Source organism: Loxodonta africana, chromosome 6 (assembly GCF_030014295.1).
Source record: "Loxodonta africana isolate mLoxAfr1 chromosome 6, mLoxAfr1.hap2, whole genome shotgun sequence".
Taxonomy (NCBI): domain Eukaryota; kingdom Metazoa; phylum Chordata; class Mammalia; order Proboscidea; family Elephantidae; genus Loxodonta; species Loxodonta africana.
The window spans coordinates 125,588,898-125,732,050 of NC_087347.1; the positions used below are offsets into that span (position 1 = coordinate 125,588,898).

The 143,153-nt window shown below is 46.2% G+C and overlaps 2 protein-coding genes across 5 annotated transcripts; both read left to right on the plus strand.

Annotated features, from left to right (window-relative positions):
• Window positions 1-2,482: 2,482 nt before the first annotated feature.
• Window positions 2,483-70,677, plus strand: RALB (RAS like proto-oncogene B). Of its 4 annotated transcripts, XM_064287307.1 has the most exons (7): window positions 2,593-2,611; window positions 23,198-23,308; window positions 52,584-52,749; window positions 62,649-62,857; window positions 64,317-64,397; window positions 66,306-66,483; window positions 69,117-70,677. In XM_064287307.1, the coding sequence occupies exons 3-7, from the start codon at window positions 52,636-52,638 to the stop codon at window positions 69,234-69,236; spliced, it is 702 nt and encodes a 233-aa protein (XP_064143377.1). In that variant the 5' UTR covers window positions 2,593-2,611; window positions 23,198-23,308; window positions 52,584-52,635; the 3' UTR covers window positions 69,237-70,677. The 4 variants fall into 4 exon arrangements, with proteins under 4 accessions (XP_064143376.1, XP_064143377.1, XP_064143375.1 ...); XM_064287306.1 differs by lacking the exon at window positions 23,198-23,308 and having other exon boundaries at window positions 2,483-2,611; XM_064287305.1 differs by lacking the exon at window positions 2,593-2,611 and having other exon boundaries at window positions 15,356-23,308.
• Window positions 70,678-126,154: 55,477 nt separating this feature from the next.
• Window positions 126,155-131,246, plus strand: INHBB (inhibin subunit beta B). The gene is made up of 2 exons (XM_003416699.4): window positions 126,155-126,590; window positions 129,015-131,246. The coding sequence occupies exons 1-2, from the start codon at window positions 126,155-126,157 to the stop codon at window positions 129,788-129,790; spliced, it is 1,212 nt and encodes a 403-aa protein (XP_003416747.1). The 3' UTR covers window positions 129,791-131,246.
• Window positions 131,247-143,153: the final 11,907 nt, after the last annotated feature.

The window sequence follows — 143,153 nt, forward strand, 5'->3', positions numbered from 1 at the left end:
CTGAGTGTGGCATTTCTCGAAAAGCCCAGTGTGTCCTGTGTAGCAGTCTGTTACTAAAACAAAAGAAAGGGGATTATACACTCCAGGAGAAGTGAGAAAACTACCTATGGTGCTGTGGGTCCTGGGGGGACCGGACAGGCCTGATGTGTCTGTGACCCTGATCCTGTCCTCTGAGTTTCTTGTTTCACTTGGGCAGGGCTCTGTGGGCAGCTCTCTCCCACCTAAACCTGCAGGCCCTTTCCCCCAGGCTGTGCACAGCGTGAGTTTGTTCAGTGATGGTGTTGCATGTGCCCAGTGCGAGTGGGCCTTGGGAGGTTGTGGTGTACATCACGGCCTCTGGTGGCCAGCATGATTTAAGCTCACATCTACTGAGCACTCACCAAGCTCCTAGCACTGTACTGAGAACTTTACATGTAGTCTTGTTTAATTCTTCCCACTTACAACCTGATGAGGAAAGTACTGCCTTTATTGGACAGCTAGGAAATGGAGGCCCAGGGAGGTTAAGTAACTTCTTAAGTAACTGCTAGTTATATGGTAGGAACCCTGGTGGTGAAGTGGTTAAGAGCTCGGCTGCTAATTAAAAGGTCGGCAGCTCGGATCCACTGGCTGCTCCTTGGAAACCCAATGGGGCAGTTCTATTCTTTTCTATAGGATCTCTATGAGTGAGTTGAAATTGACTAGACAGCATACAGCAACAACAAATTACATGGTGAGGTGCTCTGATGGTGCAGGGGTTGAAGCTCTTGGTTGCCAACTGAAAGGTCGGCAGTTCAAACCCACGGGAGAAAGATGTGACAGTCTGTTTCTGTAGATTATAGCCTTGAAAACCCTATGAGGCAGCTCTACTCTGTCCTGTGGGGTCACCATGAGTCAGAATCGACTCGCCGGCAGTGGGTTTGGTTTTGTTATATAGTGGGAGTCCCTGGGTGGTGCAAACGGTTGACGCACTTGATGCCAACTGAATGTTTGGTGGTTTGAGTCCACCCAGAGTAGTCTCAGAACAAAGGCCTGGTGATCTGCTTCTGAAAAATCAGCCACTGCAAACCCCATGGAGCCCAGTTCTACTCTGACACAGAGAAGTCGCTGTAAGTTGTCACTGACTCAACAGCCACTGGGAAGTTACACAGCAGGACCTTTGAACCTATGCTTCTTGACTCCAAACCCATACACTTAATTACTCCACAGGAAAAGGTTTGGATCTGATTTTCCTTCTAGGTTATAAAAAGTAGAGATATTCACCTTTGAGACGTTCCCTACTTTCCCTTTAGAATGGTTTCTGTCATATAATTAGCACTCCAGGTAAGTCTTTAATGTGCATAAGAAAGGTAAAAACTGAATGCTTAAGATCCTAGACTAACACTAGGATATTCTTCTGATCGAACGTTTTCTTTGCCTCTGTTAAGACTTACCTAAGATTAAAGTGAAGCTTCTGTGCTTTTGGATATAGATGTTGGTTGAGGGACTACATCAATTAGTTGCTTATACAGGGCAGTTTAATCAAGGCAGAAAAGCTTCTAATATAATGCATATGTACCTTAAAGTGTAATTACCAACCAGGAGAGAATTAATGTTTATATGCCAGACACTGCACTAGCTGCTGTGGATATAAAATTGAATAAAAGATCGTTCCCTTCCCTAGAGATTGTAGAGGCAGACATTTAATCAAATGTGATACGGTGTGAGGTTTGTGTAGGGGTCACCAAACCTGCTCGTGGGGAGGATTCAACTTTAGGAAGGGGCAGTTAGTTAGGAAAGTCAACCTGAGGTGAAGCCCTTTTTGGATAGAAAATTATCAGTCCCCGGGCTTTGGAGGGCGGGGGCGGGCAGGCTGTGGGAGAAAACCTGTTGGTTGTGAGCCTCCTCCTATGCGACTTGCCTCAAGTTGTTGCCAAGCATTGGTCAAGACACTGCACTACTGCTAATGGGAGGTCATTTGTCAAGCGAGTTGTGGCTGCTGACGGGGTCCCGCCGCAGGGGACCCCGGCAGGCGTCCCAGCAAACAGCTGTCCGGACCCTTCCATAGATATTCCACGCCACACCCGCGCGAAAGCACACTTCTCCACGTCGTAGCTTTAAAACCTGGGTTTCTACTTGTCAGGTAGGTCGTTCCCTTTTGCTTTTCCCTACTTTGGCCTTGCCCTGGCCGACGTCCCACGACCGGAGCACCGCTCCCTCGCCCTCGCTCAGCGTCCCTGGACCAGCTCGCAGCTCCTCCACTGCAGCCCCGGTCACGCGCGGCTTGCCCGGCTGGGGAAAGAGAGGAAATGGAAGTGGGCGGGGCAGACATGCGAGCCTGCCCCTCCCGCCTGAGGCGGCTTCTCATTGGCGTAGCTTCCTCCCCAGCCTCCCGCGGCTTGAAGGCTCCGCCTCGGATTGGCTGATAGGCTCACGCTGGGCGTGGCCTACAGGGGAGGGCGGGAACGGAAGGGTGGGCGCGCTCTCGAGAGGAAGGGTTGCCTAGGCGACGCCGGGGGCGCGCTCGAGGGGTGTGGAGGCGAGCCAGCCCCGCTGAATGACAAATCGGCAGGGGACGGCTGGGGTCCGGCCCGGGAGGAGGCGAGAGAGGGGGCGGGGCGGACGGCCGAGGCGGCGGGCGCGGGACGTGTCCCAGGTAAGGGCGCCCACGCCGCGCAGGCACCTCGGGGGGTGGGGCGCGGGCTGCGGGAGCGGGCGCGCCGCCCTGCGCCTGGCGGCTCCTGGCCCCCGCGCTCCCCGCGCTCCCCGCGCTCTCCGCGCCGGGCTGGGGCCGGGCTGGGGCCGGGCTGGGGCCGGGCGCTTCCCCTACCGAAGCCGGAGGGCGACGCCCGGCCGCCTGCCCCGCGCCGGCCGGGAGGGTCGCCTGGAGAAAGCCCCTGGGGCTCCCAGCCGGGCGGAGGCTCGGGAGGCGGTGGCCCAGCCTCACCCTTTTCACCGATCCTTCCCTTTTTCCCCTCAGATGGCCTCTGCTTCCATTTCCTGCCCTTTCGGGCCTCCAGCTGGACGACGGGCCACTTCCTCAGTCCCTTAGTTGCCGCGGTGGGCTGAGCAAGAGCTATAAAGTGTTGCAAAAACTTATTATTGCCTTAGGAACTTGTGCGGAAGTGAGGCTGTGTTCTAAAAGCTGTTTTGTTTGCTTTTGGTTCTGTCTTGCAAATGGGTGTGAAGTTGTTTCTTTGATAGGGGCCAGCCCCGAGTGCACTGTGGTTTCTTAAGGGAAGCGCTCTGGACTTTAGCTGTTTTCCTGGACCAGGCATCGACACCCCTGTTCTTGTCTTCTTAGACGTGTATAAGATGATCTGTGGTTGGTTCGCAGCTGTTAGTGGCAGGGAAAGCAGCGCTGAGACTGCTCCTGTGAGCACTTCTCTTCGTGCTCATTATCAGATGCATTTTAGAAACGTTGACCATCAGGGTTATTATCAGGTGAGGTTTCTGGGGAGAAGTTCTTGTGTCTCGTGGACTAATTTAGGATTGCCAGTGGAAGAGACTTGACTCATTTGTTCGTTTATCTGTGATTTGACCCCTGCTTGGAACAGGCGCTCCTTGGAAGCCCTGAGGGGCAGTTCTACTCTGTCCTGTAGGGCCGCTGTGAGTCAGAATTGACTCAATGGCAGTGGGTTTGGTTTGTTTTTTTTTGCTTGGAACAGGTTAAGTTCTCAGAAATGGGGTGACCATGAATGCGATCATTGAATATATTGGATAGAACAGGAGAGTTGGGTTTGAAAACCTAGGTTTGGTGCTGGTTCTGAAACTTTCCTAGTGGTGTGATCTGGAGCATGGTTTTTCACCCCTCTGTTTTTTTGAATGCCAGATCCCACAACTGTAAAAAAAAAAAAAAAAAGATAACTGTATGCCCAGCTCGCTAATTGTTAGAATTAAATGAAACAAGGACCGTTTAAAGTTTTCATTGTGACAGTGGGGGTTGGAATAGGGGTAGGGGTGGGAAGAAGGCTGTGAGTGGGGCATCTTTGGCCAGGATACAGATCCCGTGTCCATGTTTTAGTCAATACAACAACCTAGACTACAGAATGGGAGGGACCTTGGTGAACTCTTGTAAGGTTTCCATGTAACTTGTCTCAAGATGATATACAGGAGTCCCACTTTCATTGACTCCAGTTACTTCTATACAAACAGCCCGTCTGTTAGACATGCAAGACACTGGGTTTTTTTTTTTTTTTTAATGAACGCATGTTGCTTGAAAAGTCTGAATGTTAGATCAAAGAAAGAAAGTAACCAGAGAAATGGAGCTCTTTCCTAAACACATGGGGTAGGGGGAAAACTATGAGCATCAGCTATCTGCTTGGCACACACCCACTGATCTAATCAATGTGATGTTAATTGCCTTGCATTCAGCTCTGACTCATGGCAGCCTTATGAATGGGATTTTGCCCATTCCATCTGCGCCATCTTCATGATTGTTGGTATGTTTGAACCCATTGTTGGGGCTATCGTGTCAATTCATGTCATTGAAGGTTTCCCTCATCTTCCCTAATCCTCCACCAAACATGATGGCCCTTTCTAGTGATTGGTCTTTTTTGATGATGTGTCCAAGGTAAGCTAGTCAAAGTCTTACCATCATCACTTCTAAGGATCTAATCAAATCTGCTGCAAAAGACCTCTAATTTAAAGTGTTGCAAAGCAATGATGTCACCTTGAGGACTCAGGCGTGCCTGATTCAAGCTATGGTATTTTCAGTCACCTCATATGCATGTGAAACTTGGACAGTGAATAAGGAAGACCGAATGAAGAATGATTGATGCCTTTGGTTTATAGTGTTGGAGAAGAATATTGAATATACCATGGACTGCCAGAAGAATGAACAAATCTGCCAGGAAGAAATACAGCTAGAATGCTCCTTAGAAGCGAAGATATCAAGATTTCGTCTCACATACTTCGGACATGTTATCAGTCCCTGGAAAGGACATCAAGCTTGGTAAAGTAGAGGATCAACAAAAGAGAGGAAGACCCTCAACGAGATGGACTGACACAGTGGCTACAACAGTGGGATCAAATATAGCAAGGATTGTGATGATGGCTCAGGACTGGGCAGTGTTTTGTTCTGTTGTACATAGGGTCGCTATGAGTTGGAACCAACTCGACAGCACCGAACAAGAATAATCAATACCTGATTAATGTTTATCTTTGAAGATTTAACCATTAGCTGTCTCCTTTAGCGCCTCAGTTATTTTGGTAATTAGGAATATAAATATGGGTGTATATATGCACATATTCTTAGATGTTCCAAAGAGTAGAGGGGGTAGTTGGTAAGGGGTGTGTGAGCTTGAGATGGGCAAGAGTGGAAAGACAGATGAGGAGAATGAGGAAGCTGAATGTCAAAGAGGGAAGATGTATGTGGTCAGTACAGCAAGCACAAAATGCCAGCCAGGCCTCAGTTTCAAGTTCATGCCACTTAAAAAAAAGTAACTGCCAGTAATTTTCCAGAGTGTCATCTGTTATGATTGTAAATGAATCTCTTTTTGGAGTTGTTGTGTTTTTGTTTTTATTTGGAATCTAAATGCAGAAAAAGATTCTGTTAATAGTTGCTAACATGTTGTTTTTATCTATGCTTTGTGGGCAATTTATATGCAGTATATTTCAGGCTCACTAGACTGGGAATTGACATAAAAAACAAAAAACAAACCCATTGCCGTCGAGTCGATTCCGAGTCATAGCAACCCTACAGGACAGAGTAGAACTGCCCCATAGGGTTTCCGGGGAGTGGCTGGTAGATTTGAACTGCTGGCCTTTTAGTTAGCAGCTGAGCTCTTAACCACTGAGCCACCAGGGCTCCTGGAATTGACATAGCAAATATTAAATTAGACCTTATCCAGATTAGAATATTCCAACCTATGTAATTTTACTTGATATATGTCCTGAGTTGAAGGAAATGTAGTAGTTAGGTACTGTGTGGCTGGCTACATCTAAAGTTTGCTGTTTGTATGAATTTTCCACTGTTGTGTAACAAATTAACCCAAAGTTAGCAATGTAAAACAATAGATATTTATTATCTAACACAGTTTCTGAAGTCCAGGATCCTGGGAGCAATTTGGCTGGGTGCTTGTGGCTCAACATCTCTCCTGGGGTTGCAGTCATCTGAAGGTTTGACTGGGGCTGGAGGGTCTGCTTTCAAGACGGTTCACTCACATGGCTCTTGGCTGGAGGTCTCAGTTCTTTACTACATGGTCCTCTCCATACGGCTGTTCACAACATGGCAGCTGACTTTCTCCCCAAAGCAAGCAGTCTGAGAGAGGGATAGGTAAGCAAGATGGAAACTGCAGTATCTTTTATAACTTAATCTTGGAAGTGACACAGTAGCACTTCTTCTAGGACACAGAACACACTGTTACAGTGTGGGAGAAGACAATGTGAAGGGGAGGTCGGAGGACATCAGCTTTCTTGGAGACTAAAAACCAAACCAAACCCACTGCCATTGAGTCGACTCAGATTCAAAGAGACCCTATAGGACAGGGTAGAACTGCTCCATAGAGTTTCCAAGGAGTGCCTGGCGGATTCGAACTGCTGACCTCTTGGTTAGCAGCTGTAGCACTTAACCACTACGCCACCAGGGTTTCCTCTTGGAGACTAGCTACTACAATTTATTTAAAAAGTGTTTTTAAGGTTTAGCCCAGACATTATTGGAAAATCTTTTTTTTAGGTGCTTGCTAAAGTATATAATACTGTAGGAGATGAAAATACAGCCAGAGTTTTTACTATTCTAGAAAATTTTAATATCATATTTCAATCTTTATGTTCTTTCTTCTAGTTCTTCATTGTCAGATGCTGGAGTTTATTAGCCAAATATGCAATTGCTCTGGAAGTTAAATTCTTGCTGATCCCTAAACCAAATGGAACAGCTGTTTTTTTTTTTTTTGAAACCCTAAAACAAGTTGGTAAAAATTATTGCCAAAATGACTTCCTTGATAAACAGCTTAAAACTTGTCATTAGTCATCTGTGTATTCTGAAAAAGTTTAAGAGAACCTAAACCCTGGCCCCAAGCCCCCAGTCCTTTTTTGAAACCCTCAGACATTTTAATTATCCACCTGGATAAAAGAAGAGCTTTATTCTTTTAGACTCTAGAAATCCTTCTGAGGTGTCTGCGGGCGGAGAGCAGAGTATAGGACTAAGTGGTCTGAAGTCTGAGCCTGAAGTCTGGCTTTGCCACGGGACCTTGGGCCGGTTATGTAACTCCCCTGAGCCTTAGTGTCGGCATTTGTAAAAGGAGGGTTTTTTGGGTAAATGATCTCCAAGTTTCCTTTCATCTCTAAAAAGTCCGTGATTCTTAAATTTTCACATAACAAATATCCTTTGAACCAAGCATATTTATAACAAACGATATAATAAATCACATTAATTTACAAGATGATGCTCTCCTTTGAGAATCGTTTTTGTTTGTCCCGACCCAGTTGAAGGTTGTTAGAGTCACCGTTGGACAGAGTTGAAAAGCCAGCACAATTTACATTTCCTCTGCGTCCTATTTTACGTCTTTTCCCATCCCGTGTCCTGATTTATGAGCTAGTACTGTTTCTTTCATCCTTTCACTCCTGTTAGCACCCGCACCCCCTGCTCGTAAAAACAGGAAAGGATTGGCGACCAGAATGTTAGCTGATGCTGTTGTCGTTGTCGTTAGTTGCTGTAGCGTCCATCCTGACGCATGGCAACTCCAGACGTGCAGAGTAGCACTGCACTCCACACGGGTCTCAAGACTGTGACCTTTCCGAGGCACCGCCGGGTTTGAACTGCCAAGCTCTTGGTTCGCGGGGTAGCGTTTAAACATTTGTGCCACCCAGGGAGTCCTGATCCTATTACTGGGAATTTATTTTAGTCAATATAGTACCTCAACTAATACTTATGTATCTGTCATATGTTCATTCAGTAAGTCCTGCCGTATTTTAACCTCCTTAATAGTTGTAAAAGGTGCCTGGGTGGCACAAGATGTTTGTGATAGGCTACCAGCCTCAAGGTTGGCGGTTCAAACCCACCCTTTGGCTCTGCAGAAGAAAGACCTGAGGGACTGCTTCTGTAAAGACTATAGCCAAGAAAACGCTGTGGAGCAGTTCTGCTCTGTAACACATGGGGTCGTCGTGAGTTGGGGGCTGACTTACAGCAGTTAAAAACAGTAATTCCCAAATCCGTCTACGTGGTCCATACCCACTGCCATCCCCCTAGTACAGGACACCATTGCCTCTGGCCTGGCCTGCTGCGTCTTCCTATCCAGAATGACCCTTTCAACATGCAAGTCTGATTATGTCATCTGTTTGCTTAAAACAGTTCCGTGGCTTTCCGGCCCTCTCAGGAGAAGTCTAAAATCCCCAAACTTGGCCCTCTGGTTTTTTTTTTTTAAAACAATATTTTATTGTGTTTTCAGTGAAGGTTTACCCAGCAGTTTAGGTTCCCATTCAACAATTTGTACACAAATTTACTTACCTTCTAGTCTTCTCTTGCACCAGGCTCTGCTTCTTTCTCTCTGCTGTGGATAGCTACCAAGGTCCTTCTTCAGTTTCCTGACTCTGCCTGGCTCCCTCCTGCCTCAGGTCTTCAAAAAATGAAATCCAGGAAGAAGAAAGAGCATGTGAAAAGGATCCTAGGTAGGAAAGAACTTGACATATTCAGGGAACTGAAAGAAAGAGGAGCTGGTTGGGGAAAGGTCCCTCCAGGGCTCTCTAGGCCATGGTGAATAGAGGGTTTGGATTTTATTCGTGGGGAGCTGCTACAGAGCTTTAAGCACACTTTAATTTACAGTTTTAGAAACTTCACGCTGGGACTGTGTGGAGAATGGACTGGAGAGGTACTGGAGTGGCAGTGAAGAGGTCACTTAGGAAGCCATAGCTGTAGTTCAGTGGGTAGTGGCTGGGGCTAGGGCTGGGGTGGAGGAGACGGAAGAAGTGGACGGATTTGAAATGTATTTTGGAGATGGAATCAAAATTGATCATGAATTGAGCTGCCATTGAATCAAAGATGATTCTCAGGTTTCTGGCTTTAGTAATGACTTGGATACTACTAGTGGCTTTAGTAACTAATAGATGGGGTGTAGTGGAGAAGGAGCAGATTTTGGGGGGAAGAGCCAAGAGTTCTATTTTGGGAATGTTAAGTTTGAGATTCTTCTAAGACACCAAAGTGGGGAGAGATGGCAGTTAGGCTGAGCAATGTGCGTCTGGGCATTGGCCAGGGAGGGGGCGGTGTGGGGGGCTTGGGCTGCTTTTTAAAAGTTTAGAAGCTGTCTATAAAGCCACTGGAATGGACGAGTTTGCCTCGGGAGACAACACAGAGATCAGAAGGGCTAAGACCTAGCTTGGAGGATTACCAAGTAAAGAAGAAAGACCTGGCATAAGGCGCTGAGAGCCACCAGAGAGCAGAGCTTCAAATTGGTTCCATCAGGTTTGAACCCTTACTGAGAATTTGCATGTCTAACAAGTTCCCGGCTGAGAATTTACATCTCCCCCCGACCCCATACTGAATCAGGATCTGCAGTTTAATAAGATCCCCAGGTGATTCTTACGTATAACTTCCTGGGAACTTGTTAGAAATGAGAGTTACTAAGAGCAGTGGGAGAATGTGGTGTTACTGAAGCCAAAAAGGAAAACATCGAGGAAGGAGATGCCAAGACAGATCTTTCAGTTGGCCCACTAGGGGCTGTCCCCTTTCTCCATGCAAAGTTTTATTACAGTTGCTACATGTTCGTTTAAAAAGGGGTGGGGGAAGAGGAAAAGTTTTTATTGGAGTTTGCGACATGGAGTTTGTTGGCAACCTTGACATGAAGTTATGCTGGGGGAGGAAGCTGGATCCCAGCGGATTTCATAAATGAACCTGTGGGGAAAAGCAAACACGGGGCCTTGCTTCTCACAGTGAGGTCTGTGGACCTGGAGCATGTCACCAGTGCAGAGTCTCGGGCCCCATGCCAGACCTGCTGAGTCAGAACACGCATGGGAGCAAGGTCTGCAGGCAGTTTATGCCTGCACTGAAGCTTGGGAAGGACGCACTGGTATAGGTAAGCAGGGCTGTACAGTAATTGTGCCATTAACTAGAGGGACATGGAGGATCAAAGCGGGGGTGCTATGTGTGTCTTTAGGGTGATGTTTAAGTAGAACGTGTCAATCCATCTGCAATTGGGGATGATCCCGTCGAGACATAAAGTGGACCAGGAGGTCCTAAAATAATAGCCACACTGTGCCTAATGGTCTCAGTTCTTCTCTCTGGGAACAATGTGCTGTCTGTTGAGTGAGCATAGGGAGGGTGGACAGGAGGATCAGTGAGATTTCTGGGGAGTGTGGAGTGAATGCCTGTTCCAGCTTTGCGATCATAAATGACTCTGAAGTGAAGTTCAGTAAGGCTGGTTACGTGATTTTTTTCCCTCCCCAGCAATATTTGCTTGCCAGTTGTAGGCTCTGGTAAGTAGAATAGTGAGTGTGACAGAAGAGAAGGGAGCAAGAGAGATAGGCGAGGGTATTTGCAAAAGGGCTTTTATAATGCCAGGCTGTGGAATCTAAACTGGTTAAGGGGGAAAGTGGAACCTGGTTGTGGTGGGGAGGGGGTTTCATATGCAGAGGGAAAGTGCTTGGGCCAATGCTCCCAGGTGTCAGGAAGCCAGAGAATTGTGGCAATGAGGGTATTTGATGAGATGAGCTAGAAAGATGAGAGAGGGAGAGGGGGTTAAAGGACATACTGTTTCTAGGGATGATGAAATCAGGGTATGATCATGACAGTGTCAAGTGGAATGAAGGAAAAGGTCTTTGCAGAGGAGGTCAAGGAATTGAGAGCCCAGGCTACCGGATGGGTCATCTGTATGGATGTAGAAGCCACTGAGGATGAGGAGAGTTGGGGTAGAAAGGCAGTCTGTGACCCAGGAGCAGAAGTCTTCAGTAAATGAGAGATGTGATCAGGAGGTCTGTAGATGTAGGTGGGAAGCGCAAGCCTCAGAGAAGGTGGGGATTGTTGGACTAAGGGAAACACTGAATTGGAAGTCACAGTGGGGAGCAAGGCAGGATACTTGTCCTTTCTGGCCCTGAGGCATATGGCAGCACCTGCTTAAGACATGGTGTCCCCAGGGTATACCTGGGTTCAGGCAAAGCCAAAAGGCAGGGGAACGTTCCTAGAAGAGGTGGAGAGCCTGGAAGAGTTTGCACACATTCCCAAGGGCCTGGGGGAGGGGTGTTAGTCATTTCAGGGATGGGTACGGTTGTCTTGGGGTGAGAGTACTACAGGGTTGCTGTGGGATTGCCGTGGAGTTGCTACGAGTCGGAATCACCTCAACAGCAACGGGTTTTTTATTCAAAAAAGCAGTTAAGTGCTTACTAAGTGCCAGCTATTGTGATACGGTTTTTTTTTTCATTTAATCTTCTTAACCTCAAGGATATCGATATCCTGGGTAGTTGACAAATCAGGCGGAGGCCAAGAAATGCTCAGTAATTTATCCAAGGCCATTAGCTGCCTAATGGTAGGCTGCAGACTTCACGTCCAGTGTTTTTCTCCTGTCCCATATTGTAGTTGGTATAGAGCTACTTTTGTTTTAGAACTCGTGTTCTCTGCTCCCTTTGCATTTCTGCCTCTTCAGTAAGCTTCCTGGCCCTTAGGGCTGTGTCCTGAAAATAACTTAGTTTTTAGCTTCATTCTTGAAGGGCTTTCTCACCAGCCCCAGTCCGTAGCTCAGGAGTGTGGACTCTGAGCTGGACTTCTGGGGTTCCAGTCCCAGCCTTGCGGTTTACGAGCTACGTGACCTTGGGCACACTGTACTAACTCTGAGGACACGCAACGTACCAGTAGGTGCTGCAGAAATAGTAGTTCAGGTAGTCCCCAGCATACGACAGGGTTCTGATCCAGTGACTCTGTCATATGTTGGTTCTGATGTAAGTCCAATACCTCTTTTTTTGTTTTTTAAATTTAGTTTTCATTATTATTACCTTTTCTTACCTGTATCTTTATAAATCTGATCTTTATTTTTCTGTGGGGGTTGAAACATTACATATAAACTTACGATATCTTTTAATACCCACATCCATACATAAAAATGCACAAATCATAAAAACTTACTCGGCCGATGAAGAGCTGGACAAGGTTGGCATTTTGTCAGTTGCGGTAATAGCTCCACCTGTGGAAGGTTCTGAATCATCTGGATTATCCCTGGGAACGGGGATGGGTTTCTAGTCAGAAGGTTAGTGGGGGTTATCTATCTGGTCCTTTTCTTCTTTCTTTCTTATATTTTGCAGTAACATCTCACTGCTTCCCGAATCTGCCTGTTGACTTCAGCAAAGCGATCAGCACTTGGGTCCATGTTTTCGAGCAACTGAAGCCCCTGATTTAGTTCAGAAAACTAAATCTGTATGGCAATGTTTTTGAACGGTAAAACATAGAATGTCTGGGAGTGAAGACCTGAGAATTACGTGCTGCAACACTGTATATGTAGTACCTGTACATATTACTAACGATCAGATGTACAAATTACATGCTGCAACACTGCATGTAGTACATATTACTAATGATAAGATGTACAAAAAAAAGGACCATGGTAAGTGTGGTTCGTCATGTGTAACTCAAATACATCGTAAATTGAGGACTACCTGTAGTAGATCTCTAAACAGGGTTTTATCTAGATAAGTAATTCAGAATAGTGACATGAGTGCTAGTTCCAAATTTGCCCTTCAGCTACTAAGAGATGAAATAGCTCTAATGTCTCCAAGGCGTTAAAGCAGACCTGCTGCTTTTGCAGGTAGAAGGAACTTCAGAGTGCATCTGTATAAATTAGTAGGCCTCTCAAAGACCAGACTTACTGCTCTGACGGAGACTGGAGAAAGCCAAGAGAATGGCCTCCAGACACCCTTTTAACTCAGTACTGAAGTCACTCCTGAGGCTCACCCTTCAGCCAAAGATTAAACAGACACATAAAAGGAGACTAAATGGGCACACCAGCCCAGGGGCAAGAACAAGAAGGCAGGAGGGGACAGGAAAGCTGGTAATAGGGAACCCAAGGTCAAGAAGAGGACAGTGTTGACATGTTGTGGGGTTGGCAACCAATGTCACAAAATAATATGGGTGTTAATTGTTTAATGAGAAACTAATTTGCTCTGTAAATGTTTATCTAAAGTACAATAAAAAAATGAAAAGGAATGATGGGATATCACTGTTTTGTATACCCTTAATGAGATCTTGGAGCCCTGGTGGTACAGTGGTTAAGAGGCTGCTAACCAAAAGGTCGGCAGTTCGAATCCACCAGCTGCTCCTTGGAAACCCTATGGGCCAGTTTTACTCCATCCTATAGAGTTGCTATGAGTTGGAATTGACTGGATGGCAGTGGGTTTGGAATGAGGTCTTGGATCTAGGCAGTGATCGTCAATAGCTGTTAATGTTACAGAGAAAAGAGCCGTGAACGTCATGTACCTCCAGCTGGAAGTACACACCACCACCTATGAAATTTTCTTACCCAAAAATTGAACCTGCATCTGGTGAAGCCTTTATATCTAACTGTTGGTTTGCAGAAAATAAAAGGAGACAGAGGAATTTGTAAAATGTCACCACAGAAAATCATCCTGAATATGGGAAATTTCAACAGGACAAAAATCTGTTTCTTCAACCAAAAAAAAGGGCGGGGGGAGGGAGAAAACTGTAGATTAAAATATTCTTAAGAGACATAGCCACCAAACGTAAAAAAAAAAAAAAATTAGTAGGCTTCTCTGCCGTTTGTTAGTTGCTGTCGAGTGGGTCTGTAGCTCATGGCAACCCACGCACAATGGAACGAGATGCAGCTGGGACTGTTGTGATCTCTACGGTTTTCATTAGCTGACTTTTGGAAGTAGTTTGCCAGGCCTTTCTTCCAGACCTCTCTAAAAACTAAACCAAACCCATTGCCGTTGAGTCGATTGTACAAACTGAGGAAAGAAACAACATTATCAATAATCAACAAGGTTTTAAGGGAACTAAAATTGCAAAAAATAAAATCAGTATATGGGTACTTTGCCTGTAATCAACTGAGCATGTATCGAGGGTCTATAACTGTCACACTGTGAGAAAAAAGCCTAAACCTGTTGCCACTGAGTTGATTCCGACTCGTAGCAAACCTGTAGGACATAGGGTTTCCAAGGAGCAGCGGGTGGATTCGAACTGCCAATCTTTTGGTTAACAGCCAATCTCTTAACCACTGCACCACCATGGCTCCCCAGACCTGTCTAAGGATAGCAAAATCCCCAGATTCCATGGAGTGTCTGGTGGCGATGGGGGGGAGGGGCAGAGGTTGTGTTGGTGGGAAAGACTTAATCAGAAATAACTATACATTAAAAAAAAAAAAATCAGCTTGCAAATTACCTCCCCCCCCCCCCAGTTTTTGTTTTCTTTATAGTTCAGAAAAACCATCAGGTAAATTAATAGTTCAAAGCTTACCGCTTGCCCTCTTGAGGCTTCAGAACCCAGGTAGAGAACTTTGGTTTTTTTATGCAGCATTTATTGAGCATATACTAAGTCCTAGGCACATGGGGCAAATGAAGGTGAACAGACAGCTTGAGTGCCCAGAGAGGCTGACCTCAGCTAGGATGGAAATTGCTGGTTTATGTCAGTGTACCAGTGGCCAGTGTTGACAGGCATGTGGGCACGCTTAGACCGGGGGCCAGCTGTCCCAGGGCGGGGGACAGAATCTAGGAAGATGGTGGAGGAAATACGTAAGCTGAGCGTTAAGTTGCAGGTGATCCCTTCAGGGCGAAGGGCAGCCCTGACAGAATAGCATGGGTGCTGAGGTACAAATCAGGGGCAGGGGCTCATGACAAACGCTTTGCTTCAGAGCCTTCTGTTTTTTATTTTAGTTTATTTTTGGAGGAGGAGAGGCAGATAAAGAGATACTTACGAAGGAACAGAAATAACTAAAACAAATTTCCTTGGGCCCACAGGAGCGCTAGTTTGAGGTGGTTTGCGTATCTGATTTCAGACAAAAAACAGCAAACAACTGGAAAGGAACTTAGATCATGTAAGGCAGTACCCTCACTTTATAGCTTTAGAGGCTGAGTCATGTATGTATAAGAATGTAAAAATATCCTCTTCCCTGGTACTGATGACAGTAGCAGCCGGTGGAGGGAAGGGAAAATGGAGTCTCCTTCTTTAAGTTAATGTGTGTAGGAAACGCTGAACCCGCAGAAAGAGCAACTGTGAGAACTGTGATTTGTTTCTGGCCAGGACGTTTAATGAAAAGCAATAAGAAAATACAGATTTACCAAATACAGAAGTTCAGACTGAGATCTTGGCTTATTAGAAAGATTTAACAAAGGCTCAGTAGCAACCCTGGTAAGTTTGGGTCTGCGTAGAGACTGTTACCTAACCAATAAAGCTGCTTTGGTGAGTGAGCTGAGCTGCTAAGAGTTTTTTTTTTTTTTTTTTTAATTGTGGTAAAAATATATATAACAAAACACGCCAACTCAACGATTTCTATCATTCTCCCACCACCATTAACATAAATTCACTGCCCCCTAAACAGAAACTCTGCCTGCCCCCCTTCTTCCACTTCTGGTAGTTTTTGGTTTCTGTATATTTGCTTATTTCATATCTATGAGATGATACAGTGTTTTTCCTTCTGTTACCAGAAGCAGGTCCTGCCCCGTTCTTCTGGCCAGCAAAGACACAGGGAGGTGAGGAGGGAGGAAGAGCGTTTACTGCAAGCACGCAGGCAAGGAGGACGGAGGTGTACACCTCAGAGCAAGCTCCCCAGCAAAGGCAGGCAGAGCCTTTTACACCTTCCCGCACAAGGACGTACATACAAACGTCACCGACTACATAAGGGCATCATGGCGTGCAGGCGCAGTAAGACAAGTGGCATTTTTTTCCTTTTAGGTACGGGAAATGGCGGATAAGTCCCGGCCTGGGCGGAAACTATGGGATACTTGGAGGCTAGTAAGCTGGGTTTGACTGGCTTAAGGCAGGAACTGAGCCGCACGCAGCGTTCAGGATCTTCGAGGACAGTGGACAGGAGGGGACGGGTTCTGCTTGATAATGGCTGGACCCACATCGTTGCCATCCAGTGGATTCCAAGGAGTGGCTGGTGGATTTGAACTGTCAACCTTGTGGTAGCTCGCTGTAGCTCTTAACAGCTGCACCAGCAGGGCTCCATGATAATGGCCAAGCAACTGCTCACTGAGCCACGCGCATCGCTGTCTGTCACTTAAGGTTTGATGATTGTGGACAGGAGGGGGAAGCCTTGCTTGATGGTGGCTGAGCAGCTACTGGCTGCTCTGGCTGTCGCGTTTGCAACTGATTTATTTCCCTCAGCATGTTTTCAGGGTTCATCCATGTTGTGGCATGTATCAGGACTTCATTTCTCTTTATGTCTGAGTAATATCCCACTGTATGTATAGACCACATTTTGTTTATCCACTCATCTGTTCGTGGACACTAGGGTTGTTCCCACCTTTTAGTTATTGTGAAAACTGCTGTGATGAACACTCGTGTAAGAGCTACTTTCATTTTGTTGCCGTCACTTAGTCATTCAACAGGTCCAGCCTGCCATGTGCCAGGTCCTTTGCTCCTTTCTGATAATACAAGTAAGACCTGGTCAGATAGAAGAATCGCTGCCGAATGGAAAACAATCCAATTATAAAATTTCTTTGAAATCTTTATTTAAATCAATGGGGGAAATGAAATTCTTATAAAAATTAGGTTACTTTAATTTTTAAAGTATTTATAATTGTAGGAACTTTGCATATTATAATGATATATCAAACCGCTAAGACTACAGTTTTTTTTTCTACTGAGACTTAGTAAATAAACTTACTTTTCTTTATGATTTGATAATCTGTTTTAAAGGCTCATGTCAACTCATAACAATAACCTTAAAGACTTCAAATAAATCCTTAGATAACAATCTTAAGAGATTCGCATTCTGTATTGACAGACTCTCAAGGCTTTAAAAAACGTGAATTAATGTTAACCATTTGCTAAGCTTTGTTTTTGAAATAAGGAAATGGTGCTTAAACTTTTTAAGCTTTTAACTCTAAGTAATGGAGATAAAAATACAGATGAGTCCAAGTGCTGAATTTTATACTGTATACTAAAAACAAGAAAACCGAGTCGTTGCTGTCAAGCTGATTCCGACTCGTGGTGACCCCATGTGCCGCGGAGTAGAGCTGCTCCATAGGCTTTTCTTGGCTGTGATCTTTGCAGAAGCAGACCTCCAGGCCTTTCTTCCACAGCACTTCTGGGTGGGTTCTAACTGCTAACCTTTAGGTTAGTAGTCAAGTGCAAACTGATTGCACCACCCGGGGTACCATGTTATATACACATATATGTATATATATGTACGTATGTATATACACACATACGCAGATACACACACACACACAGCATATATACCAAAAAAAACCCCACTGCCGTTGAGTCAATTCCAGCTCATAGTGACCCTACAGGACAGACCAGAACTGCCACTGCTGTATAGGGCTTCCAAGTCTGTAAATCTTTTTTTTTTTATTGCACTTTAGATGAAGGTTTACATAGCAAACTAAAATTTTTTTCTCATTAAACAGTACACATATTGTTTTGTGACATTGGTTAACGACCCCACGACATGTCAACACTCTCCCTTCTAAACCTCGGGTTCCCGATTACCAGCTCTCCTGTTCCCTTCTGCCTTCTAGTCCTTGTCTCTGGGCTGGTGTGCCCCTTTAGTCTCGTTTTGTTTTACGGGCCTGTCTGATCTTTGGCTGAAGGATGAACCTTGGAGTGACTTCATTACTGAGCCATACTCTCAGTGTCTCTCCAGTCTCCATCAGGCCAGTAAGTCTGTTTTTTTTCTGTGAGTTAGAATCTTGTTCTACATTTTTCCCCAGCTCTGTCCGAGACCCTCTATGGTGATCCCTGTCAGAGCAGTCAGTGGTGGTAGCCGGGCACCATCTAGTTGTACTGGACTCAATCTGGTGGAGGCCATGGTAGATGTGGTTCTTTAGTCCTTTGGACTTAATTTCCCTTATATCTTTAGTTTTCTTCATTCTCCCTTGCTCCCGAAGGGGTGAGACCAGTGGAATATCTTAGATGGCTGCTCACAGGCTTTTAAGACTCCAGATGCTACTCACCAAAGTAGAATGTAGAACGTTTTCTTTATAAACTATGTTATGCCAGTTGAATTAGATGTTCCCCGAGACCATGGTCCCCACATGCCTCAAGGGGTTTAAATCTTCACGGAAGCAGACTGCCACATCTTTTCTCCCGCAGAGTGGCTGCTAGGTTTGAATCACTGACCTTTGAGTTAAGCAGCTGAGTGCTTAACCACTGTGCCACCAGTGATCCAGTGTGGCATATATACTATATATATAAGTAGAGGGTCAGCGAAGAAGAAGAAGACCCTCAATGAGAAGGATTGACACAGTGGCTGCAATCATGGGCCCAAGTATAACAACGATTGTGAGGATGGCGCAGGACCAGGCAGTGTTTCAATCTGTTGTACATAGGGTCGCCATTAATCGGAACTGACTCGACGGGACCTAACAACGACGTTGTAGTTTGGGTAAAATTCATGTTATTTAGGCTGCAGCATGATTTATATTGCTGTTATGTCCCTGGGCGGTGCAAATGTGTTTATAGGGAAACATTCCATCAGTGAACAATGAAGGGCCCACCAAGTGCTGATTACGGAGGGCCCAGGAGGGAAAGAGGCAGGCCTGATGCTTGCCCTTGTGTAGTGGAAGAAACAAACAAAAAGCAACTAAAAATAGAAAAATAAAAGAATTGCAAGTTGTAATAAGTGCAGTGAAAGAAACAAAGGGGCTGAGTTGGAGGGTGATGGAGAGGGAGAGACTTGAGGGGCAGTGGTGATCCTGGAAGCAGCGTCATTTAAGCTGACACCCACAGGAGAAGACTTAGGATTGGGAGGGGTCATGGGGTGGCAAGAAGAGTGGTAGGTGATGAGAGAGAAACGCTGGGTTCCGGAGACACCGTTTGAGCTCCTGAAGCAGGCTTTTTTCCTGGACATTTCAGTTATGTGAACTGATAAATAACTTTTTCATTTAAGCCACTGTCAGTGCGGACAAGACTCCTAAGTATACAGTGGGCTAACCCAAAATACACGGGCTAGAGTATTTGAATTCCCTGGAACTACCTTTAGCTGAACTTGCTACGTCTAGTGTTCACGCTTTATTCATTCAGAATGAAACAGTTTTGTGTCGTATCACTTCTCCGTGCCATTGCCTGGGTCCGAGTTCTTAGACTTGAGTTGTATGTGCGTTGTCAAAGCCCTGTGTACTGTAAGTTAGAATTCTCTTGGTTGGAAATGACAGAAACATGAAACATAAGGTAAATAAGGTTAGACAGCAAAAGGGGATTGCTTCATTGGGAGAATACCGGTGTATGTCATTGGTTCAAAAAAGAAATGAAAAAATCAAGCCACAGGAAGGGGACAGAGGCTACAGTGGGGACTCAAGAGCAGCTGGAAAGAGGGACTGAAAGCTGCCAAGACTGCCTCCACGTTTCTCTCCGTGTGCCAGCTCTGTCTGTCTTGGCTGTAGATCATCTTCCACCACTTGGCAAGAAGCATGGCTGTCAATATGTAAAATTGGTGGCCTGCGGACATGCATTGTTCGTTTACACAGTACTTGTAAGAATTGATCTAGTTACTAACCCTTAAAAGAGGGAGATTTCACAGAAAAATGCAAATTCCTAGTGTCTCTTAACAAGTCAGAAGGCCCGACCTTCCTAAATGGAAGCCATCATCAGGTGGTGCTGAGGAGTTGCTGTCCCTTTGGAAGGGGCCTGCGCTGTCTGAGAGGCCACAGCTGCCCTGATGCTCTTACTCCGGCCCCCATCAGGCTTCTGTAGGGCATGGCTGGCTCCTTCTCCCAGCTTTTGCTGTGCTGGGCCCAGCCCTCTCAGTCTCAAACCCAGCAATCTGAGGGAAATGACTCCTTGCCCTCCCTTGGGTCAAGTGCCCTTCTTTGGAACAGCCAGTTTCCCCCAGGGGATGGGGGCCACATACCAACCTGGCATACTTACATACTCACCCCACCCTCACCTCCTCTCCTGGAGTAACCATGAGGTTGGGGAGGGGAGGCAGTTTCTGGAAAAGGGATGCTAAGCAGACAGCACCTTAAATTATGTATCTGGGATCATTTCCATGTTATTTAGTGAAGTCTTTTTTTTTTAACTCATTTTTCCCACCAGATGTACCTTTGCCAAAAGGGCCTGTTCTTGTTTTTGTTGTATGTGTGAAATGCTATTACTTTAAGCAGTCATCTGCTCTTTAATTTTGGAGGAGACTTGAGAGGACTTCAGAGAAGCTCTAGTGATTTATGGCAGGAAATAAAATAGTAATGGAAGTACCGCTGACCTGCAGTATTTGCAGATTCTGTATATATGAATTCACCAACTCTCTAAAATTCATGTGTAACCCTAAAATCAATAACTCATGGAGCTTTCATGCTCATTTGCAGACACGTGCAGAGTGGCAAAATTTTGAATCACCCGATACGTGTGTTCCCAGCTAAGACTGAAAAAAGCTACGTGCTGTCTTCTTGTTCAGCTCTTATACTGTAAACAGGTGGCCTTTTTGTGGTCTATTTACTGCCACATTTTTCACATTTCTGTGCTTTTCGTCGGTGATTTTGCTATTTGAAATGGCTCCCAAACATAGTGCTGAAGTGCCGTCCAGTGTTCCTAAGTACAAGAAGGCTGTGATGTGCCGTATAGAGAAGATACAGGTGTTAGAGAAGCTTTGTTCAGGTGAGTTATAGTCCTGTTGGCTGTGAATTCAACGTTAACGAATCAACAGTATATATTAGATAAGGTGTCCAAACAGAAACACACACGAAACAAGGCCGTGTGTTGATCGTTTGATGAAAATGTTGTGACCTGAGGCTTGCAGGAACCTAACCCTGTATTTTGCTAGGAGCAGGGGTTCAGTATTTGCTAATTCAGTGCTCCTGGCGAGTTTATAGAACGTGACTACAGTGAATAATGAGACGTGACTGTGTGTGCTTGTTCTTTATAGGAACGATAGCCACATGGTTTGACTACACTAAATCGGGAGATACAGAATCTTGTCGTAGGTTGTTTACCCCACCACATAATATGGAAGATTTGGGGTGTTTAAACAAATCTTCAAAAAATTTTCCTGAGTTGATTTTCTGGGTTTTGTTGAGAGAAGATCGAGAAATTTGTACAGTTTTTCTTAATGTAAAGGATGGTAACTGGACCGTCCTTACAAAACTAAAGTAATACTTCAGTCCTTTGAGTGTATCCATGAAAAATAAATGTTTCGGTCGGAAGTTATGATGTAACATGGCTTGTCTGTTTGTTTTTATGGATGACCTAAGCTAGAATTGCAAAAAGTTGCCACAAATATAGTAACAATCCTCCAAATCTGATTTAGTGAAAAATAAAATTTAGGTATTGATAGAATTGTGTTTAAAAAACAAAAACCTGTCTCCTGGCTTCTCCAGTTTCTATTCAGCTCTGAGTTGTGAAAATCCAGTAATACACTTTAAAATCAGAATCCCCCTTTTTTCTTCTTTAATTTTATTTTATGACTTGAAGTGGGCATGTTGTTTTAAGCCTTCATTATTTTGTTCTATCTTTTGTAAAATTCTAAGCGTTCTCAAGATAATCTTTTAATTTTTCCCCCTATTTTCTATTTCTGAAGACTTTAAAGCTGTATAGTAAGTATGTGGAAATGATCGTACCCGACTTTGAAGTACTGAAGATAAGTAAAACATTGTTATGTGATTAAGAGGCTTGCTCTGTTAGGAGATAAATAGGAAGAGGAAAAGGATTTACCTGGTGGATTGTATGAAAAGTTAGAGGCCGTCTTAGGGATGGCATCAGAAGGTTGACTGATGGTATTTCATTGCTGCATCTAGGTACCAAGCCTAGATTATGTACCAGATTGTGAAAAGTGAATCCATTTTCCTAAGTCATCAAGATAACCTGCAAAAACAAAGGTGGTAGCATAGTGTTGACTGTGAACTACTAGGTATTAGAAAATAAGAATTCCTTTTTAAAGTTAAGCTCATGGTTCCACCCAGATTAGTATCTGCTTCTTATAGAATTAAGGTTAGAAAATGGCTCTAAACAAACAAACAAAAAAACAAACCTACTGCCATCAAGTCGATTCCGACTCATAGTGACCCTATAGGACAGAATAGAACTGCCTGATAGAATTTCCAAGGAGCATGTGGGCAGATTTGAACTGCTGACCTCTTCGTTAGCAGCCGTAGCACTTAACCACTACGCTACCAGGGTTTCCAAAATGGCTCCAATCTTGGTTAATTCAGTTCATGTTTAACTGTGTTTTCTGTGATAAATATGGATGAAACAGTAGTTAGCAAAATATGGGATCTGTTTTTCAAAGAGCTTAAAGTCTAATGCAATGGTTTTCTATCCAGGAGTGAATCAGGATCATCTGGGCGACTGTCATGGATTGAATTATGTCCCCTCCAAAATGCGTGTATCAATTAGGCTGGGCCATGCATGATTCCCGGTATTGTGTGACCTTCCTTTATGTTGTAAACCCTACCTCTTTGATGTTAACGAGGGAGGATGGGCGGCAGTTGTGTTAGTGAGGCAGGACTCAACCTACAGGATTGGATTGTGTCTTGAGGCAATCTCTTGAGATATAAAAGAAAGAAGAGAGCAGAGAGACAGGGGGACCTCATACCACCACGAAAGCAGTGCTGGGAGTAGAGCCTGTATTTTAGACCTGGAGTCCCTGCATAGAGAAGCTTCTTGACAAGGGGATGATTGTTGAGAAGGCCGACAGAGAGAGAAAGCCTTCCCCTGGGGCTGACACCCTGAATTTGGACGTTTAGCCTACTTTACTGTGAAGAAATAAATTTCTCCTTGTTAAAGCCACCCACTTGTGGTATTTCTGTTATAGCACCACTAGATGACTAAGGAAACAGGCCGCAGGGCCCCATGCTCCTAAATTGGACTCTCTAGGCCAGTGGCACCTGTATTTTTGTCTTTATTATTTTTTGTAACTTTCTTTTTTCTTCTAAACATTTTATTGTGGTTTGGATGAAAGTTTACAGAGCAAATTAGTTTCTCGTTCAACAGGTTATACACATTTTATTTCATGACGTTAGCTGCAATCCCCCTGTCAGTGTGTGACAGCCCTCCACCACCTTCCTCCTGGGTTCCTTGTTTCCATTCGCCAATCTTTCCTGCCTCTTCATACTTTCTGAATGTTGTTTTTGGGCAAATGCTGCCCTTTTGGTCTCGTATGGTTGATTGTTCTGAGGAGCACTGTCCTCTTGGGTGTTATTGTTCACTTTATAGGCCTGACTATTGTTTGTCTGAAAGGGGATCTCCAGGAGTGGGTCCAGTTCCAGGTTTGAAGAGCATCTAAGGGCCATAGTCTCGGGGGCTCCACCAATCTCTATCAGACCAGTAAGTCTCGTCTTTTTTATGAATTTGAGTTTTGTTCTACATTTTTTTCCCACTCTGTTCAGGACCTTCTATTGTGATCCCTATCAGAGCAGTCACTAGTGGTAGCTGGGCGCCATCTAGTTCTTCGGAGTCTTTTTTATTTTCTTCACTCTTCTTTGCTCTGGATGGGAAAAGACCAATAGTTGTATCTTAGATGACTGCTTGCAAGCTTTTAAGACCCCAGTTGCTACTCATGAAAGTAGGATGCAGAACCTTGTCTTTATGGACTATGTAATGCTGATTGACCTAGATGGTCCCCCAAGACTATGGTCCTCAGCCCTCAAGTCCAGTGACTCAGGCCCTCAAGGTGTTTGGTTATGGCTAAGGAGTTTTCGTAACTTTACCCCCTGGGTGTTCTACTCTGTATGTGGATATCTTACAGCACATGCAAATACATATGTAGAAGTTTCCTCTGCCAAACCTATATATGCTCATGGGTGTCCTCTCATACGCCATCCCACACCTGTTCAGCTTACATATCTATGGATCTATTCACTCATATTGTTTGTTATTACTGGTATTGCAGGATTGTGTATGTAATAGTATTGACCGTCGTTGCCTTTTACTCTTGTGTACTTCCCAGTGTCTTCCTTTGCCTTGGTCATGTTATGCTGACATTCCCCTTATTGTGTATTGCCTTTCCCTTCTCCTAAGTTAATACATGTCGACTATTTAGTCAGTGATTTTCCCTCCCTCCCTGCCCCACTCCTGGTAACCATTAAGGAATGTTTCTGTGTGTAAACTTTTTCTTGACTTTTTATAATAGCAGTCTCATACAATATTTATCCTTTTGTGATTGACTTATTTCACTCAGCATAACGTCCTCCAGGGTCATCCATGTCGTGAGATGTTTTGCATAGTATTCCGTTGTGTGTATGTGTCATAGTTTGTTTATCCATTCATCTGTTGATGAGCACTTAGGTTGTGTCCTTTTTTTTTTTGCAATCATGAATAATGCTGTGATGGACATGGGTGTGCATATATCTATTCCTGTCACGGCTCTTATTTCTCTAGGATATATGCTAGGAGATTGCTGGATCATAAGACATCTCTATGTCTAACCTTCTACAGAGTGCCATACTGTTTTCTATAGTGGTTATACCATTTTACAATCCCACTAGCAGAATATGAGAGCTCCAGTCTCCCCACACCCTCGTCAGCATTTGTTGTTTTCTGTTTTTTAATATCATTGCCATTATTGACAGGTTCAGATGATATCTCATTGTTGTTTTGATTTGCATCTCTCTAATGGCTAATGATCAAGAACATGTCTTCATCTATTTGTTGGCCACCTGAATGTCTTCTTTGGTCAAGTATCTGTTTATGTCCTTTGCCCACTTTTTTTTGTCTTTTTTTTTTATTGTGCTTTAAGTGAAAGTTTACAAATCAAGTCAGTCTGTCATACAAAAACTTATACATACCTTGCTATGTAACCCTAGTTGCTCTCCCCCTAATGAGACAGCACACTCCTCCTCTCCACCCTGTATTTCCTGTGTCCATTCAACCAGCTCCTGTCCCCCTCTGCCTTCTCACCTTGCCTCCAGACAGGAGCTACCCACATAGTCTCATTTGTCTCCTTGAGCCAAGAAGCTCACTCCTCAGCAGTATCATTTTCTGCCTTATAGTCCAGTCCAATTCCTGTCTGAAGAGTTGACTTCAGGAATGGTTCCAGTCTTGGACTAACAGAGGGTCCAGGGGCCTCTGGGGTCCCTCCAGTCTCAGACCATTAAGTCTGGTCGTTTTATAAGAATTTCACGTCTGCATCCCACAGTTCTCCCATTCCATCAGGGATTCTCTGTTGTGTTCCCTGTCAGGGCAGTCATAGGTGGTAGCAAGGCACCATCTAGTTCTTCCAGTCTCACTTTGCCCACTTTTGAATTGCATTGTTTGTCTTTTTGTTGTTGAGGTGTTGAAGTTTTCTATAAATTTTAGAGATTAGCCCCTTTGCAGACCAAAATTTTTCCCCAGTCTATAGGTTCTCTTTTTACTCTTTTGATGTGCAATAGTGTTTATTTTTTTATAACTTTTTATTGTGAAATTCTCAGACATATACAAAAGTAAAGAGAATGTATAAAGAACTACCTTGAACCTTAACTCAGCTTTAATAGTTACCAATTTATGGCTAATCTTACTTCATCTATACCCCTGCTCACTCTCTTCCTCTTTATTATTTTGAAGTGAATCTAGTATCATTGAACATCATTTGTAAATAATTCAGTACGTATCTGTATCCAAATGATGAGGATTCTTTTGTTTGCTAGACAAAACCAAACGTACTGTCATGTCACATAAACATTTTAAAACAATAATTCCCTAATAGTATCAAATTCAGTCAGTGTTCAAATTTCTCTAATTTTCTTATATATTTATTTGTTTAAATTAGGATGCACATACAATCCTATGTTTCAACTGGTTGATACGTCTCTTAGGTCTCATAATTTATAGGTTCCCTCTCCATCTGTCCTTTTTTTCCTCGCAATTTCTTTGTTGAAGAAACTGGGTTGTTTGTCTCATGTAATTTCCTCTAGTTTATATATTGCAGATAGTATTTCTTTGGTGGTGTTTAACATATTCCTTTGTCTTCTGTCATACCTGTAAATTAATAGTTAGATTTAGAAGTTTTTGGGCAAGCTTTAGCTCGTCACAAATATTTAATAATATCGTGTTCAGGGTGCACGTTCTCTGCTGTCAGGCTCTCTCATTTATGGTAATGTTAGCAGCTCTTGGTGCTGAATGCCTAGATCTTTTCATACATAAGGGGTTGCAAAATGGTAATAGTTGGAATTCTATTATTCTTTTTATTTGTTGGAATATTGCTATAAAGAGAAACTTTGCCTCATCTATTATTGGTTACCCAATAGTACAGTTTGTATAGGAGAAGCATGATACATTTTTCAGTCTTTCCCTTTATTTATTGGAAACACTGGTGGCGTACTGGTTAAGTGCTACGGCTGCTAACCAAAGGGTTGGTAGTTCGAATCCACCAGGCGCTCCTTGGAAATTCTATGATGCAGTTCTACTCTGTTCTATAGGGTCGCTATAAGTCGGAATCGACTTGATGGCACTGGGTTTGGTTTGATTGGTTTTTGTTTATTAGTTTTAAAAATACAGTAATGAGTTGGTTCACTTAATTCTCCCAAGGTAGACAATTAGGTTTTTTTTTTTTTTTTTTTTAAATTGCGTTTTACTCAACAAATTTGATGTGTTTCAGTCCTTTGCAGTTACTGTCTTTAGTGATGCTTAGGTTGTCCATCTTTGACCAATCTCTTCAAGTTGTCTCCTGAGCGTGTGTGTGTGCATTTTTTTTTTTTTGTAGTTTACAGTATTTATTGTTAAACTATACAAAGTACCTCTGGGAAGGGCTGCCACTCTATTAGTTTATCTTCTAGAATCAATGTTCATGACAGAACATTCAAGAGATAACATTTCCTTAATGGAGCATCAGTGAGAAATGTGGCGTGATGTGTGTTATGGAAAGTAGTTTAAAATATGCCCTCATTTTTATTTCTTCATGTTCTTCACGCATCATTCATTCCTTTATTCATTCTCTAGGAATTTCTAGTTTTCTAACCCACTTGTAGGCCAGAGCTCTAGACCCTGGAGACACACTCCTGAATAAGTTACAACCTCTTTGCCCGAGGAGTACACATAGACGTGCTTACAAATAGCTACAAGGTTTGTGACGTGTCGTTAGGATGACAGTGATAGAGGGATTTAGGGAAGGAGGGGTGTGCCTTCAACATCTGTTCTCACGCTTGTGTACACCGTCCCTTAGTTTGTTTCTTGTCACAAATGTTTAGTAATTTGATGTTAGATGATGCTAAGAAGTAGGAGGACTCCATGTAGGTTTTCAGCACTAACGGAAAATGATGTCTAGACCGAATAGACACTTTCACTGCAGCCACTGCATTTGACTTTTCCATTATTCAACCTTTACAAGTCTGCAGTTCATCTGTGTCTTAGTCTCTTAGCGCTGCTATAACAAATTACACTAATGGATGGTTTTAACAAGCAGAAATTTATTTCCTCACAGTTTAGGAGGCTGGAAGTCTGAAATCAGGGCACCGGTTCTAGGGGAAGGCTTTCTTTCTCTGTTGGCTCTGGGGGAAGGTCCTTGGCTGGCTCTGGGGGAAGGTCCTTGGCTGGCTCTGGGGGAAGGTCCTTGGCTGGCTCTGGGGGAAGGTCCTTGGCTGGCTCTGGGGGAGGGTCCTTGGCTGGCTCTGGGGGAAGGTCCTTGGCTGGCTCTGGGGGAAGGTCCTTGGCTGGCTCTGGGGGAAGGTCCTTGGTTGGCTCTGGGGGAAGGTCCTTGGCTGGCTCTGGGGGAAGGTCCTTGGCTGGCTCTGGGGGAAGGTCCTTGGTTGGCTCTGGGGGAAGGTCCTTGGCTGGCTCTGGGGGAAGGTCCTTGGCTGGCTCTGGGGGAAGGTCCTTGGTTGGCTCTGGGGGAAGGTCCTTGGTTGGCTCTGGGGGAAGGTCCTTGGCTGGCTCTGGGGGAAGGTCCTTGGCTGGCTCTGGGGGAAGGTCCTTGGCTGGCTCTGGGGGAAGGTCCTTGGTTGGCTCTGGGGGAAGGTCCTTGGCTGGCTCTGGGGGAAGGTCCTTGGCTGGCTCTGGGGGAAGGTCCTTGGTTGGCTGTGGGGGAAGGTCCTTGGTTGGCTCTGGGGGAAGGTCCTTGGCTGGCTCTGGGGGAAGGTCCTTGGCTGGCTCTGGGGGAAGGTCCTTGGCTGGCTCTGGGGGAAGGTCCTTGTCTCTGTTCAGCTTCTGTTCCTCCGTTCCTTGGCAGTCTTCACATAGCATCAGCCTTTCTCCATTTGTCCTTCCTTGGTTGTGTGCCTAATCTGCTTTTCAATCTCAAAAGTGATTGGTTTAAAACATACCCTATACTGTTATGGCCTCATTAATATAACAAAGAAAACCCTATTCCCAAATGGGATTACATCCATGTGTATAGAGGTTAGGATTCCAACACATACTTTTGGGGGACACACTTCAATCCATAACAATCTGTTTCCTATTTTATTTTGTATTTGAGAAAGCCGCTTTTTGGGGAGGATCCTTCATGACCCCAATGGAAGTGGTGCATGTCATTGAGAATGACTGTGGCATGTAGCATGGTGCTGTTTACAGTTTGTTTTGCAGAGGAAACCCCTGGGGATCTTGTTAAAATACAGATTATGATTCATAGGTCTGAGTGGGCCTGAGATTCTGCATTTCTCACAAGCTCCTAGGTATTGCTGATGCTGCTGGTTGGTGGACCACACTTTGAGTAGCAAGGGCTTATAAAACAGACCAAGACCTTAATGTAAAAATTGTTGTCATAGCTGATCTCCAAACACCTTCAGGGGCACTGTGGGAAAAAAATCCTAACAACTTAATGTGCTATTCTCCTGTTTTAATTCTTTTAACGAGATTTAATATTCTGTTGATTTTGTAAAATTTCTAATATAGTTCATGTTCATTAAAAAATTTAAGTAAAATTGAGAAGTTGAGGTGTGTAAAAGAAAATTAAAGTTATTCCACTTGGAATCAGACTCCTTTAGGGCCAATATTAACAGTGCATATCTTATTATAATTTTTCCTCATTTATATGTAAACAGATACCTAGAATTTTTTTTTTAAATAAATGACATCAAATTTTATGTTTTCTGCAACTTGATTTTTTTTCACTGGAGTTTTCCAGGTTAGTACATGTGGATCTCACTCATTCTCTATAATCTAAAATTTGCTTCTACCATAATTTATAGAAATATTCTTTATTGATGGATATTAGGTATTTTCTGGATTTTTATAACATTCTGTGTAATAACAGCAACACCTTGTAAGTATATCCTTATATATAAACTATGCTAAGAATAAATTTTTAGCATAGTTTCACATTTTTTATTTTCGTAGCCAGTTATTTTTTCAAAAGGTTGTGACAGTTAATATGATCACGGTCTTAGTCATCTAGTGCTGGTACAACAGAAGTACCACAAGCGGATGGCTTTAACAAAGAGAAGTTTATTCTCTTATAGTCCAGTAGACTAGAAGTCTGAATTCAGGACGCTGGCTCTAGGGGAAGGCTTTTTCTCTCTGTCAGCACTGGAAGAAGGTCGTTGTCATCAGCCTTCCCTTGGTCTGGGAGCATCTCAGCACAGGAACCTCAGGTCGAAAGCACATGCTTTGCTCCCGGTGCTGTTTTCCTGGTGGTATGAGGTCCCCCACTGTCTGCTTCCTTCCCTTCCCTTTTATCTCTTGTAAGGTAAAATGTGGTGCAGGCCATACCCCGGGGAAACTCCCTTTACATTGGATCAGGGATGTGACTTCACCAAGGGTGTTAACATCCCACCCTAATCCTCTTTAACCACAGGCAGAGATTATGATTTATAACACATAGGAAAATCGCAAAATGGAGGACAGCCACACGACACTGGGAATCATGGCCTAACCAAGTTAACACATATTTTTGGGGACACAGCTGAATCCATGACAATTACCAAAAATACTCATTTCCCCAAATTTTTGACAACACTTTTTAATTTGGGCCAAGCTGATGTTTCAGTTGTACTTCCTTGACTACTAGAGAAATTGAGTATGGTTTCATGTATTTATTATCCATATTCACTTCCTTTCCTGTGAATTACTTATTTTTTTGCTCATTTAAAAAAATGGGCTTGTTTTAAAAAAAATTTTTATTGTGCTTTAAGTGAAAGTTTACAAATCAAGTCAGTCTCTCACACAAAATTTACATACACCTTGCTATATACTCCTAATTGCACTCAGCCCTAATGAGACAGCCTGCCCCTTCCCTCCACTCTCTTTTTATGTCCATTCCATCAGCTTCTGACCCCCCCTGCCCTCTCATCTCCCCTCCAGGTAGGAGATGCCAGCATAGTCTCATATGTCTACTTGATCCAAGAAGCTCATTCTTCACCAGCATCTTTTTCTATCCCATTATCCAGTCTAATCCCTGTCTGAAGAGATGGCTTTGGGAATGATTCTGTCCTGGGCTAACAGAAGGTCTGGGGGCCTTCTAGTCTCCGTTACACCATTAAGTCTGGTCTTTTTATGAGAATTTGGTGTCTGCATCCCACTGCTCTCCTGCTCCCTCAGGGGTTCTCTGTTGTGTTCCCTGTCAGGGCAGTCATCGGTTGTAGCCAGGCACCATCTAGTTCTTTTGGTCTCAGGCTGATGTAGTCTCTGGTTTATGTGGCCCTTTCTGTCACTTGGCTCGTAATTTTCTGGTGTCCTTTGTGTTCTTCATTCTCCTTTGGTCCAGGTGGGTTGAGACCCATCGATGCATCTTAGATGGCCGCTTGCTAGCGTTTAAGACCTCAGATGCCACTCTCCAAAGCGGGATGCAGAATGTTTTCTTAATAGATTTTATTATGCCAATTGATTTAGATGTCCCCTGAAACCATGGTCCCCAAACCCCTGCCCCTGCTACGCTGGCCTTCGAAGCATTCAGCTTATTCAGGAAACTTCTTTGCTTTTGGTTTAGTCTGGTTGTGCTAACCTCGCCTGCATTGTGTATTGTCTTTCCCTTCACCTAAAGTAGTTCTTATCTACTATCTAATTAGTGAATAACCCTCTCCCTCCCCCTCCCTCCCCTGTCTCGTAACCATCAGAGAATATTTTCTTCTCAGTTTAAACTATTTCTCGTGTTCTTATAATAGTGCTCTTATACAATATTTGTCCCTTTGCAACTGAATTTCACTCAGCGTAATGCCTTCCAGATTCCACCATGTTATGAGATGTTTCACGGATTCATCACTGTTCTTTATTGATGCATAGTATTCCATTGTATGAATATACCATAATTTATCCATTCATCTGGGGACATGATCATTATCGTTTTAGATTTTGTATTTAGGTCTTTGATCCATTTTGAGTTCGTTTTTGTGCATGGTGTGAGGTATGGGTCTTGTTTCATTTTTTTTGCTAATGGATATCCAGTTATGCCAGCACCATTTTTTAAAAAGACTGTCTTTTCCCCATTTAACTGTTTTGGGGCCTTTGTCAAATATCAGCTGCTCATATGTGGATGGATTTATGTCTGGATTCTCAATTCTGTTCCATTGGTCTATTGTATCTGTTGTACCAGTACCAGGCTGTTTTACACTACTGTGGCAGTATAATAGGTTCTAAAATCAGGTAGAGTGAGGCCTCCCACTTTGTTTTTCTTTTTCAGCAATGGTTTGCTTATTCGGGGCCTCTTTCCCTTCTGTATGAAGTGGGTGATTTGTTTCTCCATCTCATTAAAAAATGTCATTGGAATTTGGATTGGGATTGCATTAAATCTATAGATCGCTATTGGTAGAATAGACATTTTTACCATGTTAAGTCTTCCTATCAATGAGCAAGGTATGTTTTTCCACGTATGTAGGTCTCTTTTGATTTCTTGCAGAAGTGTTTTGTAGTTTTCTTTTTTTTGTATAAGTCTTACATCTCTGGTAAGATTTATTCCTAAGTATTTTATCTTCTTGGGGGCTACTGTAAATGGTATTGATTTGGTGATTTCTTCTTCGATGTTCTTTTTGTTAGTGTAGAGGAATCCAACTGATTTTTGTACATTTATCTTGTATCCTGATAGTCTGCTAAACTCTTCTATTAGTTTTAGTAGTTTTCTTGACGATTCCCTAGGGTTTTCTGCGTATAAGATAATGTCATCTGCAAATAGAGATACTTTTACTTCTTCCTTACAATCTGGATGCCCTTTATTTCTTTATCTAGCCTGATTGCTCTGGCTAGGACCTTCAGCACAATGTTGAATAAGAGTGGTGATAAAGGGCATCTCTGCCTGGTTCCCGATCGCATGGGGAGTGCTTTCAGGTTCTCTCCATTTAGGATGATGTTGGCTATTGGCTTTGTATAAATGCCCTTTATTAAGTTGAGGAATTTTCCTTCTATTCCTATTTTGCTGGGAGTTTTTATCATAAATGGGTGTTGAACTTTGTCAAATGCCTTTTCTACATCAGTTGATAAAATCGTGTGATTCTTGTCTTTTATTTATATGAGGGATTACATTAATTGTTTTTCTAATGTTAAACCATCCCTGCATACCTGGTATGAATCCCACTTGGCCATGGTGAATTATTTTTTTGATATGTTGTTGATCTGAAAGTTTGGTAGAACTATGCAGCGAAGCCCCCCGGGGCTTTTTTTTGTTGAAGAGTTTTTTGATTACCTTTTCAATCTCTTCTTTTGTTATGGGTCTATTTAGTTGTTCTACCTCTGTTTGTGTTAGTTTAGGTAGGTAGTGTGTTTCTAGGAATTCATCTATTTCTTTCTAGGTTTTCAAATTTGTTAGAGTACAGTTTTTCATAGTAATCTGATATGATTCTTTTAATTTCAGTTGGGTCTGTTGTAATATTGCCCATCTCATTTCTTAGTTGGGTTATTTGCTTTCTCTCCTGTTTTTCTTTTGTCATTTTGGCCAATGGTTTATCAATTTTGTTAATTTTTTTCAAAGAACCAGCTTTTGGTCTTGTTAATTCTTTCAATTGTTTTTCTGTTTTCTATTTCATTTAGTTCTGCTCTAATTTTTAGTATTTGCTTTCTTCTGGTGCCAGAGGGTTTCTTTTGTTGTTCTCTTTCTATTTGTTCCAGTTGTAGGGATAATTCTTTGATTTTGGCCCTTTCTTCTTTTTGTATGTGTGTATTTATTGATAGAAATTGACCTCTGAGCCCTGCTTTTGCTGTGTCCCAAAGATTCTGATAGGAAGTGTTTTCATTCTCATTGGATTCTCTGGATTTCTTTATTCCATCCCTAATGCCTTCTCTAATCTAGTCTTTTTTGAGCAGGATATTGTTCAGTTTCCAAGTGTTTGATTTCTTTTCCCTGCTTTTTCTGCTATTGATTTCTGCTTTCATGGCCTTATGGTCAGAGAAGATGCTTTGTAATATTTCAATGTTTTGGATTCTGCTAAGGCTTGCTTTATGACCTAATATGTGGTCTATTCTAGAGAATGTTCCATGTGCACTAGAAGAGGAAGTATACTTGGCTGCTGTTGGGTGGAGTGTTCTGTATATGTCTGTGAGGTCAAGTTGGTTGATTGTGGCATTTAGATCTTCCGTGTCTTTATTGAGCTTCTTTCTGGATGTCCTGTCCATCACCGAAAGTGGTGTGTTGAAGTCTGCTGTTACTATTGTAGAGTTGTCTATCTCGGTTTTCAATGCTGATAGAGTTTGTTTTATGTATCTTGCAGCCCTGTCATTGGGTGCATAAATATTTAATATGGTTATATCTTCTTGTTATGTTGTCGCTTTAATCATTATATAGTGTCCTTCCTTATCCTTTCTGATGGATTTAACTTTAAAGTCTATTCTGTCAGAAATGAATATTGCCACTCCTGCTCTTTTTTGATGGTTGTTTGCTTGATGTATTTTTTTCCATCCTTTGAGTTTTAGTTTGTGTGTCTAAGTCTAAGGTGTGTCTCTTGTAGGCAGCATATAGACAGATCATATTTTTTAATCCAGCCTGCCACTCTCTGTGTCTTTATTGGTACATTTAGTCCATTTACATTCATTGTAATTATGGATAGGTATGAATTTAGTGCTATCATTTTTATGTCTTTTTTTGTGTGTTGCTGACAACTTCTGTTTCGCACTTAATTTTTTTGTGCTGAGTAGATTATATATTGTCTTTTCCTCATATTTGTTGTCGATTTTGTTTCTGCTGAATCTTTATTTATTTGCATTTTATTTTGATGTGTAGGATAGTTTGTCTTCTTTGTCTTTGCCTCATTATTTACTCCTATTTTTCTAAATTTAAGCCTAACTTTTATTTCTTTGTATTGCCTTGTCTTCCTGTCCATATGAAAGATCTATGACTACATTTCTTAGTCCTTCTTTACATAATAGCATCGCTGAGCGTTTTTTAAAATCTTGATTTATTTTTGTGATTTCCCTGTCTAGGTTAACATCTGATTGCTCTGCCCAGTTATTGATTTTCTAACCAAAGAACTCCCTTTAGTATTTCTTGTAGTTTTGGTTTGGTTTTTATGAAATCCCTACACTTCTGTTTGTCTGGAAATGTTCTAATATCACCTTCTTATTTGAGAGACAGTTTTGCTGGATATATGATTCTTGGCTAGCAGTTTTTTTCCTTCAATTTTTTAGTGTAAGTCATCCCATTGCCTTCTTGCCTGCATGGTTTCTGGCGAGTAGACCGAGCTTATTCTTATTGGCTCTCCTTTGTAGGTGACTTTTTGTTTATCCCTAGCTGCTCTTATAATTCTTTCTTTATCTTTGGTTGTGGCAAGTTTGATTATATGTCTTGGTGACTTTCTTTTGACATCTGTCTTATGTGAGGTTTGATGAGCATCTTGGTTAGGTATCTTCTTATCTTTTACAATATCAGAGAAGTTTTCTGCCAACAAATCTTCAACAATTGTCTCATATTTTCTGTTATCCCTCCCTGTTCTAGTAGCCTAATCACTCATAGGTTATTTCTCTTGATGGAGTCCCATATGATTCTTAAGTTTTCATTTTTTTAGATTCTTTTATCTGATTTTTCTTCAAATATATTGGTGTTGGGTGCTTTATCTTCAAGTTCACAAATTCTGCCTTTTACTTGCTCAATTCTGCTCCTCTGAGTTTCTGTTGAGTTGTCTACTTCTGTAATTTTATTGTTAATCTTCTGAATTTCTGATTGCTGTCTATGGATTTTTCCAGCTTATTAAATTTTTCATTATGTTCCTGAATAACCTTTTTAATTTCTTCAGCTGCTTTATCTGTGTGTTCCTTGGCTTGTTCTGTGTATTGCCTGATTTCCTTCCTGGTATCTTAAAGGGTTTTGTATATTAATCTTTTGTATTCTGCCTCTGGTAATTCCAGGAAGGCACTTTCATGTGGAGGATCCCTTTATTCTTTGTTCTGAGAGCTTGTTGAGGCGATCATTGTCTGTTTCTTTATGTGACTTGATATTGACTGTTGTCTCCGAGCCATCTATAAGTTTCTGTAGTAGTTTATTTTATGTTTACTTACTGTATCATAGCTTCTAGCTTTGTTTTGTTTTGATGTGACCCAATGGGTTGCTTGAGCGAGCTGGCTTGATTATTTTTGCCTTTGGAGCTCTGATGTCCTGTCCCCAGATGGCTAGAGCTATTATCAGGTATATCAGTCTAGGAGTCCATTCACTTTTCTTGTATGAATTCAGCTCAGGTGTCCAGGTAGCTGCTCATCAAGTGTGTGGTACAGGCTCTGCCATACAGTCTTAGAGGGGCAGGGGTGATTGGTGTAGGTACTGGTATCTGGTTGCAGCACATGGTCATGCTCTGAACAAGGTAGGAGGCTGAGAATCGTCCCCCAAGTGTCTCTGGAGAAAGTGTGTCCCTGTTCCCTAGACCGTACAGGTAGGTGGATTCTGCAGACAGACCAACGGCACCCAAAGTTTTTGGTTGTAAGGACTGGGAGGTACCAGTTATCCTTGGACCTCTGTCACAGGTGGCTGGGTGACATGAGTGGAGCTATCAGTACTTAGGGCCCTGATGTGGGTAGGCGAGGACCCTGTTTAACAGGCAAAGTGGTGTCAAACATCAAATACCCAGCTCTCCACTGCACAGCTGAAACAGTTATAGTCTGCCAGCAAGGGCATAGTCTCCTGAAGTAGGCCCACAGAGGTCCATGCAGAGGGGAAAGGTACTCAGTGTCCATGGACCATGTATGCCTGGATAGTAGCCGCTTCTGTCCTGAGCTCCCCTGGTTAATGGAGCTGGCAAATTATCTTTTCCCCTAGTTGCGAGTTTATTCCTTCTTCAGCGCCTGTAGGATGGCTCTAGGCACTCAACAGGGCCTATCTCAGGCCAGGGAAATGAACAGCCATTGATGCCGGCTCAGGGGTGGGGAGCACAGTAAAATATACGTAAGCACTTAGCTTTTGCCAAGAGCGCCATTCTTCTCTAGTTCCGGAGGTGTGGGTAGGCTATGTGGCTGGCTGCTTCTCTCTGGGGAAACTGCAGCCAAATGCTAGTACCAACCCGTCACAGCCACTCCCGGGAATGGTACCTGAGAGCTCCTGGCAATTCAGGTCTGGTAACTGCTCTCTGCTTCTGAACCATCTCTTCCTCCCCTGACCCCTCAGTTCATTTTCTAACCTTTCCTTTGATGTTCAGGGCTCCTAACTTGTCATAAATATACTTGTTTCAGTTGTTTTTTCTGGTCTTTGTTGTAAGAGGACTTGCCTGAAGCGTCTGTCTATTCCGCCATCTTGGCTCTGTCAAAATTGGGTTTTTTGACTTACTGCTTTGCAAAAGCTTTTTATTTATCAGGGATGTTATTACCTTTCATCATGTGTTGCTAATATTTTCTCTCAATCTGTTCAATCTTTGCAGTGTTCTGCCACTATTCAAAATTTTTCCGCTTTTGTGGAAAATTTGAACTTTCTTACCATATTTGATTCTCAACATCTTTCCATTGTTGCTTCCTGTTGGGAATGCTTGTTTGAAAAAAATTTACAAAGCTAATTTTTTTTTTTTCTCCTGTTAAGCTTGAGCTTTTGTAAGTAAACCTAAATTTTCCTACTTAGTCCCATTTCTTAATGTTTAAATTCATAACCTACTATATAATCCACCAAGTATGGTACCACATGAGGTAGTGTTGAATTTGGAATAACTGATAAACCAAAACCAGCTGCTGTGGAGTCAGTTCCAATTCTTGGCAATCCCACGTGTGTCAGAGTAGAACTGTACCCTGTAGGGTTTTGAATGGCTGATTTTTTAGTAGGTCACTAGACCTTTCTTCTGGGTGAGCTTGAACCTGTAACCTTTCTGTTAGTAGCCAAGCGTGTTAACCATTTGTACCACCCAGGGACCCTGAAATAGCAATTGCTTAATAAATTTCCCCTCCCCTTATTCCAGGTTTTTGCTCCACTAGGCAGAGCAAAGAATAGCCTACCCTTCTCCTCTTTTAATGAGTGGTCATCATTTTGAGTTTGTCTGATATTTCCTCATGGTTAGATGTCCTTCTCATGGGATGTCTGGAGGCACGTGATGCCCATTTGCCTCTCATTGATGATGTTAATTTTGATCACTTGATCAAAGTATTTTCTGATTTTGCCACTGTAGAGTTACTATTTATTCACTCATAACTAATAAGTAATCTGTGGAGAGACACTTTAAGACCATGCAGATGCCTTGTTCCTCATCCATATTCCCCCTTTAGATTTAGCTCCATTGATATTCTTGCCTGAACCAGTCTTCACTATGGTAGTTGCAAAATGATAGATTTCCAATATAGGCACACCCTTGACATCTGCCAGTCAATACTTGGTGTTTTACTGTAAGCAGGAGCCCCCATGTGTGACCTACATATCTAATATTTATTACAGGTATTACTCATAGATTCCTAATTTTTCAATGGATTGTTTCCATTACTGTCTTTAATTATTTTGGTACTTAAATTATCCTGGATTTTGGGTTGCCTTCCTTTTTGATTGTTATCTAAAGGATTAAAAAACATGGAAAATGTTTTGGGAGACTCAAATAGTATAATTATGGCCTGTTAGTAATATCAGAGTTTCCTTTAAGTCATACTATCTGAAGAAAAAGTGTTAAATGTAATTATTTGCTTTTGAATAGTGTTTGATCATTGTTATGTGCATTTGTGTGCATTCTCATTTGGTTTTCATGACAACCCATGATATAGGCAAGGGGGCATTTGGACTCCATCTACTAACCCATTTTCTGCTAGTTTAACAAAAGACTGTTGTGTATAGTAGCCTGTGGGACTAAAGTTCAATAGAAAACAACCCCTTGCTCCTAACACACACTTGCATGGTTTTATATATTGAGATTTGCTTTTTTTTTTAATTAAAAAAAAATTATTGTGGTAAAATATATGTAGTATAAAATTTGCCATTTTAACTATCTTTAAGCGTACATTTCAGGGGTATTAATTACATTCACATGTTGTGCAGCCATCACCACTATTTATTTCTAAAACTTTTTCTATCACCCTAAAAAGATGTTCTCTACTCATTAAACAATAACTCACCACTCCCCCCCGCCCAACCTTTGCCTCTGGTAACCTCTAATGTACTTCTTGCCTCTGTGGATTCGGCTGTTACAGATATTTCATGTAAATGGAATCATATAATATTTGTTCTTTTGCATCAGGCTTATTTCACTTAGCACAATGTTTTCAAGGTTCATCCATGTTGTAGCATGTTATAGAACCTCATTCTTTTTTATAGCTGAATAATATTCCATTGAATGGATATACCACGCTTTGTCTGACCGTTTACCTGTTGATGGACACTTGGGTTGTTTCCACCATTTGGCTATTGTGAATAATGCTGCAATGAACACTGATGTCCAAGTATCTGTTTGAGTCCCTGCTTTTGGGTATATGCCCAGGAGAGGAATAGCAGGGTCATATGGTAATTCTGTCTTTAACTTTTTGAAGAATCACTGTCTTAGTCCTCTAGTGCTGCTATAACAGAAATACCACAAGTGGATGGCTTTAACAAAGAGAAATTTATTTCTTCACAGTAAAGTGGGCTAAAAGTCCAAATTCAGGGCTTCGGGTCCAGGGGAAGGCTTTCTTTCTCTGTCAGCTCTGGAGGAAGGTCCTTGTCCTCAGTCTTTCCCTGGTCAAGGAGCTTCTCAGGCACAGGGACCCTGGGTCCAAAGGATGTGCTCTGTTCCTGCCATTGCTTTCTCGGTGGTGTGAGGTCCCCAACTCTCTGCTTGCTTCTCTTTTATCTCTTGAGAGATAAAAGGTGATACAGGCCACACCCCAAGGAAACTCCCTTTACATTGGATCAGGAATATGACCTGGGTAAGGGTGGTGTTACAATCCCACCCTAATCCTTTTAACATGAAATTACAAATACAAAATGGAGGACAGCCACAGAATACTGGGAATCATGGCCTAACCAAGTTGATACACACATTTTTTTGGGGACCTAACTCAATGCATGACAGTCACCAAACTGATTTCCACAGCAGTTGTACCATTTTACATTCCCACAAGCAGTGTACAAGGGTTCCACTTTCGTCACATCCTTGCTGACACTTGTTGTTTTCACTTTTCTGGATAATAGCTGTTGTAGTATAAAGACATGTACTGTGAAATAGGTGAGATTTATTGAAAGTAAAGACGCAGCTCGGGCGGGAGAGACACTGAATCTCATAATAGTGAAATCAGCACTCTGCAGTGGGAAGCTACAGAAACATATTTGTGAGAACAAAGAACTTAAGGTACATTATTATTGTTATTATTTATTATACTTTAGATGAGGCTTTACAGAACAAACTGGTTTCTCATTAAACGGTTAGTACACATAGTGTTTTGTGACATTGGTTAACAACCCCACAACATGTCAGCACTCTCCCTTCTCAACCTTGGGTTCCCTATTACCAGCTTTCCTGTTCCCTCCTGCCTTCTAGCCCTTGCCCCAGGGCTGGTGTGCCCCTTTAGTCTCATTTTGTTTTATGGGCCTGTCCACTCTCTTTGGTTGAAGGGTGAACCTCAGGAGTGACTTCAGTACTAAGTTAAAAGGGTGTCCGGAGGCCATAGTCTCTGGGTTTCTCCAGACTCTGTCAGGCCAGCAAGTATGGTCTTACTTTTTGAGTTAGAATTTTGTTCTACCTTTTTTTTCCAGCTCTGCCTGGGATCCCTTATTGTGACCCCTGTCAGAATAGTCAGTGGCGGTAGCCAGGCACCATCTAGTTGTACTGGACTCAGTCTGGTGGAGGCCGTGGTAGATGTGGCCCATTAGTCCTTTGGACTAACCTTTCCCTTGTGTCTTTAGTTTTCTTCATTCTATAAGGTACATTATTTGGATTGGAAGCTACAAACTTAAATGAACATAAGGCGGGCTTACTTGAAGTGAGGATTTGAAAGGAGTTGGTTTGAAGTACATATGTGTCTTACTTAGATTGGTTACAACATGATAATTGCAAAGCTGCCTGATAAAAGGGGTGGTAACCAGGTGATTATGACACAGTTACAGGACACACTTTTCTTAGAAACAACTTGCTCATGCAAAACTTTTCCTGTGGGTATTTGCAAGATTCAGGTAAGGTTCGGAGCCAAGATCATTTCTTAGAGACATTATTTCTACATCCTTAGCTTAGGAAGACATTTCTTTAGCTCATGGTTAAATCTGTACTGTTACTAGGGCAAAGCAGAATTTAATATGAAGTCGGGCATCCACCTTAAACCAGCTGTTTCAGATTCATTGGGCTCCTCAGTTCTTTATTTCCTTGCACATAGCCATCCTAGTGACTGCAAAGTGATGTCGTTTGGTGATTTTGGTTTGCATTTTTCTAACAACTAATATTGAAAATCTTTTCGTATGCTTATTGGCTGTTTGTATGTCTTCTTTGGAGAAATATCTATTCAAGTCCATCACCATTTTTATTTGGATTGTTTGTCTTTTTGTTGTTGAGTTGTAAGAGTTCTTTATATATTCTTCTGGACATTAAGGCCTTATCAGAGATATGATTTGCAAGTATTTCTCTCATTCTGTAAGTTATCTTTTTATTTTCCTAATAATGTAATTTGATGCGTGTGGTGAAATGAGTTCCTTTATGTAGGCTTTTGCCTTGGTTCTTTAGAAAAACAGCTTGAGAGATTATTCCCCTAAGCCCTGAAGAGTTACCTTTGTTCTCATTTTCTACCCCAGAGGATTTGTTTCTTTTGTCCACGTTGATTGACATTTCTTGGGTAAGCTGTAAACAACTTGTGGTTTGATACTCTTTGTCTGGTGCAGGGCTACAGCATGCCCTGTGGTTGGTATACACCTTGCAGGGATTGGCCAGTAGACTATCCAGGTGAAGTGACTATAGACTATGCAAATAAAGTGACTATAGACTTTGCCAATGAAGTTACTCTAGCCTACTATGCAAATGACGTATCTGTGGCCTATCGAGAAGGGATTGGTCAGTTGTGGTCCTAGTGGGAGGGCCATGCCTTGAAATTAATGAGGAGTTTGTATATATATGCAGCCAACTGCACAGAGGTTTTTTCAGACATGAAGCTGGAAAAAACGAAAGGAAGAGAGAAGCAGCAGAGAGGAGGCAAGGAACCTCCTAAAAGAGCTGTAATGTGGGTCACTGAAGACAGTGATAGGCCCGGTAGGGGCCCAGTGGCAGAGCTGGTGGCGACAGGCCCAGAAGGGGCAAGAGGAACCTGTCCTGAGGGGGCCGAGGGGGCGCCTGTCCTCACAGGGCTGAGAAGAGGCATACGCAGCTGAGCGGGGGCATGTATGGCAGAGAGAAGGGCTTGCCTGCTTGCTTGCAGGGCCGAGAGGAGCTAAGGGAGCTGTCCTGCACTGAGGAAGGGAGACTTTGCCTGTCTGCTTCCTGATCCTGATCCCGAGTTGTAGTCTATTGATCCCAATCTCGAGTTGTACCCTGTTACTTCTTCAATAAACCACTTAACTGTAAGTATGGTCTGTAAGTTCTGTGTGGCCATTGCAACAGATTATCAAACCCAGAAGAGAAGAGGAGAGTGTTGTGGAAGGGACAGCTGGTGTCAGAATTGGTAAAAAGGCTGAAGAGTGGAGATGTGTCTGACATCCATATCATAGGGATAAGCCTTGGGCTAATCTTGGTTTGTACTGAAAAAAAAAAAAAACCTGTTGCCATTGAGTCGATTCCGACTCATAGCGGCCCTATAGGACGGAGTAGAACTGTCCCATATGGCTGCCAAGAAGCACCTGGTGGATTCAAACTACCAACCTTTTGGTTAGCAGCTGTAGCTCTTAACCACTATGTCACCAGGGTTTCCCCGATCTGTATTATCTCCTCTGAAATTCGACAGGTTCTGATGCTATTACTACTCCCACTGTTTTACAGTGCATAAAAGTTTTTACTTTTAACAAAGTTTAATTTATCCATTTTTTCTTTCATTGCACATGCTTTTGGTGCCATATCTAAAATTTGTTGCCAAATCCCAGGTCACACAGATTTACCCGTATGTTTTCTTCTAGAGGTTTTATGGTTTTAGCTTTTATATTTAGGTCATTGATCCATTTTGAGTTAATTTTTATACATGGTATGATGCATGGGTCCAACTTCATTCTGCTTCATGTGAATATCTAGTTGTCCTAGAGCCATTTATTGAAGAAACTCTTCTTTCCCATTGAATGTTCTTGGCATCCTTGTAGAAAATCTGGTGGTCATAGATGTATGGATTTATTTCTGGACTTTCAATTCCATTCCATTGATCTAGTCATATATCCTTATACCAGCAAACACTGTTTTGATTACTGTAGCTTTGTTGTAAGTTCAAAATTGAGAAACGTGAGTCTTCCAGCTTTGTTCTTTTTCAAGATTGTTTTGCTATTCACGTCCCTTTGAGGATTGACTCTTCTATTTCTTTAAAAAAGACTATTGGAATTTTTATATTGCATTGAATCTATAGATTTCTTTGTGTAGTAATGACATCTAAGCAATGTTGTCTCCCAATTTCTGAACATAAAATGTCTTTCCATTTATTCAGGTCTTCTTTAATTTCTTTTTAGCAATGTTTTGTATGTGATTTGCTTTTAAAATACGTTTTTCTTTAATAAATATGTTTTCTGGTATTTGGCTTTATACTAAGAAGTACAGCCCTATCTAATATTAATGTATCAGAGAATATTAGGTGGGAAAACTATTTCCCATTTCTCTTTTATCCCACTAAGCCATCTACACGCAGCTTTCTTAGTTCAGAGTGTTTTTCTGTATGTGGGGCTATGTGTTTATCCTTACTGATCAAGGCCTTATGAGCTGTATTAAGCTGGAGGACCCACTCTGCAATGGCTCTCCATTTTCTCTAGGATAAAACAAAGTTTTATGCCATACCTTCTGCTGCAGTATCGTCTGGTACCTGAACCACATGCCTCTCTTGGCTTTGCGCATGCTCTATTATTTCTGCAGTGCTCTCCCCTCTCATCCTCACCTGCTCTTGAGCTCTTATTCAACTTTACAGCTTTTCCTAATTTTCTTCTCCTAGTGTTCATTGTGTTTTTCATAAAGTATTGAATGGAACCATCTTTATCATTGTATGTAAGAAATTATATTGTAATGCTTCCTTTATGTAAATCTTTCCGAGGAGATTGAATTTTCTGAGGGCAGAGACCCAATGCTTGGCACTACTTGTCACACTGTAGCACTTAAATGTATTTTGAACAAAAAGAATCCAACTACTGAACTTTACTTCTTGTAGGTAGAAAGATATTAAAAGGTGCCTCCTTGGTAGGTTTTTTGAATCCCCTGTAATTTATAATTGTAAGGTAGTTGTGAGAGCCATTTTGGAGTTGGAATTAGGGGCCAAAATTCCCCTTGTTGGAGGGTCCGCGTTGGGGCTGTTGTACAATGGTGGGAGTAGTAGCCTCAAACCCTGTCTAACTTCAGGCTGGGTAATGACCAGGATCAGCCCAAAGCTGATTCCCATGAGGCAGAGGTCAGACACACCTCCACTCTCCAACCTTTTTACCATCCCTCCTCCCAAGATACTTCCCACTTCTCCTCTGCATTGGATAACCCATTGCAGTGGCCACATAGATTCACAGACCATAGTTACAGTTAAGTGGTTTATTAAGGAAATAACAGGGTACAGCTCCACATCAAGGTCAACAGACTACAACCTGAGATCAGGATCAGGAAGCAGGTAGGCAAAGTCTCCCTTCTTCAGTGCAGGACAGCTCTCTTAACTCCTCTTGGTCATGTGGGCCTCCTCTCGGGGTCCTGAGAACAGGCATCCTCTTGGCCCCCTGAAGACAGGCCTCCTCTTGGCCCCTGAGGACAGGCCTCCTCTCGGCCCCCTGAGGACAGGCTTCCTCTTGGCCCCTGAGGACAGGCCTCCTCTCGGCCCCCTGAGGACAGGCCTCCTCTCGGCCCCCTGAGGACAGGCTTCCTCTCAGGCCCCTGAGGACAAGCTTCCTCTTGGCCACCTGAGAACAGGCTTTCTCTCAGGCCCCTGAGGACAGGCCTCCTCTCGTCCCCTGAGGACAGGTTTTCCTCTGCCTCCCTCTGGACCAGGTTCTCTTGGCCCTTCTGGACCTGTTCCACTGGCTCTGCTGCAGAGCCCCTTCTGGGCCTCTTGGTGGCTACAGTGCTACAGCCCTTGACCCATGTTACAGTTCTTTTAGGAGGTCCCTTTCCTCCTGTCTCTCTCTACTTCTTCTCTTCTTTCTTCCTTCTGCTTCCTCCTGCTGCTTCTCTTTCTGCCTGAAAAGTCTCTGGTGGTTGGCTGCATGTTTACACAACTGCTAGTCAATATCAAGACCTGGCTTCTCCCAGTGGTGCCACAAACTGACCAATCCCCTCTCAAAAAGCCACTGACCCTTCATTTGAATAGTAGGCTATCAAAAAAAAAAATAGTATAGCCTAATCACCAATCCCTTCAAGGTGCATATCAATCACAGGGCAGGCTGCTGCCCATGACTAGACAAAAAATAACAAACCACAAGTTGTTTAGCTTACCGGGAAATGTCAGTCAGCCTGGACAAAAGTAACCAACCCTCCGGAGTAAAAAACTAGGGCAAAAATAACTCTTCAGGGTTTAGGGGAAAAATCTCTGCAGGTGTTTTTCCAAAGAACCGGGGCAGAAGAAACTCATTTCATCACAGCTATCACTTTTATTATCCCAAAGAGTTCATTGAAAGTTTGGAAGTGGTCTCAGCCCCTTACATATAGTTCTGAAATTGTTAGCAAAGTCAGTGGGGAAAGTATAATCTTTTTGTAAAAAATGAATGTTGATGCTGAAGTCAGGGATGAAGTGTATTGGTATCTGCAGATTGATTACATTGAAATGCATCAAAAAAATAAGATAGATTGATGGATAAATAGATGATAGATTAGTGGATTGGTGATAATGAAAATGGAGCAAAGTGTAAATTGCAGAATCCAGCTGGTGGATGTATGGGTTTACTGTACAGTTCTTTCAACCTTTCTGAACATTTTAAACTTTTAATAATAAAACACTGGGGAGAAAGGATGCTTGTGTTATTTATTTTTGAGCACTATATTGTGCTTTAGGTGAACCTTTACACAGTAGATTAGTTTTCCATTCAATAATCCATACACAGATTGTTCTGTGACATTGGTTGCAATCCCCTCAAAGTGTCAGCACTCTCCCCATTTTCGCCCTGGGTTTCCCATTTCCATTCGTCAGGTCTTCCCGCCCCTTCTTGCCTTCTCATTTTTGCTTTTGGGCAAATGCTGCCCTTTTGGTCTCATTTGTTGATTGTTCTAAGGAGCACATTGCTCACAGGTGTTATTATTTTATAGGTCCTCTGTTATTTAGCTGAACAGTGACCTCCGGGAGTGGCTTCATTTCCATGTTAGAGGTTGTTTTAGAAGCTTGTGTTATTTTTGAAGAACACATTTATTGGCGTTGTTGTTGTTATTAGGTGCTGTCAAGTCAGTTCTGTCTCATAGTGACCCCACATACAAGAGAACGAAACACTGCCCGGTCCTGCGCTGTCCTCAAAATCATTGTTATGTTTGAGCCCATTGTTGCAGCCACTGTGTCAGTCCATCTTGTCGAGGGTCTTCCTCTTTTTACCAAGCATGATGTCCTTCTCCAGGGACTGGTCCCTCCTAATAACACATCCAAAATACATGAGACTAAGTTTTTTTTTTTTTTTTTTAATTTTTATTGTGCTTTAAGTGAAAGTTTACAAATCGTGAGACAAAGTTTTGCCATCCTCGCTTCCAAGGATCACTCTGACTGTATTTCTTCCAAGAATTTATTGCCTACACGTATCTATTATGAACATTAAATCATCAACTTGATCTTCCTGAGCATCAGTTTTTTTCCTAATATTTCTCCTCCTCAAGGGGCCATTGGTGGTACAGTGGTAGAATTCTCGCCTTCTGTGCGGGAGACCTGGGTTCAATTCCCAGCCAATACACCTCACGCACCCCTCCCACCCATCTGTCAGTGGAGGCTTGTGTATGGCTGTGATGTCAAATGGGTTTCAGCAGAGCTTCCAGACTAGGAAGAGAAAGAAAGGCTGGCGATCTACTTCTGAAAATCAGCCAATGAAATCACAGTGGTCCAACTGATCTGCACCTGCACCTGGTGCAGGACTGGGCAGCATTTCCTTCGCTGTGCATGGGGTCACCATGAGTCTGTGCTGTCTGGACAGCAGTGACAACCAAGACATTTCTTCTCTTCTGTCTTGTCAACTTCAGCTTTCAGTTTCCGTGTCACTCTCCCTGGGAAGTTTTCCCTGACCTTCCAGACTGTTTAGATGGTTCTCTCTGTATTTCCATAGCACCTTTTCTGCATACTTAGGCCATTTTTAGGCAATAGAATTTATCACCTTCTACTGTTATCCTTTATATTATTAATCTGTCTGAACCAGTAGACTTTCTTGGGGGCAAAGACTATGTTTCTGGAATGCTTTCAACTACCAGTAACAACAAAACCAGCAATAATAAACAGACTAACAATGGCTTAAACCACTAGGAGCCTGGAGGTAGGTGTGTCCAGGATTGGTTTGGTGACTTGGCCCTGGGCTGGCACCTCTGCTTTCTTCTTATTTCTGTCCTCATGATGTCAGGGTGGCTGAAGAAATTATGTGGATTGAAATATCCACTATGGTTATTTTAGTTTTTGAGCTGGGAGTTGGCAAATATCTATGGATTTGTCAAATAGTTTTCAATTTATTTATTATGGTTTCTTGTAGAGAAGTTGGAGCCCTGGTGGCGTAGTGGTTAAGCTCTTGGCTACTAACCAAAAGGTTGGCAGTTCAAGTCTACCAGCTGCTCCTTCGAAACCCTGTGAGGCAGTTCTGCTCTGTCCTGTAGGGTCGCTATGAGTCGGAATGAACTCAACAGCAGTGGGTTTAGTTTGGTTTTGGTCTAGAGAAGTTGACTTTGTTTTTTGAAAATAGCAGCTCAGGAGTAGGTGGCTGCATGTGTTTGAAAGATCTTTCACTGATCCTGGAAAAATATTCACCTGTTTTCATACAACAATAATAACTCACAGAATAAGGTAGCTTCAGATAAATGGTGTGCCACATTGATGGTCTGGAGGTACTAACCTCAGCTCTAAAATAGTTGCAGACCAAAAAAATTAGGCCAAAATTACAGTAGCTTCACATTCCTAAGCTGCAGCCTTTTAGGGAGGCTGGCCTCTTATCCCATTTATTCTATTTTAGTCCCAATCCAGCTGTGCTTAATTATTTGGTTAATTGCTTAACTCGCTTATTAATAAGCACAAAGTTAGAAAAGGGGGAGTGGAAATGATGCCTGGTATAGGCAAGTAAGCTGGTTAAAAAAAAAAAAGTTGCCATTGAGTTGATTCTGACTCAGTGACCCTATAGGACAGAGTAGAACTACCCTATAGGGTTTCTAAGGAGCAGCTGGTGGATTCGAACTGCTGACCTTTTGGTAAACTGAGGGTCATGTGTAAAATGGGGAAAAAGAACAAGAGTGGCTACCCTGATTGCCACTCAGGGTAGCCCAGGGCCATTCACATACCTGTTGTACAAGGTGTGAAGAGCCTTAAATCACTCTAGACAAGGTTTAACTATGTTCAGTCAGCTCTGATAAAAACAGCAGGGAGATACACGTGAAAAGGAAGATGCAAAGCTTTATGTAAGTATGATTTCAAGCATGTTTAAAATATAGGAATATATAGATTAAAATACTGGAAGGAAATACACTGTTAATAGTGACTGTCTCTAGACATAGGTGATTTTTTTTAAAGATAGTTTTTGTGTATTTTCTAAATTTTCTACAATGAGGATCACGACTTTTGATTTTAAATAGCTTTATCTTTAAAAACATATCCCAGACATTCAGATAGTTCTTTTTTACATCCACCTGGTCTTTTTTTGATGTCATTTATCATATATTTTGGTCTTGTCTTTGTTAAAATTAAGTAGTCCTTTTTATAATGCCTGTGTGAAGAGGCCCTGCTTGTTATGTATGGCACACTCACTGGTGGGGAGTTTTCCATGTGTTGGTAGTTTGGAATTTCAGGCTCCTAAATTTTTTTTTTAACTGGTGGGGCCTTAGCCCCAGAGCCCTATGCTGCCTTCCTGGTGTGCAGCCCCGACCCCCAGCTTTGGTTTAGCTCTGCCTGGTGCTCCGGCCTGTGCGGCCAGCCGGGACCCCCCTTTATGTTTGGCTCTTGGCTTTGGAGGAGTGCTGTGGTTACAGACTTTCAGGGGGGCCTCCCCCGCGGCCTGGGCTCAGGCAGACAGCTTCCTCGTCATCTCTTTCCACTGGTGGGCTTGTCCAGTCTTTACCTGCAGGGCCTTTTTAGGGGTCTCAGCTCCCTCTCACCTCCTGTTGGCGCCTACTCTCTTGCCCTGTGTGTTTGTTAAATCCTGAATCACCTGCTTGGGGATCTGTTGGAGCCCTGGTGGCGCAGGGGTTAAGAACGTGGCTGCTAACCAAAAAAGGTCAGCAGTTCGAATCCACCAGCCACTCCTTGGAAACTCTATGGGGCATTTCTTCTCCGTCCCATAGGGTTGCTATGAGTTGGAATTGACTCGACAGGAACAGCAGCTTTTGGGGATCTCTTACATTCTTTTGAGGTCAGCTGTGCATTTAAGAGCCCTCTCAACCTGGCTGCCTGTTAGAATCACCAGGGACGCTTTCGTAAATTCCCACACCCAGGCTGCAGCCCAGACCAATTCAGTTAGAATCTCTGGGTGGGACTCCACGCATCAGTATTTTATTTTATTTTTAAATTTTATTGTGGTAAAATACGTATAACAAAACTTTGTCATTTGAACCATATTTAAGTGTGCAATTTAGTGACACTAATCATCACCACTATTTCTGAAAGCTTTCCATTACCCCAAGGAGAAATGCAGTGCGCTTTAAGCTGGGTTCTGGGTTTAAGCAGTAACTCCCCAGTCCTCTCCTCCCCCAGCCCCTGGTAAGTTCTGATAAACTTTACCTGCCCTAGGTGATTTCATGGAATAGTGATATACATCGGTCCCTTTGTGACTGACTTATTTCTCAGCCCGTAGTGTTTTCAAGGCTCATCCACGTTGTAGCATGTGTCAGAACTTCTCTCTATGGCCCTTTATGGTATATACCACATTTGTATCCAGTCAGCTCTTACTGGACACTTGTGTTGTTTCCAAAGTGTCAATATTTTTTTTTAAAGCTCCCTAGGTAAGTACAGTGTGCAGCCAGGGTTGGAAACCACTGATTTATAATGGTGTTAGTTTTACTTTACCCAGTGATTTAAGTGCGTGTGTGTCTGTAGGTGTATGTATATATGTATTTTTATAGTGGGAGTGTTTTCAAGTTATTTTATAAGCAATAATAGAAAAAGAAGCACCTCTTGTTATTATAATTAGAAAAAATCCTCATGGAGTTAGGTAGAAGGGAAACCAACATTTGTTAAGCTCTGACTGTGTGCACTGTGCTGAGGTTTTTCGCATGTTATCTCACTTAATCCTCAGAAGAATCCTGCAAGATAGGCGGTGTGTTTCCTCATATTTGCAGCTGGGAAAATTGACTCAGAGAAAGTGAGTAATTAGCTCTAGGTCACACACCTTACAAGTGGCAGGGCCAGACCCGGACCCGTGCGACACCCAAGCCCATGCCCATTTTCTTATGCTGTGGTGTGTGTGAAATAGAGGGATTTTCCTATACAAACTGGTTAAAATAAAAAGTGGCATTTGGGTTAGAATAAGCTCAAAGTATCTTATCAAATTCCTTATTTGGAATACTTTATGCCAGGCCTGTTCCACTCATTTTAACTCACTTCCAATGAAATTAAATTGCTTTTGACTAGTAGGTTGTTATTTTAGAAATTTAACTTATTTAAGCTGAACAGATTTCAAAGGGTGATTCAAGAAGACAAAGTAAAGTATTGTAATGACATGTGCAAAGACCTGGAGTTAGAAAATCAAAAGGGAAGAATGTGCTCAACATTTCTCAAGCTGAAAAAACTGAAGAAAAAATTCAAGCCTCAAGTTGTAATATTGAAGGATTCTATAGGGAAAGTACTAAACGACCCAGGAAGCATCAAAAGAAGATGGAAGGAATACACAGAGTCACTATACCAAAAAGAACTGGTTGACGTTCAACTATTTCAGGAGGTAGCATATGATCAGGAAGCAATGGTACTGAAGGAAGAAGTCCAAGCTGCACTGAAGGCATTGGTGAAAAACAAGGCTCCAGGAGTTGACAGCGTATCAATTGAGATGTTTCAACAAACAGATGCGGCGCTGGAGGTGCTCACTAGTCTATGCCAAGAAATATGGAGGACAGCTTCCTGGCCAACTGACTGGAAGAGATCCGTATTTATGCCTATTCCCAAGAAAGGTGATCCAACTGAATGTGGAAATTATTGAACAATATCATTAATATCACACACAAATAAAATTCTGCTGAAGATCATTCAAAAGTGGCTGTAGCAGTAGATCGACAGGGAACTGCCAGAAATTCAAGCTGCATTCAGAAGAGGATGTGGAACCAGGGATATTATTGCTGATGTCAGATGCATCCTGGCTGAAAGCAGAGAATACCAGAAAGATGTTTACCTGTGTTTTATTGACTGTGTAAAGGCATTTGACTGTGTGAATCATAACAAATTATGGATAACACTGTGAAGAAAGGGAATCCCAGAACACTTGTGCTCATGAGGAACCTGTATATACACCAAGAGGCAGTCATTCAAACAGAACAAGAGGATATTGTATGAAAAGATGTGTGTCAGAGTTGTATCCTTTCACCATACTGAGTCAGTCTGTATGCTTAAGCAAATAATCTGAGAAGCTGGACTATATGAAGAACTGGGAGGGCATCAGGTTTGGAAGAAGACTCATTAACGACTTATGCAGATGACACAGCCTTGCTTGCTGAAAGTGAAGAGGACTTGAAACACTTACTGATGAAGATCAAAGACCACAGCCTTCCTTATGGATTATGCCTCAACATAAAGAAGACAAAAATTCTCACAACTGGACCAATAAGCAATATCAGGATAAATGGAGGAAAGATTGCAGTTGTCAAGGATTTCATTTTACTTGGATCCACAATCAACAGCCATGGAAGCAGCAGTCAGGAAATCAAAAGACACATTGCATTGGACAAATTTGCTGCAAAAGACCTCTTTAAAGTGTTAAAAAGCAAAGATGTCACCTTGAAGACTAAGGTGTGCCTGATCCAAGTAATGATGTTTTCAGTTGCCTCATATGCATGCAAAGCTGGACAATGAATAAGGAAGACCAAAGAATTGGTGCCTTTGAATTGTGGTGTTGGTGAAAAATATTGAATATACCATGGACTGCCAAAAGAATGAACAAATCTGTCTTGGAAGAAGTACAGCCAGAATGTTCCTTAGAAGCAAGGGTGGCGAGATTATGTTTCACATACTTTGGATGTGTTATCAGGAGGGAACAGTTACTGGAGAAGGACATCATGCTTGGTAGAGGGTTAGTGAAAAAGAAGACCCTAGATGAATGAGATGGATTGACACAGTGGTGGCAACAGTGGGCTCAAGTAGTGTTTTGTTCTGTCGTACGTAGGGTCGCTATGAGTCGGAACCAACTCGACAGCACCTAACATCCATTCATTTTAGTTTATAGATTTCTATAAACGTGGAGTAAATAATTTAGTTATAATTCATTTAAGTATGTCATAAAGGGATAAGAAAAAAAAAAAAAATCTGTTGCCCTTGACTCAATTCTAACTCGGAGCAACCCTGTAGAACAGAGTAGAACTGCCCTATAGGGTTTCCAAAGATCGGCTGGTGGATTTGAACTTCTGGCCCTTTAGTTAGCAGCCTGAGCTCTTAACCACTGTGCCACCATAAAGGGATACTTATTTAAAAAAAATGCATTTATTTATTCCTCTTAAGATCACCCTCTTAATCCATGTGGAGGGTTGTGGTGTATATGCCTGCCCACAGGTGAGCACTGGGGGGCAGAGAGGCAAGGATGAGCAAAGAGGAGAGAATAAAGAGATGGGGCTTGGGGGTTCCCTGTGGTGTCAGATGCCTGGGGTCAGGCCAGGAAATTGGGATTCAGAGCTGTTTGGTTGTCTGCCTCAGTGAAGCTCCATTGAAGATGTCTTGGGTTTAGTGAAGAGTTGTTTTCCGTCCTGTCCACAGTGACACAGGCCTTGGATGCGCGTACCCACTTCTTCTCCCTTGTCAAGCGTTCGCTCTTGTCCTGCCTCTGCTGTGATGAATGACTTTCACAGTTATCTATGTCCAGAGCCTAGAAGAATCACTGTTCTGTGGAAATGGACATGCTAGGCATTTCTGGAGGGTATGCATTTCGTTTGATTGTAGTTGGGTAGGAACCAGACTGCATCTAAGTCCTTGTCCTTTTCACCCACAGCTCCTCAACTGGGTCTTCTGTCTACGTGTCAGAACCCCAGGAAATTGGCAGGATGGCTGCAAACAAGAATAAGAGCCAGAGCTCCTTGGCCCTTCACAAGGTGATCATGGTTGGCAGCGGAGGTGTCGGCAAGTCGGCCCTGACGCTTCAGTTCATGTATGATGAGGTAAGACGCGCCTCAGTCACAGACCGCCTCATGTCCTGTCAGCAGCTGTAGCAGTCCTTTCTCCAGCTGTGTTTCTGTTCCCATTTCTCCAGGTGAAGGAAGATCATGGAGCAAATTTGTGTTAAGGTGGTTTCCAAATAGTTTTATAGGATTCTGTGTAACTTAACCAGCATAAGATCTGGATTGCTGACTTAGATAAGTAAAGAGCCCCTAAGGAGCCCTGGCGGCACAGTGGTTGAAGTGCTTGGCTGCTAACCAAAAGGTCGGCAGTTCGAACCCACTAGCCACTCCATGGGAGAAAGATGTGGCAGTCTGCTTTCATAAAAGATTTTTGGCCTTGGAAACCCTATGGGGCAGTTCTACTTTGTACTATAGGGTTGCAATGACTCAGAATTGACTTGACGGCATTGTGTTTGGTTTTTTGGTTTAATGATCCGCTGGGTGGTGCAAACAGTTAAGCGCTTGACTACCAGCTGAAACGTTGGTGATCTGAACCCACCCAGAGGCACCTGGGAAGACAGCCTTGGTGAGCAGCTTCTGAAAGACCACAGCCTTGACAATCCTATGGAGCAGTTCTACTGAGTCAGAATCAGCTTGACCGTAACTAACTACAATAATTTCAGCTTTGGCAGGCGTGTCAGAGGTCTCTGCTTGTGTTATTTCCGTTGTTATTCTTTGAGCTTGCTCTCTGACGGGCAAGCGAGGAGGAAGGGACCTTTGTACAGGTGTTTCTAAATAATAGATCTGATATTTAGCTGGGTGACTAGTCAATTTTGGAAGGGATTGAATGGGGTAGCCAAGTTGTCATTAAAACTAACTGTTTTCTCAAGTGATGGGCATCAAATTCTCCCTAGTTCTCTCCATCCCTGTCAAAAGTAACATTGTTTTCTTAATGGGGATAAAGCACCTGGTGTTGAATCCATGTGACAACACTGCCTTGATTACCATGGCAACAGAGGTCCCTGCTTGACTATCCTTTGCTGGTACTACAGGCAAAGGGTTCAGACCAGAGCTGAAATGTCAGGGCTTGTATTGCATTTACTTACATTGTGTTTACATGAACATATATTTCATAAAATTTGTGAAAGAAAGATATTTTAGCACAGTCAAGATTACTACTCTTTTTGCTAGACTTTCCCTCAGTCCAACTTCCTCTTATGTTAGGTCCATAGGCATTTTGTGGATCAAGCTGAGGGAAGTTGAATTAGGGATACACTTAGTTGGGGTTTAGTGGGATATTGTAGTTTGAGTCACTTTAGTGTGTAGTTATTACTAGCTGTCCTGGTGTAGGAATGGCTTCCAGAAATACTCCTGCTGCCCATTGTGCTGACTAAGCTGGCATTGAGACGTGAGGTGCAGGGCCAGGGCCTGTACCCTGGTATGTAGGTGTCCTGTAGCACCTGGGACTGAAAGTGTGTGGGTATTGGAGAAGAAGCAAGGGGTGAAATGACGGAGCTAGAAACTGGCCTGAGCTTCTCACAGTGATACATTTGACAGCAGTCCTAAACTTTAATTACTAGCAATGTCATGCACTTGCAAAGATGAAAAAAACTTTTCTAAACTGTCAATAAAAGAGACGTTTCAATCAACCATACTAGAGGAAAAACTGAATTTTTTTTTTTTTTTTAATTTTCTATAGGAAATACTGGACCCTTGGTAGTACAGTGGTTAAGAGCTCAGCTGCTAACCACAAGGTCAGCAATTCAAATCCACCAGCCACTCCTTGGAAACCCTGTGGGGCAGTTCTACTCTCTCCTGTAGGGCTGCAGTGAGTCAAAACTGACTTGGTGGCAACGGGCTTGGATAGGAAATATGACAAAACAATTGGCCTGTGACAAGGTATTTAGGTTCCTAGGGCTGCTATAACAAACGACCACAAAGTGAGTGGCTTTGAAGAACAGTAGTTTATTTTCTTGCAGTTTTAGAGGCTTAAAGTCCAAATCAGGGTTTCAGCCATGCTGGCTCCTTCCGTGGGCCTCTCTCCTCGTTTCCAGTGGCTCTTCCTTTGCTGTTTGTACATGCTTCTGCCTCTCCTATGTGTGTGTCTCTGAGTCTCTACTCCCCTTTATGAGACACCACTCAGAAGGGACTAGGTTTAGGACCCACCCTACCACCCCCATGACCTCATTAATGTAACAAAAGAAAACCCCTGTTTCCAAACAAGATCACATTCATAGGTACAGGGGTTAGGGCTTCAACATACATTTTTGGGAGGTACAATTCAATCCATAACATAAGGTAATCAAACAGTATACAGCAAAAGAAAAAAATTAAGAAGGTATTCTAGAGTTAACTTAGGTAGTTAATAAAAATATGTTATTTTGCTGGATTTTGTGATGTTAGTGGTATTTAGTTTTCTATTGCTGTGTAGCAAATTACCACAAATTTAGCAGCTTAAAACAACACACGTTTAGCATCTGACAGTTTCCGCGGGTCAGGGAGTCATATGTCCTTAGCTGGGTCCTCTGCTCAGGGCATCATAGACTGCAGTCTAGGTTTGTGCTGGGCTGTCGTCTCATTTGAGGCTCAGGTCTTCCTCCAAGCTGGCTGGTTGTTGGTGGACTTCAGGTCCTTGCCGTTATAAGACAGAGGCCCTTAGCTCCTGGGGGTGGCTGGCCGCTCCCTGGTGTGTGGCCCATTTTCTAGGCTGTTCACAACTTAGTAGCCCGCTTCTTAAAGGAGTCTCTCTCCAGTCTGCTCAGGGTCACAGAAGTAGTCTATCACCTTTGTCACGTTCTGTTAGTTAGAAGCAGTCACAGTTCATCCGTTCCTAGTGAATCGTGACTCATGGAGGATCACCTTAGGGTGTGTCTGCCACAGTGCTTGTCAGTTTTTAAAACTTTATGATGGATTGTGATTTCTTTTCTCATTATAGATAAATACTCACTTTCGTACCCAATATCATATGTGTAATTTTGTAAAGTCCAAACCAAAAAATTGCTTGCTGTCGAGTCAATTCCAACATAAAAAACAGACCAAACCCACTGCCATCAAGTCGATTCCCACTCATACTGGCCATGTAGAACAGAGTAGAACTGCCCCATAGAGTTTCCAAGGAGTGCCTGGTGGATTCAAACTGCCAACCTTTTGGTTAACAGCTGTAGCTCTTAACCACCATGCCACCAGGTTTTCTTTATCACAATGTACCAAAAACCCAAGCCAAACCTGTTGCCACTGAGTAGATCCCCAGCTCATAGCGACCCTATAGGCCTCCAAAATGAGTAAGCCTCAGGCCAAAACCTGGAACTCCTCCTGAGTCGTACCCCCTGTATTTTACAACAAAAAGCTTTAGTTTTTGATGCCTGCTTTTCTGTGTCTTATTGGTAGGGGCTACAGTGAAACATTCTAGCATAATCTGCCCAATTTACCCAAAACGTTTTTGCATAAGAGAAGAGAGGCAAGTTGGGAAGCCCACTTTGGAAATCTTTTTTGTTTACTTGTTTCTGCTTAATAGCCTGTAATTTGCTTATTAAAAGTCCCTTATTTTTCTTCTGTAACAGAAGGCAAGAAGGGGAATTAGGATGAGGGAGATAGGATTAGAGCAGGGTTGTACCCTCCAGGGAATATTTGACAATGTCTGCAGACATTATTCGTTGTCACAACTGTGAGAGGTGCTACTAGCCTCTAGTGGGTAGAAGCCAGGGACACTGCCCCGGACAGCACTGCACCCACCCACCCCTCCACAACAAAGAATTATCTGGCCCAAAATATCAGTGGTACTGAGGGTGAGAAACCCTGGATTAGAGGCAGAGCTATGTCAGGTTGGAGGGGAAGATTACAGTGTGGGTGATTAAGAGGCCCCAGGAAGCCAACTCTAAGTGTAAGCTCAGAAACTGAGGCCCAACTTTACTTTGAGACTGGAATCCATTCTGCTCAGCATGTCTGCTGAAACCTTAGAAGTCTAGCCATAGAAGACTAGGAGAGCTTAGCCTGGAGATGTCATTTTGTTATATATGTTTATATGTGTGCATATGGCAAGTTGTTATTAACTGCTGTCTAGTCAGTCCCCAACTCATGGAGACCCCATGCACAATGAAACGAAAAGCTGCTCAGTCCTGCGCCAGCCCCACGATTGGTTGCAGATAGGACTGTTGTGATGTACAGGGTTTTCATTGGCTGATTTTCGAAAGTAGATTGCCAAGCCTTTCTTCCTAGTCTTAGTCTGAAAACTCTGCTGAAATCTGTTCAGCATCATAGCAACATGCAAGCCTCCACTGACAGATGGGTGGTGGCTATATATGAAGTGCATTGACAAGGAATTAAACCAAGTTTCTTCATGAAAGGGGAAAATTCTACCACTGAACCACCATTGCCCCCGTATGCCAAGAGGGGGAGAGAAAAGATGCATACACAAGAGTTTTTTTCTCTTCTCCTTCCTCACAGAATCAAGGAAAGCTATGCTTGACCTTTGCATATTTTTCTCAGGGCTGACATATTAGAGGACCAGAAAACAGCAGTTAATAGAGAAATGGTAAAATAAAAGCAAGGTGCGGAAAGAATAGAGATGAAGCGATGTGTATTTTGGGGTCGTTAATTGATTTTTTGAAACAGTGATGTCTAATAGAACCTTGTATGATGATGAAAATGTTTTATACTGTCCAGTATTGAGGAGCCGCATGGAGCTATCGAACATTTGAAATGTAGCCAGTACCTACTATATTGGACAGTATAGTTCTACAATTATCATTTTGGAGCTTGAAGAGGGAGCAGTGATTCCCAAACCTAGCTGATCGTGGGATCTCCTGGGGTCCTTTTAAAAGAATACCTTTTAGATCACATTCCTGGAATTGAGAGCTGCGACTCTTTATTTTATGAATCTTTCCGGATGATCCTGATGTGTGGCCAAGTGTGAAAACTCCTGCGTGAGACATCACCCAGTCCAGCCTGAGTTTACAGAAAAGGAAACTGAGTCCCATACTAGGGGATGCCAGTTATCTAAAGTCTCATGGGTCATTAGAGCTCTGTTCTTAGTCCGAAGCTTTACGTTTAGTTTTTTTTTTTTTATTATATGGTGATATTGAATTATGGAAGGAGCACAGATCCTGAAGCCTTTATTTTTGCCTTAGTTTTAACTTTGAGAAAAATTGGAGGGAAGTATACCGTTGTGGTGGAGGGGGATTTTAACCATTTTATACTTGGCCTAAGATACTTGACTTTTTAGCTCTTTGCCTTTTCTGGGGAAGTGAGGTTGGTGATGGTGAGGCTTCAGCAGCAGCCACTTCAAACTTTCCATCGCTGGTCGGTGAGCTTAGGCTTGATAACAAGGGGTTCCTGTATCATTTGTCCTAGATTTGTGGGTCCTGGGCATCTGAAACTGATTTATATGCAGCCCTGCAAGGCCGAGAGAATCTGTATGGTTCATGCTCATAGATGAAAAGAATTTGGTGATTTCCTTTTTCTAGCTGAAAAGAAACATTGGGGTTATAATCTAATGTCCCAATAATAAGCTCCCTTTTCTCTTAGCACTGTCTAAAAGTAATAAATGTTTACTCAGTTAAAGGAAAGTAAGGAGATTTATTGAAAGTTCAGTAACCATCTGGACTGGGGAAAACTTCTGATTTTACAGAGTGAACAAATGCTTCCAAAATAGTGAAGCTGCGGAGACATTTTAAAGGGTGAGAACAAAGAACTTGAGGTGCAGTATTTTGATTGGACATTACAAACTTAGATTAACACGAGGGAAGTTTACTGGAAGCGGAGGCTGGGGGTGGTGGTGAGGTTACAGGACATTTCTCTCTTAGAAACAGCTTGCTAAGTGAAATTTTCCTTGTCAGTAGTTGCCTAGGAGACTCAGATAAGAGTAAGCATCAAGGTCTTCTTCCTGAGACATTGTTTCAGCACCTATGGAACAGTTTATTGTTATTCTCTCAACTTAATCACAGAGAAAAGAAAAAAAAAAAAAAAACGAAAAACTTTCTTTAGTTTACTTTTAGTTATAGGCCTTAAGGAATGAATTAGGGATTTTCATATAATAAAAGAAAGGCAAGATGGAGTTGGGCCCCAAGCTCTAATGTAGCCGTTTTTACTTTAGTCAAGTGCCTCAGTTTACTTGCTCTTACTTATTCCCTCCTTTTGATCAAGGATTGCTATGAACACCCTTTGATCAGTTTTTGCATGAATGTTTCTTCTGCATGGACTTGAAGAGTTTCCTTCTTTTTGTGTACTTTTTCCACCTTCCCAACTCTGGCCCCTGGTAACCACTAATCTACTTTTTGTCTCTAGATTTGCCTATTCTGGGCAATTCACATAAACAGAATCATATAATATGGGGCCTTTTGTGTCTAGTTTCTTTCACTTAGCATAATATTTTAAAGGTTCATTCATGTTGTAGCATGTATCAGTACTTCATTTCTTTTTTTAAAAAATTGGTATGTAATTCACATACCATAAAATTCACTGCTTTAAAACGTACAATTCAGTGGTTGTTAGTATATTCACAATGTTGTGCAATCATCACCACCATCTAATTCCAGAATATTTTCATCACTCAAAAAGAAACCCCTTACTCGTTAAGCAGTGACTCCCCATTCTTCCCTCCCTCCAGCCACTAATCTACTTCTGTCTCTATAGATTTGCTTATTCTGGACATTTCATAAAAATGGAGCTATACAGTATATGTCTTTTGTGTCTGATTTCTTTTAGTTAACGTAATAGTTTTAAGGTTCACCTATGTTGTAACATGCATTAGTATTTCATTAGTTTTTATTATTGAATAATATTCCATTGTATGGACATACCATATTTTGCTTATTCATTCATCAGGTGATGGACATTTGTTTCCACTTTTTGGCTATTATAAATAATGTTGCTATGAATGTTTGTGTACAAATTTTCATGTACCCATGTTTTCAGCTCTCCTAGGTATATACTTAGGAGTCCAATTGCAGATCATATGGTAACTCTGGAAACCCTGGTGGTGTAGTGGTTAAGTGCTACAGCTGCTAACCTAAAGGTCGGCAGTTCAAATCCACCAGGCGCTCCTTGGAAACTCTATGGGGCAGTTCTGCTCCGTCCTATAGGGTTGCTATGAGTTGGAATCGACTCAACAGCAATGGGTTTTTGTTTATGGTAACTCTGGGAGCCCTGGTTGCACAGTGGTTAAGTGCTTGGCTGCTAACCAAAAAGTTGGAGGTCCATACCCACCAGCTGCTCCGTGGGAGAAACGTGTGGCAGCCTGTTTCCATAAGATTTACAGTCTTGGAAACCCTATAGGCCAGTTCTACTCTGTCCTATAGTTGTCTTTTCACTTCCTTGGTTAGTGTCTTTGAAGCATGAAAGTTCTAAATTTTGATGAAGCCTAATTTATTTATTTTTTCTTTTGTCTTTTTTGCTTTTTGTGTCATACCTGAAAAAACCTGCCTAATCCAGGGTCACAGAGATTTACATGTATGTTTTCTTCTGAGAGTTTTTATAATTTCAGCTCTTACATTTAAATCTTTGATCCATTTCGAGTTAAATTTTATATGTCATATGAAGTAGAAGTCCAACTTCATTCTTTTGCATTGGACAGCCAGTTATCCCAGTATCAATTCAATGTTAATAGTGTGTTGTTGTCATTAAGTTATCTTTTTTCTGAATAGCTTGATTTCTAACATTATTAACATAATTAATTTATAACACAATCTAAGGAAAATATATCATTATTATAAATAATACATCATTGAGGGAAGTTTAACATTTTTTTCAAATTTTTTTGCCTTTAGTCTTCTTAAATAGAATGTGTTGTATCAAAATATTCTGTTCTACTTGGCTACCACCACTGAGTGCTCTGACACGGATCACAATAGAGGGTCCCGGAGAAAGCTGGAGAAAAATGTAGAACAAAATTCTAACTCACAAAAAAAGACCACACTTATTGGTCTGACATACACTGGAGGAACCCTGAGAGTATGGCCCCCAGACACCCTTTTAATTCATGACTGAAGTCACTCCTGAGGTTCACCCTTCAGCCAAAGATTAGACAAAATGAGACTAAATGGACACACCAGCCCAGGGGCAAGGCTGAGGAGGCAGGAGGGAACAGAAAAGCTGGTAATGGAAAACACAAGATCAAGAAGGGATTGGCAACTAATGTCACAAAATAATATGTGTAGTAATTGTTTAATGAGAAACTGATTTGCTCTGTAAACCTTCATCTAAAGCACAATAAAAAAATATTCTGTTCTAAAGTCTCTTGAATAAATTCCTTCTGTGTGTCACTACATTACCAATTTAATATGCAGTTAGCTTCATTTACTTCAGTTTTTCAATTTGACAACTTTTAAATTCATTTGTTTGTCCTTCCTGGGTGCCTTTAAAAAATTTAGAAAATGCAAATACATGCATACGTTCACATATATGTATATACACGTGTACACACACATATACATATTCTTTTTTAAAAAAATATTTTGTGTTTTCGGTGAAGGTTTACACAGCAGTTTAGGTTCCCATTCAGTAGTCTCTATACAGGTTGTTCGGTGATATTGATCACATTCTTCTCAATGCATGAACATGCTCATTATATCCATTCTGGTTGTTTCATTTCCATTAATTTAGTTTCCCTGCCCCCTTACATTCTCATCTTTGTTTTAAACTAATTGTCGACTGTTTGGCACACATGCATACTCTTATTCTTTACTCTCCCTATTTTCCTTGAGCAAAGGTAGACTACTATATTCTGAAGCTCTCTCCATATTCATACGTGGTTATCTTCCTCATTTTTTTATAGCCGCATACTATTTCATTATGTGATCCTTATTACTGGGCATTTGGGTGGTGTTTAATCTTTTGGTATTACATACAGTGCTACAGTGAATAACCTTGTATACTTCTTTGAGGTGTCTCTGCATATTAGATTTCTAGAAGCAGGATTGCTGGGACGGAGTTTAAGTGCTTCTCTGATTTTATTAGATATCCATCAGGGTTGTACCATTTTTACCTTCACTAGCAATGTAAAAAAGTACCTTTCTTCTACAGTATGTTGTCAAATTTTTGGATTTTTGTTGGTCTGGTAGGTGAAAAATAGTGTCTTTTATAGTTTTAATTTGCATTTCTTTCATTAGTGAGGACGAACAGCTTTTTATATGTTTAGGGTCATGTGTATTTATTTTTCTGTAAATTATCTGTTTATGTGTGTTACCCATTTTTTCCCATTGGATTGTTCTTCTCTCACTTTTTTTTTCTTTCCTAATTCTGTATCTAGGAACTCTATATATTTAAACAGATTAGCTCTTTCTCATACAGTTCTAATTTTTTTTTTCTGTTTGTCATTTGCTTTTGTGTTTATTGTGTGTATGCCATATAGAAATTTATTTTTAATTTTTATATAGTTTAATTTATCAGTTTTTTGTTATATGGCTTCTGGGTTTTAGTTAAAGTGGCCCTCCTTGCTTCAAGGTAATGAAGGCATTCACCCATATTTCCTTCTAGTGCTCCAGTGGTTTCATTTTTAACATTTAATCTTTGGCCCATTTCTTTATCATTTTGTGTAGCTGATCATGTTGTGTAGTTATTTAAGCCTCTTGGTACCTCTTGTCCAATTACCTTTTGGATGAGTTTTCTACTTTCATTGGTTATGAGTGAGAGCTGCTTCTCATCCTTGCCAATATTTTTATTATAATTTCATACTGGCATAATATTTCCAAGTGTTCTTTGTGCTTAATTTTTTTCATCTGGAAATGGGGTATCTGCCCCTGTTGTTTAAAAAAAAATGGTAGAACCAAGAGCTACAAAGACCCAAAATGTTATATAATGACTTATTGTTATTTTATAGTGCCTCTCACAGTGTGATAGCTATAGACACTCAATACCCACTCAGTTGATTATAGGAAAAGTACCCATGCATTTTATTTTTTGCAGATTTTAGGCTTCTTAAAACTTTGTTGGTTATTGATAACGTTCTTTCTTTGTTTCCTCAGTTTGTAGAAGACTATGAACCTACCAAAGCTGACAGTTACAGAAAGAAAGTGGTTCTTGATGGTGAAGAAGTCCAGATAGATATTCTGGACACTGCGGGTCAGGAGGACTATGCAGCCATTCGAGACAACTACTTTCGGAGCGGGGAAGGCTTTCTCTTAGTGTTCTCAATCACAGAACATGAGTCCTTTACAGCAACGGCCGAATTCAGGTATGTTTGAAATGAAATAGTCAACTCTTCCAACATGGGGGCTATTTTCTTTCTTTCATGCAGCCCAGACTTAGAAGAACTTGGGGTTCCATGACTGCGTGTAGTAGTAGAGGGCCAAGCTTGGTATGAGGAAGAATTCCTATGGCTTTCCAAATCCTGGCGCATTAGAGTCCACCGTTTGTTGTTCTCTCTGGGCTTCCCTGTTTGTGATTTCTGAATATTAAAATCTTGTTGTTTCTGAAAGAGGGTGAAAGTGTTCTGTATACCTAAGAACCTATAATTCAATCACAAGAGAAAGGGATAAGATGTAACTATCTTTTTTATAATTTTACTAGAAAAGTAACAATTTTGATCTATTTTGGCGTTTATGAAACAGTGGCAGAGAATGAAAGATTTGAGTCAGTGTGACTCAACTAAGTAAGGACATTTAGTATAGGTAAGTGGAGAGAATCTGGGTGCTGGAATCAGACAGACTTGGGTTTGAATCCCTGCTCTGCCACTTGCTAGCTTCGTGGCTGTGGGCACATTTGTTTAACGTTGGAGATCGTTTCCTTATCTGAAAACACGGTTGTTAGTTAACGAAATGAAATGGTGCACTGGACCGTGAATTCCCTAAGGGCAGGAACCCTGGCTGCCCATCGTTATGTGGTGTCGCCGGGCCCTCTCCCAGCATGACACGCGGTGCGTGCAGAAAGCAGAACATTCACTGTTAGCAGTCATTTATAAAATGTGGTAGTTAAAGATCTTAAGTGCATTTTGTATTAAGAATTTTTAGGCCTTTTCAGTATAATTTTTCTCATCTGTATCTCTTTCTTTACCTCATACATAGCCTTCCACTTTCTCTTACACAATTTTTATTTTATTTTTTTAATCTACCCTCCTTATAAACATATCTATCCGGATTGAAATTAGAATCTAACAGTGAACTAAAAAGGAAAAAAAAAAACGGTAATTTTTTTTCATTCTTTAGCGAGTTCTGGTCAGAAAGTAAGGTGCTCAGCCAGCATGAAAATGAGGAAGCTTAATGTCCCCCCAGGATTTGGAAGGAAGCATCACTGAGCCGGGGAGGCCTCAGGGGGTGGACATAGGTAAACCCACAAAGAGAGTGGACGGTAACGAGGCAGTGCCTCAGTTCTTATGCCTCATAGTTTCAAGTCTTTAAGGAGTCGAATATTTCAGTTCTCTGGACTTATAGTGTGTATGCTGAGGTGATCAGTGAAATCACTAGAACTCACTATGAGAAATTGTATTAATTTTCCAACTTTTAAGACATACCTAGAGGTTTCTATGTTTGGATATAGCCCACATACTTACATTGTATCTGCATCTACATAATGTATAGATTTTTAATTCTATTTTTTATGCCTCCTGGAGGGTAAAACAGGACAGATGCACACACTTCCTTATTTTGTTCCCTGTCCTGAGGCTTTTGGTTTCCCATTGCCCCATGACTCACCAGGAAAGAAGTGTCAGGCAGTAGAAGAGTCATCTCCAGAGAGCAGAGGATGCTACCCTGCCCTGGGTTACCACGTGCACACAGGTAGTATTTGTACACTCTGATAGAGTTGTAGCAGAATCTCATCTCAGCTTGGGGAAGGATTTTGGTTGTTATATTAGAAAAAGGACAGATGAATGCCTAAATCAAAAAGAAGGGGAAGCTAATTCTTTTGACTTGCACTCTTGACATTTAGATACAAGTCCCAGAGCTGCCCAGGTATCTCAGAGGGATGGAGGTGGATTATCTAGACTTTTGTGGTTAATCTCAGTCACTTTATTTTATGCCTGTTAACATGTGTAAAACACAACATTTCTATATTTATCTTCTAAATGGAAAGGCCCCAATGTAAAATGAAACATTGATGGACTCTGTCCTCCTTGAAACTCCCTGGAGAGTATTCTGTGAACTGGAAAAATAGGCTTGTCACAAGAGACTAGAATTCCCATGTTTTTAATGTTTGTTAATGAGATAATTTTACATGCCTCACAAGACTAAGGAGCCAGAAGGCTATCAGTTTTTATTTTTCATAGTATGTATTGATCACATAATTTTAAATATATCATGTTCTTTGACCCCTGTTGAAATGTAGGGAATAACAAAGCTATTTAAGAGGCAAATTTTTAGTACCTACTTGTTTTTCTCGTTTTTTGCTTATCTTAAAATATTTGCTATTTGGTACTTAAATTAGCTACATGAAAAATTTTTTAAACATTTTAATTATTGTGAAGTGTTACTCTACATCAGGTAAAAGTTAGTGTAAATCTCCACAAGGTACATTTTTGAAGGGGACTCCTGGAATGTAGAAGCAGAGATGTCTCCACTGGGCCAAAATGTTGGAAGCAGAATATTTAATATTTATTTTCTTCATATTTGGTTTTGATATAATAATTTTAGATAACTGGTTATTTTTAGTAGAGGCACAATTTAATGCGCTGCCAGTAAGTTTTTTGGAGAAGATATTTTAAAAGTACTTTTCCATAGGGCTTGGAATATTTTTTTTTCTCACTTTGTAGAAGAAAAATAATGCACGTTGAAGTAGGATTATGATCTCACATAACTGTCCCCATCTGTCACGTGTAACATTTACTGTGCAAACTGTGTGTGTATGGGGGGAGGTAGTATGTACACACATGTAGATAGAAGCGAAACCCAAGTGTCAACCAAACAGACTGAGGTTCCCTCTGGTATCAGTTTCTGTTCTGGGCTGTTCTATTCTGTAATATTCCATTTCACTGGAACAAAACAAAACAAAAACACTTCTGGTTGTGATCCATAAATTGACTTCATGACCCTCTAATAGGCCGCCTTCCATTTGAAAAACAGTGGGTTTCATAACTCTCAGAATGATATCATCCCACTTTTTCAGGAGGCATAGTTAAGCATTTTATGGAGCTACTTCTTTTGGCTGCTTTTATCGCAGAGGTTCACTTTTTCTGTATTATAAAAAATGCTTATATCTTGGGGGTCCTTTGAAATGCAGATTCCTGGACCCCTATTCAGGCATCGGCTTCACTAGCACTACTGTTGAGCCCAGAGATCTGCATTCATAACAAGCACCCAAGGTAATTCTGATGCAAGCAAACCGAAAACCAGACCTGAGAAAGCACTTGTCTGGTTTATGACTGGAGCCTGGTGGCTCAGTGGCTGAGAGCTCAGCTGCTAACCAAAAGATCGGGAGTTCGAACCCACCAGCCGCTCCTTGGAAACCCTGTGGAGCAGTTCTACTCTGTCTATAGGGTCACTACGAGTTGGAATCGACCTGACAGCCACAGGTTTGGTTTGGTTTTGGTTTAGTTTATGACCACAGCTAGGGAGTGCTTCCTTGGAATAGGCCCTAAATGTAGACATTTGTTTTCATGCCTTAGGAAAGCTTTTCATTTTAGGTGGGTTGACAACCCTGGGTTCTTACTATAGCTTTCTTAGCTGTTGTATTTTTGATGTATACCTTAGGGAACAAATCCTCCGTGTTAAGGCTGAAGAAGATAAAATCCCGCTGCTCGTGGTGGGAAACAAGTCTGACTTAGAGGAGCGGAGGCAGGTGCCCATTGAGGAGGCCAGGAGTAAAGCTGAAGAGTGGGGTGTGCAGTATGTGGAGACGTCAGCTAAGACGCGCGCCAACGTGGACAAGGTAGGCGAGTGCCCCCAGTGCTTCTCTTTGAAGCTGACTTGAGAAACAGCAGAGTGTAGACCTCTTGCCCATTGGTTTTATGGGAACACGGCAAGACTGATTTCTCCAGATGTTGATGCCATTATCATGAAGAGTGTTGGAAGAGCTTGACCCTGGATTTTGAAAAACCCAGAGTCTTTTTGTTTTGTCCTGAAGCTTTGTTAGAGTGTATTTAATGTTGACATAGCTCTGGGAAGCATGGTAGGATGAGGCCATTGGCCTGTGAAGGTTTTACTTGGAAGACTGACCTAAGTAGCTTCCCTGTGCTCTTTCATCTTCCTAGGCTGGTTGTTCTCTGGTAGCAGGCTGGATGTCTCGGGCTGCTTCGTGGGAGGCTCCACAAGAAGTGGCCTGGAAAGAAACATGCTTTCTTGATTTTGCTCTGAGTTGCTGGTTAGATTTATTCTTTGAAACTTATTGTCCACTGACAGAGCCAAGGTTCTGCGGTTTTGTCTTTATAACTTAGCCACTAATTGCCAGGAATCATTTCTTTCTCCTTGTCTCTCTTCATTCCATCCCAAGCACACTTTCTCATTCAAATCTCTGAGCTAATGAAAGGATGACCTTGACAATGATCAATGTTGACAACAACCTGCAAATTCACCTACTGGGGATGGCTGTTGTGCGCGCGCACGCACACACACACACACACACACAATTAAGGCTCGAGACGTTGCCACACAGATAAAGTAGGCAACCTGAACGATCAAGCTTTCCCTTCTGCCTTCACCCCCTTGTTTCATAATCCATGCTCCTAAAACCTAAACACGTACCTCTTGGGAGCTGAAGAGCGGATAGGTCTGCTGTGTGTCACTCAGCGTCAGTGTCTGAATCCCCCAGATCTCTCCTTCCACTTCTGTTCCTTGTGAAGAAATAATTCTCCCAGGTTTCTTATCTGAAGAGAGAGATTTATAACCCAGTTTTACCCCAGCTTGAGGTGACGCCAGGGGTACGTTGGTGCTTCAGATGCTGGGATTGGAGGAGTCACTTTAGAAGCACTTTTGGGGCCTCTGTAACACCATAAATCTGTTTAGCCGTTGTCTGAGTGGGCAGTGTTAGGTTGTTAGCTACTTTCACTTCACACTGTTACCTCACCTCTTAGGTTGATTCTGGTGCTGGTCCACATCTCTTTCTTTCTTCTGAACTGTGTCCTAGCTGTAGAAGCCACACGGGAAATCTAGACATATCCTTCCTTTTTAAACAACTCAGGAAGACTTTCCCGGCATGGGAGAATGGATATATACTTCTTTGAAGGGATGGGGGTGGGGTGGAAAAGGGGGACAGCTGCACGCAGGCTTGTCATTTCCCCCTCCTCCATTGGACCAGCCTGACCTGCCAAACAGGAACCAGAAGAAACTTGTGACTGGCAGCATTGTAGTCACTTGTAAACAATTTGCACCAAAGAAGGTTGTTGATAAGATCAGCCGATGAACAACTTTGTCATCATTTTACTTTGGACACCTTCCCTTCCCCTCCTCCGGCCTTTTGCTCTTGGAACAAAAAGAAAAAACCTGTAACATTTGAAGCTATTCTCTGCTGCTGTTATGGGCGTGTGCTTTCCTGAGAGGCCTGATCCCAGGGGAGTTCTGCTTGTTGCTGGTAGACAATGCAGGCAAGTCCCACACAGGCAGGGAGCTTGATCCAAAGGGCAAGGAAAAGAAGGTCTGTCTGTGCAAATAAGAGAGAAGCTTGTGGTTTGGTGTGCTTGTCCAAAGGTAAGGGCCTATGCTTAATCTCACTTTCAGGCTCCGTCATTCTCTACGTCTACTTGGGCATAATCAGTACTCTGGCGTGATTGCCAGTAGCAGAAGTCACAGCCCAAACTATTCTAACAAATTACAATCCGTATCTAAATAACAAACTAGCGTTCAAAGGACAAGTCTCATCAGTTCTTGATAAAGTTTCTTTCTGCTAACAGAGTAGAATGAGAGTAGGTATACATGGGGAGGGGTACACGCGGCAGGACCTCTCTGCCCCTCCTCTTCCCAGTTTCACAGTACAGGAGACTTCAGTTCATTGTGATTTATTCCCTCCTGTACCCCTCCCATGTCCCCAGGCCTGGTGTTGTGCAGTTATGCTGGGAAACTGTTCACGCCTAAGACAGTTTCCCCCTTTCTCGGGTCATTTACAAAGAGTAAATGTGGTACTGTGATGCCTAAAGTGCCTCGTAGCAGGTGCTCATATCCTTTCCTTTTCTGATGGTTTGAAATGCTAGAAAGTCTGGCTGCTGCTATCACTCTTAATATTTGTAAATCTCACAAACCGCTGGAGATCTATTCTATGCTATTCGTTCCTTTCATTGTACTGGTCGTAAGAAAGGATTTTATCGTTTTGAAATAAGCTCTTGAGTGGTAGAAACAATATGATGATTCTTGCCAGTTGTGTGATGCAAGCAGAAAAGTTTGCTTTATGTACTTAGAATATGTTCTTAAGGTTAGTTATTCTTGCTTGTTTTAGATGACACCTCATTTATAAAAATGTTTGGCTTTATGCTTAAGATATAATGACGTTTCCTGCTCAGCTGGATTATTTCATTAAATCATTAAGTGGCTTTTTCCTCCCTATTCTTTTTATCCCTTCCTCCCCACCTCCAGGTGTTCTTTGACCTAATGAGAGAAATCAGAGCAAAGAAGATGTCAGAAAACAAAGACAAGAATGGCAAGAAAAGCAGCAAGAACAAGAAAAGTTTTAAAGAAAGATGTTGCTTACTGTGAATACCAAGATGGTAGACAAAGCCTAAAGTCAGTTGCCACTAAGGACACGGGCCGGGTTTGTAAGAGAAGACGTATTTGACTTCCTTGGTTTGCTCCCCGCTCTCCCCAACCTCATTCACGTGTGCTTCTTTCAATGGGGGAAACATCTGGAAATCAGTGGCTGGCGGACAAAATAAGTCCTTGTCCATGCGGTGGAATGGCTACTTTGTCGGAGGTTTTTGAGTTCTTTTTTCCTTCCTCCCAAAACTTCAACCACATATGTAATGCTACAGTTAGGAAATAGTCTTCTAAAAAGAAAAAGGACTATCATAGCATTGTATTTTTTCCTAGTTTTATAACATTACCACCTTTTGTTTTGAATCTGTCTCATCAGGTTTAGGAAAAGGGGGTGGGTGAGGCTCCCTCCTTCTCAGTGTAGCAGTAATATTCAGAAAAATTCCGTAAGCTCTAATGCCACTGAGAAACTCAGAGGTTTCAAATGTGAGTTTCTTGGCAATACCGTGTGGCTCTGAAGCACAGCTAAAAGAATGAATTTGAATTGGGTCACATAGGTCAGCACCAAGCTCGTGAGTCCTTCTTCCATATGAGCAATTAAAATTGTAAGCTCTTTTCTTTATATTTAAAAGTTGGCCAACTATTGTCTGTGTTGGCTGTTCGTGTCCTGGAGCATCCTGATTTTTGGTAGGAACTTGTTTTTTAGTAGACTAAGTGAAGTTTCAAGAGTAGCATACTTTATAAATGATACACATTTCTAATTCAGGTTTTTTTTTTTTTTAATTTGCCTACATCCTCTATTAATTGCCAGTCCCATTCTGTTAGGCCCCTTCTTCCCCACTAGTAATTATCACGTTCTGTCCACTTCTCTCTGCTTTCAGCAATCCACTCCTCTTCTTCTGTTTCCTTAAGTGTAACAAAGATCCTTCTGAAGAATGCGTTGAGTTAAAACTGTACTCTAAAATCATGGCGCCAGAGCTTGTGCAGACATTGTGCTACCTCTCATAGGACTGCTCAGCCGCTCCTAAGTTCAAATGAGAAGAAATGGGGAAAGCTAAGGTGGGCCACTACTCCGTTACTTCTGAAAACTGGCTGCTGTTTTTAATAGTTTTCTTTGGAGACAGCCATACAGCTAGTTAGAAAAATATTTTTACTGATGAGATACAGCTAATTCTTCTTGTATCAGTATTCTAAATTCAGCAATCAGAAAACTTGTCAGTAAGAGAATTCTGTGATAAAAACCCAGTACTCAGGATATTTTATCCCTATTTTTTCAGAAATGACATTTCGTGTATGGGTGCCAAAAGGAAAATGGGGTGGGGAGAGTGGGAAGCTTTCAAATTTACGATTATTAAAGAGATTGTAGAAATTATGATCTGTCTGGAAAACCATCTTATGTCACCTCCCAAAGAATCATGGACTTTTTGCAATAAAAAATGCAGACAAAATACGCTTTTTCTGCCTTTTTATTTTATCCTTTCGTTGTGCATGTGAAATGCAAGCATTAAAGGAATTGACAGTAAGTTATTCGTTATTTTTCGTATCGGATGCTCAGTAACAGAAAAGCCTTATTTCTATTAATCCTTTGAGTTGGACTGTGGGAAATGAAATTATAAGTATAAACAGTAATTTTAACTTCATCTTTCCTTTGGAAGAGCTGATTGCCCTTTTTATTTAAAATTTAAAAAGCTGAAGGCAGTTACATTCTTAAATTATCTTAAAAAAGCTTTTTTTTCCCCCTTCCTAGTTTGCCAGCCGCTTGATATCAGTTCTGGTCAAGAAGAGATAGTTTAGAATACGCCAGATAATTAAAGATGGTATGAATTGTTTCATGCTACAAAAATTTATTCTTGGTATATGCTATTAGCATATTTCTAAAATTGTATTTAACTGGATAGCAATCAGACATGGACCTTCCTATCAAAATACTTTATACATATGAGATTCTTTTATATAGAAAAATAAGGAAGCAATGCAATTTATGAATTCGAAGCATAATTGCTTGCCAAGTGATTATATCTTGTGTCCTTAGCCTAGCATTATTTTTCTAAAGTATTCATTCCAAAAGTGTTTGAGTGCTGGCTTGTTAGCAGGGTCTGTTCTAGGTGCTGGGCACATGGTATTGACTAAGACAGGCAAGATAGCAACTCTTCCCATACTTAGGCTTCTGTGAGCAAAGAGACAAGTAAATGAAAATATCAAGGAATTGTAAGTTTTATGATGATAATACTGAATAATATGATGGGGAATGGCCCTGGAGGGTAAAGCTGATGTAGGATGGGTGGTCGACAGGTTTCTGTAAGAGAGACATTTAAGCTGAGCCTGCATGATGAGAAGGAGACAGCTGTGTGAAGAGCAGGGGCTGGGGGCGTGGGGGCGGGTAGGCACTTCCCAGGGAGCAGCTACTCCAAAGACCCTGAGGTGTTCAGGAAAAAAACTAATATTTATGTATTTATTATAAATAAATACCTACCTACCTAGTATTTGGCTGGAGCATAATGAGGGAGGGACATAATATTAGAAGAAGATGTAACATTCTGTGATTTCATAAAGTAACTTAAGGAAAAATTACCTAGACATGTAATTCCCTATAAGTATTGTATTTCACCAAATCTAAGATACCATTGATTGTGAGATGTCACTGTAATTTATGTACCACTGAGAAAAAAATCTTGCCAGTTAAATGAACCCATCCTGATTTCAGTGACATTAAAAAAAAAAAAAAGTGGAGAAACATGTATGTTTTAGAATAGGTGAATTATGCTGTATGAATTTAGCATTAAATGACAGTAATGAAACATAAAATTCACCTCGATTGGTCTAGAAGCTACATTATAGTAAAACAACATCGAAGCTTAACCATGGATAAGTATTAACATGAAGACTAGTGTGTACAATTAGTGTTATAGAAGTAAACTTGATTTTGATATTTTTATTTAAAAAATGTTTTTATTGTACAGATGTACATAACACATTGGCACCAATTCCATTAATTATGCTGTGAAACCATCACCAGTGTCCATGGCCAAATTCTTCATCACTATAAACAGATAGTCGATGCTTCCAAAATAACAACTCCCCCTTCCCTGCTCCTTGTGAATTCTTTTTATTTTTAAATTTCATTAAAATTATTTAATCAAATTATAACTGCATTGTTTAGAATTCCAGTCGTCTAGAAGTGCGTGTAATGGAAGCTCTTTAGTTCTGCCCTTCCCCACCCCAGTCCTGTTCCCCCAAAGTCACATTTAACCATTTCTATTCTCAGATCATTTGTTAGGAATTCTGTATATCTCAATTATATTCTTACACCATTATCTCTGGAGTTTTCAACCTCAGATATCACCAGTAATGAACTGGCTGCACGGTCAAGGATTTAGCTCATTTTGTACCACTCACTCCACTCCCGTTTTTGATAGTCATATCACTGTTTTAATTCCTCTTTTGATGACTCTTGTAGCTTTTAAAACTATAAACTTCTGTTTATTTTTCTGGCCACTCTTGACAGCATCTCTCAATTCCTCATGTTGAAGTTGAGGATATGTACCCCCTTCTATTGCCCAGCTTTTGTCTGCTTTTCCTTCTCTGTTATATCTTCATATTATCAAGGTGGATGACATATATATTCCATTCGGTAACCATAATTAAGACTTTTGTGCTTTATCTGTAGATTGATTCTGAAAGTTGAAGACCAGTCAACAGTAACTTGTATTATTAATGATTTATGTAAATATGCCACCACACATCTGTCAGATTGTTGAACTGTGGTGGCTCCTGTATTGCTGTGATACTGGAAGCTTTGCCACCGGTATTTCAGATACAGCAGGGTTACCCTTGGTGGACAGGTTGCAGCTGAGCTTCCAGAATAAGACAGACTAGGAAGTAGGACCTGGCAGTCTGCTTCTGAAAAAACAGGCCAGCGAAAACCTTATGAACAGCAATGGAACATTGTCTGATACAGTGTCAGAAGATGAGCCCCTCAGTTTGGAAGGCACTGGGGAAATATGACTGGGGAAGAGCTGCCTCCTCAGAGTAGAGTGGACCTTAATGACATGGATAGAGTCAAGCTTTCAGGACCTACATTTGCTGATATGGTACGACTCAAAATGAGAAGAAACAGCTGCAAACATCCATTAATAATTGAAACGTGGAATGTACAAAATATGAATCTAGGAAAATTGAAAGTTGTCAAAAATGAAATGGAATCCCTAAACATTGATATCTTAGGCCTAAGTAAGCGGAAATGGACTGGTATTGGCCATTTTGAATCAGACAATCATATGGTCTACTATGCTGAAAACAACTTGGCGTTGCATTCATTGTCAAAAAGAACATTTGAAGATCTATCCTGAGGTACGCTGTTAGTGATAGGATAATATCCATATGCCTACAAGGGAGACCCGTTAATATGACTATTCAGATTTATGCACCAACCACTAAGGCCAAAGATGAAGAATATATAGGTTTAGGAAAATATCAATCCCTTTCTTCTTTTCATCTTTAACGATTCAACCCTATTCCTTACTTCAGGTGTGGGTTAAGGAGCTTTGTATTCTTCCGGAAACAGAAATCAGCGTCCATTGTAAACTGCTTCCATTTCTACCAAGCTGTTTTGGGCAAACTCACTGGGGACTTCCTACTTGCAGGAGCAAAAAAAAAAAAAAAAAAAAACCCAAAAAACCAAGCCTGTTGCTATCGAGTCAATTCCGACTCATAGTGGCCCTAGAGGACAGAGTAGAACTGCCCCATAGGGTTTCCAAGGAGCACCTGGTGGATTCGAACTGCTGACCTATTGGTTAGCAGCCTGAGCTCTTAACCGCTGCACCACCAGGGCTCCCTTGCAAAAGCAGAGCGGTCTTTTTCAGTCTTGATCGCATTTGCTAATGTTTCCATGACTTGGTTTTCTCTTGTCCCCGTGGGCCTCTCTAACTGTTCTGGGACACATTACTGGCTTCACTCTCTGCCCACCCTCTCTCTTTCTTTTTTAATTAGGCTTACTGAGGTATAATATGCCAACAGTAAAGTTCCTCCCTTTTAGGGTACAGTTCTCTGAATTTTGACAAATGAATATGGTTGTGTAACCATCACCCCAATCAAGATACAGAATGGTTCCACTGCCCCATCTTACCCCGTCGTAATCCAGATACTGCCCTGAAGCCCAAATCTGACCATCTGTCCACACTTAACTCTCCTGTGGCTGCACATACCGCCGGTTCTAGCACACTGGTTGCCCTCCGCCTTCTTCCCACTCTTCTCTCAGACCCTCGAGGCTTTCCCAGGCCTTCTCACTGCCACCTGGCTCCAGAGCACACCAAGGGCTTTCAGGTAACATGCACTTCTCTGTGGCTTTCCTTGACATTTGCTGTTAGCCGTTTCACATCAGTAATTACTTCTTTCCCTGTGTTGCCTTAGTCCCTATTGTGGTCGCATGAACACAGCCCTCAGACTATAGAAACCTTGCACTGCTCCACTTTCTGTCTCTCGTGACCAATGTCATTTTTGGCTCATTGTAGGGCCTTAATGAGTGATTGCTAAAGTGAATTAAATAGCTTAAATGCCAAGTTGTATAGCCTTGATGAGTTTCAGGGAAGCGCAAACGGTTAAGTGATCAACTACTAGCCGTAAGGTTGGCAGTTTGAGCCCACCCAGAGGAACCTCAGAAGACAGGTCTGGTGATCTGCTTCTGCAGGGGCACAGCCTTGAGAACCCTATGGAGCAGTTCTACTCTGTACCCATGGGGTTGCCATGAGTTGGAAGTGACTCAAGAGCAGCTAACAGTAACAACAACATAGCCTTCATGAAGAACTTAATTCAAGTTTCTTCGTAAAGTGATGATTGCCCTTTAGAGACAAAGTGAATTAAGAGCCAAAGTAGTTATCTTAGAAAGTCTGGCAAGGATATATTTCTCTAAGTCCAGATTTTAAGACTGATTGATTTTCTCAGTCCACACCTGTGTGAGCTTTCTGCCACACTGAATGTGCACATTTGCTGTCTGCCTTGATTCTCTCCATCCTTAGCTTCTGTGTTGTTGAGCTAGCCTTCGAATTCCTTTCTGTCCTGTTCTTCTCAGCAACTGCGGTGAAATGAGTTCCTTTATGTGGCCTTTTGTCTTGGTTCTTTGGAAAAATAGCTTCAGAAAAATTTCCCCTAAGCCCTGAGGAGTTACCTTTTGCCCTAGTTTTCTACCCCAGAGGGTTGGTTACTTTTGTCCAGGTTAATTGACATTTCCTAGGTAAGCTGTAAACAACTTGTGATTTGATACTTTTTGTCTCAGCCTGGGCTGCAGCCTGTCCTGTGATTGGTATGCACCTAGCAGGGATTGGTCAATAGACTATGCAAATGTGGTGACTATAGCCTACTATGCGAATGAAGTGTCTGTGGCTTACTGAGAGGGGATTGGTCAGTTTGTGCCCCACCCCTGCTGGGAGGGGCCATGCCTTGGGATTGACAAGGAGTTGTGCACATAAGCAGCCAATCACACAGAGGTTTTTCATATAGAAAGAAGCAGGAGGAGAAGCAACAGGAAGAAGCAGAAGGAAGAAAGAAGAGAGAACCAGAGAGAGAGAGGAGGCAGGGAACCTCCTAAAAGAGCTGTAAAAAGGGTCAAGGGCTGTAACATTGAAGACAGCAAGAGGCCCAGAAGGGGCCCAGTGGGAGAGCCAGCGGCAATAGGCCCTGAAGAGGCCCAGCAGCAAAGTCAGTGGTGACAGACAGCAGGGCCAAGAAGAGCCTGTCCTGTGAGGACCAAGAGGAGGCTTGTCGTCAGGAGGCTGTGAGTAGGCCTATGTGGCCAAGAGGAGCTGAGAGAGCTGTCTTGCACTCAAGAAGGGAGACTTTGTCTACATGCTTTCTGATCCTGATCCCAAGTTTTACCTGTTACTTCCTTAATAAACCACTTAACTGTGAGGTCTGTGAGTTCAATGTAGCCATTGCAACAGATTATTGGACCCAGAAGAGAAGTAGAGAGTGCTGTGGGAGGGGCGGCTGGTGTCAGAATTGGTAAAAAGATGAGAGAGTGGAGGTATATCTGACCTCCACCTAGTGGGAATCAGCTTTGGGCTGACCCTGGTCATCATCCCCGCTGAAGTCAGGCAGGTTCTGACACTAGTACTGCTACCCCCATTTCACAGTAACCTTTGCTGGCTCTCCTTCCTTCTCCCCAGTAGGCTCTAAAATGTAGAATTTCTCATTAAAATTTTGTTGTTGAGAATATACACAGCAAAACATACGCCAATTTCAGCAGTTTCTACATGTACAATTCAGTGACATTGATTACATTCTTCAAATTGTGCAACCATTCTCACCCTCCTTTTCTGAGTTGTTCCTCCCCCGCTAACATAAACTCAGTCCCCCCCTAAGTTTTCTGTCTAACTTTTCGAGTTGCTGTTGTCACTTTGATTCCATATGGATGGTTCTTAAAAGAGTATAATGCTCAAGGCAGACATTTTTTACTAGTTAAGCTAGACTGTTGTTTGGTTTTAAGAAGACTTCAGAGGATATTTTTGGTTTAAGATTTAAAGATTATCTCAGGACAACAGTTTTAGGGGTTCATCCAGCCTCCACGGCTCCAGAAAGTCCGAAGTCCATGAAAATTTGAAATTCTATTCTGCATTTTCCCTCTTTTGATCAAGATTCTACTATGGAATCTTTGATCAAAATGTTCAGTAATGGTAGTTGGGCACCATCCAGTTCTTCTGGTCTCATGGCAAAGGAGGCAGTTGTTCATGGTGGCAGTTAGTCACATGTTCCATTTCTTCCTCCTTTTTCTGGCTCTCCTTCTTCCTCTGTTGCTCCAGATGAATACAGATCAATTGTTGTGCCATAGATGGCTGCTTGCAAGCTTTTACTTTTAACTCTCCTCCTCTAGTTGTCTATTTTTTTCTGACCTCACTCACTTTGAAGATAAACCAGTCAGTAGACGGCTTTAGTGGTTTCCTCTTCCAGGTATCTTCCCATTTCAGCCCACCCTTGCGCCTTGCCTTAGCACACGGCTGAAGCACTACCCCAATTGTGCTTCTCCCTGCTGTCTAAGGAAATAAATACATGTGATTTAGGCAGCATTCGAAGCAATTGGTGGAACTGCCTCAAATAGGCATGCCATCTAAGTTATTTAGGTTTAAATCACTGAGCATCAATGCTATGAAAATGTAACTTTATGACAAGGCCTCCTACACACACACCTTTCCCCCAACTGTTACCCCAAACCTCCCTGTAGAAATTCTGGAGCCACTCTTGGTCAAAGCTCCAAAGACCCCAATCCATCTTGACCGTTTGACATCCTCTCATATTGCACCCTTGTAGTTTGGGCTCTCTCATCCTTTCTCCCCATACTTGACGTAAGAGAGATTGCCCGGACACGGGAATCAGACACGCTGTGTTTGAACTTTCACTTCAGCTGTGTTAGGTCTGCAACCTGAGCACATCTGTAAAGTGGAGATGGCTGTAGCTACCTAAAAGAGCCCTGGTGGCTCAAGGACACCTGGTAGGGAGCTAACATCTGCCTGGAGGATGCTCAGCAGGGAAGGGGAGCACAAATAGTGAACACAGACGACAAGGAGGAGCTGAAGGAAGTACAACAGGGATTCTAAGGAAAGGGAGTGACTATCCAGGCCAGGGGGACCATGCAGACTTCTGGGAAGGGGAGCCCTGACGTGGCCTTGAAGGACTCGGGGCTGCTGTGAAAGGGAAGGCGCTGCAAGCTGTGCTCTAGGCGAGGGCCAATGTCCATTCGGGCGGGGGTGGGGGTGCAGCTCCATAGGGTGGCGGCACTGAGAGGAAGGATAGAAGTTTGTCAGACAGAAATGCAAAGAGGAAAAGATTCCAGGCAGAGAGAATCAGCTTTGTGTAGTCTCAATCTTTACAGTCACCTTAGGGTAGCTTTGTTGTTGTGGCTGTCAGTTCTGATACATAGCAACCTGTCCGATAGTAGAACTGAACCGTAGTGTTTCCTAGGCTGTAATCTTTGAGGCAGCAGACTGCCAGGTCTCTTCTCCCAAGAAGCAGCTGGTGGGTTTGAACGGCTGACCTTTCGGTTAGCCAAGCGCTTAACCATTGCGCCACCAGGGCTCCTTTAGGTAGCTGTAGCCATCTGCCTTCAGCAGAGGAAGTCCTGTCGGGCATTTGTTGTTGGAAATGCACACAGATGCCTCAGGTTTTTTCACAGGAAATGGACTGAAATTGTGACGCAGAGAGCCATAGATTGTGTATCCTGTCTTTTGTAGGAGTTTCCTAGCAATATTTCCATGTTACGGGATGAAGGAAAATTTACTGAGGTAAGAGACCACTCACCTGTGACTGGAAAGCAGCTTTAAAAGTTGAAATTTCTTTCTAAATCTATTCTAGAAATGTCAGTGAAACGTGCGTGTCTAACCATAAGAATAAACTGGCAGAGTACTTGGCACATAAAAAGTGTGCAGGGAAGGCTTGTTCAATGTGTGAAACTCACAATATCCGTAAGCCTGGAGAGAACAATAGTTATCCCTGGGAATGGCCTGCTTTCTTGCTTTTTATACAAATTAAATAGACCTTGTATGCATCTAATTGAGAGAGGAAATGGGGGCGGGCTTGCTCTGTGGTCCCTTGGGTGGTCCCTTGGATGCCACTGAAGGGTCAGAGTGTTTTTTGGAAGGTGGAAATATTGTGGGTCCGAGATTTAAATGAGGGTGGAGGCTACAGAGGAGAAGCTGGGCCCTGGTGCCCCACAGGTTGGCCACCTGAACACGAGTTCTCTGGGTGGGTTCACTTTGTGGTAAGGAGTCTGGGTTTATAAGCACATAGCTCAGCCAACACTTAGATAAGACTGGGATACATTTTTTGGTTTTTTTTTTTTTTAAATTGTGCTTTAAGTGAAAGTTTACAAATCAAGTCAGTCTCTTATACAAAAATTTATATACACCTTGCTATATACTCATAGTTGCTTTCCCCCTAATGAGACAGAACACTCCTTCTCTCCACCCTGTATTTCCGTGTCCATTCATCCAGCTTCTGCCCCCTCTGCCTTCTCATCTCCCCTCCAGACAGGAGCTCCCACATAGTCTCATGTGTCTACTTGAGCCAAGAAGCTCAATCCTCACCAGTATCATTTCCTATCTTATAGTCCAGTCCAAACCCTGTCTGAAGAGTTGGCTTTGGGAATGGTTCCTGTCTTGGGCTAACAGAGGGTCTGGGGGCCATGACCTCTGGGGTCCTTCTAGTCTCATTCAGACCATTAAGTCTGGTCTTTTTACCAGAATTTGAGGTCTGCATCCCACTGCTCTCCTGCTCCTTCAGGGGTTCTCTGTGGTGTTCCTTGTCAGGACAGTCATTAGTTGTAGCTGGGCACCATCTAGTTCTTCTGGTCTCAGGCTGATGTATTCTCTGGTTTATGTAGCCCTTTCTGTCTCTTAGGCTCATAATTACCTTGTGTCCTTGGCGTTCTTCATTCTCCTTTGGTCCAGGTGGGTTGAGACCGATTGATGCATCTTAGATGGCCGCTTGCTGGCATTTAAGACCCCAGATGCCACTCTCCAAAGTGGGATGCAGAATGTTGTCTTAATAGATTTTATTATGAAGACTGGCATACATTTTAATGCTACCATATAAACTAGTAATGAACTTTATTTCTGAGCTGAATCTGGGAGAAAGCCACTCTGATAGAACTGTGTTTATCAAAAGGAAGTAGACTTTTTCCTACTTTACCTGTTCACCAGAAAAACAAATGCCACTCTTCTCCCTCCAAAGAAAATAAAGACAATCAAACAAGTTGGCAAATGAGTATAAAGACCGATGGGATCCACCTGGACTTTACATTGTAGCAAAGTGGCATGCTGGGATAAGTTGTAAAGTTATGTTAGAGAGGCTGTATGCTGACATATACAGCCCTCTGGATGGTTTGTGGAGAACTGGAGGGAGATTATTATTATTATTTTAAATGAGTCATTTAAAAATATGCCTTTTAAGAAATACATACTGTGAGGTGACTGTTGTTTGTATTTCGGCTATTTGGAATGCTCATCAGAGCTTTTATAGCATTTTTAAAATTCCATAGACTCTAAAACATTTTATTCACTGCCACACTGAATGAGTATATTACTACTAATAAAGAGGCATATTTAACATTTACTGTGCATTTATTTGGCCATTTATTCTATCGTGATTGCCAGAATTCTTGTCTGTTGAGAAGTGGTCTCTCTAGATTGGAAAGTCTTTGAATTGCTGTATCTGTTCCCACTGAAACATTCCCGTGTTCCAGTGTTCCGTGGACCAACAGAGCCAGAGAGGACCACTAGAGGTCATTCTTCTGCTTCAGTCAGGTGCGCTCCGAATGCTCCCAAGCAGGCTCCCTCCAGAGCCTTCTAACATCCACTGCACGGTCCAGTGGAAGGACGTCAGAAGTACATGGGAGTGACCTGGGCTGTCAGGGACAATTGTGGACTCTCCTTCGCTAGACGGAGGACCAGGAGCTCAGCAATCTCCTGGACAGGTTAAGTACAGGCAGTTCTTCAGCAAATATTTATGCAGGATTATGTGTGCCAGGTGTTAAAGTGGGTGGTGGGAGGGACTCAAATCAGCCTTGAATCAGCTGACAAAGTCCTGGGTGCTGTGGGGGTGGGTGGTGCTCGTGGTGAGGGTCATTTCATGGACTGGAGTCCATTAGACACACATCCTGCCCTGTGAAGCTTTGGATCAAGCACTGGGGATGCAAAATGGAGTAGAACACAGCCCTGACCTAGAGAAGCATCTGGGTTGTTGGGGAATGCAAGCATGTGCAGAGATAGAAGTGATAGAATGTTGTGAGAGCCATGTTAGTGGTCTGTATGTGGTGTTATGGCAGAATGGTGGAGGGATAACTAGCCTAGTCTGGAAAGGAAGGGAAGGCTTCCTGAAGGAGGTAATGATTGGATGGTGAAAGGGTGAAAAGGGAAGAGCTAGGCAAAGAAGGGAGGGAGTTTTTTCCAGGCAAAGGAAACTAGGAGCAAAATGCAGAGAGGTGGTGAGGCAGCCTTGAGTATAGGGGCTCCAGGCAGTTTCATCGTCCTGACAGGAAAATGGGGAAGGCAGAAGCGGCAGGGGCTGGAAAGGCCAGATGGTGGAGAAGCCCCGGAGGTCACGTTGAAGAGTGGGGACTCCCTTCAGTTGTTGAAGGACCTTTGGGGGTGACCTCTCAGATCAGCTGTGCAGTGGATCATGCTGGGCCAGTGACCACAGCTGGTATAGTCCAAGTGTGCCCCACAAATCTCTGGTCAGATCCCTCCTTTACCTTCTGCTGTGTGACTCCATCCTTAAAGGTAGGATCACAGACCCTGCCATCTTGAGTTGTTGTAAGGAATTTCTTTTTTTCTTTTTCTTTTGGAAGCAGCTTGTGGAAAGAATGTGGGTTTTGAATAGAGCAGCTTCAAATCTTGGCTCAGCAACAAAGCTCTGTTCCCTTTGATGAGCTCCTAAATCTCTGAGCCTTGTGTTTTCATCTCCAAAATGTGGATCATGATACTTTTCTCCTTAGGCCCCTTGGGAAGATTTAATGAGAGAGAGAGAGCACATAAATATATGCACAGTGTTTAGCTGATAGAAGATGCTGAGTAAAATGGTACAGGACGAGACTCATCTTCATTAATAATATTTTAAAAGGCATGTAAGGCCAGAGAAAGTGAGATCAGTTAGCCTCTTGCAGTTGCCTAGTTGAAATGTTTGAAGATGAGGGTTTGAACTAGAACATTGGCCAAGGAGAGGCTGAGAATGGGTTGGAGTTGAGAACTTTTTAAGAGGTAAGATTAGACTATGATGTCGAGGTGGAGGAACCCGAGATAACTCCAGGTTTCTGCTGTGGGTGATTGGAAGGCTGATGGGGCACCATTAGAAAGTGAGCAGGATTCAGGTGGAAAGAGGGAAGTAAGCCAGGGAAGGGTACATATGGACAGCCAGCTGCATATTGAAGTGAATATTGTCCAGGGTACTGCATGACTGGCGAACAGGCCACCATGTCTTCTCTCAGGACCAGGCACCCAGTGTTCTCTTCCTTATCGACAACTCATCTCTCATGCCTCGTTCCTCCCTGTCTCTTTATTGCCTCTGCTCTGCTGCTGCTAGTACTGACTGATTGTCTGCATATCTCAAGTTCCTTTTCCATCACTGGACACCCTTGGTTGGTGGGTGTATTAATTATCTATTGATGCGCAAATACAGCAGCTTAAAACTACACACATTTATTAACTCATAATTTCTGTGCGTCAGGGGTCTGGGTACAGCTTAGCTGGATCCTCTGCACAGAGTCTCGTAAAGCTGCACTCAAGGTGGCAGCTGGGCTGCAGTCTCATCTGGAAGCTCGACTGGGGAAAAATCTGCTTCCAAGCTCACTCAGGTTGTGGGCAGAATTCATTTCTTTGTGGCTGCAGAACAGAGAGTCTCAGTCTTTTGTTGGCTGTTTACCAGAGGCTACCCTCAGTTCCTAGAGGCCTCTTGCAGTTCTCTGCTGGGTTCACAGCATGACAGTGAGCATCTTCAAGGCCAGCAGGAGAGAGCGAGCGTAAGTTCACCAGCAAGTTGGAGTCTCATATAACGTAATCATGGGAGCAAAATCTCATCACCTTTGCCATACTCTGTTGATTAGAAGCAAGTCACAGGTCTTGCCCAAGGTCAAGGTAAGGACACTGCACAAAGGTGTGAACATCAAGAGGTGGGGATCTCGGGAACACTTTAGTGGGCTAGTCATCAGTGCAGAGGCAGGCCCTGGGAGTTAACCCGCAGATGAATGGCTTCTATTGGGTCAGGGCTCAGTACTCGGCACAGGTGCTGTGGCCAGAAGCAGGCAAGGTCACCCTGCTTGGAGCATGGCAGCCTTTATACTCTAACTGCCTCTGGGCACTTGTTCCAAAGGGCCACTGCCACTGCAGGTTCACGGCATCATGTCCTGTGTGCTGAGACTCAGAGGCCAGGAATCCACTCGTGCTCTGCAGGGCAATGGGTTTCTCTTTATGTATGGCCTTTCTGGCCCTGGGTTTGTAGTTCTGCCAAGATGATTTGCTAGGCCACAATTTTGCAAAAGGATTGGTCAGCTTACTATGCAAATAAGGTTTGTAAAACCCTTTCAGGGATTGCTCAATTAACTATGCAAACCAAGTGTTTGTGGCCTACCTAGGGGATGGTTCAGTTTTGCTATCCTGCTAGGCTTAAAAGGACCGATCCCACAGAGGTCGGGGGGATGTCACTACCATCAAGAAGAATATCCAGGAATGGAGCACGTCCTTTGGACCTGGGTTCCCTGTGCTGAAAACCTCGTAAATCCAGGAGACAGAGCTGTAACACTGGCGACGGGGTGAGATGGCATGAGACGGCATGAGTGGTGTGAACCAGGAGACCAGTGTGAAATAACTGTGGTAGGCCTCCTGGCTCATGGAGCGAAGCAGCTGTACTGGGCTTGCTGACCCATGGAACAAGACAGCTGAGCACCTTTGGGCAGGAGGCTTGCTGGCGGAGTGGGGTGCCTCCGGGCACTTGATAGCAGAGCCAAAAGAGCTGTAATACTTGCCCGAGAGAGGCCAGGGCAGAGGCCAGGCCAAGTGGGGCCCAGCGGGAGAGGCCCAAGCACAGACTTCTGGCTAGCATGCCCAAGAAGGAATTGAGAGCTGTCTTGGTTGGAACCTGTCCTGATTGACAAACTCTCCTGAGTTGTTCCTGTTACTTCCAACTTGATCCTGATCTTGAGTTGTAGCCTGTTATTTCCCTAATAAACCACATCATCATGAGTATGGTCTGAGCTTTGTGTGTCCACTGCAGCGAATTATTGAACTCAGCAGAGAAGTAGAGAGTGCCATGGGAGGGATGGCTGGTATCAGAAATGGTGAAGAAGTTGGGAGAGTGGAGGTGTGTCTGACCTCCGCCTCGTAGGAATCAGCTTTGGGCTGATGGGGATTCTCATTCCCCTCCTGAAGTTGGAAGCCCTCTGATGCTACTACCACCTTACAGGCTCACACAGCAGCAAAAGCTGTAGCGGGTACGACTACAAGCGGCTCATCATAAGACTTGCTTACTTAAGTAGGTGCTTTCGATACAACTATTTAAAGTGACAACATTTGGACTCTCTCTAAGCTTTTTTCATCTCCCACTTTTCCAGAATTGGAAATTGCACACTCACTGACTGTTCTTTACCAGTTTTAAATACTGTATTCAATCTGCTTTTCAGCAGCTCATTGCCTTCTTTTCTTTATCTCTTTATTATTATTTATAAATCGGGGCTTTAACTTTATTGGAATTATTTGTGACGATATATGTGACAACGTTCTTATTCTCTCTTCTAAAAAGACCCAGCATTCTCAGCTTTCTGAAGCTACAAAAAGTTTTGACAAAAATAACTAACAATAGTTTGACGAAATTATTAGCATACTACATATGAGAATGTTTGTCTCTCTAATTTAAAGGGAAAGGCCGTTTTGTGCTTCAGTTTCCTGGTCTGTAAAATGAGGGAGGCCGATCTGAGTGTCCAAGGCTCTGAAATTCTGGGCTGCCCCTCACAGCATCCAGGTGAGGATCAAAGGAGAATGGGAGCGTGTGAACGTGTGGGCTGCGCAGACAGACACCGCCAGTGTTGCAATCATAGCACAAAGGCTTTCATTGTGATGCTGTGACTACTCGATGTGGAGTTTTTTCTGCAGTATTTTAGACTTTGCTCGTAATACTTCAGTTTGTAGGTGACTTTCTGGAAACTATTCCATAAAGTGAGATTCCAACATAATTTAGTGACCCTAGAAACCGAGGCTAGGTAGAGGATTGAAATGTTTTATAACAAATTTTAGATCCTTGGCATTCCTTGACTGTGCAATTTTATCACTGATTGAATATTTGCACACCTTTCCTCAACTTGGTTATGTGCTTGACTTATTGCTACTGTTCCACCAAAGTCTTTTGGGTATTTTTACCCAAGTGCCAGGGAGAAGTTGATACAGCAGCCTTACTTCCACTCAACACCAGCCTGAATGTTCCATTCAGTTAGTCTAGTATTCCTCAAAAAACATGCACAAAATACTGACTCTCAGAAATGCAAATGGACTTTTCAGGAAAAAATGGTTCTGAGCAAATATATTCATGAAATACTGCTTGTTAGAGTGCACCTTTTGGAGGTTCAAAGTGTTCATTGTTGTTTTTGTTAGATGCCGTGGGGCGGTTCTGACTCCCAGCAACCCATGTACAACAGAAGGAAACGCTGCCCAGTCCTGCGCCAGCCTCAGAATTGTTGCTATGTTTGAGCTCATTGCTGCAGCCACTGTGTCAGTCCATTTTGTGGAGGGTCCTTCTCTTTTTCACCGACCTTCTGCTTTACCAAGCGTGTTGTCCTTCTCCAGGGACTGATCCCTCCTGATAATATTGCCAAAGTACACGGGACAAAATCTTGCCGTCCTTGCTTCTAAGGAGCATTCTAGCTATACTTTTTGAAGACAGATTTGTTTGTTCTTCTGGCAGTCCATGGTATATTCAGTATTCTTCGCCAGCACCGTAATTCAAATGCATCAATTCTCCTTCAGTCTTCCTTATTCATTATGTAGCTTTTACATGCATATTAGGCAAATGAAAACACTATGGCTTGGGTCAGTGCGCACCTTAGTCCTCAAGGAAACGTCTTTGCTTTTTAACACTTTAAAGAGGTCTTTGGCAGTAGATTTGCCCAATGCAATACGTTGTTTGTTTTCTTGACTGCTACTTCCATGGGCGTTGATTATTTCGGATCCAAGTAAAATGAAATCCTTAACAACTTCAATCTTTTCTCTGTTTATAATGATGTTGCTTATTGGTCCAGTTGTGAGGATTTTTGTTTTATGTTGAGGGCTGTGGCCTTTGATCTTTGTTAAGGCCTCTTCACTTTTAGCAAGTGCTCATTAAAACCCATTGTCATCAAGTTGATTCTGACACATAGCAATCTTATAGGACAGAGAAGAACTGTCCCATAGGGTTTCCAAGGAGCAGCTGGTGGATTCGAAGTGCCCACCTTTTGGTTAGCAGCCGAGCTCTTAACCACTGTGCCACCAGCACTCCAAGTGCTCATTAGTATACTTTAACTACTTTTAATCTAGTGTTTTCTGGGCTTGTTTGAACAGGAAATCCTATCTTTTTTAATTTAAAAAATTTTAACAAAAAACAGTTATTAACGTCTAATAGATCAGAACAGTAGTTTGACAGCTGCTGTATACATGCACAGAATGCTTTCTTTTGGACGTTTAGCTTCAAAGTAAGCATAGTCTGGAAGATTCTAGTACTAGCCGCTGCTGCTTAAATCCAATCACCTGATTCCTTTACAATTATACTGCTTTTAAGAAATACGCACACTCCTTTAATAAACTTATTCCCCGTGTTTTCATGGTTAGTTTAGAACTCAACTCCTCTTGCAGTTCATGATTGTGACACAGACAGCCAGAGATCCCTAAATTTGGAAGCTATTTCAAGATCATCTTGCCTTTCCTCTTGACTACCCGCAGTCGGAACCCCCCACAGCCCATTCAGTGACTCCCCAATCTAGTGGCTGGTTCACTCTGCCCTGATTCCGGGACGACTTACCTGGCATTTTAAACATTAGTTGCCTTGAGTGCTTAATCTCCACTTGCCATGATTTACATTTGAAAGTTATCTAAAAAAGGAATTTGATTAGGAAAAGAGAATTTCTGATGTTAAGAGCCTCAGAAAACCCGAGTTTGAAAAACTGCTTCTCTTTCATGGTCAGTCAGTGCCTTCTGCCCTCCTTTTTAGTTTATTGGTCTGTTTTCTGATAAAAAAAAAAAAAAAACTACAAAATAAAACTGTATGTTTGAAGAATGTTTTATCTTTTGTGAGCACTTTCACACTCATTGTCTTATCAGATCCTCTTAGCAACCCTAAGCAGTAGGCAGCCATTGGTTGTCAGTGTCCTCGCTGGGCACACGGGTACCTGGGCACAGTGACCCAGCAAAGGCCAGGCTCGATACCGGACTTCTAGATTTCCAGAAACGCGCAGGCTGGGAGGTGGCTGAAGGCAAGCCCGGGACTGACTGGCTTGTGAGATTCTGAAAGGGTTCCTCTATCTTCCTTGTTCCTTCCTCTCTTCTCAAATAAATGACCCTTCTGCCTACATTTGGTGGGCTTCTCCCGGGATGAAACTTTCAGGTGCTTGTCATAATATAGTCCCTCCTTCTTCCTTGGTTCCATTTACATTTATGTGCAAAGGGCATTGGAAGAAAGAACGGCTTTGCAGTAATCCCTGAGCTAGGGTGTGTGGTGGCACAGTGGTTAAGAGCTTGGCTGCTAACCAAAAAGGTTGGTGGTTCAAACCCACCAGCCGCTCTGTGGGAGAAAGATGTGGCAGTGTGTTTCCTTAAAGATTTACAGACTTGGAAACCCTATGGAGCAGTTCTACTCTGTCCCATAGGGTTGATCTGAGCCGGAATCTACCCTACTGGAAGTTTAGGCTGAGTTGTGGGCACCAAGGCCCACACTACCCTTTTTATAAACAGTTATCGCCACCTAGTGGCCACAGAAAGTCTGCTTTACCAAGAAAACACTGCATCTGACAAGCATATTGTGAACTGATGGTGTGAGGAGCTGTCTGAATCACTCCCTTGAAAAAGGTCCAAAGGCAGTTGTTTAGTTTAATGACCTGCATTATTATAGGCTTTGAATGTTGTGTGTGCGCCAAGAAAAAGGGTGAAACAATACACAAACTCTGAAGTGAAGTTTCCCTCCAGAGTGGAGCAGACAACATAAGCTCTACTGTTTCTGAGGGCCGGTGGTTTCAGCCACATTTTTACGGCATTAATCAATTTGTATTGTAATTTATAGGAACACTGTTCCCACACTGAGTTTTGTTTACTGACGGAAGATCTGGAAGTAAAGGAAGCCCTAACCCTTTCCTGGAACCTCGGCAAACTCTTCCTCCACACAGCAGAGAAGCTGTATGAGAAACCCAGCCCCCAGCAGCCGGGTTGGGAGGAATGCCCGCCTCGGAAAAGTCTCCTGCTCTCACCCTCCCCCAGAGAGCACCCAGACCTTGTTTTAAGAAACATGCCCGCCGGGGGGGTCAACGGTGGCCTCCCTTCAGTAGCTGCAGTGACATGGCGTTGTGGCCGTGATCAGCTGTGATGGCCTTTATTCCAAGGACTGCTGCCTGTATCTTCGCCCAAACAAGCTGACACTGAGGGCTGAGGTGGACGCGTCATTGCCTTATGTGGGGGATTCTGACTGTGGCTGACGAGCTGCTGAAAACTGTACTTTTTTTCATTCTGGTGAATATATCTGTAAGAAAACATTTGCCATTTCAGCAATTTTCAGGTGTACAGCTGAAATGACATAATCATGTTCATCACGTTCCACCCTCACCCTTGCAGACTGTCCTTTCTGTACACCTGACTTGGGTGGGTGGGAAACCGTGGGCAACTGTCTTGACTTTTGTGCAGTTTGCTGGTCCACAATGTTAGGGCCACATGTGCGTGGCTTAGAGCTACGATGTGGGTGGCTGTCCCTGAAAGAAGCAGGGGTTGGCCCTGGGCATCGAGCTTAGCTCCAAGCCCCTGCCATTCAGCCTTGTCTTCGCTAGTTCAGGACTTAGTTGGAGAGGAATCCACGGGCACATAACTCAATTGTGACCGTGTGCTGCTTTCGATCATAGCAGTGTCTTGTTACCTAGCTAAAAGTAGCTGTGTGCTTCTTGCTCTATACTTTCACACCTTTTCTTCCTGGCTCCCAGGCCTCTTCTGCACTTCCCAAGCTGCAGATCCTTGCTGAGTTCAAGCATCAAAAGCCATCTTTGGCTTATCCTGTTCATTAAACGTAGGCGCTGTGTCAGCCGGGTTGCCTGCTCCACCACTCGGAGCCTCACCTCCACCATCTTCCCCTCTTCACTCATCTGCTCCCTTCCACCTCTTCCCCACCTGTAGTCGATGGTTCCCTGGACTATCTCCAAAGCACTTTCTTTCATCCCTTGATTGGAGTTTTATTTTTAAGAAGAAAGCCAAGCACATTTTAAACAGCCACAACCAGATGGAGCGAGCTCTCGGGGCAACATAGAGGCAATAAAACAGCGCAAGCTGATGTGGCTAACCTAATGAAGATTCTAGGGCTCGCCGCCAGCTCCCACTAACCTTGGGTAATACTTTTGTTGGGTAGGAGGCAAATAACCTAGGGCAGTGTTTCCCTAACTTGTCCTGTCCTTTGACAACTGACCAAGCCTGCGCCTTCCCTTATCCCTGAGCCTTTTCCTTCTCTGTCTGGAAACTTCTTCGCTCCTTATGCTTCATGGCAGTTTTTTCTTCCTGGTGTCCTCAGAGTCCCTTGGAATCCCTTGGTTCTGGCTCTCTGCTTCCCACCCCCACGGCACACACACAGACTGACTTAGCTTGTTGCTTCATCATTATGTCATTTCCTGCGAACCGTAAGCCTTTCCTTCCTCTCCTCCAGCCTGGGTTAGGCTAGCTGACAGCAGCCTCTGGCCCTGATGGCACCACAGGCTGGGCCAGCCCTCCAGGATGGACGCGGGTCGTCCTGACTCTTCCCTTGGCCTCACTCACCAACTGGCCAGAGTTCACGCTGTCCTTTCTTGTCTCCTGGGTTTGCTCTGTCCTGATGCCTCCCACTGCCACCTTCTCAGACCCGCGTGGCTTCCCAGCTAGATTACTACAACAATCTTTTAGTGCATTCCTGGCCTCTATGCTCTTTGTCTTTTGGGGCAGTCTTTTACACTAGTGCTAGAGCAAGCTTTCTAAAATACAGGTCTGATGATGTCACCCCTCAGGTCGGAGATATGCATCGGTGGTGGAGCACGTGGTCTGGTTGTATGAGAGTTTGCTGAGTGCTGAGCTTTTGTGTGAGCACATCCGTCTGAACCACGCTCCTCCCGCCTCTGCCATACACTTCACCCAAATGTACCCTATCTCTGTGTCCCCAGGCAAAACTACACACTAGTTCCTCTCTGCAGTTGTGGTTGTTGGTTGCTGTTGAGTCGGCTCCAACTCATGGGGACCCGTGTACAAAAGAACAAAACATTGCCTGGTCCTGCGCTGTCTTCCCGATGGTTGGTATGCTCAAGTTCACTGTTGTGCCACTGTGTACTTCGAGTGGCTTTCAACCTGGAGGGCTCATCTTCCAGGCTATATTGGACAATATTCCGTTGTGATCCACAGGGTTTTCACTGGCTAATTTTCAAAAGTAGATTTTAAGGCCTGTCTTCCTAGTCTGTCTTAGTCTGAAAGCTCCGCTGAAACCTGTCTGCCATGGGTGATCCTGCTGGTGTTTGAGATACCAGCGACATAGCTTCCAGCATCATAGCAACGTGCAAGCCACCACAGTACAACAAGCTGACAGGCGGTGGGGTCTGCGGTATAGTCCTTGGTAGATGCCTCCACAATAGCCAATACCAAGTAATAAACTAGGTAATGTGATTGGCAGCTCAAGTTCATTCTCCTTCCCTAATATTCTACTGTGTTTTTGTTGAATGTTTACACAGCAAATTAGGTTTCCATCTGATAATTTCTATATGCGTTGTTCAGTAACATTAGTTACATTTTTTACAACTGTCAGCATTCTCCCTAATTGCTTTCTGGTTGTTCTGTTTCCAGTGCTCTAGTTTCCCTGCCCCTTATCTTCTTTTTTTTTTTTATCTTTGCTTTAGAGTAATTGTTGACCTTCTGGTCTCCTATAAATGGTATATTAATGGAGCACGGTACTCACTGGTAATATCCTTTATTTTGTGTGCCAATCTGTTATTTTGCTAAAAGGTGACCTCAGGATAGTTTTGGTTCAAGGTTTAAAGAGTATCTCAGGGCTGTAGCCTCAGGGGCCCTCTAGTCTTAACTGGTCCAATAAATCTGGACTTTTTAAGAATTTGAGTTCTGTTCTGCATTTTTCTCCTATTTAGAACAATCGGTAGTGGTAGCTGGGCACCATCTAGTTCTTTTGGTCTCAGGGTAGATGAGGCTGTGGCTCGTGTAGGCTATTAGTCCTATAGACTTTCTTCTCTGAATCATTGGTTCCTTCTTTCTCTTTTACTCCTAATGAGTAGAGACCAATAGTCGTATCTTAGCAGGCTTGCCTTTTGATGAGTGAGTTTTATGGAATGGCATGGAAGTGAGTGCGGTGACATGAGCAGAGAGGGAATAATAAGCTGGCTGATCTTTATGGAGCACCTACTACATGCCAAGTATGCTCTAGGGGCTTACACATGGCATTTCATCTAATCCTCACACAACCAGGGACCTGGGTTCATACCATCACCATTTTAGAGATGAGTGAATGGAGGCCACGGGAGGTTAGAGAACGTGCCCACATCCACACAGCTGACACGTGGGGAGCCAGGCCTTGAGCTCAGGTGTGTCTGGCTCCAAAGCTTCTGCTCCAGGTGAAGATTCTGCAGGAAGTAGATCTTTACTGACTGCTGGGGAGGGGTAGATGAGGGTTGGTGAGGTCAGGTTGTCTAATGCCAAGCTAAGGAGCAGGGCTTGATGAGAGAAGTCTCAGTAGCTGTTGTTGGCTTAACAGATACGGACAGGTGGTGAGAGGTGTTGGAGGAAGACTATCCTGACTGGGAGGTGGTGGGCAGTCTGAACAAAGCCGGGGAAAGAGTCAAGAAGTATTTCAGAAGTGGATAGGGAAGGATATGGACAGTGACCTAACGTGGGGTGGGAGGGGGAAGAAAGAGGCATCGAGGATGCCTGGTGACTCTGACCTGGGGACTGGGTCGTGAGCAGGGACGACTGGGGTGGACTTTGGGCAGATCGTTGAGTTGAGAGGACCACAGCATGTCCTGATGGAGTTATCCAGATGGAAGCATCTGGAGATGTGATCAGAATCTTGAGGTTATTGGTATATTGACATTAGGAAAGGCCGTAGAAAGGGTTAGGTGTACCAGACAGGGTGCACGGAGTCACAAGAAAGGCCAGGGGGAGGCCAAGGCCACAGCAGCATGTGGGGAGAGGCAGGCAGCCAGAGCCAGAGCAGGACTCTTGCCAATTGAAACTCCATCCTTTTTTTCTTTTTTAAAAAATCTTCCTCTTATGGAAATCTTTCCTACCTCAGCTGAGTCTGGGAGGTCTTGCAACTTTGTAGGAGAACCCAAAGGTGCCTCTTTACCAGCTGTTTCCCCCTTGTTCCTGCTCCCCAGTTGTTTCTGGCGCCCACATCTCATTTCTCTCCGTGGTTCTCAAGCTTCTTTAGTGCAGGGGCTATGGCGATTCCTGTCTGCATTCCCCATAAGGCCTTGCTTGGCACAGGTGACTTTATAAGACTTCTTGGGCTTCATTTAGTGCTGCCCTGGACCCCACCTACAGAAGCACATCCTTCACCAATAACTCTTTTCTGCTCCCTAAGGGAAGGGATGATAGGAAGCACTTTTTCTTTTCTTTAAACCAAAAACCCAAACTATACCCATTGCTGTCGAGTCGATTCTAACTCATCAAAACATAGGAACCCTATAATACAGAGTAGAACTGCCCCATAGGGTTTCCAAGGATGGAATCTTTATGGAAGCAGACTGCCACATCTATCTCCTGTGGAGTGACTAGTGGGTTTGAACTGGTTGGCTAGCTTAACCATTGCACCACAAAGGCTCTTCTCTAAACCAGGGGTCGGCAAACTTTCCCTGTAAAGGGCTAGAAAGTAAATCTTTTCACTTTTTGAATCATCTGGTCTCTGTGACAAATAATCAACTCTGCCCTTGTAGTTCAAAAGCAGCCAGAGACAATAAGCGAATGAATGGGTGTGGCTCTTCCAATAAAACTTTATTTAGAAAAACAGATGTTGGGCCAAGCCTGGTCTACGGGTTGTAGTTTGCTGACCCTGCACTAATCCATTTCTTACTCTTGTGTTGGATAATAGTCAACTTTCCAGGACCAACAAGGCTAAAAGGTGGGGCTGGGAGGGTGGGGGTGGTAACGGGTGGGGGAAAGAGGAGGCCTCGTGGGGAGCTGTCTGCTTAATCCCTCGTTTTCTCTTACCGTATTCCCCGTGACTTTGTTGTTCATAATCCAGAGCCTTGTTAGGTCTGCATCAGGCACTCACTCCTCCAACTCCCATTTTCCAACCATCCTCCTTTCATATGGATTCAGTGTGTTTTCCAGAGCCTGCCCTGAACAACGTACAGGGGTTTGCTATGATCCTTCTCTCCAAGAAAATAGCCTTAAGTTACAGTAAGAGGGATACCAAAACCCAAAACCAAACCTGTTGCTGTCGAGTCAGTTCCAACTCATAGCGACCGTATAGGACAGAGTAGAACTGCCCCATAGGGTTTCCAAGGAGCGCCTGGTGGATTCGAACTGCCGACCTTTTGTTAGCAGTGGGAGCTCTTAACCACTGAAAGACGTAACCCCACAATTCAGTAAACATGTGGTGGGCACCCCTGTGAGCTGGGCAATGTGCCAGATGCAGCTGTACCAAGGTGCCTGGGATGAATCCTGTTCTCAGGTGCTAAGTAGGGCCTCTGGCTTGGGGGAGGGCAGTGGAAGGTCAGGACAAGGCCCAGTGTGACGGTTAAGATTGTGTGTCAGCTTGGCTGGGCCACGATTCACAGTGTTTTGGCTGTTGTATAGTGCTGTGATCACTTCCCTGTTGAAATCTGATATATGATCACCCCCATGATGGAATCTGCTGAATGGTACCAGCAGGGGTGGGACCTGTGGTGGCTCACGGTCCCCTCAGCATCTTCCACCGCCTACTTCCTTCCTGCTCACCTTGCAATGGTTGTTGGCTTGTTCTGGATCCAGCAGCTGTCTCTTGTCTGACCTCTGGCTCTTGGGACTTGAGCTAGCAGCTTACCTGTCCATTTTGGGATTCGTCGATCTTCACGGCCTGCAAGCAAGAGCCCTGCTCCCTGCCCTGCCTATCTTGGGTTTGCCAGCCCCTGCAGCTGACTCAGGAGAAACCTTGCAGTCTTGCCTGCCGACCTGGGGAATTCCTCGACCGTCATAGCCTGTGGGTGGGGTCCCTGCTCTCCAACCTGCTCATCTTGGGTTCACCAGCTTCTGCAGCTTTGTGCATTGGGAAAGGCCTCTATCCTGATCCAAGAACTTGGGACCTTCCAACCCCTACAATTGCGTGAGCTGTTTCCTTGATATAAATCTCTCTCCATATATTTATACGCTTTACTGGTATTGCTTCTCTAGAGAACCCAGCCTAAAACACCGGGGGTCCTTCCTTTTCCTGAGGCTTAGGGCTTGAAGCCCCAGACTTGGTAACACCATCAGCGGCCGTGTGAAATCAAATGCCTGCAGCCCTAGCGTTCCCTCTTCTCCAGTGCTACAGCCCCTCCCACTCCCCGGAGACTCTCTTCCACCTTAAACAGCCCAGACCCGCCTGGCAGGGACCACTTCCACTGGGAGCTAAAGGCCCTTCCTAGCCCCAGCTGGCTCCCCTGTTTACCCTAACAAGGGAGCTGAAATTTCTTCTCCTTGGTCTGTGAGGTTAGCACGTATCTCCAGATGGCTCCTGTTAAATGCAAATACATAGTTGATCCCAGAAAGATGACAATAAAACAACTTACCATTTAGTAAATACCTACTAAGTGTCAGCAGGAGCTCCTGGGGGGGCAAAGGGTTAAGTGTTCACCTACTATCCGGAAGGTTGGCAGCTCAAACCCACCCAGAGGTGCCTTGGAAGATTGATTTCCGAAAGGTTACAGCCTTGAAAACCGTATGGAGCACAGTTCTCCTCTGACACACATGGGGTCACCATGAGCAGAAAACGACTCAACGGCCAGTGTCAGCCACTCCAGAAACAAACAAACAAACAAAAGCCCAAACCAGTTGCCTCTGAGCTGACGCTGACCCGTGGCAACCCCATGTGGTCAGAGGGGAACTGTGCTCCGTAGAGGTTTTCAGTGGCTGATTTTTTGGAAGCAGATCACCAGGCCTTTCTTCTGAGGCACCTCTGGGTGCCAGTGACAGGAAAGCCAGGTGCGGTCTGACTTGAGAGTTGGGCTTAGGGCCACACTGCCTACCTGCGGCTGGGCCTCCCCTCCAGGGTGTTTTCCCTGGGGGGACAGGGGCTTTGCCCAGCATGGTGACCCACCTCTCCATTAACATCAGCTGGACTGGAGGTGTCTCCAAGAGCCTTTATTGATTACAGTGAAGCATTTGTGTCTCAGACGGACGTGACTGCTTGAGAACAGGCCCACGGAGTTCAAAGCCATCAGCGTGTTCCTCCATTTCCTGCACGCCCCCAGCCTGTGTTTACAGCCTCATTAGACCCCTGGGCTTGCCAGAGCTCAGCTCCTGACTCTGCAGCTGACCCAGCCGCCTCCATCTTCCCTCCGTGAGCCTCTGCGGGGGCTGCGGGAGTGGTGGGCTTGGCAGACTAATGTCAGAGATGGGCGAAACGTGCCCATTGCCTCTGTCCCACAGCAGTGGTGCCTATGCCAAGAGGGGGCTGCCTAGAGACTACCACCCTCAACCTTGCCTGAGGAGTCATCATTAACTCCAGTAAGGAAAGGAGAAGGGTTAGGCTTTGGGCAAATCAGGAATGAATGAGCTTCTGTTCTCTAACCTGACCACATGTGTTGGAGGGAAATAGGCACCTCACTTTCCTGCTGTAAAAACACCTTGTGCAGGTAGGTGCTTGTCTGCTCGTCTCTCTTGCATGGGAGAGATGCCCTCCTCATGTCCTGGCACCTGTTGAGTCTTTGCTGCATAAAGGACACAGCAACCTTGAACTAGCTCCCTGTGCTTCTTTCAGCGGGGAGTGAAATGAGCCATCAGCAGGGCTCCAATCTCTTACCAGAGCCTGGCAAGGCCCCTGGGAAGGCAGGTCAACGTTGAGCAACCCAGACACAGCCTAGCATTCATTTCCAGATGCCTCCAGGGCTCAATTGTTTTCACCCTCTCTCCCCACCCCTCTCTCCCCATAGTTACAGATTTGGCAAGATCTGCACACATGTACGTGGACATATCTCTCCCTGGATCATTTAGGTCTATCAGTCCAGCTTTTCTTTGGCTGTCTCTAGTGCTGATGGTTTTCCACAGCTGCACAGGACACAGCTGCTAGATTAGAGCAACAGGCAATCGATGGGCAGCATCCACATGTCCTCCCGTGTGGGCAAACCAGCTCCCACATTTTCCATGAGTGGGATAGGATAAGTCAGCCCAACCTTCTCGGAACAGGCCTGGGAAGCTCTCTCTCTCTCTTTTTTTGTTTTAATGGAGGACAATATCCCTGTTTGTGATGAAGGGAGGGTGTGGGAACTTAGGGATCATATTGAAAAAAGCCAGTTCCTAGAATCAGAATCAAAGGAAAAATACTGAGATCTCCTCAAGATACATTGATCTTAAGAAAACCCTTTTCGTGCAAGTGTTTTGTGATTGGCTGCTAACCTAAAGAAGGGTGGTTTGAAGCCCCCCAACAACACCACCAAAGAAAGCCTGGAGATTTGCTTCCATAAAGATCGCAGCCCAGAAAACCCTATGGAGACGTGGAGTTTCCATGAGTTGGAATCGCCTCGATGGCCACAGGTTTGGTTTTTGGTTCTTAAGCGTTCTGGCTGTCCTAGGCCAGCAAGGCTTTACTCTGGATCTGGTGAGGTGAGGTTGTGGCTGATGCCAGCAAAAAGTGTGGAACGTGAGGCTTTGAGGGAGCATCTGAAATGCCGTTGTTAGGGCTCTGTCCCTTTCAATCATAAAAGTCTGTGATGTTGTGAATATAGTACGTCTTCCATTCTGGTCAGCAGGCAACTACAAAGGTGGCGGGGGTGCTGTCCTGTGGCAGAGATGTAAGGAAAGACTTTCTATCTGGGTGTTATGAGCATAGGACCAGCCAGGGAGAACAATGGACTCAACATCTTCAGAGTTTTTCCACAAGATTTGCTGAGAAGACCCAAGCATGAGGGGTGGTTCATTGCCATCACCTACGTTCCTCATGACCCCAGATGACAGGACTCTTCTTTATTGAGCCCTCACCTGATGGCATACATGACTGTATTTCCACCAAGCCCATTTCCTTTTCCTCCTGGGCACCCAGCTAGACTGCTTTTTCTGGCCTCCCTTGCTACTGGGTGTGGCTTTGCAGCGGGGGCCTGACCAATGAAATGTGGGTGGAAGTGTTGTGCACTGCTTTAGGCCTGGCCCGTAAAACTTCCCACGCGATTCCCCATGTGCTGTCTTCTTGCAGGGGTGGTACAGACACCAGGAGAAGGAGCCTGGGTCCCTGAATGACTCTGTGGAAGGTGGCTACTGTTCAGGAACACTGCCGTTGGATTTTGAATGAATGACAAATAGACTTTCATTGAGCTGAGCCCCTGAGATAGATAGGGGGTTTCCGTCTTATAGCAGCTCGACAGCTAGCATTGCTCGCCCTGACGAATAGACACTGATCAGGCCCCCACCTCCTAACTGGTGCTTTTGGTTCTAGCTTTATGGGGTTGGTCAGTGTCCTCTATGTGAGTTTCAGTTCTTTCCCCTTAGTATTTCTCCATTCTCTACTCCCCTTTCTCCTTTTATCTCTTACCAGAAAGGGTAAAGTATGGAAACCCTGGCAGTAGAGTGGTTAAGAACTATGGCTGCTAACCAAAAGGTCGGCAGTTCAAATCCACCAGGCACTCCTTGGAAACTCCATGCGGCAGTTCTACTCTGTCCTACTAGGGTAGCTCTGAGTCGGAATAGACTCGATGGCAACAGGTTTTTTGGTTTGGTCTTTTCCTTTCAAATCTAACCTCATCTGCTTTTGCCCTTGATTCTGACTCCACCTGTTCCCTAATTCCTCTTCCCCTTCGCCCTCTGAATATTTCTTCTCTTGTACAATTTCCATGTTTATCGTTCATGTCTTCATTACTTCTTGTCTACCAATATGTTCAATTAGCCCTTGTCTTAAAAAAAATACCTCCCATCTGAATGTAAGTTACTCTTGTGTCTATTTCTTTTCAATGTCAGAATTTTTGAAAAGTGGTCTCTCTTTGCTGCTTCCTCACTTCCACTACCTTCTCCTCCTCACTCAGCTTGTTGCCTTCTGACCTTTGTCCCACCACCTTTGGTTGGGGACCAGTTCAGAGGCCCCCTGGCTGCTGCATTTGCCAGTGTCTTCACAGTCCACACGCCCTATCCTATCTGTGGCCCTCAGCACCTTTGGCCAGGCACTATATGCCTTCCTGGTCCTCTGAGACGCTTCCCTCTCTGGCAGTGGCTGGTCCATGTGTAGAGAGGGAAAGGATAAGCATTCCCCAGACTTCCCTAAGACCTTGTATGTTCTCTATCATCTCTCCTTTCATAGTCTGTATTATTGACTCTCTTAGCTTCAGCTGCCACCTTCACGTAAGGTGATGCCCAAGGTCATACCCAGACCTGTGGCCCCAATTAGGAACCTACCACATTCTCCACTCCAGGTCCTGGGTCTCTTCTAGGACCTCACATTGAACCACAGCGCGCGCGCACACACACACTCTCACACACACACACGCACACGAGAGATCTTGGCCTGATTCTCGGTTCTGCCCTGCCCAGTGACACTGGTCCCCTAAACACCCAAGCTTGATGCCTGCTATTTTTGGGGGTGTCCTGTTAGCGCAGTCTACCCAGTGTCTTCTGAGCCCAGCCCTTCCCTCATGTTGTTGGGGCTTCTGCAGTGGCCCATGCCCTCCTTGTCTTTGCTTAAGGCCTCTCTAGTGGCCAACCGACTGCCTCCCTGCTTCTCACCTCCCTTCTACCCGATCTCTCCTCCGTACCAGACTGGCCGGGTGGCAAGTGTGTGTGAGCTGTCATGTTCCTGGACACAGTGCCAAGAGTGGGAAGAGTGTGGGCTTGAGCAGACCTGGATTCCTGTCTTGGCCCTGCCACCTAGAAGCTGTTGACTTTGGCAAATTACTTAATCTTTCTGAGGCTCAGTTTTTTGTGTGTAAAATGGTGATAACACCTCCTTTAACAGGGGTGTTGTGAAAAATTAAATAAGGGAGGTACATAAAGACCCTAGAGCATACAGCAGGCGTCCAGTGAATGGTAACTGTCTTCCTCCCTTATTAAAACTGTGCCGTACCACCTCCTGCTCCATGGCCTTGCTGATCTGATAGAGAACCCCAAGGCACTAAACCATTTTCTTTTACCTCTCATTTTTAAGCTCTTATTTCTAGAGCACTTGTAAGCGCTGAACTTGTATTCCATAGCTTAAGTCTTCTCCCTGGGAGAAAATTGTTGTTGTTAGTTGCCATTGCCCAGCTGCCTCTTGGAAACCTGATGGGGCAGTTCTACAGTGTCGTTATGAGTCGGAGTTGACTCGATGGCAATGGGTTTGGTTAGGCTCCAACTCTTGGCAACCCTGTGTACAACAGAACAAGATGTTGCCTTGTCCTGTGCCGCCATCGTGATCATTGGTATGATTGAGCCCATCGTTGTGGCCGCTGTGTATTTTCGGTGCCTTCTAATCCAGTGGCTCATCTTCCAGCGCTATATCAGGCAATATTCTCTGGTGATCCATAGGGTTTTCATTGGCTAATTTTTGGAAGCAAACGCCAAGCCTTTCTTCCTGGTCTGTCTTAGTCTGGAAGCTCTGCTGAAACCTGTCCACCATGGGTGACCGTGCTGGTATTTGAGATACTGGTGGCATAGCTTCCATTGTCACAGCAGCACACCACCCACCACAGGACGACAAGCTGACAGGTGGATAATGGGGATGAAAATGAGGTCACCGGAAATTAATATCATCACCTGCAGAGGTGGTGGCCGGCAGGAACTTTGAAGAGAGGGACACATGCTGTCCGTGAGCACTGGGGGTGCTGGGCACACTGCTGAGGGTCAGACTGAGGCGATGGCGTCCCAGGGGCTGCCACGCAGAGCCAGTGTCTAGACTTAGGATGTGAGAGCGGGAATCCCATACAACTTTTATATCCTCTGCAAGTCAGCAAAATTACACCAGCAGCCTTGGGTCTGAAGGTCGAGTCCTCAGGTGGCTCCCAGCAGGCCAGTGATGGCCTAATTGTCACTCTCCCAGTGTGATGCAGTCAGGAGGTCAGTGGGGCATGTGTGTCCAATGCTGGCCCTAAACTCCTGAGCCAGGCCTATTGAAAAGATAAAAAATAATAAATATAAAAGAGTAGTTGAAATGCCTACTGAAGAGGGGTGCCGGCTTTTGCAGAAAGCTCTCTATGTCTCCAAAGGAGGGCCTCCTCTAGGATGTTTCAGGGCCTGGTCTTCACCTGACCAGTGCCTTTCTCAGATCAGCTGTTAAGGATGGTCTGGCCTTTGGGATAATGAACACTGGAGTGTTATTCTGGGTACTGCCACTCACACACTGTGGTGACCTGGGCCATTTAGCCACTGAAGCCCACAGAGGCTCCATCTTAAATGTGGATCTGCATAGCTCATGTCTGTGGAACTTGGGGCCTGCTTTGCTGTCTAATCAAACCTCACGAGAGCGTCATGCAGGCAGAAGGGCTAGCTCTACCCCCATTTCACAGATGAGCCAACTGAGGCCTAAGAAGGGCAGCACATAAAGTCATTCTCGGTTTGGTGCCAGGCCCCTTTGTGCCCAATGACTTGACTCCCCTAATCCTACCCATCTTTCTAAGGGTGGGTAAGGCTTGATGATGTAATTAGCATTAAGCCCAGTGTTAACAGGCTGGGAGGTGTGCCTGCCACAAACACCCCTTGTTCCCCCTCTGCTTTGGATTTCCATTAAACCTTAAAAAATAAATAAATAATCTGGGGGGAAAAAAAAAAAAAACCGACCTTCCAGGGATGGAAAGTTGAATGGGTGCTCTTTAGGCAATGATTGCCCCTCATTTGATTTTCATCCTTTCCTCACACAGAGCAAAATTTGTGTACACCTAAAACCGACTTCTTTTAGACTCTGCAGGTATGAAGACCTGACCCCTCACAGAGTCACCTCAGACTCAACATGTCGCACGTAACAGATGCCTGAGCACCTTGATGGCTGAGAAGAAGCGCAGGCAGAGGAGACTCCCTGACGATGGGAAGGCACAGGTTCTAGAAAGCATGGGTTTTCAAGAGAAAAGGCTCTGTATAGGCGGTAGAAGGTACACATTCACTTGGTGTCTTAGTCATCTCGTGCTGCTATAACAGAAATACCACAAGTACATGGCTTTAACAAAGAGAAATTTATTCTCTCACAGTCAAGTAGTCTAGAAGTCTATATTCAGGGCGTCAACTCCAGGGGAAGGCTTTCACTCCCAGCTCTGGAGGAAGGTCCTTGTCATCAAACTTTCTCAGGACCAGGAGCTTCTGGGCACAGGAACCTCAGGTCCAAAGGACCCACTCTGCTCCCTGCCCTGCTTTCTTGGTGGTATGAGGTCCCCATGTCTCTCTGCTCACTTCTCTTTTATATCTCAAAAGGGGCTGGCTTAAAACACTACCTAATCTTGTAGACCTCATCAGTATAACTACCACAAACCCATCTCATTAACATCATAGTGATAGGATTTACAACACATAGGGAAATCACATCAGATGACAAAATGGTAGACAGTTATACGATACTGGGAATCATGACCTAGCCAAGTTGACAGATATTTTTGGGTGACTTGATTCAATACATGACACTTGGTCTGCCCAAGTGTCCAAGGCTGTTTAATAACAGGGCCAAAAAAAACCTTTAAGCCTAGTGACATGTGTAGTAGCTTCATGCCACTCCATTGCTAGCCACCATTGCTGTGAAGGCAGAGAGAGCTGGGATTTTAGGAACATGCTGGCACTTGTGGGGCAAGATGGGTTTCACCTTGTTGTAGTCCTCATTTGTAGCTTCTGGAACATTCAGCAGCTGCATGGAGGAGAAATATCTTAGTACTTTTTTTTTTTTTTTTAATGGGCTCTTTTGAAAAACATTTTAAGGACAGGTATATTATTGTAATGGGTGGTTAAGTCATATGAGGGACAAGTCTGAACACAGACCTTGGTCATGGTTTTGGGTCTAGTTTTCATTTTTATGTGAAGACAAAGTGATGTAAGGAACTTGTGTTAAATTACCTGGAAATGAGTTTGGTCAGGCTGGTGTAATCATGAGAACTCCTTACAGCCACATTACCCCTTTGGGTTCCCCAGCGGATGTGAGGCATACCTGGCGGGCCATGGGTGGAGTTCCCTACGAGGATCTCCTGAGGCCTGGCGTACCCCCTCCAAGGTGTCCTCTGAGCATTGGGGCTGGTAGCTGGGTCTTCAATTGCCCACAGATCTTTGTTTTCTCTGGGAAGGGCAGAAGGCAGATGGCAAACAAGTGGGAGTTGAGACTCATCCGTGTGATGTACGCTTATTCAGCAAGCAGGGGTCTGTCAGTACCTGCACACCGGGCCCTGGGCAGGGCACTCAGGGGCTTACAGAGCAAATACAACACAAGCGGCAGTGCGCAGAATGGGAAGGGTGGGGTCCCCCTTAGCTTTGCACTGAGCAGGGTGACCTTGGACGGGGTGCTCGCAGGCTCTGAGCCTGCTTCTTCTGCTCTGGAATGGAGACTGTAGTGCCATTTGTAGGGACTCAAAGAGTCACTGTGTGTGAGGCACTGAGCATGGTCCCTGGCACAGTGTGCAGTTACGGTTTGCTCTGCTGTTACAGTAGCAGCTCAGTCCTTGACAGTGGGTAGCCCTGAGACCAGAGGGGAGGTGGCGATGCAAACCAGTACAGAGGAAAGAATGGAAAAAGGAAGGAGCACCTTTGGGGAGGACTTAGCATTGACTTTGAACTTGAAAAATGAGTAGGAATTTATTAACAGCAGAAGCAGGGGTTAAGCACTACGGCTACTAACCAAAAGGTCAGCAGTTCAAATCCACCAGCCGCTCCTTGGAAACCCTATGGGGAAGTTCTACTTTGTCCTGTAGGGGGACTATGCGACAGAATCGACTCGATGGCAACAGGTTTATTTTTTAAAAGCAGGGAAGGGCATGCCAGTGGAGGTACCACCAAAAACAAGAAGGTTTGAGAGGGCGTGGCGTGTACAGGGAACGGCAGGAGTTTTAATGTGGTGGCATGCTAGCTGATGCTGGAGAGCTGGTGAGGAGGCCGGGCTAGCTGGGAAAGGCCACCGGCTAAACAGTGCTTAGCCAACTGGCTGACGTCGAGTTGATTCGGACTCATGTGACTCATGGCGATTCCATGTGTATCATTGTAAAACTGTGCTCCACAGAGTTTTCAATGGCTGGTTTTTAGGAAGTAGATCACCAGGCCTTTCTTTGGGTGGACTTGAACCACCAACCTTTCAGTTAGCAGTGAGTGTGTTAACCATTTGCATTACTCAGGGATTCCAAGAAAAGTTTCAACTGTGTCTTAAAAGCAGTGGAGACTTAGGGAGATTTTTCATAATACAGGCTAGATGGATTGTAAAACCATGGATTCTGTTAGCAGGAATGTTTTCCTTAGATTGAGTTTTTAATACTTAGCCAGTATTCCTTCTTTGAGGCCATGACCCCTGGCTCCGAGGAGGTGTTTCTGTTGCTATGCTGTGCTGTCCTGTGGTGGTGGCTGGACTGTGTTCCACGTGCGGGAGAGCACCAGGACAGCAGGAAGAGCCCCGAGTGCATCACCCAGCTTCACCAGTCCTCAACTCCGACCTGAGTTTTTGCACAAGAGCAGTGTGGTCAGATTTGCATTTTTGGAAGCTGACTGGTGGCACTGCAGGAGCCCCACGGAAGGAGGCGGGCTGGTGGCAAGAATTGCTGGTCAGAGTAAGTCGCTTAGTTTAGGCAAGTGATGAGCAGGGCCGAAACCAAGACAGAGGGAGACAGAGAGCAGAGAGTCGTGAGAGATTTTAGAAATAGACCAAACAGGATTTGGTGGCCAATTGAACGTGAGAGGGGAAGGTGGGAGAAGGGCATTAGGTGATTCCATTAACCATAAGCGTTAGAGGGGGAGGGAAAGGTTTGGAACAGAGGAGAGTCCATTCATGGCCCTTGAAGCCCTGCGTGACCTCAGAGAGAGAGAGAGACCAGAGTCAGGGAGAGAGAAATGTTACAGGAAGCCAGCCCAGACCCCAGATTTTACTTCTCAGACCGCATATGCATTGCAGGGTGTCATGAATTGAGTTATGTCCCCCCAAAATATGTGTACCAATTTAGCTAGGCCATAATTCCCAGTATTGTGTGATTGTCCACCATTTTGTCATCAGATGTGATTTTCCTATGTATTGTAAATCCTGTCACTCTGGTGGATTAGTGGCAGTTATGTTAATGAGGCAGGACTCAATCAACAAGATTAGAGCATGTCTTAAGCCAATCCTTTTTGAGATATAAAAGAGAGAAGCAAGCAAAACGACATGGGGACCTCAAACCACCAAGAAAGCAGCACCGGGAGCAGAGTGCATCCTTTGGACTGGGGGTCCCTGCGCTGAGAAGCTCCTAGTCCAGTGGAAGACCCTCCTCCAGAGACAACAGAGACAGAAAACCTTGCCCTGGAGCTGACTCCCTGAATTTGGACTTCTAGACTATTGGACTGTGAGAAAATAAATTTCTCTTTGTTAAAGCCATCCACTTGTGGTATTTCTGTTATAGCAGCACTAGGTAACTAAGACACAGGGGAACTTATAAAAACCTTGCCAATTCAACAACTAATAGCAAATAAGGAGACCTTTCTGAGAGTTTAAATTAGAGGCTTAGATTTTAAATATATTCTGTAACTAAAGTCAAGTCAATTAACGCATTCCTGTGTCTGTCCTTTAACACGTGTGTGAGTGAGTGTGTGTGTTTTATGATGTGCTCACAAATAGGCAGAAGCTCTATAACCTGAGAGGTGCAGGGGTTTGAGCCCTTAGTGCTGAGGTGCCACAGGAAGTACTGTGTGCAGATGTTTGCAGCTTTGGAAGGAGCCTCATCTGGCTCACCACTGGTGCTTTGGTGAGGAGTTCAGTGGTCACTCACTGAGGGCCTGCTTCGTGCTCAGGAACCCACACACTGTCTGATCTGCACACGACAAGCCTTGGAAGTGCTTTCAGGAAGTCCTTCCTTTGTGCAGAGCCCTTCCATAGCTCTCATTTACCACGGCTGGTGGCTCTTCTCCATAACCTTCCAGGCCTTGCCCGCCCATCTTTCCAGACCTGGGTCCTTCTGGAGGCTCTCATTACCTGGCCTGGTGGCCGCTCGATGCCTGTGGCTCTGCCACACCCTTGCTCCTGGTTCAGTTTGCCTGGAATGTCTTTTGCCTCCAACACTTCTACCTCTAAGCCTTCTTCCAGGTCTCACACGTGTCTGAACCTCTTCCTTGAAGTCCAACTGCCCTGCCCTCGGGGGGTCTGTCTCCCCTGGACTCCCAGGCTGCTTCTGGCCACTCATTCGCAAATACCCAGTACCAGTTGCCGTAGAGTTAATTCTGATTCATGACAACCGCTTATGTGTCAGAGCAGAAATGTGCTCCATTGGGTTTTCAATGGCTGATTTTATTGGAAGTAGATTGCCAGGCCTATCTTCCGAGGAGCTTCTGGGTGGATTTAAACTGCAAATCTTTAGGTTCGCAGTCAAGTGCGTTAATGGTTTGCATTACCTAGGGACTCCTAGCTCAAGTGTAGACCCTCAAAAATGTATGTGGGTTGATTAATAGATTGGCCAATAAGGTTAGTGTGTGATTGATAAATTGATATTATGTACCAGGCTTAAAAAAAAAAAAAGTCAATCTGATTCAGAGATGGCTAGGAAAAAAAGTGACTTGGACAAAAGTGGGGATTGTAGCAGTTGATGTAAACCTCCAGGTTTGGGAGCAACTTTGATGTGCAGTCTTGATCAGGTCGTAGCCTTTCTTCCTGTCTTTCATCTGTGAAACACAGAGGTTTGCCCCAGCCCTTTGCTCCTTGAAGGATGTGGCAAGGAACAATGAAGCACTAAAGCTAAAAACATGTACAACTCTTGGTTGGAAGCTATGATTCTTATCCGGCTTTTGATGATCTGAGAGTAGGGACCTCCCAAGCAAGCCCTTCTGCCACTTTTGCATAAATATGTTCTGTGTGTGTGTGTGTGTCTATGACACTCCTGTGGATACACACCCACGCATACAGTCACAGATCCTGCTACTATATCCTCTGAGAATGAGCCATCCATCCACTGCTTGTGGCTCTGTCAAAGGGGTAATCCCAGCCGCTGCCAGGCTTGTCACTATTTGCAACTCTACCAGTTGGTTAGCTCCAGGTAGATTGCCCAGATGGGCCCACCCTGTTATTGTTGGCTTCAGGCCATTGGGCTCTCTCAGCTACTGTCACTCCCCAGATGTTAATGTCTGCATGAAATTCCAGGAAAGGAAGGGATTCAAAGAGGTCATCTGGTTCTCCCTCCTGCCTTGAGGCAAAACCACACCTAAGTTGGTCCAGATAGCCAAAGATTGGGCTTCGTCATGAACTGGATTGTGACACCCCCCAACTAAAAAAAAAAAAAAAAAGTCAGCTTAGCTAGGCCATATTCCCAGTAGTGTGGTTGTCTTCCATTTTGTGATCTGATATAATTGTCCTATGTGTGGTAAATCCTAATCTTTGCCTGTGGTTAGTGAGGCAACATTAGTTTATGTTAGAGGATTAGGGTGGGATGCAATACCCTTACTCAGGTCACAGCCCCAATCAGATGTAAGGGGAGTTTCCCTGGGGTGTGGTCTGTATCGCCTTTTATTTCACAAGAGATAAAAGGAGAGAAAAGTGAGTAGAGAGAGGGGAACCTACTAACATCAAGAAGGAAGAACTGGGAGTGGAGCGTGTCCTGTGGACCCGGGGTTCCTGTGCTGAGAACCTCCTAGACCCAGGGGAAGATAGATGAGGATTTTCCTCCATAGTGGACAGGAAGAAAAAGCCTTGCCCTAGAGCTGGCACCCTCATTTCAAACTTCTATCCTCCTAAACTGTGAGAGAATAAAAGTTCTGCTTGTTAAAGCCATCTACTTGTGGTATTTTTGTTACAGCAGCACTAGAGAACCAAGACAGGCCTGTTGGTGAAACCTGCAGAGAAGACTCCCCTGGGTAACTGGTTCAGCACTTAACAAGCCTTTCCATCAGGAAGCACCTGATGCTTCCTTGTTCAAGTCTTGCTGCTACTTGTCCTCAGGGGGGTTTTGGATGCCCACCTCTTGACTATCTGTTGTGAGTTTCAGAAATTGCTGGCTGCAAGGGCAGAGAAAGCCAGCAACTCTGAGCGTGTATGGGGTATTTGGAGATTTTGCCACTTGGTCAAATCGTCTCCTGGGGTGTGGGAAGGTGGGGTGCTGTCAGAAGACAACGGCATCTCCTGTCTAACGTTCCTGTGGCAGCCACTGGTTCTGTGGTGTTCCATCTTGCTGGTGGACAGTGGGTCTGGTTCAGAATTCTAATGAGTGCAGGCTCTCATTCAGGAAGAGACGACGTTTCAGCTGGAAGAAATGAGGACAGAGTAGGAGGATGGAATCAGCCAGAACTTGCATTTCTTCATCTAACAAATCCTTGTGGAGCCCTCACGGCAGGCTATGCATTTTACCAGGAAGAAATTAGAGCCAGAGGACTCCCAGGTTCCTGTGGCCTGCTTAGAGGGGCTCCAGCCCGAGGCAGCAGGGCATGGGGAGCATCAGTGCATCAACAGACATGTTTTGAACATATTCGTGGAGCCTGGCTTGTATGCTGTTTGCTCCCAGGTGATCTAGTGGACTGCAGAAGACAGTGTGCTGCTCCTTTTGCCGCTGTGCTTTCCTGCCACACAGTGTTCACACCTGTCCTGGCCTGACGTGGAGCAGACACTCAGTAAAACTGGGGTGATGGTTCAGAGAGCCAGCCATACACCATCTCCACCTCTGCTCTGGAGCGCCCGGTTCATGCCACAAGGCTCCAGGCACTTTTCCTCTGCCAGCTCATGTAACCCTGCTGACACCTTCATGAAGGGGATTCTTATCCCATCTTATAGATAAGGCCGAGTTTAGTGGTGGTTCAGTGGTAGAATTCTTACCCTCTGTGAGGGAGATGTAAGTTCGATTCTCAGCCAGTGGACATTATGCCCAGCCCCCACCTGCCTGTCGGTGGAGGCTTGTGTGTGGCTATGATGCTGGACAGGTTTCAGTGGAGCTTCCAGACTGAGATGGACTCGGAAGAAAAGCCTGGTGATCTACTTCTGAAAATCAGCCAATGAAAACCCTGTGGATCACAACGGTTCTATCCCACTGTGCGTGGGATTGCTCAGGGGCCGGCTTGATGGCAGCTAGCAACAATAACATAGATGAGGCCTGTAGCTCTGCCAGACTCCACCCGCGGGACACTGGGCCAGTTACTGACCTCCTGAGCCTCTGTTTCCTCATCTGTAAAATGGCAATAATGATAGATTTGTGGTAAAGATTCAATGAGATATGATACAATAAATGTCTGTCCTTACCCATTCTTTGGCCTGATTTGATTCAGGAGCCCATGAGCCACGGACTGAGGCTAGCTCTGAGCTCTGCACATGGTTGACAGTTGGTATTAGTGAATGATATGTAAATTAAAATAAAATCTTTGCATTCCACATAGAAACCGGGATTGGAAGAGATCAGACTGCACTGGTTGGCATACTTCTCTGACTTAGCCTGTTGGACCTCGGGGACTTGACTGCACACTGGCACCTGTGGCTTGTTAAGACCTTTCTCTGGAGCTCTTTGAATGATCCTTTCCTGCAGGTGTGGATGGTGCCTGCATAGGGAAGGTAGGGGTTACAGGGCTGCTGCTTTGTGGGTGGGAAGGTTGAAATGCAAGATTTGGAATGACTTGTCCAAGGAAACACAGAGAGTGAGTGTTGGCACTGGGACCCATGACCCTTCATGTCAAAGTCCTACATCAGCCTTTACCTGGTGGGGGAGACTGGAGGGCACATATTCCAGGCACTATCTGCCTTGACCTGATGAAGGGTGCAATGGAGCCAGAGCCCCAGTACCAAGCCCCGACAGACAAAGGGCCAGAGTCAGCACGAGCCTGGGGGCCTGTGGGCCTCTAAGCCATTGGTCCAGAGAGCGTCAACCAAGTGACTTCTCGTTGTTTAGCACAGGTACCATTCAGCTTCTCTTGGTCTTGGGAGCCAGCTTCTCTTCTGTCTGTAGATGTGCAGGCATCGAGGGACAGGTGCAGGTGCATTGTCAGGCCCAGGTAGCACTTTCCCCATTGGAATTGACTCCCAGTGTGAAGTAGCCTTGGAGCCATCTTGATCTTTCTTCAACTCTTGAAATACAACCTCCTGGAGGGCCACTGGAATCCTAAATGTCACCAATGAGGAACTGAGTCTGGGAGGGGTCTCAGAGGTGGGATAAGCTGGGACTGAGAATTCTGGAACCCTTCTCTGTGTCGGTCCTGGGGTCCGCTCTGCACTCCTCAATTATGTGTTGATATCGATCCATATACTTTCACAGCACAATTACTGAAAGGTCATTAATTAGGTTTCACACCGTGCACACACACCCAGCATAACAACGATTGAAAACACCAAATTCCAGTTGTCAAAAAGCCAGCAGACCAGCCTGTCCTCTGGCTAAACAGAGGGCCCCTTATGCTGGAATATTATTTTCTCATGGTTTGGAACCATTACATCAGCCTGGATGGAATAACATTGTTTAACTTCAGAGGTGTATTTATTTTGGTTTGAAGTTCAGATAGTTTAGCCGTTAGCCCGAGATTGAGCAAAACCCCCGACAAAGCCACTAAAGTTTGAAATGAACCGCTTTGCTGTTCCCTTCCTCCCCTTCCCAAAACAAATACATTTCAGATCTAGTTCTCATCTCGTGGCAAAGCTGGTGACCTCAGTGCTGATAGATGTTGGAGGCATCCGTATTTTTTTCTGAAGGTGATTGGCCAACCTGGCATCGACCAGCTGGGTGCCAAGTGGGCAAACAAGCCCCCAAACCCAGTAATGTTTGGGGATTCCACCAGCAGCTTCTCTGAAGACAGATTGTGATCTTTTTACTGCCCCTTCAGAAGCTCAGCTCTTCTCCTGAAGCAAGTTTGGATAGGGGAAGTTGCTAGGCACACGATGAGCACTTTCCAAGTAGGCGAGCCCAGGGGGTTTGGGTCTCCAGGTAAGAGCTCCTGAGTGCCCAAACCAGTTGCCATCAAGTGGCCTCCAACCCCTGGTGATGCCATGTGGGTCAGAGCAGAAATATGCTCCATAGGGTTTTCAATGGCTAATTTTTCTGCAAGTAGATCTTCAGGCCTTTCTTCTGAGATGCCCCTGGGTGGACTTGAACCTCCAACCTTTTAGTGAGCAGCCAAGTGAGTTAGTAGTTTGCACCACTCAGCGACTCCTTTAAGTACCCCATTAAACCCGTTGCCATTGAGTTGATTCCAACTCATAGTGACCCTATAGGACACAGTAGAACAGCCCCATAGGGTTTCCAGGGAGTGGCTGGTGAATTTGAACTGCTGACCTTTTGGTTAGCAGCCAAGCTCTTATGGAGGCTTTTAATTGTTTTCTTCTGAGCCTCAATTCCCAGAGAACCCACAGAGGTGGAAAGGGCTATGGTACCTGGGCAATCTCCTCTCTGTTGGAATGTAAGCAGCTGGGGAACAAAGAATTGTTGAAAATGCTGTCCTCACCAAATGTTGGTGATCGCTGAAGCTGGGCAATGGGTGCATGGGGGTTCGTTATAACTATTCTCTCTATTCTCACATGCATTTGGAAATTTCTTTAAGCAAGTTAAAATAGAATCCTAGCCTCTACTGTTTTTGCATATATAGGGAGACCTAGGGTGAGTGAGCCGGAGGCCAGGGCAAGAGGGAGAGTGGTAAGGGTGGATGAGGAGGTTAGGGTCCTGACAGCACACTCTACCTCCAGGCTGGGAGATGGAGCCACGGCCACACGTGTGCTGCTGGAGGAGTGTCAGCGAAGCGTGGTTAAAGAAAACTAAACGGGAAGTGGTAGTTGAGGTGTTTTTGCTCAAAGGGATGCTTTTGGGTCTCTGGGGCATTGTGCAGAGAGGACTACACAATAGGCTAGAAATCTCGAGAGCTCATGGGAGCTAGGAGGCCTCAGATCACCTTCAGCCCCTAAACACATCAGCCCTCCTCTGGAAGGGAGGATGGCGTGCCTCCACAGCAGGTCTACCCCTCAGCTCAGGGAGATGAGCTTCGTGCTTCCTTCTGGCTGGTGGCTGTCAGTCTTGAACTACACAGAATCACCCGGGCAGCTTTTAAACCCCGCAGTGTCCAGGCAGAGGCCCCCTACATAGGAATCTCTGGGGGTGGTTCTTAAGGCTCCTGTGCTCTCAGGTCAAGGTGGAGGGCACCCGTCTGACCTCTGCCAGACTCTGTTGGCCTCAGAGTTGCCTGCTCCATCCAGCAGAGCTGAGGAACGGGGGCAGCGTCTTTCCTCAGAACTCTTCTCTGTGTTAAACTGCATTAAATGCCATGCCATAGAGACATAGATGGAGTTGCCACAACTTCAGTGTCCCTGGGTGGTGCAAACGGTTAACTCGCTTAGCTGCTAAACAAAAGGTTGACAGTTTGAGTCCATGGAGAGGCACCTAGGAAGAAAGGCCTGCTGATCTACTTTCAAAAATCAGCCATTGAAAGCCCTATGGAGCACAGTGCTACTCTGACATGCTGGGGGTTGCCATGACTTGGAATCAACTTGATGGTGGCAACTTTTTTTTTTTTTTGGCCACATTTTGATGTAGTATTTCTCTAACGTGGTAATTTGTCCATCCATAACACAGATTCTCATTAGTGTAGAGACAATTGCTCCAACCGGTGAGTGGTGACCCCCTACCCACAGCTGGGGGTGGGAGGAGGCCGGAAGGAGAGGCTCTAGGGGTCAGTGGCTTTCACACTTTCTCGGCCTTAAACTCAATGTAACAAATCCATTTGACGTTGCCATGTAGCACGCACAGACACGCAAATATATGACATAGACTTAGGCGCCACTGAAGCAAAGGTTTCCGAAGTAACATTTACCTTTTTATGTATAATCTTTCTATTTTCTATTATACTTCCTTTTATTGCATTTAAAAATGTAGGTCTTCACCCCCTAAATTGAATTCATGACCCGCTGCGGTTTGGAAAGCACTGCTGGAGGCCGTTAGCAAAACTAACATTCCCGGTCTACGTGGCCACCATCATTCCCCACCAGCAGCGTTTTCCTCTTCTCTGCCCTTGCCTGTGGTGGAGAACTTCTAGAAACAAGTTAAAGCAAAACCTAACCCTGGTCCAGGCATCTGTGGATAGCCCTTTCCTCTTCTGATCCCCAGGAAGAGGGAGAAAGAGGACAGGCACAAGGAGGGTGGGGGATGCCTGAGGAAATCCAGGTTAGGATGTGGGACTGACTCAGCAACACCAGGTGTCCCCCAAAGTCAAGGATATCTGACGGAGAAGCAAAAGGGACAGGAGGGGGCAATGTTCTTTGCTCTCAGTGACCAGCTCCAGCAGAACTGGCCGCCTGAGCTTAGCACTTGACCATTTGCTCCTTCCCTGCCTCACCTGTCAGATTCCCCCCTCCTTCGCTGGCTGTTCCTTTTCTGCCTCCTCTGCTGGCTCTCCCACCTCTAGCGGCTGGGGTGCTCCGGGGCTCAGCGCTGGGCCCTCTTCTCTTCTCCATCCACACCTTCTCCCTGGTGAACTCATCTAGCCCCTCACTTTCAAAAACATCTCTCTGCTGGCAACTCCCAAATTTGTATGACCTCTGCCTGGAACTCCAGCCTTCCACGTCCACAACCTGCTCAGCAGCTCCAGTGGGTGCAGAAGGGGCCCCTCAAAGCTGACACATTCAAACGGAGCTTTTTATCGACGCTTCCTCCTCTTCCTACCTTCCCACCCCTATGGGAAGATGGAGCCACATCTTACTCAGCCCCCAAACCCGGGAGCCGTCCTTCATTCTCTCTTTCCCTCACGTCCACACCCAACCCATCGGCAAGTCCTGTCAGCACCAGCTGCAGAACAGAGGCCAAACGCAGCCACTTCTCACCACCTGACCCGTGAAGCCCCTGTCCAACCACCGCCAGCGCTCGCCTGTCCTGCTGCAACGGCTGCTTCCATCTCCAGTCTACCGTCCACCCACAGCCAGAGTAACCTCCTCACTGCAAATCGAATCACATCTGCGCTTGATAAAACCCTCTCAAACCTTCTCATTGCACTTAGAACAACACGCAGGCTCCCTGTGACGGCCCACGTGGGACAGAAGGTTAGCTGCCCACCCATTACTTATACTACGCTTATTACTTTCTGTCCGAACCCTTGCTCTGTGAAGCACCCAGCTAAATGTCTGTATTTCCCAGCCTCTTTGACATTTTTGCTGCTGTTAGTTATCGTCAAGTTGATTCTCACTTACGGCGACCCCATGTGTGCGGAGTAGAACTGCTCCCCAAGGTTTTGTAAGCAGATCACCAGGCCTTTACTTCTGAGGCACTTTTGGGTGGAATTACATCACCAGCCTTTCGGTTAGTAATCCAGCAGTTAACATTCGTGCCACCCAAGAATTCTTCCTTTACATTTAGGGTGGCCAATGAGATAAAAGCAGAGCTGTTGAGTAGGACTGCTCTTTAAAAGGGAGCTGATGCAGCTAGAAGGCTACAAGGTTTTGCTCTTCCACTTTTCCTCCTTCCTACTGCTTGAAATGGAGCCCTGGTGGCGCAGTGGTTAAGAGCTTAGCTGCTAACCAAAAGGTCAGCAGTTGGAATCCACCAGCCACTCCTTGGAAACCCTATAGGGCAGCTCTACTCTGTCCTATATGGTTGCTACTAGTTGGAATTGACTTGATGGCAATGAGTTTGGTTGGGGGTTTTGACTGCTGGAAATGGAGGAGCAATGGATAACGCTCCAGCAGCCATCTTGTGATCATGGAGCAACCTTAATGATGGAAACTTCATAATAATATGGTGGAAGAAAGAAGGCACCTGGATCCTTGATGGCCATCCATGGAGCCACCAGTCCAGGACTTGACTTCCTAATTCTGGGTTTCTCTTGTATGAGAAATATCTTATGTGAGTCACTGACTGGGGCTAAATTTCATCTTCAGGAGCAGGACTTGCCAAGCTCAATGTGATCTGTCCTCTACTTCTCCTGTCTGCCTCAATCATTCTACCCTTGCTTTACCATGTTCCAACCACATTGGCTTTCTGTCTGTTTCTTGAACATTCTGAGCTCAGTCCCATTCCGGAGCCCTTTCCCCAGAACTCTCTGACTACTCTTTCTTCTCCGTTGATCTCACTTCTTCAGAGAAGCCTTTCCTGACTTACATAGCCCCTGATCAGTCTGCTTCTCATGAACCTCCCTTCAAAAAGTCCATGGTACTTTTTACTCTTTGAAATCATTTACTTAAAAAAAAAAAAAACCTTTTTTTTTTTTTTCCATTTTCCCCTTTAGATTGTAAATTCCACGACAGAGATCTTGTTTGTCCTGTTCACTGCTATATCTCTAAGACCTGGTATAGGATAGGCACTTAAAAAAAAGTATTTGTTAAATAAACAAATGGACTAAGATGACTTTTCAGAATAGTTTTTGGAAGGAATTTGTCTTGGGTGTTGCCATACATCTCAGAATGCTTTCTTACCATATTTGAAAATAGTTCAACAAACCCCTGTGGCCCACCCGTCACCTGCCAGGCCTAGTGACAGTTGTAGGAGGATGAAGACAGCATAGCTCCTTATCCCCCAGAGCCTCAGAGCCAAGGCAGGCTGAGAACGAAGCATCTATGTAAGGAAATGAGGCTCGCCTGGTCATCTCTGTGCTCTAGAACAGTCAGTTCAGAGGCTCGTGGTCCACAGAGCCTACCCGCCTGCCCCAGGCTCTCTCCCAGGGGCTGATGCTTGTGGAAGGTTCTGGAGAGAGCCACCCCACCTCTCCTCAGCGCCTCCCTTGTGAACCTCTGACAGAAAAGTGGGCTGTGCCCTCCTCCTGTCCAGTCTCTTTCTGTAGACCACACTTTCCTTAGGTTTCCAGGGGAAGTCACTCCAAGGGTATCTGGGAATCATTTTCTTTTTTGTGGCTGTGGGTATGCAGGAAAATCAAGTGTGCCCGCGCAAATACACAGGCTTTCCCGCACGAGGGATCCAGCGGGCAGGGGCTAGTGTCTACTGTGCGATGTGAAGGCCTGGTCTCCAGTGTCAGACATGCCCAGGTGAAGAGTGGTCCTAATGGAAAAGCCTGTCGCTCTTGACTTCTTTCTCCCTCACTGTCTCATCCAACCAGTCACAAACTTCTATGAATTCTGCCTTCTAAGTATCCCCTGAAGTCAGTAGTAAATTTTTACAGGGCAGAAAAGGGCTTTAATACTGAGTTTCGATTCCTTACAATCTTATTGGCAAAAGCATTCTGAGGCTGGTCACTGTGTTCCTGTATTGTGGTGCCCCAGTCCTAAGGCTGCACTCACACACACCCCAACACACGCAGCACATACACACCACACACACCCCAACATGTGCAACACACACACACACCACACACACCCTAACACATGCAACACTTACACACCACACACACCCTAACGCATGCAACACATACACACCACACACACCCTAACACATGCAACACATGCACACCACACACACCCTAACACATGCAGCACATACACACCACACACCCCAACACGTGCAACACACACATACCACACATATACCCCTACACACGCAGCACATACACACCACAACACCCCAACACGTGCAACACATACACACCACACATACACCCTACCACACGCATCACATACACACCACACATATCTCAACACGTGCAACACACACACACCACACACACCCCCAACACATGCAACACATACACCACACCATAACACCCCCAAAATACTCCACAACACACACACCTAACACAAACACACATCTCAATACATACAGAACAACACATACCACAGCATACACCCCAACACACTCCACAACACATACCTCAACACACGTACACCCTAACACATACACTAACACACACCCCCGATACATCTCAGTACACGCACACCAATACTCAGACTAGCCCATGCGCTCCAACATCCAACACACACACACACCATCGAGTCTTGTGAATTCCGTCCTGCAGTGGCCTTCTCAGACACACCACTGTCCCATGGGCCCTAAGTCATAGGCTGGACCTCACTCTGGGCCCTAATTTCTATCTCTTGGCCTAAGATTAAGGTCTGGGGCCCCCATGCCCAGGTAATCCTTTCCCCAGGGACGGGGGCCTTATCGCTGCCCTGGAACCCGGGGCTGGCCCAGTGCTAGGGCAGCGCTCCCCATGCAGCCTGCATGCCGGCCATCCTTGGGGGCTGCCCAGCTGAAGGGGCCCCCCCTCCCGCAGCTCTGGCTCCCTGTTAGCCTGAACTGGGAGAGAAGACAGTGCTTGTCTGCATCCTCAGTGTCTTCCTTCCCCATTAGTTTGTTCATTAAGAGAATATCTGCCTCCTGCCGCCCAACCACCCACCTCCTGCCCCAAATTGCCAACCATAGTGCCCTCTCCTGGGGACTCCTCGTTCGGGGAGCACTCTGCTACATGTGGCACCCTTGGCCATCCCTCCTTCTGTCACCCGCAGCTGCAATGATGCTGCCCTGTCCGGGTTTTCCTTCCACGTCCTTGACCGCTGCTTTTCTGTCTCCTTCTTTTCCCTTTGGAAACCCTGGTGGCGCAGTGGTTAAGTGCTACGGCTGCTAACCAAAACGTCCCAGTTCGAATCCACCAGGCACTCCTTGGAAGCTATATGGGGCAGTTCTACTCTGTCCTGTGGGGTCACTCTGAGTCGGAATCCACTCGATGGCAATGGGTTCAATTTTGGTTTGGTTGGTCTTTTCCCTTCTGCTTCCTAAACGGGTGGCGTCCTGTCTCAGCTTTAGTCTCCTCGTATCAGCGAACAGGCTGCAGAGAACAGAAAACTCCAGATAACAATAGCTTAGACCCCCAAGGTTTTCTTCTCAATGGGAGAGGACAGCAGAGGAAGCTCAAGGCTGGCAGGGCGGCCCTGTGAAGTCACCATGACCTGGTGCTGGTCTCCCTGCTCTGCTGTCCTCAGTGCTGGGGCAGTCTGCTCCCTGAGAGGCCCTGGCAGACACCCCTCCCTGGCCCAGGGTGGCTCTGCCCTACCTCCTTCAGGCTCACGTTTCCCTCCATCCTCTGCACATCCACAGCCTCTCCCACTCTGTGCTCCTAACACACTGCCTTCCAGTGTGGCTGGGGGCTTGCTTCCAGGTGCCTGGCCCTCGCTTGATGGTAAAAGCCGGACAGTGTGGGCAGTCCTGCCATTGCCCCTGTCAGTGCTGTCTTCTAGTAGGCTCTCTGTGAGAGTGCATTAAATGACGAAGAAAAGAACAGCTTTGAACAATAGACAGAGATATCTGGAAGGGTTGGAGATCATGCAGAGGGGTCCTGGATCCAGGGCAGGTCCTTGTCCTCGTGGCTGGAGAGGTTAATTATCCCCAATACGCACAAGATAAACGGGTGTGGCCAAGAGGCTGCACAGACTTAACTCATAAAGGATTCTTGGTTAGCTGAGCTCAAGGAAATCACCGTTTTACTACATTATTTACAGATACAAGTCATGCCATAAAAAAGAGACTTTATAATCAAGCACATTCCTACCTTCTTCTGGCTGATGACAGTGAATGTCAGCTGGTGTTTGCGTGGCTGTGTCCTCAATGAAAACACAGGCACCGGCAAGTTCTTCTTCTTACTTTTAATTAAGTTGCTTGCTTTCTGCTGTCATTTCCAAATCAGTAGGAAGTTGTGGGGCTATGGAAGGATTAGCCACTTGAAGGGAGCTGAAGATCAAACGAAAGTTTAATGTTTTGTATTTCTTCACCCTGAAGAGGCTTGCTCCTTTTCTTCCTCATCTTTCTTTCTTGCTTGCTTTTTCTTCCTTCCCTCCCTCTCTCCCTTCCTTCCCCTTTCCTTTCTCTCCCTCCCTCCCTTTCTGCTTGCCTCTCTCCATGCCTCTTTCCTTCCTTTTTCTCCCTTTCTCTCTCTCTCCCCTTTCTTTTTTGGAAAAGTATGTAAGGGCGAATCCTCAAGTCTCTGCCTTGAGATCAGTTAGCACTAAAAACTCTCTGGGCACGCAGGCCCCACTGGCAGGTGGAGCCCGAGGCCGCTGCCTGGGAGCCTGGGCTCTGCTCGGGTTCTATTGGCCTGTGCTACTGTGGCCTGACTCTGGGAATCTTTTACCAATTTAGAGAGCAGTGCACAATAGGTGTTTGTCCTTCAATAGGCCAGAACTAAAACACTTTACCCCCTTCACAGCGGGGGCTCCTAATTAGATATAAATACATTTATCCACCAAGCAAAAATCTGATCCTTCTCTTTTCATTCATTTTTTTCTCCAGCATTTCAACCCATAATCTAATGTATGGGAAAGGGAAGCACTGAAAGAGCTGAAGGCGCCCAAGGAGGTGTGTGTGAAATGCTTCTTTCTCAGATTAGCACCTGACTGAGGGGCCTGGGGCTGGGGGTGGGGACCAAGTGTGGGGAGCGAGAGGGGTGATGGGTGTGAACAAGCGCGCGCCTGCTCCCTGGCTCCGCCCTGAGCCTGGGCCCAAGGGAAAGGGCTGAAAATTGAGAGGACTGGAAATTAACAGAGCTTTATGAGCCAATCAATAGGCCCAGGCTGGGAGGGAGATTAAGCTTGTAATGGCTCTGGTTTTTTTTCTTCTTCTACAACCACAGTGGATTCCCCCGCGGAGTTCCCTTCAATGGCCAGCCAGCCCGATTTACTGATTGCGAAAATTCAATTAGAGTCTTAGGAAGGAAGGGGAGAGTGTGTGTGAAGCACAGCCTCCTGACGGTCCTCTTTTTGAGCTACTTTGCTGCGAGTTTCATGGTCTGGAATTTTATGATGACAGAGTGAGGGCACACGTGCGGCTGGGAGCGTGTGGGCCGCTGGGAATAGAGGGCCTCAGAGTGTATTATTATCTATACACATAGATGGACTAACGTGTTTATTGGTTTAGTTTAGAAAGCAAAAACTATGTCTTGTCTATACGTGTATTTTGTTGTTGCTGTCAGTCGCCGTGGAATCGATTCCGACTCACAGAAGCCCCACGCGTGCAGAGCAGAACTGCTCCATGGAGTTTCCAAGGCCACGATGGACCCTGTCACCCATTACCGGCAGTTGCCATTGAGTTGCCTCTGACTCATGGTGACCCCGTGTGTGTCAGAGCGGAGCTGTGCCCCACTGGGTTTTCAGTGGCTGATTTTTCAGAGGTGGATCGCCAGGTCTTTCTTCTGAGATGCCTCTAGGTGGACTCGAACTTTCAACCTTTTGGTTAGCAGCCCAGCACGTTAACTCTTTGCACCCCGTGAGGACTCTAAGAAATGCTGTCTTGGATCGGCCTTGCAGTTTTCTTCGATGGTGGCTCATTGGACAGGCATTGTCCTCCAAGGAATGGATTGCCAAGGTCAGTTTTGAGGTTCAGGAACCACTGAGCACCAACAAATGCTCTTTAAGGGAGTTAGGTACTTGAACCCAAGTGTTGCCAAAGTGGACACAGTTGGGTTTGGAGACCAGAAGCAAAGAAACCTTAGAAATACTCTAGTTTTCCTTTGTCGACTGCAAAATAACCAACTCATTGAGTTCTCGGCCATACACGGGCATCTGAGAGCTGTTATACAGTACAGGGACTCCCATGGCAGAAACGGGGTGGGAGGGATTCTCAACAATTCCTGCTTAACCCTCCCACGTCCCATTAGCTGCCCAGTCCTGGTGACCTGATGGTCCTCACTGTCACCATCATCTGGCCTTCAGCTTCTCTCCCCTGGTCTGGGTCCCTCAGCTGCCAATGTCCCCCTCTGCAAGGGGTCACATGCCCTTCTGGCCCTCCCCTGGCTTAGCCACACTGGACTTACCCTTGTTCCTCACCTACACTGCACTGCCATGCCTTTCATCCCGTGACTCCTCTCCTTCACTACCTTTCCTATCTCATGTCCACCTGGAAAATGCTTCAAGGCTCATGGCAAATCCTGCCTCCCCTGACACTCCTCCTGGCAGACTGGGTATTCCTTCTCCTTGCCCCCTGTACTTCCATCACCCCACTTATCATCACGAGCCGTAAATATTCATGCATGGCCTCCCCAGTAGACTTTGGGGATGTGAGGGTCAGAGACTCTGATCTGCATTCATGCATCGCCAGAATGCAGTGCTTACTGAATGAATGGGAAGGAATTCTATGCTGGGAATAGTTGTGATGAGCAATTTGAAGTGGGCCACTAACCAACTGCTGTATTTAGTGCTTCTTATCTTTTTTTTCTGGGAAATATACCAGTGTGGACAACCATCCCCATGGGCCTGCTGTTGAAATATTTGCCAAGTGTTCAAAACACATCAAATCCTACTCTGGCTCTGCCTCCAGTAGACCCCTGCCCTTGCTTGGGGAAAGTGGAGGAGGGTTCCTCCACGGCCTTTCAAGTTAGATCCCTACGGCTCCTTGGTTTTACTGAGAATGGGACCCAGAACACAGTGACTTGCATGGCTCTTGCTACCAAACAAACAATAGATTTCAGAGGCTGGGGAACGGAGAGAGTCAGCTCAAAAGTAACTCTCCAGATGAGAAGCCCTATGACATGGCTTTGTGTTAAAGCCTAGTTTAGCAGGTGAAGTGGGAGAAGCAAAGGCGCAGTGTGCCTGAGTCGCACATTTACGCTCCTTGAGAAGCAGTGCTGAGAAGGAGGCCAGAGTACACAAGTGCTGCCTGAGTCTCAGTCCCACTGTTGGTCATCAGAAGGATCTTGGTGGAGCCACACATTGGCACCTCAGATCCTTTACCCACTGTTGTTAGCTGCCGTCTAGTCCATTCTGACTCATGTCCGTCCATGTGTGCAGAGTAGAGCTGCTCCATAGGGTTTTCAAGGCTCTGAACTTTCAGAAGCAGATCACAGTTTTCTGAGGAGCTGTGGGTGGGTTTGAACTGCCAACCTTTTGGCTAGTAGTAGAGTGCTTAACTGTTATCCTCCCTCAAGATGAATCAGCTCATAAGCCATCGTTGAATCAGGCACTGCACTGGGTGCTGGGGAGCTAAAGGAGAGTAGTGTAGAAGGAGCTCACAAATTGCCTGAGATGACAGGGACCTAAAGTACTTGCCGAGGACCCAGTGGGATCTCAGGATGCAGCCAGCTCCTGCCTCTCAAGGGTCTCAGTGACTGGTCGCAGTTTCACTGCCCTGGTGGGAAATATGGGGCTATCTTATCAAAACAGCCCTCCCACCATAGCTCTCCATGCTCATCAAGGACTTGACTCAGGAGCTCCAAGGCATGAAGTGATTTTGGGCCATTCTGTGGGGCTCCATGTCGGTATCTGAGCCTTTACAAAGGTAAGCTTGCTTCCTTGGTACCTGGCTGCAGACCTGGGCTGCCCATCTCTTGTACCTTGGGCTGCCGTTGGGGCAGGACTCTGAGTCTGGTCTGGCATGCAGCTCCTTCCTTTCAGCCCACTGATGTGAACCAAAACCAAACCAGTTGCCATTGAGTTGACCCCAACTCATGGCGACCCTATGTGTGTCAGAGAAGAACTGTGCACCATAGGGCTTTCAATGGCAGAATTTTGGAAGTAGATCGCCAGGTCTTTTGAGGCACATCTGGGTGAGTAAAATGTTTGCACCACCTGGAGAAGACATTCTCTTTACCCCTACAGGGGCCAAGTGGCCAGAAACTGCACAAAGGTTCTCAGTTCTTTTTGGAAACAAGCCCTGTGATGGTTAAGATTGTGTGTCAACTCCGCTGGGCCATGATTCTCAGTGGTCTGGCAGTTGTATGATGTTGTGATCTCCCCCATGATGGGATCTGCTGTGAATAGCCACTCAGGTGAATGGGAGTTTCTGGGCATGTGGTCTGCATCAAATCTAAGTGGACTTTCTGGCAAGGCTCTTGGACTTTTGCTTACTCTAGATCCTGCAGTTGGCTCCTACTCATCTGACCTCTGGTTTTTGGCACTTAACTAGCAACTTACCTGTGGTCTTGCCTGCCAATCTGAGGACTCCTTGATCTTTGCAGCCTGTGAGCAACAGCCCTGCTCTCTGACCAGCCAATCTTGGGTTCACTAACTTCCGTGGCTCCGTGAATCAGGAGAAGCCTCCAGCCTGACTTGGGACATTCCAGTCTCTACTACTGCATGAGCCGTTTTCTTGATATAAATCTCTCTGTATACATATTTATATGCTTTACTGGTTTTGCTTCTCTAGAGAACCCAGCCTAAGACAAGCCCTAAGGCTCCAGTTTTCATGGTTTACCTTGTCACTTTTGGATATTTTCATCATCCCCAAATTGACAATTATAGGATATGCAAAAAAATTGGCATGAGTACAAATGCTCTGAGCCTCCCCACCCTCCTGCGTGCCTGAATCCACAGTGTCACCATGTCTTCTTCCTGCCTTCCCTATTGGACCAGAGTCCCTTGATGGCAGCCAGGATCCAGCATCCTGAGTGGGGGCTGCCGGCCCGGCAGCCCATGCCCAGGACATTGGCTACAACCCTGACGTGCGTTACTGTATTCAGAACTGACAGGTGCCGTCACATCCCTGGCACAGACCAGAGGCTGAGGTCATTAATGGACAGAGAACTCTGCCCAGTGCTACATGAGGCTTTGAAGCCCAGGAACAGGTTCTTGCCCCTCAGGAGGGGGTGGGGAGCCCCCTCTCCCCTGAAAGCACAAGGTGATCTGGAAGGACTCAATTTACACCCTTGGCTTCCGCGGGCTGGGGGATCAGCAGAGGGCGGGATAATCCCAGCTTCTCGAGCAGATGGTTTCTGACTACCGCTTGACCCAGTTCCCTCCCAGCAGATGACCAGCAGCAGGGCTGGTGGCCGCTCTGCCAGGGAAGCAAAGTGTGGACCCTCCTCTCAATCTCCCCTTCCCTCCCCCCACCCGTGGCTTTTGCGTGTCTCCAGCTCAGAGGGTCAATGGGCAGGATGCTGGACCTTCCTCAGGGCATGGGGTCCTCCCCCACACCTCTCCCCTCCCTCAGCCCCATCCAGCCCAGGTGGGGCTGGCAGTAGGAAGGGCAGGAGCTGAGCAGGCCAGGAACACTACTGTGAGGGCTTGTGGTGGCAAGTGGGGGCTGTTACACCCTTCACTGGCTGAAGGACTTCTCTCACTCATTCGGCAATCATTCATTCACTAAAGCTCCCCCTGATCATGCCAGGTCTGGCACCAGGCAGGGCCCTTGAGGCCTAGTCCCTGTCCTCTAGGAGCCCAAGAGGCAGAGAGGTGGCCAGATAGCAAGTGACAAGATAAACGCAAATAACTATTCAGGGCACCTCCATTCCTGCGTGTGGATCACTGGTTCCAGGACAAGGCGCAATGTGGAAATCCAAGAGGGCAGACTGGCGTGTGTTTGGGATGGGAGCTCTGAAGACAGCTCTAAGGCAGTAGAAGGGCTTTCATCTCAGGGACCCTCCAGAGCCTCGCTTTCTGACTCCCGGTGGCAAACTCAGACTGGCTCCAGTTTTGCCCTGTGGAGCGGCCTGAGCACCTTCGGGTCGGTTTCTCTGACTGGGAGGGAGGGGGCGCTCGGTCTCCAGGCTAGCGGGCGTCGGCTAAGCTGAGGTCCCGGGCCAAGCTCCCTGGAGTCCCGGAGAGGTTCACAATGAGGGAGGAGGGCCCCCGAGCTGAAGGCCACGCTCGGCCTGGGTCCTCCTCGGTTCACCGATATTCTAGGAAAGTCGGGGTTGTTTCGGGGTGCGGCCGAGGTGGGTGGAGGTCCCCGAGCAGGAGAGGGGTTGGGGTGTGTTCCTGGCCCCGAGTGCTGCGCCCTGTGGGCATTGTCGTGTGGTCTCCTCACACCATCAGACCCGGGGGGGGGCGTGAAGAGGGTCGCAGGATACCGCATTGCACTTGGGGTTCTGGACGGGGCTGAGGGTCAGGTTTCCACTGACAGCGTCTCTGGTCTAACGGCTCGAGGTCGGTGTGGCAGGGCTGGCGGTGGTACCTCGGCAGAGTCTGGAGCCCTCCCTTACTGGGTTCTGACTGCTAAGTGCTTGGACCAGCTGCCTCTGTTTGGGCCCCCTCCCGAAACACCTGGTGCGGTATAGGTGTCATTGTTTCCCCTTCGCAGACGAGGGGGTAGAGACCGGAGAGGGTGACGACTCTGCCCAAAGGCACTCCTTAAAAGTTGGCAGTAGCAGGGTCTGGCCGCGAACCGGGGTTTGTCTGAGACCAAGGTTTGTCAGCTGGGGTTTGTGTGTGCTGGAGACCCCACCAGCCCAGCAAGCTCCGGAGCTCAGAAGCCTCTGGCCCGCGAGGCTGGGTACACGAACAGTCCCGGAGTTTACCGGGGCCAGGACCCGGCGGAGGCAGGGGCAGGCCAAGCCTCTGGCGGCCGCCCCCTCTCCCGCCCCTCCAGCCCGCGGGGCCCACGCTTTGCCCAGTGAGCCAGCGGTCGCTGGGGCGTTGGGTGAGGCCACTGCAACCCGGGAGCGGCGTTCGCCAGCGGAGCCTGCCCGTGCCGCAGGGGGCAGTGCCGCCACCCCCGCCTTGCCAGCCCCGCGAGGGAGCGCCCGGGGAGGGCCAGGGGCAGTCGCCGGGTGGCAGTCGCCTCTCCGGTGGGTCGCGGAGGTGGCTGGGGTGGGACAGGGCCTGCGCGGTTGCGGGGAGGGGGCGGTTGCGACCAGGGGCGAGCGCTCGCAGCCTCCGCCCGGAGCCCGTCGGTGCCGCCAGCCGCCCAGCTGGGCGAGGGTCCGGGGCGCCCACGTGGTGGGAAAGTTTCAGGGCAGCAAAAGTGGCCCGGGATTGGGGTGGGGGGGAGAGGGCTGGCTTGCCCCTCCTTCCCGGGAAGGCAGAAAGGAAAAGAGCGGAGGGGAGTGGGGGTGGGGCGGGGGGAGCAGGCGCACCGACCTGAACAGATTCCGCCCCTCCTCCCCCCAGCCGAGCAGGAGGCGCGCACCGTCTCCTCCCGCACGACCAGGACGAGCCTCGCTCCCCCCGCCTTTTATTACCCCTGCCAGCTTCTATCTCAACGCGCGCGCACATACGGAGATTGTGCGGCTTCCCCCCCCCCCCCGGAGAGGAAAAACGGGGAGAGTAAAAGAAGAGAGGGCAAAGAGAAGAACTCCTGGTCGGCGGGCTCTGCACTCCCGGGCCGCAGCCGGGCGCGGGGACGCGGCGTCACTAGCCCGCTCTCTGCCCGCTCTGCGGCGTGTGCCAGTGTGAGCGCGAGCAAGGCCACGGCACCCGGGGACGCCGCGAGACTTTTCGGCGCTCGAGCCGATCCTGCCGCCGCCGCGGTAGACCGAAGGAGAGAGCGAGAAGGGCCTGCCTCCGCGTCGTCCTCGTCGCCCGGCGCCGAGCGCCCAGTGGCCCGGCACAGGCAGGCGGAGGAGGGAGAGAGGCCGAGAGGAGGCGAAAGGAGCAGAGGCCCCGGGGAAGCGCGCAGCGGCCCGTCCGCCCGCGGATGCGGCGCCCCGGGAGCCTGGAGACAACTTTGCCGTGTGACGCGCGGGGAGGACTGCAGGGCCCGCGGCCGGGGGCTCGGCGCAGCCTCTGAGCGAGCTCGCGCGGCCGACGCTCCCCGGCGCTCCCGGCGCCGTGCTCGTTCCGCCGCCTGCCCGCGGGCCCTCGGCGAGGACGACTCGCCCGCCTCCGTCGCTGGCCCTTCCTTGGAGCGAGGCTGCAAGGGCAAGGCGCTCAGGTGCCAGCGCGGGGGCCCGCCGCAGCGCCCGCTGCAGCGCCGCGCCAAGCCGCTCTCGAGCTCCGCTCCCGGGGCTCCGGCGCCTTCGCCTTCCGTCTCGGCCAAGTTGCCTCGGCCGGCCCTTTAGCCACCTTCCCCGCCCAGCGGCCGAGGAGTCGCTGCCGCCGCTTTCGCTACACCGGAGTGAGGGCTGCGGGGCCCCGACGCGGAGGATGGGGAGAAAGCTGCAGATGCCAAGGCACCCGGAGACGCCCGTGCGGCAGTGACCCACCAGCCCCCGCGGCCCGCCCGCTGCTGCCTCGACCGGCGCGCCTCTCCAGCCCCCGCAGCCCTCGGCACCCCTTGCCCGCCGCGCGGAAGCTCCAGCGGCCCGGCCGGCTCCCTCTCCCTGCGAGCCGGCAGCGGCCCTCCCGGCGGGCGGGCGGGCGGGCAGGCGGGCAGGCGGAGGCCCCGGCCGGCGCGGGGCGGGGGCGGGGCGGGGCGGCGCTCCCGGAGCCCGTAGCCGGGCCCTGCGCTAGGCTCGCCTCGCGGCGGGCACCCTCGTCGCCAGCGGCGCACCATGGACGGGCTGCCCGGTCGGGCGCTGGGGGCCGCCTGCCTTCTGCTGCTGGCAGCCGGCTGGCTGCGGCCCGAGGCCTGGGGTTCGCCCACGCCCCCGCCTGCCGCGCCGCCGCCGCCGCCGGGAGCCCCGGGCGGCCCGCAGGACACCTGCACTTCGTGCGGCGGTTTCCGGCGGCCCGAGGAGCCGGGCCGGATGGACGGCGACTTCCTGGAGGCCGTGAAGCGGCACATCTTGAGCCGCCTGCAGATGCGAGGCCGGCCCAACATCACTCACGCTGTGCCGAAGGCCGCCATGGTCACGGCCCTGCGCAAGCTGCACGCGGGCAAGGTGCGCGAGGACGGCCGCGTGGAGATTCCGCATTTCGACGGCCACGCCAGCTCGGCCGCCGACGGCCAGGAGCGCGTGTCTGAGATCATCAGCTTCGCCGAGACAGGTGGGTTAGGCCCTTGGGCCACCGGTCGCGGCCCGTGCTCCCTCCCCCACTCCCTCCCTCCTTGCCCGCGCCGGCCGTCGCTGCAGCTGCCAGCGCGCTCCAGGGACAACCGGGACTTCTGGCCCGGCCCACTCGCCTGTATATTTGCGCGCTCTCTCCCGTTTGCGTTTCATATCTCCCAGATTGCAGACCCCTTCCTGCCTCCATCGCCTAGCGCCGTGCCCTCCGCCCCGGCTCTCCGGAATCCGGCCCCAGCGCCTGGGTGCGCGCCCCCCTCCCGGCAGATGCGTGCGGCCCTGGCTCCGCGGGCTTTTGCTTGGCGATTACTTAATGTTTTTGTTTCCCAGGAAGTGTAGGCTTAGCAGTGTGGACAGAGATGTGTGTGCTTGTTGATATACGTGGGCCGAAGGAGTATGTGTGTGTGTGTGTGTCTCCCTGCCTCCCTCCCTGCCTGCCTGCCTGCCTGCCTGCGTGAGAGGCCCTCGGGGCCGCTTCCATCACCGGGTGGCGTGGGCTTGCCAGGATTGCTGAAGCCTCGCTGAGGAGAGCTAGGCAACCTCTCTTCGATTGTGTGGGCATCGGAATCGGGCGGAAGGCAGGCTTCTCAACAGGTTCCATCCTTGACGCAGAGAAAGATGCGGCTCGGGGGCAGCCCGGTGCCTTTGGGTTGGCTGACAGCGGCAGCAGCCACCTCGCCTAAGAGCTTCTGAGTTCGTAGTTAACAAAGGGTTGGAGTTCTTTCCGGAATTTCCCCCGGCCCCAGATGGTGAATCTCTACCACTGTCTTAAATATAAAAATCAGGGAGAAAAAAAAAAAATCTTTGGGAACTTTAAGAGGAAGAGGAAAGTGTGCTTCATTCGAAATGGTGCAAGCGCTTTCGACTCTGCTGTCCTTTTCAGGACTTGAATGAGCCAGGCTGGCTTTTGTGCCTGCAGCTCAGCCCCATTTGTGCGAGGGGACTGCAGAGAAGGTCTCCGAGGGGGGAAGCCCCTGTGCAAGCAGGGAGTGGGGACGGAGAGCCTGGGGGCGGTCTGTGTCCCTGGCTGCAAGTGCTCCCCACCCCGCAGCAGCAGGCAGCCGGTGCTGGAGCCGCCTGGGGATGAAAAGGGATGAGAAGTTTTGCATGGCCGAGTGTGGAGAAAAGCAGAGACAATCGGGCTGGTTTGTGCTCAGAAAGAAACGCACTGTCGTTTTAGCTGTCCGCTGGAGTCAGGGGAGCTCCGCATGCAATTAGAGGGCTCTTAGAGGGCTCAGATAAAAAGGTGCTTTGGGGGCTGGGGTAGAAATGTGATTCGGGAAGGTCGAGGAGGGCCTTTTGGTCCCAGTGGCACAAAATGACAGCGGGGGCTGTTATATTTCTGGTCCGTTTCGTGGAGCCAGCTCTTTGACTTATAAATAACAGATTCAGGTCACAGGCAGCTCATCCAAGACCAGCTTTTAAGGCTGCCGTTTCCCCCATTTCAAAGTCAGATGTCTGTGTTATTAGGGAGCCAGGCGAGGCCTGAGAAGGGGGCTTAGGGGGGCAGTGGTGAGAGATTTGATAAAACCAGCCCTGGCCACGCAGTCACCTGATTTGTTCTTCCTGCAGAAAAGAAAGAGAAAAGTGGAGATTGTCAGAGGGAAGGGTCACTGAAATGTGATGTGGGATGAGAGGAGGTGGCTGGGGGTTGGCACCACCTCTCCTGTTGAACTGAATTATTGAGAAGCTAACGAGCCAGCCCCCTTGTTCCTTGGCGACTTTGAATGTGCTGTGAGCAGGGAGCCAGGGTCTGGTGAAAGGATTGAACCTCCAGTGTCTTGTCCCTTAGAGAAGCACTCAGAGCGAGGGACTTTGCAGCCCTTGGACCCCTGTTCCAGTGTCAGAAACCTGAGCAGAGCCTGCTTGTTTGCAGTGGAGGTTTTACTGGGGGTTGGATCAGATCTCGCTTAGGTAAACACAGCCAAGAGGCGGTAGGTGGCTCAGCTGGGTTTTGCAATGCCCTAAGTTAACTTAAAAAAAAAAAAGCGCTCCTGAAACACCCCCGCCACCCATCATCAGTGCAGTCCTGGGTTTGTTTTTCAGATTTCACAGATACCCATAACAACTTGTTAAGATCTTGGCCTCCTGACAAGTTCCTCTGTTGATCTTTGAGGCCTGACAGCCTGTCTGCAGGGGCCCTGGCCTGGGAGAGGTGAGGCAGGATTTCATGGGCCTGGACCCTCTCTCTCTAACCTGGTTGGGGTTTCTCAATAGGAAATAATTTTCTCTGCCTCTCCCAGGTTACAGCCAGAGGCCCTGGCCCCAGGAATGGCAGTTTTGGTCAATAACGTTTTCCATCTGTGTGGAGAGTCGGCATTCCAGCACTGTGCAGTCCAGAGCCCGTTTCCCCCACTGCCTTGCCTTCTCCTTGAATTAACTCGGCCTGCTCTCCCCTTCCCCGCAGATGGCCTCGCCTCCTCCCGGGTCCGCCTGTACTTCTTCATCTCCAATGAAGGCAACCAGAACCTGTTTGTGGTCCAGGCCAGCCTCTGGCTGTACCTAAAACTGCTACCCTACGTCCTGGAGAAGGGCAGCCGGCGGAAGGTGCGGGTCAAAGTGTACTTCCAGGAGCAGGGCCGCGGTGACAGGTGGAACATGGTGGAGAAGAAGGTGGACCTCAAGCGCAGCGGCTGGCACACCTTCCCACTCACTGAGGCCATCCAGGCCCTGTTTGAACGGGGTGAGCGGAGGCTGAGCCTGGACATACAGTGCGAGGGCTGCCAGGAGCTGGCCGTGGTGCCGGTGTTTGTGGATCCCAATGAGGAGTCACACCGGCCCTTCGTGGTAGTGCAGGCACGGCTGGGTGACAGCAGACATCGCATCCGCAAGCGGGGCCTGGAGTGCGATGGCCGCACCAGCCTCTGTTGCAGGCAACAGTTCTACATTGACTTCCGCGTCATTGGGTGGAATGACTGGATCATCGCGCCCACTGGCTACTATGGGAACTACTGCGAGGGCAGCTGCCCAGCCTACCTGGCGGGGGTCCCTGGCTCTGCCTCCTCCTTCCACACGGCAGTGGTAAATCAGTACCGCATGCGGGGCCTGAACCCCGGCATGGTAAACTCCTGCTGCATCCCCACCAGGCTCAGCACCATGTCCATGCTCTACTTTGACGACGAGTACAACATCGTGAAGCGGGATGTGCCCAACATGATCGTGGAGGAGTGCGGCTGCGCCTGACGCTCCCGGGTGGGCTTCTCCCAGCCCCTCTGGGAACGGGGTGCACGGCAGGCTGTGCGCGGTCCTCCCATTGGGCTGGAGAGCTGGTGGCAGAGTGAGGCCTGACCTATTTTTCTACTGCATAGAGTGACCTGTCGAAAGCAGAGTGGGGACCCTCAATGGACATGAAATACTTTAAAATGCACTCGTAACATGCACAGACGCATCCTGCCACCCACACAGCAGCCTCCAGGATACCAGCAAATGGATGCGGTGACAAATGGCAGCTTAGCTACAAATGTCTGTCAGCCTGAGAGAATGGGGTGAACAGCCACCATTCCCACCAGCTGGCCTGGCCACTCTGAATTGCGCCTTCCGAGCACACATAAAAGCACAAAGACAGAGACACAGAGAGAGAGCGCAGAGAACCAGAGAGGAAAAGCCAGTGCGGGGGCAGGGAGCCGATGGGCAGGCAGAGGGCTGCATGTCCCCCTTTGCTTATACAAGGCCTGCTCTGCCTCCCTGCCTGGGGTCCTTCCTGCCACAAGACCAAGGAGCCTTGTAGAGGTGGAAGAGGGCCAGAAAGGACCCACCTGCCAGGGACCATGAAGCAGGGGCAGTGACCATTGGACTGTTGGTCACTTGGGTCCCTGACATGACTTAGTGTGTTTTTTGGGGGGTGGGGAGGGGGAAGGTGAGAGGGGTTTTAATTTGATGCTTTAACTGATCACTAGCAGTTGACAGGTCATCTCTGCCAGTTGTATAACGGAAAAGGGGCTTTTCTACCAGGTATGACCTTTAAGTTAAAAATATAATTGTTCTAAATGGAAAAAAAAAAAAAGTTGCAATCTGCGTCCTTCACTGGGGACGTCTATGACTGGTTGAGGGGGGGTGGGAATGACCCCTAGGCATGTGGACGAGTCCAGAAGAGGAATGGTGGTGTGGAGGCATTCTGGAAATGCTCTGGGTGCCCCCTGCTGCGGGGGCACCAGGGGAGGAGAGCAGCTTAGCTGACCTTGGAGAGGTGGGGAAGGCTTTCGGCCACTTGGCAGAAGTTGCCAAGGTGGGCCCCAGCCACCAGGGCTGACCAGGGGCCTGGCCCCCCCGCCCCCCCGCCCACCCACCCACCTGCCCCATGCAGCACTTGCACACCTGCCTGAGCACACACGCTGTAGCACTTGCCGATCTCCACGTGTCCAGAAGTGGCCCTTGGCAGAGCACGGAACTTGCTCACCCTCTAGATAGCCAAGTGCCACGTGAACTATGCAATTTAAAGGGTTGACCCACACTAGACGAAACTGGACTCGTATGACTCTTTTTATATTTTTTTATACTTGAAATGAAATCCTTTGCTTCTTTTTTAAGCGAATGATTGCTTTTAATGTTTGCACTGATCTAGTTGCATGATTAGTCAGAAACTGCCATTTGAAAAAAGAAGTTATTTTTATAGCAGCAAAAAAAAAAAAAAAAAAAAGAATACAGTTAAATGTATTATACATAATTTTGGAACCAAAGAGGCCAAGAGATCAGTTTTCATTTTTATTAGATGGTGAGACCATCTTCTGTGATGTAGATGTTCTGAACAACCCCTCGAGCGGCCTGCCAGCATTTCAGGGTATAAATGGATTTTGTTTATTCAGTTTGATGTGTCTTTTCTATCCTTACACACCTAGAAGGTAGAGTAAAAACGACAATGGTAGAATGCAGGTGTGTATCTTTAAATCTCCAACTTTATGTTTATTTAATAAAGCTTCCTTTAGGTTTTGTTTCATCATAATTTAAAACCAAACAATTTTCCCCATAGACTTGCTGTTAAAGTATTTTACGTCTGTGTACAGTTTAAGAAAATAAAAGATGGAGTGCCACAGGCTTCTTGCCTTGTGTGATATTTGGGGGGCGGGGGGGTCTGGGTGGGAGGTGGGTGGGGGGAGGGGTGAGTCCAGGTGCCAGGCTTTGGCACCAGGCAGCCTCCAGGCTTGCTCCCGGCACTCTCTGAGTCCTTGCCATGAGCACGTATGTCAGTCAGAGATTCGAGGAAAAATGGCAGGAGATCAAAATGAAGGACAATTAGCAAATTCATGAATTACACATTTGTTTACTCTTCTAGACCCAGGACTAATTATGTTTCACCAAGGCTTCATATATTACCATTTGAAAGTGCTGGGTTGAGGCCCATTCCTGGAAGGGGATGTAAAACCTGGGAGATTGAAGCTTACCTGAGAAAGTGAGGTACTTAACCTCCGTTTACTAACAGTGACCACAGTCCAGAAGGGTTTGTGGAAACAGCGCCATGAGTGTGTTAATCTTCCTTTTTTTTGTGTGTGTGAGGGAGGAGGGCTTGGTGGTTCAGCGGAAGAATTCTCGCCTTCCATGTGGGAGATGTGGGTTCGATTCCCAGCCAGTGCACCTCATGCGAAGCTACCACCTGTCTGTCAGTGGAAGCTTATGTGTTGCTCTGACGCTGAACAGGTTTTAGCAGAGCTTCCAGTCTAAGATTAGGAAGAAAGACCTGACGGTCTACCTCCAAAAATCAGCCCATGAAAACCCTGTGGATCACAGTGGATCCACAACCGATCGTGGGGATGGTGCCGGACCAGGCAGCATTTTGTTCCATTGTGCATGGGGTGACCAGGAGTTGGGCCAACTCCACGGCACTTAACAACAGCTGGGGTTTTAATTGGTGTTAGGTGGTGGTAGCTGTAAAAATAGTCCAACTCCAACCGCAGGTGTGACTTAGATGGCAACTACGTGCTGCTAACATGCACCTCACATCAAGCGTTTGTGGGAAGTGGGTTCATCTTCGTTTTCCAGAGTCTGGAATCTGAAGCTCAGAGAGGTTCAGGGCCTGTCTGAGGTCACACATCCAGAATAAGGGCCCAGTTGCCATGACTGCTCCACCATGACTGCAGTCTTCAGGCCATGCCCTCTCCTGTTGGCCCTGCAGGGCCAGTGGGGCTGCCTCTGGGGGTTGGGACACATGTGGTCTTTCCCGAGAATCCCAGGACATATGAGCAGGTGGGACCGTAGAGATTATCTAACCCCACCGAGTAGCAATGGGGAGATTGAGTGAGGCCCAGGCAACGGAGGCAGGGTGGTATCTTAGTTCACACAGCCAGCTGGTGGCAGGGGTGACCTTCTGGCCTCTATCTTTTCCAAACCAAGAACTCACTGTCTGCCAGGCTTTCAGGTGGATTTCTTGATCTGCAAAGTTGGGACGGTATAAAAATTAACGGGGGCAAAGAGGCAGACTTCACAAATGCACGCTGGCCTGGCTTTCCAGGGTGTGGGCCACACTCTAGCTGCCCCTCTGCTCCACAGTGGGCTCGGCCCAGCCCCTTGGGTTTTTGCAGGTGGCCACCAGGTGGGCCAGCGTAAGAGCACCGTGCTGTTTGGATGCTGAGCACCTGTGGGGTCCTTCCTGGGCTGAGCTTCACAGGATGATCCCGTGGGTCCCTGTAGTAGCCCCAGGAGGGCCCTAGGGCTGCATGGTCATGTAGCCAGTGGGCCAGCAGACACGGTCCTGGAGCAGCTTTCCACTGGCCTTCTCTGGCACGTGTCCTGTGGGTCCCGGCGTGCCTGGGGTCATGGTGTGTACCGGTGCCTGTTCTGAGGGGTGCAGTGAGGATGGCCACACACTCCTCCCTGGGCTGGGCCTTCTCCCTGTCATAGGGCCAGGCAGCTTTCTGTGCTTCTGGGGTCACTGGCTTCCCTTTTCCTTGCTTGCTCACTCAGCCCTCCTCTTCTGCCTGGTGCTCCTTTCTATTCTCCCCCCTTATCTTCTCAGCAGACCTGCCCTCAGGGACCCACTCCCTGCAGATGCACCCAGAGTCCAGCTGCCAGGCCCAGGGAGCAGGCATCCCACACTGCCCAGCACCTTTGGCTGAAATCGGCCTGCTGGATTTTAAGATACTTCCTTCCCTCCCTCCCTCTGGCTACTAGGCCACTCATTCTCACCCCCAGGCCCCCCTGGAAGCAGTGGGACAGGCAGGGCTAGCTGGAGCCAGAAGACCACCCCCCCCACTGGCCTCCAATGTCCCCACCCCCAGCCATTGAGATGCCTGCAGTTCCACCCTGCAGGGTTCATCTCTTGACTAAATGTCAAGATGCCCTGGATCCTCAGGGGCTCAGGGGCTCCTTGGCCTGTGGTGGGGTGGAGGGAGCCTGTTAGCTATTCTTCCACACTGATGTGGGGTGGGGTGTTCCGGCACTGGGGTGAGGGGAGCCCCAGTGGAGACTGCGCCTTCCCCAGGGACAGCCGCCCCTCTTGTCCCCGGTTCCCCAGTCAGTCAGACTCAGGGTCCAACACTCAGAGGCCCAGCCTGAGGCCCGGCTCAGAGGGGGGCACCCAGCCAGAAGGGCAGTCATAAAGGAGGGCCTGCTATGTGTCAGTTACCTGTTACATATGGTGACACCATTACTGCCTGGTACAGAGGCCCAGGGCACTGGGATCCCACAGGGTCACACTCCACAACCCAGGTGAGGGCCCGGGAGAGGACTTCGGTGGGGCTTGCAGGGAGCATGGGCCCTGTACTGTGGCCAGCCCTGACCCACCTGGAACTCTGGCCAGTCCAGCACCACCTGGCCATGCTTCTACAAGGCTGGGGGACAGGAGAAGCGGGTGGGAAGGTCACAGGCACCACCCGGCCATGCAGACAGCTTTGGGTGAAGAAAGTGCCTTTGCAGGCAAAGAAATGGGACCAAAACTCTCTTCCTAGGGGCAGAGGCCCTGGGGGCACCCGCAGTCCAGTTGCTAGGCTTTCAGTGGGGTGTTCTGAGGAAATCTGCAAGAGGAGCTGGGGTCTGCCCTACTCCGAGGGTGGATGAGCTGCTGTGTGAGCCGCTGCTCCACGTGGGGCTGTAGGGGAGCTGACGGCTGTGTGTTGGCTGTGTATGTATGTGAGGGGGTTATGGTTGTTCATGGGTATGGATGGGTCACTGTGGTTGTGGTTGAGTGATGTGCTGTTTTATGATTGTATAAAACCATAGTGGTGTAGTGGTTACAAGCTATGGTGCTAACCCAAAGGTAGGCAGTTCAAATCCACCAGGTGCTCCTTAAAAGCCCTGTGGGGCAGTTCTCCTGTCTTTTAAGGTCACTATAAGTAGGAATTGACTCTACGGCAATGGGTTTGGGGTTTTTTTTTTTTTTAATGTGACTGTCTATATGCCGAGCTTTATGTAGGACCCCTGACGTGTAATGGTGGCTGTGTGTGGTTGGCTGTATCTGAAGTTGTGAGTTGTGTGGGTGGTTGTGTATGTGTGTGAGACTGTGTGTAGGTGAGCAGGGTGTGAGGTACGTGGCATGTGGTTGCATCGTTGGCTGTGTGATTTGCTTCCTCACCAAGAGGCTTCCTGCCCAGATATGTCTTTCTATAATTGGGGTACTTATGCTGTTAAATGTGGGCCATTTTGTGAGTTCCACTCGCAGTTAGCATCCACAATCACAGTCAGGCCCAGCAGGTGTTGGGTGGGTTGGGCCAGGTGGTCTTTGTGGGTGCCCTTGGTGTGGCTTCACAGCCCTGCTGCCCTGGCCTGGCCACCCAGTGCAGGAGTGGCATGGGTGGGGGCAGAGTGGGGATGGGCCCAGGGGTCTCCACTGTGTCCTTGCAACCCAGAAGCAGGAGCACTTCAAAAGTGGGAAGACACCACCGGGGTCTGTCATTCGATAAACATTTCTTGGGGCCTGTTGTTAAGTGCTGGGGGTTCACACATCATCTTGCAGTCAACCTCACAGCACTTGGAGAGGGGAGGGTGGGTATGAATACCCCATTTTATGGATGAGAAGACTGAGGGCAGGAGCAAGGGAGCCATTCACCGATGATTGCACAGCTCACCAGTAGTAGCAGAGCTAGATTTGGCCCCAGGCAGCTGGTTCTAGAGCCACTCACAGCCACTGGGCTGCCCAGGACGAGGGATGGGGGTGGGGCTGGCTGTTTGGGGTTTGCCTGGAGGGCTGGGGCTCAAAGTGTTTTGGATAAACGTTCATTTGGGAGGGGACCACTGTCCCCATCCATGACTCCAGACTGAACAAAGCAGGGCAGGAGCAGGAAAACTGGCCCAGTGGTGGGGTGGAGGTGGCCCAAAAGACTCCTCATTGTGAATAGTCACTGGGAGCCTACCAGATTGGCCACCCTGTCAGTGTCCTCATCTGTAAAATGGGGACAATGACAATGCCTACCTCGGGGGGCTGTCGTGAGCATTAGCGTGCTCAGAACAGGGTCAGGCACAGTATGGTTTTGTGTTGCTGCTTTCCAGCATTTTCTTTGTGTCAGGGAGGGTGCCAGAGGCCCAGCCAGAGAGCCCCACCCTTTTCCCACAAGGCTGTCACTAGACCAGACCTCTTTCGGTCTCAGTTATTCATTCAATGAATATTCATAGAGGTGGTGACTTCAGCATTAGCTAACACTTACTGAAAATTTGCTGCCATCAGATAACACTGCTTGGCAACACCCCGGTGTTAACCTTTACAACCTCCCTGTCGAGGTGTGAGGGTGCCCATTTTACCGATGAGGAAGCTGGGCTCAGGGAAGCTGAGTGTCTTGCTTGAGGCCTCAGCTGTTCCAGGGGAGGAGCCGTGCCTGTGGCCTTCCTGATTCTGCCTCCTTTCCCTTCAGTGTCCGCCAGAGAGCTGCTGGGAGGGCAGAGGGGACAGGTCCACTGAGGGGCTGTGAGTGAGCAAGTCCCAGAAGGCCTTCGAAGTCCCTCAGCTGGCCCCAGCCCTCCTCCTCCTTCATCTCCTCCCTGTAGCGGGCACATAAGGGTCCACTTCCCAGATCAACATGTGCCCACCTGGGACGGCCACTCCATGGACAGGAATGGGGACCTGGGGCCCCCAAGTACCCTCGAAGAATCTGATGGGGACACAGACCCACTGAGAAAATGCACATGGACCAAGTGTGATTTCAAGGCGGGGGGGGAGGGTCTTAGAAATCACCAGGCTAGATAACCATAGAAGCAGAGAGAGAGAGATGAATGAATGAGTGAATGAATGAAGGAATGGCAGAAGGAGCCTTTGCTATACCCACCCCTTCTTTTCAGGGAGCTCCTAGAGCCCTCCGTCCTACCTGCCGGCGGGATGCAGAGGCAGACTAAGGCAGGGTGTGGGGGAGCACGCGCCGCTCCCCATTTTTCCCTCCTATCCTTTCTCCCCGTTCTCACCTCACTCTCTTTTCAGGCCCCTTCACCTCATTTCTGCTCCCGGTGTGTCCCCCAGCCCAGCCCAGCCTCTCTTAGACTGGAATGAGGGGCGTGGGGAGGCTAGGGTTTGCCACGTCTGCCCTCCCTTACTGCAGGGCCTGCAGATGGGAGAGCAAGTCAGGGTGGGGCCTAGGATGTGTTTGTGTGTGTAAATCTGCATGGCATCTCCACCCGCTAAGGGAGCCCCGGGGCTTGTGGAGAGAGCCCTACACCTCTTGGAGCCCAGAGCCTGCTTTCTGGGCCCCTGGGGACACCCAGGCAAAGGTCTACTCGCCCCCAGACCTCAACGTCTTCATTTATGTGTCGGGGTTCTGCCCACAGGCCTTGGAGGGCAGTTCTGAGGGTCAAGTGGGATGTGGCGGAAAGAGTAGCTGACGAGTTGTCGGGCTCCGTGCTGGGCTTTAGGAGGTCACATCACTTCTCGTAATAGCTAAACAAGGAACTAAGTTACTCTCTGCATTGACTCTCCTGCCTCGCCACTGAGTTCCTAAGGGGCAGTAGGTTCTAAGCACTAGCTCTGAGAAAGCGTCCTAAATTCCCTCCCCTGGAAGGGGCTCTAGTGACGGCTAGACTCCTTTGAGGCCGGTGTCCTTCCTAGGAGGGGCTCAGTGACCCCCTCAGTACCAATGGTACAAATGGCACTGAACAAGCCCCTGCCCCCAAGCTGCTCCCTTGTAAGCCCGGAACCTGTTCCCTAGGGTACAGCTTAGTCCTGGGAAGTGCAACGCACCAGGTGCGCTCTAGGCAGGTCCTGCCTTTTGGGGGTGGACAGCACAAGCCAGCACTGCAGTTGGGGTCCTAGAAGGTCTGTTTGCACAACATGTGCTTGGCATTTGCCCACCCCTCTGGGGTGCTGTTCTAAGGGAATATCAGACACATTCGCTTCCCTGCATAAAACCCTTCCATGGCTGTCTTAGTCTCCTAGTGCGTGCTGCTATAATAGAAGTACCACAAGTGGATGGCTTTAACGATGAGAAATTTATTTTCTCATGATCTAGTAGGCCAGAAGTCCAAATTCAGGCGTCAGCTCCAGGGGAAGGCTTTCTCTCTCTCTGTCAGCTCTGGAAGAAGGTCCTTGTCGTCAGTCTCCCCAGGTCAAGGAGCTTCTCAGTGCAGGGACCCCGGGTCCAAAGGACGCGCTATTCTCCTGGCTCTTGTTTCTTGGTGGTATGAGGTCCCCCATGTCTCTCTGCTCGCTTCTCTCTTTTATATCTCAAAAGAGATTGGCTTCAGACACAACCTAATCTTATAGATTGAGTCCCGCCTCATTAACATAACTGCCACTAATCCCACCCCATTAACATCATAGAGGTAGGATTTACAACACACAGGAAAATCACATCAGATGACAAAATGGTGGATGATCACACAATACTGGGAATCATGACCAGGCCAAGTCAACACACATTTTTGGAGGACACAATGCAGTCCATAACAGTGGCTTCTGAAGTCTGATGTCTGATGGGCTTACCAGAGCCCAGGCCAGCTGGCCCACCTCCCCCACCTCCTGTACTTCATGCTCAGGCTGCTGTCCCCATGTCCCTGTGTTCCCATGCACAGCTCATACCCTCACCTACTGGCCTTCCAAAGGCTGCCCTCTTTGCTTGGGACATCCTTTCTTCCCCTCTTTATGTGGCTAATGGCTATCCATGCTTCAGGTCTCTGGGCAGGAGCACTGCCTCCCAAGGTTCAGGAAGCTCCTTTTGCTGTCTCACCTGTGGTCACTGACCATGTACAAACCTGCCTGCCCAGGGAGGCTGTGAGCAGGGCTGGGGGAGCCTGTGTTGTCCCTACTACATCATAAGTGCCCGAGGCACATTTGTTAAACGGGTAAAGGAACACCAGCCTGGGGGTGAGAAGTCTCATCTTGCTTACCCATTTTCCTGCTGGAGCAACTGAGGCTGATGGTGCAAGTAGCCACACCTCTTATTTTTCTCCCTTCTAAGAGCACCCCATGCCCCACAGGTGATTCACGTAATAGCATTTTTAAAGCCTGTAATTTCCCCAAGCGTTTGGGCTGCAGGGTGAAGTTCAGCCTCATTTACAAGCTGCTGCCGCCACCGGCCAAGGCAATGCCAGCCCAGCTGGGTGGTGACCTATTCCACTGGCTACTGTAAAATACCCTTGCTGGGTTCCAGCTCCTCCCTGGGACTCCTGGCACCCCGAAAAAGGCATTCCTCCCTGTCCTGTCTTCCCCTCTCGGAAGAGTGTGGTTTGCCACCCGAGGGTGTCTCAGAAAAGCTCAGCTCTAATTAATCAATCACCGAGAGATGAATTGGTTACAGTGGAGCCACGCTTCCCTGCAGTGACTGCTGTATTAATGGCTGCCAATTATTTTCAGCATTAATAATTAATGCTTTAGCCGGGCCGGAGAAGGAGCTGGAATGTACACAGGTCCCGCATCAGTGCCCCGGCCAGCCTGCCACCGAATGCTGCTCATGGTCTTGTGAGGCTCTAAGCAGGACGTCCCACTGATGGTTCTCTGCTATGTCAGCATTAGAGAGAGGACTGAACCAGGAGTCAGGGCCCAGGCTCTGGGCAGGGTGGGCTGTGAGCTGCACGAGGGCAGGGGCCATGTCTAATAGTGCACAGCCGTATTCCTGGCCCCTGGAACAGTACCTGGCATGTAGGAGGTGCTCAATAAACACTTGTTGATTGATTGCCTTCTCCACGTCCTGCCACTCAGTTGCTGTGTTTTTTTTTTTTTTAACCCTTGCTAGCCTGTAGTTTTCTTATTTGAAAAGAGGGTGTCTGCACTAGATGGTTCATTCATTCATTCCTCTCGTATTCACTAAGCGCCTATTATATGCAGGCACAGAATCAACTCCCTACACAGTTCCTGGCAGCCACTCTCCTTGGAGAAGCAGCGCCCTGGATATTTGGAATGGCACCAGGAGAGGCAGGTCATACTGAGCTGGCTTCCACTCCCAGGCAGAGGCCCAGGCCTGCTGCCAGCCGGCTGTGTCCTCATGGCCTCCACTTATAGGGTTCTTATAGGGACGCTTTGTGGCTGGGAGCACCGTGCCTTAAGCCATGATGGTATGAAAAAATGTTCGCTTAGGCGCACCACTTCCCCTCTTCTGCACTTCAGTCTGGGGGTGGGTGCTGACACACGCTGGGGCCCACCAAAGGTCCAGGGTGGGCAGGGGGAGGTGGCTGGCATGGTGAGCCAGAGATGTGCTGGTGTGGTATTGGAAAGGCTGGTGATCCCCACCAGGGGGATATTTCTTTGTAAATTGAAAGAAGCCTCCTCTTCTGTCTTCTGTGAATTGTGGGAAGGCAGGCCCTTCCAGTTTTAGTGGTGTTTGCGGGGTGGGCATGGGGGATCCTGTTGCTGAAAGCTGACGATGTTTCAGGGCCTGGTTAGGTCGTAGGACTGTAGGGAAGTTATCCCACCTCTCATTCTATACATGGGGAAACTGAGGTCCACAGAGGGCCTCTGACTTACACGAGGCCCTACAGCTAATGCAGCTCAGTTAGTAGCCGGGTGGTTCCCAAGTGCTTGCTCTGGGCACAGTGCTTCCGGGCCCCTGCTGAGCAGAGGCAGAATCCCCAGGATGCCATACTCACCTGGCACTGGGATGCACATCTGTGTGCACAGGGCTCTCCAGGGCAAGAAGTAGGGGTATGGGAGCACTGAGGGGGAGGTAGGCACAGGGAGGGCTTCCTGGAAGAGGCAGGCTTCAGCTGGATGGCCCTAGCCAGGGTACCTTCCTGCAGGTTCCACCTGGGGCCACGGGCTCCTTGCTCCCTTGTTTCCCAAGAGGCTGCATAGGCCAGGGAATTAGAGCTTGGCCTGCAGCAGGCTGTGGTATGGCTCTGGAGACTCCCAGCTCTACCCTGTCCTAGTTGCGTGCCCTTGGGCTGGTTACTTAACCGTCGTGTCTTAGCTCCCTCATCATAAACTGGGGCTAGCTGGTATTGAGCTGAAGGCTTGTTGCACAGATCAAACGAGGAGATAATAATAGTAACAGCCACCACTGACTGAGCGCTCACTGTAGGCCAAGAGCCCTTTACATGTTTTCACCAGTGCACCAGGGAGGTGAAGAAACTGAGGCTCAGACAGGGGAAGTGACTTGCCCAAGGTCACACAGCATGGAAAAGCTGGAATTAAATCCCAGGTCCTGGGATGCCATCCTCCAAGGCCCAGCCCAGGCTGTGGGGTCTGGTTCTTTGAATGCAGGCCTCCCCTGAAGCAGAGCTGGGGAAGCAGAAACTCTGAAAGTGGTGCCAAGTGGGGCTCCTGAGGGACCAGATTGCCCAAGGAACCTCCTGAGAGAGTGTTGATGTCTTCACACTTGGTGTCAGTCCGACCTAAGTCCGGCCACTCTCAGGAACAGCCTTTTGTTGGGTCCAGTCCATGGAACTCAAAGTATCCCTTGGCCTCATCTAGAATGGCCACTTTCCCCACAGGCAGACCCAGAGTGCTCTGAGTATGCGCTTTTGGCTGGGCTCTGGCCAGGCCCTTTCCCAGCTCGGTCTACTCTTAGCCTGTGACACTTAGGCACCATGAGCCAGCCCCTGCACCTCCTCGAGGCTCTAGGCCAAGAGGTGCAAGGGGATCAGGTATGGCCTGGAGCTGGGGCCTGGCCAAGTGGACTCTGAGACCCAGGAGGTGGAGGAGGGGTCAGGAGGGTACCAGGGCCTCTCCCTATCCCTAAATGCTTTCCTAAAACTGCCCTGTTTGGGCCCTTATACAGAAGCCATTGGTAATGATAGGCAGAACTCAAAGGGGAGGTCAGTGCTCAGGCCAGGAGAGCCAGGAATAGAATGGGAGCCATTTACTGAGAGCTTTCTATGTACTAGACACGATGTAAAGACATGAAACATCTTTCATCACATTTCTTTGTCTGGAACCCAAGAGGCTATTATGGGAACCCAGAGGTAGGGCCCCCCACGTGTTTGTCACTTTGTCATACTGTGGGGGCTTGCGTGTTGCTGTGATGCTGGAAGCTATGCCACTGGTATCCAAATGCCAGCTCAGTATCATCAGTTAGAACAAGGCCAGGGGCCGGCTGCAGAACAGATCATCAATTGCTCACGTGTAAGTTCAAGTTGAAACTGAAGAAAATTAGAACAAGTCCACGAGAGCCAAGGTACGACCTTGAGTGTATTCCACCTGAATTCGGAGACCATCTCAAGAATAGATTTAACATGTGGGACACTAATGACAGGAGGCCAGATGAGTTGTAGAATAACATCGAGGACATCATACATGAAGAAAGCAAGAGGTCATTAAAAAGACAGGAAAGAAAGAAAAGACCAAAAGGGATGTCAGAAGAGACTCTGAAACTTGCTTTTGAACGTCAAGCAGCTAAAGCAAAAGGAAGAAATGATGAAGTAAATGAGTTGAACTGAGGATTTCAAAGGGCAGCTTGAGAAGACAAAGTAAAGTATTTTAATAACATACTCAAAGACCTGGAGGTAGAGAGAAGAACACACCCAGTATTTCTCAAGCCGAAAGAACTGAAGAAAAAATTCAAGCCTCGAATTGCAATATTGAAGGATTCTACGGGGAAAATATTGAATGACGTGGGAAACATCAAAAGAAGATGGAAGGGGCTGGTCTGAGTGTAGTGTGGGGCTTACAACAAGAGTAAAAAGATAACCTACAGACTGGGAAAAAATTTTGGCTATGGCAAATCCAACAAAGGTCTAATCTCTAAAATCTACAGGAAAATCCGACACCTCTGCAACAAAAAGACAAATAATCCAATTAAAATATGGGCAATGGAAATGAACAGACACTTCATCACAGAAGACATTCAAGCAGCCAACAGACACATGAAGAAATGCTCAAGATCACTCGACATTAGAGAAATGAAAATCAAAACCACAGTGAGATACCATCTCATCCTGTCATTACTGGCACTAATCAAGAGAACAGAAAATAACAAGTGTTGGAGTGGCTCCGGGGAGAAGGGAACTCTTATGCAGTCCTGGTGGGAATGCAAAATGGTACAACCAGTATGGAAAACAATATGGCATTTCCTTAGAAAGCTAGAAATAGGAATACCACATGATCCAGCAATCTCACTCCTAGAAATATATTCTAGAGAAATAAGAGCCATCACACAAATAGATATATGCATACCCATGCTCATTGCAGCACTGTTCACAAGAGCAAAAAGATGAAAACAACCTAGATGCCCATCAACAGATGAGTGAATAAACTATTGTGCATGTCATG

Excerpts from the sequence above, each read along its gene's own strand:
- RALB (XM_064287306.1), top strand. The coding sequence starts at position 52,636 with ATGGCTGCAAACAAGAATAAGAGCCAGAGCTCCTTGGCCCTTCACAAG. Across the intron at positions 64,398-66,305 it reads GGGTTACCACGTGCACACAG|GGAACAAATCCTCCGTGTTA; the intron begins GTAGTATTTGTA and ends TGTATACCTTAG. Across the intron at positions 66,484-69,116 it reads CGCGCGCCAACGTGGACAAG|GTGTTCTTTGACCTAATGAG; the intron begins GTAGGCGAGTGC and ends CCCCACCTCCAG.
- INHBB (XM_003416699.4), top strand. The coding sequence starts at position 126,155 with ATGGACGGGCTGCCCGGTCGGGCGCTGGGGGCCGCCTGCCTTCTGCTG. Across the intron at positions 126,591-129,014 it reads CATCAGCTTCGCCGAGACAG|ATGGCCTCGCCTCCTCCCGG; the intron begins GTGGGTTAGGCC and ends CCTTCCCCGCAG.